Source organism: Hemitrygon akajei, chromosome 11, assembly GCF_048418815.1.
Source record: "Hemitrygon akajei chromosome 11, sHemAka1.3, whole genome shotgun sequence".
In the NCBI taxonomy this organism is placed as follows: domain Eukaryota; kingdom Metazoa; phylum Chordata; class Chondrichthyes; order Myliobatiformes; family Dasyatidae; genus Hemitrygon; species Hemitrygon akajei.
Window position 1 is genome coordinate 78,195,237 of NC_133134.1, and position 144,179 is coordinate 78,339,415.

The 144,179-nt window shown below is 48.0% G+C and overlaps 1 protein-coding gene and 1 long non-coding RNA gene across 6 annotated transcripts; one reads left to right on the top strand and one right to left on the bottom strand.

Annotated features, from left to right (window-relative positions):
• Positions 1 to 9,604: 9,604 nt before the first annotated feature.
• Positions 9,605 to 82,868, bottom strand: lrrc71 (leucine rich repeat containing 71). 4 transcript variants are annotated; one of them, XM_073061190.1, is made up of 16 exons: positions 82,799 to 82,868; positions 77,146 to 77,240; positions 67,395 to 67,514; positions 65,477 to 65,626; positions 63,681 to 63,756; positions 51,710 to 51,784; positions 48,715 to 48,783; positions 47,090 to 47,249; positions 41,051 to 41,134; positions 40,064 to 40,147; positions 35,251 to 35,364; positions 27,100 to 27,184; positions 24,194 to 24,279; positions 22,839 to 22,938; positions 20,615 to 20,736; positions 9,605 to 9,940 (listed from the first exon to the last, which is right to left on the bottom strand). In XM_073061190.1, the coding sequence occupies exons 2-16, from the start codon at positions 77,219 to 77,221 to the stop codon at positions 9,806 to 9,808; spliced, it is 1,536 nt and encodes a 511-aa protein (XP_072917291.1). In that variant the 5' UTR covers positions 77,222 to 77,240; positions 82,799 to 82,868; the 3' UTR covers positions 9,605 to 9,805. The 4 variants fall into 4 exon arrangements, with proteins under 4 accessions (XP_072917291.1, XP_072917294.1, XP_072917292.1 ...); XM_073061193.1 differs by lacking the exon at positions 65,477 to 65,626; XM_073061191.1 differs by lacking the exon at positions 48,715 to 48,783.
• Positions 82,869 to 90,646: 7,778 nt separating this feature from the next.
• LOC140735123 (uncharacterized) lies at positions 90,647 to 138,948 on the top strand. 2 transcript variants are annotated; one of them, XR_012100697.1, is made up of 3 exons: positions 90,647 to 91,133; positions 135,415 to 135,610; positions 138,827 to 138,948. It is a non-coding gene; the product is annotated as an uncharacterized lncRNA (long non-coding RNA). The 2 variants fall into 2 exon arrangements; XR_012100696.1 differs by lacking the exon at positions 90,647 to 91,133 and having other exon boundaries at positions 135,302 to 135,610.
• Positions 138,949 to 144,179: the final 5,231 nt, after the last annotated feature.

Consider the following 144,179-nt stretch of genomic DNA (forward strand, 5'->3'; position numbering starts at 1 on the left):
GAGGTCCCAATTACACACGCACAACCTCGCAAAATGCTGGAGGAACTCAGCAGGGCAGGCAATATTTACGTTAAATAATAAACAGACGACATGTTGGGCCGAGGCCCTAGAAGGAAGTTTCTGTTTAGGGATCCTTTCCCCCCCCTCCTTTGTGTCGTGAATGGTGCGTTCTTCATGCCGGTTGTCTCCTGGGGAACCACATCTGGGTGAAGTGCACCGGGCTGCAGCTCTTTGAAGACCGTGTTAGGGATCTGGAGCAGCAGCTGGATGACCTTCGGCTTGTACGGGAGAGTAGGGAGATAATCGAGCAGAGTTACAGGGAAGTAGTCACCCCGAAGTTGCAGGAGGCGAGTAACTGTGAATGGGCAGTTAGCGCAGAGCACCCCTGTGGCATTCCCCTAAGTATATACATCTACACCTCAGACTTCAACTACAACACAGAGTCTTGCCATCTTCAGAAGTTTTCTGATGACTCTGCCATAGTTGGATGCATCAGCAAGGGAGATGAGGCAGAGTACAGGGCTACGGTGGGAAACTTTGTCACATGGTGTGAGCAGAATCATCTGCAGCTTAATGTGAAAAAGACTAAGGAGCTGGTGGTGGACCTGAGGAGGGCTAAGGCACCGGTGACCCCTGTTTCCATCCAAGGGGTCAGTGTGGACATAGTGGAGGATTACAAATACCTGGGGATACAAATTGACAATAAACTGGACTGGTCAAAGAACACTGATGCTGTCTACAAGAAGGGTCAGAGCCGTCTCTATTGCCTGAGGAGACTGAGGTCCTTTAACATCTGCCGGACGATGCTGAGGATGTTCTACGAGTCTGTGGTGGCCAGTGCTATCATGTTTGCTGTTGTGTGCTGGGGCAGCAGGCTGAGGGTAGCAGACACCAACAGAATCAATAAATTCATTCGTAAGGCCAGTGATGTTGTGGGGGTGGAACTGGACTCTCTGACGGTGGTGTCTGAAAAGAGGATGCTGTCCAAGTTGCATGCCATCTTGGACAATGTCTCCCATCCACTCCATAATGTACTGGTTAGGCACAGGAGTACATTCAGCCAGAGACTCATTCCACCGAGATGTAACACTGAGCGTCATAGGAAGTCATTCCTGCCTGTGGCCATCAAACTTTACAACTCCTTCCTCGGAGTGTCAGACACCCTGAGCCAATAGGCTGGTCCTGGACTTATTTCCACTTGGAATAATTTACTTATTATTATTTAATTATTTCTGGTTTTATTTTGCTATATTTCTTCACTATTCTTGGTTGGTGCGACTGTAACGAAACCCAATTTCCCTCGGGATCAATAAAGTATGTCTGTCTGTCTGTCTGTATACTTTAGGATATTGTTGTGGGGGATGACCTCCCAGGGGAATGCCACGGAGACCAGGTTACTAGCACTGACCCTGGGTCCGTGGTGCAGAAGGGAAAGAGGGAGAAGAGAGGAGCAGGGACTCGGATGGTATGCTGCCTCCCAGATGCCAGAGTCAGGGACATCTCGAGTTGCATCCATAGCATTTTGGAGAGGGAGAGAGAGCAGCCAGATGTCTTGGAACATATTGGTACCAATGAATATAGGCTGGGAAAGCAATGAGGCCCTGAAGAGAGCTAGGCAGAAAGCTGAGAAGCAGGACCTCCAGGGTAGTAATATCTGGATTGCTGCCTGTGCCAAGCACCGTGAGGGTAGAAACGGGATGATTTGGCAGATGAATGTGTGGCTGAGAAGCTGGTGCAGGGGGCAGGGCTTCAGGTTCTTGGATCATTAGGATCTCTTCAGTGGGATGTATGACCTGTACAAAAGAGATGGGTTTCACCTGAACCCAAGGTGGAACAATATTCTCATAGGGAGATTTGTTAGAGCTGTTGGGGAGGGTTTAAACTAATTTGGTAGGGGGTGGGAACTAGAATGAAAGAACTCACTATAGGACAAATGGTAAAAAAGCAAAGATAGTGTGCAGTTAGACTGTCGGGAAGAGCAGGCAGATGATGGGACAAAATTACAGCCAGCAGGGTGAGAATCAGTGCATTAGGGATGCAGAGTCAAAACAGGTTGCAAATACACTACTCAAGTGTAATATCTCAATGGACGGAGTATAAGAAACCTTGTTGCACTATTACAGATTGTCAGGCATGATGTTGTGGCCATCACTGAATTGTGGATGAAGGGTGGTTGTAGTTGGGAGCTGAATATCCAAGGTTACACATTGTATCGGGGGGATAGGAAGGTCGGCAGAGGGGTGGCGTGGCTCTGCTGGTAAAGGATGGCATCAAATCAGTAGAAAGATGTGACATAGGATCGGAAGATGTTGAATCCCTATAAGAAACTACAAGGGTAAATGGACCCCGATGGCAGTTATGTACAGTACTTCCAACAGCAGCTGGGATCTGGACCACAGATTACTACAGGAAATAGAAAAGGAATGTCAAAGGGGCAATGTTGTGATAGTCATGGGAGATTTTATGTGGGTTGATTGGGAAAATCAGGTTGGAAATGGATCTCAAGAGAGTGAGTTTGTTGAATGCCCATGAAATAGCTTTTTAGAGCAGTTTGTCTTTGAGCCTACTTGGGGATCAGCTACACTGGATTGGGTGTTATGTAGAATGGATTGTGATCAGGGAGCTTAAGGTAAAAGAGCCCTCAGGAGCCAGGGATCACAATATGATTGAGTTCAACTTGAAATCTGATAGGGAGAAAGTAAAGTCTGATGTAGCAGTATTTCAGTGGAGTAAGGGAAATTACAGTGGTGTGAGAGAGGAGTTGGCCAAAGTAAACTGGAAGGAGCTGCTGGCAGGGATGACAGCAGAGCAGCAATGGTGTGAGTTTCTGGGGAAAATGAGGAAGGTGCAGGATAGATGTCTTCCAAAAACAGAAATACACAAATGGTAAAATAGTACAACCGTGGCTGACAAGGGAAGTCAAAGCTAATGTAAAAGCTAAAGAGAGGGCAGACAACAAAGCAAAAATTAGCAGGAAGATGGAGGATTAGGAAGTTTTTTAAAAAGCCTACAAAGAATCATTAGAAGGGAAAAGATGAAATATGAAAGCAAGCTAGCAAACTATCATAATGGATAGTTAAAGCTTTTTCAAGTATGTAAAAAAATAAAAGAGATGAGAGTGGATATAGAACCACTAGAAAATGAGGCAAGAGAAATAATAATGGGGGACAAGGAGATGTCAGATGAACTAAATGAGTATTTTACATCAGTCTTCACTATGGAAGACACTAGCAGTGTGCCAGGTGTTGAGTGTGAGGGAAGAGAAGTTAGTGCAGTTACTATTACGAGGGAGAAGGTGCTCAAAAAGCTGAAAGGCCTAGAGGTACATAAGTCACCCAGACCAGATGGACTGCACCCTAGGTTCTGAAAGAGGTAGCGGTAGAGATTCTGGAGGCATTAGTAATGATCTTTCAAAAGTCATTGGATTCTGGCATGGTGCCAGACAACTGGAGAATTGCAAATGTCACTTCACTCTTTAAGAAAGGAGGAAGCTAGCAGAAAGGAAATTATAGACCAGTTAGCCTGACCTCAGTGGTTGGGAAGATGTTGGAGTCAATTGTAAAGGATGAGGTTAGGGATTACTTGGTGACACAGGCCAAGATAGGACAAAGTCAGCATGATTTCCTTCAGGGAAAATCCTGCCTGATGAACCTGTTGGAATTCTTTGAGGAGATGACAAGTAGGATAGATAAAAGGGATGTTGTATATTTGGACTTTCAGAAGGCCTTTGACAAGGTGCCACACATGAGGCAGCTTACCAAGTTAAGAGCCCATGGTATTACATGGTTAGAGCTTTGGCTGATTGGTAGGAGGCAGTGAGTGGGAATAAAAGGATCCTTTTCTGATTGGCTGCCAATGACTAGTGGTGTTCTGCAGGGGTCGGTGTTGGGACCACTTCTTTTTATGCTGTATATAAATGATTTAGGTGATGGAATAGTTGGCTCTGTTGCCAAGTTTGCAGATGATATGGTGAAGGGACAGGTAGTGTTCAGGAAACAGGCAGGTGGTGGAAGGTGATAGGACAATGGGCAAGAAAGTGGCAAATGAAATACAATGTTAGAAAATGCATAGTCATGCACTTTGGTAGTAGAAATAAATGTGCAGACTAGTTTGTAAATGGGGAGAAAATCCAAAAATCTGAGATAAAGAGACTTGTGTAGAACACCCAAAAGGTTACAGGCTGAGTCAGTGGTGAGGAAGGCAAATGCAATGTTAGCATTCATTTCAGGAGGTCTAGAATACAAGAGCAGGGATGTGATGCTGAGGCTTTATAAGGCACTGGTGAGGCCTCACCTTTAGTATTGTGAACAGTTTTGGGCTCCTAATCTAAGAACTGATGAGCTGGCATGGGAGAGGGTCCAGAGGAGGTTCACAAGGATGATTCCAGGAATGAAAGGGCTGTGATATGAGGAACATTTGATGGCTCTGGGTCTGTACTTGCTGGAATTCAGAAGGATTGGGGGGTGGATCTCATTGAAACCTTTCGAATGTTGAAAGGCCTAGACAGAGTAGATGTGGAAAGGATGTTTCCCATGGTGGGAGAGTCCAGGACAAGAGGGCACAGCCTCAGAATAGAGGGGCGTCCATTTAAAACACAAATTCATCACCCTCTGGCTAAAGAATTTGTGGAATTTGTCATCACATGCAGCTGTGGAGGCCAGGTCATTGGGTGTATTTAAGGCAGAGATTTATTGGTTCTTGATTGGACATGGCATCAAGGGTTATGGGGAGAACAGCAGGGAATGGGGTTGGGGAAGGGAAATAAAGGATCAGACATGATTGAGAGGCAGAGCAGACTCTATGGACAATATGGCCTGATCTTACTCCTATGTCTTATGGTCTAAAGCTACAGGTTTCCCCTGCTATCCGAAAGTAGAGCATTCATATGAAACCTTTCGTAAGTCAAATGGCGTAAAGCGAAGAAGCAATTACCATTAACTTATATAGGCATCCGTTAGTCTCGTGAGACAATGGATTTGCACCTTGTAAGGTTTCCAGGGCGCAGGCTTGGGCAGGGTTGTATGGGAGACCAGCAGTTGCCCAAGCTGGGAGTCTCCCCTCTCCACGCCACCGATGTTGTCCAAGGGAAGGGCACTAGGACCCAAGCAGCTTGGCACCGGTGTCGTTGCAGAGCAATGTGTTGTTAAGTGCCTTGCTCAAGGACACAACAGGTTGCCTCAGCTGAGGCTCGAACCAGTGACCTTCAGATCACTAGACCAATGCCTTTATCCATTAGGCCATGCGCCAACACCATTAATTTATATGGGAAAGATTTTTGAGCGCTCCGAGACCCAAAAAATAACCTACCAAATCATACCAAATAACACATAAAACCTAAAATAACACGGACATATAGTAAAAGCAGGAATGATGCCAACTGAAAGAGACCACTTTGCTACTAGCAGGACCAATAGTAACATCAGCAGCTTTCAAGATTTTATTCTCTGTGTGTAAATAGTACGAATGGTGGATGCAGGCAAGTTCAACGCACGCACAATGTCTTTATTTCGTTCACCATGATCGAAATGCTTACTTACATTCAGTTTTACGCTAAGCGTAACACCCTTACGAGCTCTCTTAGGCTTTTCTGATACCTTAGGACACATCTTGCTAACAGATGTACAAAATAAATCAAGATAAAGCACAGATGCTCACAGACACAGTTCAAAGCTTGATGCTGAGTGTAGTTCCTGGGCGCCACTCTCGCTGCACTGCCTCTATAACGCTATTTTCGCTTTTCGCCACTCTCGCCGCTCGGGGTGCGCACTGCCTCTATAACGGCTTGCTGCAAAACAAACGCTGAACGCTATTTTCACTTTTCGCCTTTTTTTCGTAAAAGCGAATATCCTCCAGATTTTGTTCGGTTAGCAAAAACAGGTACTAGTAGGTCTTTGTAAAAACAAAGTGGCGTAAAGCGAACTTTTGAAAAGCGGGGGATACCTGTGCCAGAATAAAAAGATGGGGAAGAGAAGGAGATAGGTGTAGCCAGGTGGGTGGGGAAAGAATCTGTTAGAGGAAAGTGGAGCATAGGAGAAAGGAAAGAAGGAGGAGATCCTGGGGGAAGGTGAGAAGAAATAAAAGGTGAGAGTGGGAATAGAGGAAGGGGGGGGGGCTTTGTTTAATTGAGAAATCGATATTTGTACCATCAGTTTTAGGGTACGCAGACAGTTTCTGCTGCACTTGTTTATCTGGAGGGTGCACTCCCCGGCCGGCTCCAGGGCACCAGCCCTGTAAGTGGCCATGATGACGTTTCACCACATTAGACTGCCGGATCTTGTGTCCTCTGCTGCAAAGACTGGTTCAGCAGATCTCCTATCTCCTGATTTTCCATTCCTCAGACCCTCTGCTCTCTCTTATCAGCTTTTAAAAATTATATGTAGAAAGTGATTTTGCAGATCAAGCAAGCTGTCTTAAACCTTAAATGAGCCCAGATGAAGGGTCACGGCCTGAAATGTCAGTTGTCCATTTGCCTTTGTAGATGCTGCTTGACATGCTGAGTTCCTCTCGAGTTTTGTGTTTTGTGTATTGCTCAGAAGGGACTGTTTCTGTGTTGCGTGACACTGACTTACGTTAGGACAGTTAAGAACAAAGAAAGTTATTTACCCTAACATTAATTGACACAGTCAGGTACAAGGTAGGGATGAGATCCTAAATGCCTTAATTACATTGCAGAAAATAAAATATTTTTGGGAGTCTAACAAGGGTGTAATGTGGATCAAGTTTTCGGGAATTAGAGTGAGTATGTGGAAAGGGAAGAAATTTTTTGTAGATAGCGATCATAATCTAGTTAGATTTAACAATGTTACGGAAAAGGATAAAGAGAGATCTAGCACAGAAACAGGCTGTTCGGCCCACGCATCTATGCCAACCGTCAATTCCCTCCAGATTCTACCTACAACCATCCTCCTTCCCCTTCTCCTATGGTCCACTCTCCTCCCCTATCAGATTCCTTTCTCTCCAGCCCTTTACCTTTCCTACTCTCCTGAGTTTCTACATATGTTACGTGGTTACCCCTTGAAGAGGACCCCACTTCGTACCATCTGAAGACTTTGTCCGACACCATCACTGACCTCATCCACTCTAGAGAACTTCAAACCACTGCCACCAAACTCAGAGTTCCCTCACCCCACAACTGCTCACTTCTACCTCCTACCCGAGATCCCCAAACCTGCCAGTCCAGGTAGGCCCACCACCTCTGCCTGCTTCTACCCCACCGAACTCATGTACTCATGCTTGATTCTATTTTAACCCATTGCTCCCTCACCTCCATCCAGGGCCCCAAACAGACTTTCCAGGTCTACTGGGGTCATCTATTGCATCTGATGCTCTCAATGTGGCCTCCTCCAACATCTCTGAGACCCATCGTAAATTGGGGGACCATTTCGTCGAGCAACTCTGTTCCATCTTCAAAAGCAGAACTTCTCGGTTGCCAAATCTTCTAATTCCAATTCCCATTCTGACATGTTGTCCATGGCCTCCTCTTGGAGGTCACCTTCTGGTTGGAGGAGCTTCCCACCTGATGGCATGAACATTGCTGTCTCCTTCTGGGGAAAAGATACCTCCCCCTCCCCTCTTCTTCTATTCCCACTCTGGCCTCTTACCTGGCTATCCCCTCCTCCTTCCCTTTCTCTCCAGCCCTTTACCTTTCCTACCCTCCTGGCTTCATCTATCACCTTCCAGCTATCCCTCTTCTCCCAGCTATCCTTCTCCTCCTATCTTTTTATTCTGACGTCTTCCCCCTTCCTTTCCAGTCCAGAAGGGTCTCAGCCCAAAACATTGACTGGTTATTCATTTCCATGGATGCTGCCCGGCCTGCTGAGTTCCTGCAGCATTTTGTGTGTTTTGAACAGGGGATCATAGTGATGTAACGCTTTACAGCGCTAACAACCAGTATTCATTTCCTGGCGCTTTTTGGAAAGAGATTGTAGGTGGATTTCGTAATCGTGTGAAGGTGGACAAAATAAAAGTCCGCAAAGTTCAGGAGGTTTGTGGGGGGGGGGGGGGGGGGAACAACAGCTGGTGAGTAATTTGGTAACAGGAGGGCTGTGGCTGTTACCAGTGGGGAGGTTATTTGGTTTGTAACAGAGACTAAGGGAAGAAAAGTGCTGGTACAGAAAGCAGTTGACATCTTCAACTGCTCCCTGCTTCAGTCTAAGATCCCCTCGTGTTTTAAGAAGGAAATGATAATCGCGGTGCCGAAGAAAAGCAAGGTAGCATGCCTGAGTGACTATCGACCTGTGGCTCTAACATCAATTGCTATGAAGTGCTTCGAGCGATTGGTTATGGCACACATCAACCATAACCTACCGGTCAACCTCGATGCTTTGCAATTCGCCTACCGGAGCAACAGGTCAACGGCATCTGCCATCTTTCTGGCACTACATTCCTCCTTAGAACACCTGGAGAATAAAGATGTGTATGTAAGGCTCCTTTTCATTGACTACAGCTCTGCCTTGAATACCATCATTCCAAATAAACTGATTCCTAAGCTCTGGAACCTGGGTCTTAGCACTCAGATCTGCAGCTGGATCTTCAACTTCCTCACAGACAGGACCCAGGCTGTAAAAATAGGGGACAAGCTCTCCTCTATAATCACTCTGAGCACTGGTGCCCCACAAGGCTGTGTATTCAGCCCCCTGCTGTACTCACTGTACACCCATGATTGTGTAGCCAAGTTTCCATCGAACTCAATATATAAGTTTGCTGATGGCACCACAATTGTAGGCCGTATCTTGGGTAATGAGGAGTCTGAGTACAGAGAGGAAATTAAGAACCTGGTGGCATGGTGCGAAGACAATAACCTATCCCTCAACGTCAGCAAGATGAAGGAATTGGTTGTTGACTTCAGAAGGAGTAGTGGACCACACGACCCCATCTACATCGGTGGTGTGCAGGTGGAACAGGTCAAAAGCTTTAAGTTCCTCAGGGTGAATATCACAAATGACTTGACTTGGTCTAACCAAGCAGAGTCCACTGCCAAGAAGGCCCACCAGCGCCTTTACTTCCTGAGAAAGCTGAAGAAATTTGGCCTGTCCCCGAAAACCCTCACTAATTTTTATAGATGCACTGTAGAAAGCATTCTTCTAGGGTGCATCACAACCTGGTATGGAAGTTGTCCTGTACAAGACCGGAAGAAGCTGCAGAAGATTGTGAACATAGCCCAGCACATCACACAAACCAATCTTCCATCCTTGGACTCACTTTACACCACACGCTGTCGGAGCAGTGCTGCCAGGATAATCAAGGACACCCAGCCAACACACTTTTTGTCCCACTTCCCTCCGGGAGAAGGTTCAGGAGCTTGAAGATTCGTACGGCCAGATTTGGGAACAGCTTCTTTCCAACTGTGATAAGACTGCTGAACGGATCCTGACCCAGATCTGGGCTGTACCTTCCAAATATCCAGACCTGACTTGCACTACCTTACTTTCCCTCTTCTATTTTCTAATTATGATTTATAGTTTAAATTTTTATTATATTTACTTTGATTTGTACTCCAGGGAGTGCGAAGCGCAGAATCAAATATTGCTGTGATGATTGTACGCTCTAGTATCAATTGTTTGGTGACAGTAAAGTAAGTAAAGAAGTAAAACGCTGCATATCACAGCCATTGGTTCTGCTTTATTCTTTAATCGTTCCCATGACTCTTTCAGCATGAGGATCACGTGGCAATGTTTCTGGACTGTTCTCAAGCTGTGATCAGAGCAATTCCTGGGCTGGCAGACAGTTGTCTGGGCTGAGGGCAGAATCCTGCTGGCTGGACCTGGGGTGGAGTTTCACCGGATCCACTCTGCGACCGGTGAGTCTAGCCCTGCAGCTGGCTCTCCCCGTGAGTCGATGGTGGGCTGCAGACCATGTGGTGTTTGGACATGGGATCGCGGGCTACGATCAGCTCCTGAAGACTGGTGTAGGCCTCGCATGTCACCGGGAATGCGTTCTTCTGCAATTAAATACGTGCAAAGTGATGTAACTGGTTGCATCATGGTCTGGAATGGATACTTCCTTTCAACCGTTCTGTTCTTGAACCGACCAGCACAACCCTAATCACCATCTCAGTACAACAACACTGTGACCACTCTGCACTACAATGGACTTTTTTTTGGGTTGTGTTCTTTCTTGTAAAGAAAGTTGTATAGTTTATGTTTAATTTTCTTATGTTTTTCTTATGAAAGTTGTGCATCTGATGTATGTGCCTGTGATGCTGTTGCAAATAAGGTTTTTTATTGCACCTGAGGGTTGTCACACAGATGACAATAAACTAACTTTGACTTTAGGTCACTACCGCAAGACAGAAAATAACATCCTGGCTGACTGAATATCCCTTAGAGTTATAAACAGGAACAAGCCCTTCAGCCCACCAAGTGTGCACTGACCAACAACCACCTAATTATAACGAACTCTGCTTATTCTCCCTGTACTCACATCAGCTCCCCCAAATTTGCTCCTTAACCACACATCAGAGGGGCAATTCAGACTGGCAATTTAACACACTGACCCAAGGAGGTTACCGGACCACTAAGGGGAAAATGCACGCTGTCACAGGAAGAACATGCAGACTGCGCACACACACACACACACAGAGTCAGGACTGAACCCGCGTGTCTGAAGCCCTGAGACAGCATCTCTACTGACTCCATCACTGTATTTACACAGAGGCATAACTGAATTTATAAACAATGGTATGAGAAGGGTAGTCTCAAGATACAGGACAATATCGATCACTTGGTAAATTGGACAGAGCTGTGGCAGATGGAGTTTAATCCTGATAAGTATGAGGTGAATTTGGTGATTGTCCAATAAGGTTAAATTACACACTGTGAACAGTAGAGTGCACTGAGGGACAGAGGGACCTCGGTGTACGAGGGTAGGATACACTGTGAATGGTAGGGAGTACTGAGGGACAGAGGGACCTCGGTGTACAAGGGTAGGAGACACACTGTGAACGGTAGGCACTGAGTGACAGAGGGACCTTGGTGTACAGGTCAAAGGATCCCTGAAGGTGGCAGCACAGATCAGGGGGTGAAGAAGTTGTACGGGAAACTTGCCTGCATTAGCCGGGGCACAGATTACAAGAGCAGGGAGGTTATTGTCCAACTTTATAAACTATCGGCCAGCACAGCTGGAGCACTGTTTCAGTTCTGGTCACCACACCACAGGAAGGAGGTGACTGCACTGGAGAGATTCCCCAGGATGTTCCCTGTGATGGGAAAGGATGGGTCTGTTCTTCATAGAGTGAAGGAGGCTGAGGAGGATTCTGAAGTTAACAAAATTACAAGGGGGCTATTCCTCCATGCTCAGAGGCATCTAAATATGGGGACATGAGTTTTAGGGTGGGGGGTTGGGGGAAAGAGGTTTAGAGGGAAACTGAGGGGATGTTGGAATCTGGGATGCAATGCCTGATAGAAGAAGAAAATCTCACAACATTGAACTTAGAACCGTACAGCACATTACAGGCCCTTCGGCCCACAATGTTGCGCTGACCTTTTACCCTACTCTAAGATCAATCTAACCCTTCCTTCCCACATAGCCCTCTATTTTTTTCCATGTGCCTGTCTAAGATTCCCTTAAGTGTCCCTAATGTATCTGCCTCTACCACCACCTCTGACAGGGTGTTCCATGCACCCACCACTCTCTGCTAAAAACCTACATCTGACATACCCCCTATACTTTCCTCCAAAAACCTTAAAGTTACACCCCCTTGCATTAGCCATTTCCACCCTGGGAAAAAGGCTCTGTCTGTCTGCTCTATCATCTTGTAGTCCTTTATCAAATCACCTCGCACCCTCTCTGATCCAGGCAGCATCCTGGTAGAGCATCCTCCCTCTCCAAAGCTTCCTATAATAGACAAGCAGAACTGAACACTACCTGTAGTAGTACCTGGACGAGTCACTGAGGCCGGGGGCGGGGGGGGGGGAATAGCATTGGATTGGGGTAGAGAGACGGTCGCTGTACGACTCAGTGAGCTTCGCAGTGGTAAAGTAACAGATGCTGGAGGATAACTGCAAGCTGCTGAGGGATGGAGTCTCGATGCATTTCAATCAATGGCAGAAGGATGACTGTAAGCTGGCACAGTGGAGTTAAAATGGAACCAGGAACAGAGATACAGGACGCTGCAGGTCCTTCCCACGAATACCATTCCATGTTTCAACACTGAGCGAAAAGGATTGCTTCGTCACGGCAGCACCGTGTAGAATTGTAGAGGGACCCAGCACAGGAACACGCCCAATGACCACCAACCCTCCGTTTAGACCCATCCTCATACTATACACGCTGGGATGTGGGAGGGAACTGGAGCATCTGGGGAAACCCATGAGGTTGCAGGTAGAGAGTACAAACTCCACATGTATATGTGAGCACACACACTCTCTCTCTCACTCAACCAGAGGCTGGCACTGCATGAGGTCAGCTGAAGGTGGCACAGAGGGTAGATCCGTTGCTACCCACCTAAATAGTGAGAGACAGTAAGAGAGTGTGTGCACGCGTTCTCCCTGTGACCACATGGATTTCCCCTGGGTGCTCAAGTTCCCTTCCACGTCCCAACCATGTGCAGGGTCAGTGGGATAATTAGCCACTGTGAATTGCCCCCTACTGAGTGATTAAGTGGTAGAGTCTGGAAAGAAGAGACCCCTTATGTTTTTTGAAATCTGTTCTTTATGAAGTATTATTTTTTTTCAAATTGTAACCTATAGTAATTGTTTTATGTACAGCTGCTGAAAAACAGCAGAATTTGCGGTGTGCAGTATGTCAGTGAAGGGAAACCTGATGCACATTGTGAAAGGGATGGTTTGGACTGGGTGGGCTGAAGGTAGACAGGATGGTGATGGTGACTGTGATGGTCAAGAAGGCGTTTGGCAAACCGGATTTTAATCAGACAGGGAATGTTGGGATGTCACGTTGCAGCTGTACCAGATATTGGTGAGACTACATTTGTTCTAGTCGCCTAGCCTCAGGAAGCTTGAGAGGGGGCAGGAAAGATTCTCCAGGATGTTGCCGAGACTGGAAGGCTTGAGTTATAAGGAGAGAATGGATAAACTGAGACGTTTGTTTTTGGAGTGAAGGAGGTTGGAGGGTGACTTTATGGAGGTTTATAAAATTATTTTATTCAGCTTATTCTGAGATACAGCACAGACCCAAAGGGCCTGTGCCGCCCAATTACACCCATGTAACCAATTAACTGACTAGCCTGTAAATCTCTGGACTGTGGGAGGAGACCAGAGCACCTGGAGGAAACCCACGCAATCACAGGAAGAATGTACAGACTACGCAGGAATTGAACGCAGATTGCCGGTGCAGGCTATAAATCAGATGGTCACAGTCTTCACTGAGGGTAGTGGAGCCTAAAACTAGAGGAACTGGGTTTAAGGTGAGAGGGAAAAAGATTTAAAGGGTTCCTGAGGGGCAACATTGTCAGATGGAGGGTGATAGTTTGTGGAACAAGCTGCCAGAAGAGGCAGGTACAATTACAATGTTTAAAAGACTTTTGGACAGATACATGGATAGGAAAGGTTTACAGGGATACGGACAGGTACACGGATAAGAAAGGTTTGAGGAAATTGGGCAGGTACACAGATAGGAAAGGTTTGAGGAAATTGGGCAGGTACATGGATAGGAAAGGTTTAGAGGGATACGGACAGGTACACGGATAGGAAAGGTTTAGAGGGATACGGACAGGTACACGGATAGGAAAGGTTTGAGGAAATTGGGCAGGTACACAGATAGGAAAGGTTTGAGGAAATTGGGCAGGTACATGGATAGGAAAGGTTTAGAGGGATACGGACAGGTACACGGATAGGAAAGGTTTAGAAGGATATAGACAGGTACACGGATAGGAAAGGTTTAGAAAGATATAGACAGGTACACGGATAGGAAAGGTTTAGAGGGATATGGACAGGGACACGGATAGGAAAGGTTTAGAGGGATACGGACAGGTACATGGATAGGAAAGGATTAGAGGGATACGGACAGGTACACGGATAGGAAAGGTTTAGAGGGACACGGACAGGTACATGGATAGGAAAGGATTAGAGGGATACGGACAGGTACATGGATAGGAAAGGTTTAGAGGGATACGGACAGGTACATGGATAGGAAAGGTTTAGAGGGATATGTGCCAAATGCAAGCCACTGGGATGAGCTTGGATAGGCACCCTAGTCAGCATGGATGGGTTTTGGCAGAAGTCCCTGTTTCCATGCTGTTTATCACTAAAACAAGCAATCTGCAGGAAATCTATCAGTTCAGCATTACCAAGAATGCTGGATTCTCAGTACTGTACAACAATAGCACCCCATTTCTAATTTACTCTGTAGTCACTCCTCTGCCATTGTTCATCCCTTCCTCATATACTTTCAATGACCTTTCACTGACTGCAGTTCAGCATCTGCTGCTTTTTGTCATCGTTGCATGGTTAATCAGAACTGAACTGTGTTAGGGTAATTACTTACAGTGCATCTCAGTTCCCAGACTAGATTCAGCACTGCACTCTTGGGCTGAGGCTCAGAATCAGCAGACAACAGAACCCCTGAATACACAAAACATGTACGTTGTTACAGCTTGTGGCATCAGGGTTTGAAGCGCATTTCCAATGAGTCTGCACGTCCTCCCCATGGAACGAGTGGGTTTTCTTTTTGTCCTTCGGTTTCCTCCGAAAGGCCAAAGACTACCAGTTAGTAGGTTAATGAGTCTTTTTAAATTGTCCTGTTTATGATTAAATCAGGGGTGCTGGGTGGTGCAGCTTGTTCTGCACTGTGTCTCTAAATAAAATAAAGATACCTGCTGTCTTGATAAACATAACTGGCTATCTTTCTAATCTCTACATTAATCCTATTTTTATTCTCCCCTCATTGTCAGACTCCCATCTCCCCCCAGAGTCTATCTTCACCCGTACACTAGCCGGGTAATTATACACTGCCGACTAACTCAACGTTGGGTTGTGGGAAGAAACTGGAGGAAACTCACACGATCACAGGGAGAATGTGCAAACTCCACAGACAGACAGACAGACAGACACACAGACACTCACTCAGAGACACACACACACTCACTCACTCACACAGACACAGACACACACACACACACACTCACTCAGAGACACACACACACTCACTCACTCACACAGACACACACACACACTCAGACACACACACACACTCACTCACACACACACAGACACTCACTCAGAGACACACACACACTCACTCACTCAGACACAGACACACAATCAGAGACACACACACACTCACTCAGACACAGACACACAATCAGAGAGACACACACACTCACTCACTCAGACTCACATACACACACACACACTCACTCACACATACAGACACACACACACACTCACTCAGACACAGACACACACTCACACAGAGACACACTCACTCACACTGACACACACACACTCACTCAGACTCACATACACACACACACACTCACTCACACATACAGACACACACACACACACTCACTCACTCAGACTCACATACACACACACACTCACTCACACATACAGACACACACACACTCACTCAGACACAGACACACACTCACACACAGACACACACTCACACAGACACACAGAGACACACTCACTCACACTGACACACACACACTCACTCAGACACAGACACACAGACACACAGAGACACACTCACTCACACTGACACACACACACTCACTCAGACACAGACACACTCACACTGACACACACTCAGACACAGACACACATAGACACACACACTCACACTGACACACACTCACTCAGACACAGACACACACACACACTGACACACACACTCACTCACAGTCACAGACACACACTCACTCAGACACAGACACACACTCACTCACTCAGACACAGACACACACACTGACACACACACTCACTCAGACACAGACACACACACACACACACACACACACACACACACACACACACACACACACACACACACACACACACACACACACACACACACACACACACACACACACACACACACACTCACACAGGATTGAACCCAGGTCTGGGTTTCTGGATCTGCAAGGCAATAGCTCTACCTGTTGAACCGCTATGCCACTCTTTATAGAAAAGGGATTTAAAGGGATAGGGGCCAAATGCAGGCAAGTAGGACCAGCACCTTGGTCGGCGCAGACAACTTGGGCAAAGAGCTGTGTAACTCTATGTACAGTACTGTACAAAAGTTGTAGGCAGATATATATTGCTAGGGTGCCCAAGACTTTGGCACAGTATGGAGAGTGAATTTGTAAATCTAATGGGAGCAAAGGATGTTGGGAATGGCGAGGGTGGAGTGCTGCGGGGCACGTGTGGGACAGATGGCAGAATGGAAGTGCCAGGGGCAGAGGCTGACACAGGTGCAGACACACCCAGCTCTGAGATACCAGGCAAGGTAATTTGATTCCAAACAATTGTTTTATTGATCGCTACAGAATGTCTCACTGGTGCTTCCCACTCCCTCCCTTCCCCTTTCCCCCTCTCCCTGTCCCCTTCCCACTGTCAGTCCACATAGAGACCCATATCTGAATCAGGTCAGTGCAATACATAAAACTACAACAGTACTGTGCACCCTAGCTATATATATGTGCTGAAGACCTTTACACAGTATTGTACAAGGAATTTCTCCCATTCCTCTCTCAGTCTATGTTTGGGAAACTAAAGTCTGTTAATTTTGATGCTTATTTTAGTTTCATGCCATTGTAGTGAGAGAAGAAATCTGCTTATCTGTCTCCCTCTTGCTGCTCTGTAAAACACTCCCACTGTTTGTCAGTTCAAGTGGCTCCTGTCCAAGAATCATTCAATATGTTGTGTAGCATCCTCCTTATTTCCCTTCCTGTTATTCGTGAACGGAGGTGAGTGGGCTGAAGAAGGCAAATTGAGTTCAGTTTGGATAAAGCAGGACAGGGCTTTCTGAGCCCTGGCTGTGTTACGGAACAGTGGAATCTAGGAGTACAAGACAATGGTTTCCTGAAAATGGTGTCGCAGGTAAACCGGGTGGTGAAGAGCAAAGAAGAATGAAAAGTACAGTGCAGGAAGAGGTCTTTCAGCTCACAATGTTGTGCTGAACCAATTAGATTAGTGCCCAACTAACCTAATCTCTTCTGCCTGCACAATGTCCATAACCTTACATTTCCTGCACTTTCCTGTGCCTAAGAGCCTCTATCATATCTGTTTCTATCACAATCCCATATCCACGACTCTGTGTAAACAAACTTACTCCTCATATCTCCTTTGAACTTTACCCTCTTACCTTAAATGCGTACCCTCTGGTATTAGACATTTCAAACCTGGGAAAAAAACTGGCTATCTACCTATCTATGTCTTTCATAATCTTATAGACCTCTATCAGGTCTCCTCTCAAACAACCCAAGTTTGTCCAACCTCTCCTTATAGCACAATCTCTCTAATCCAGGCAGCATCCTGGTGAATCTCTTCTGCACTGTCTTCAAAGCCTCCACATCCTTCCTATATTGGAGTGACCAGAACTGAATGCAATACTCCAGATGTAGTCTAACCAGAGTTTTGCAAAACAGTAACATAACTTCATGACTCCTGAAGTCAATTTGTTGATGATAAAGGCAGGCATGTTGTACACATTTTTTCACCTTAACAAGCCTGCAGCACTTTCAGGGAACTATATGCTACAGCTGTACAGTAGAGAGCTTTCTAACTGGTTGTGTCACCGTCTGGTATGGAGGGGCTCATCAGGGGTGATTGATAAGTTTGTGACCTAAGGTAGAAGGAGATGAGTTATTAACTTCAAACTTTCTGCACAATCACTCAAAGAGCTGAACTGCATGTGCATGTAATGAGAGCTGTATAACTCATCTCCTTCTACTTAGGCCATGAACTTATCAATCACCCATCTGTGGACACTTTCTGGAGGTCCAAGATCCATACGCTCCACGACCGCTGGACTAAGTGTGTAAATGTAGGAGGGGACTATGTTGAAAAATAAATGTCCTAGGTTTTCTAAAATTGACTCCTTCTACCTTAGGCCACAAACATATCAATCACCCTTCGTATTTGCCAAAGACTTTTCATGGCCTCTCTTGGCTTTCTTAATTCCCTTCTTCAGTTTTTTTCTGCCTTCTTTATAATCCTCAATGGCTCTTTGATTTTAATTTTCTAAATCTTCCATACATTTCCTTTCTTTCCTTGACTAAATTCAACACCTCTCCATACATCCCAAGGTTCCCCTACCTTGCCAACTGTGTCCTTGCTTCTGACTGGAACATACCTGTCCTGTATTCTATGCAGTTGATCTTTAAACACCCTCCACATGTTGGATGTGGACTTGTCAAAAACAATTGTTGCTAATTAACACTCCCTAGTTTCTGCCTAATACTGTCATAATTTGTCTTGGTCCAATTGAATACTCTCCCACAGGGTCCATCTTCAGTAGCTTAAAACTTAAGGCGATATGGTCACTGTCCCCTAACTGTACTCCCCCTGGAAGGTCAGTCACCTGGCCAGGCTCTTTACCCAACATCACAACCAGTATGACCCCTCTTCTTGTTGGTGTACCTACCTGTTGATTTAAAAAAACCCACCTAGATAGATGCACCTAACAAATTCTGTCCCATCTAAATGTCTCGCACTAAGAGGACCCAGTCTATATTAGGGAAGTTGGTCATCCACTACAACAACCCTTGAAGGACATAAATAGGGTGAATGTATACAGGTCTATTCCCTCTTGTTCTTGATTTCCCCAAGGGTGGGAAAAGCCTTAAGGAGAGGGCAGATATTTAAGTAAACACAAAGTGCACTGCAGATGCTGGGGTCAAATCAAGACATACAAAAAAGCTGGATGAACTCAGCAGGTCGGGCAGCATCCGTTGAAAGGAGCAGTCAACGTTTCGGGTCGAGACCCTTCATCAGGACTAAAGAAGGAGGGGGCAGGGGCCCTATAAAGATATTTAAGTAGAAACCTGGGGGGCAACTTCTTCACCCAGAAGGTGATCAGTGTTTGTAACGAGCTGCCAGAGGAAGTTGTTGAGGCAGGTACATGAACATATAAAGGACACTTGATTAGGTGGATGGATAGGATGGTTGATAGGAATGATTTAGATGGCTACGAGTAAATGGGACTACCTTGGATGGACTTCTTAGTCTACATGGCTGAAGGGCCTGACTCAAGAATCCCTCTCCCGCCTCATTTGATCTGTACTAAATGAGATGGGATTGCTAGTAAGGGGGAGTTGTAAAGGATAGAATACCATAGATACTCAGGTTCTCAGAATTCACCATCCACGTCAGTGATTCCACTGACAGAACCAAATGGCACCTTCCTGCTTTTGCCAACGATATTGAATAGGGTGGGATTGTGAGAGGGTTCAAGGGGGTGTGGGCCAGATGAGTAATGTGGCGAAAATGCAATGCTATCCAAAGTTGGTTAAATGATGTAAGATGGGGTTCAAGAGGACGCCTTGTGTCCTCATACACCAGTCACATTTGAACACAGTACAACGATCAGGGGTAGATGATGTGTCAGCCTTTACCATGAGAGAGGCTTTGAGTACCAGAGTGAGGGTCTCTTACTGCCCTGGTGAGAGTGCACTGTGAAGACTGTGCATAGTTCTGGACCCTGACCCAGGAAAGGACGTTCTTGCCATGGAGGGATTGTGGTGGAGACTGGCGGGGAAGGTGTAAGGTTTGTAGGTTTGGGGTGAGATTGAAGTGACCGGGACTGGGTACTTTGGGGTTTAGAAGAATGAGGGGGAAGTCCTGTCGAGTCTTCTGACAGGGCTAAACAGAGCATCTTCCCCTTTCCCCTCCCCACTCCCTAGGGTCACCATCTCAGACTTAGGGGTCGGCTGTTCAGGACAGAGATAGGAGGGTGGGGAGTCCATGAGATTCTCACTCCCTGAGGAACAAGTCACTGAGTTCATTGTAAACAGATATTTGTAGTTTTCTGGAATTAAAGAAATTGCTGGATATGGGGATATTGCAGGAGACTGAGTTAGAAGATCAGACATGATTTTGGTGAAGAGGGAAGCAGAGAGGCTAGGGGGAAGGGTTAGACTGTTTAGAGCAGGCTAGTCTCACCCGCTTAAATTCCACAACAAGGTATTCTGCACATTACAAACTAGTACATCCATCATCATAGATCCCCTCCATCGGGCCAGACCACCTTCTCACAGCTCCCATCGGGCAGGAGGTACAGATGCCTGAAGTCCCACACCACCAGGTTCAGGAACAGCAACTTCCCTTCAACCATTCGGTTCCTGAACCGACCGGCACAACCCTAATCACTACCTCGGTACGGAAACACTGTGATCACTTTGCACTACAATGCACTTGGTCTTTGTTCTAATCGTGTTCTTCCTTGTATAACTTACTTTGCTGATGATGTTTTGTCTTTGATGCTCTGTGCCTGTGATGCTGCTGCGAGCCACTCTTCTTTTGCACCTGTAACTGACAGCCCACACCTGAAAGTTCACCCACAGCTACTTGGAGACCCTGCCATTCCTTCCCCCTTCATTGTGATCCCTCTAAGACAGGCCAGCGGCCCCCCAACCCCTCCATACTCCACTGTGCACCCTCTCACCCTCCCCGCTGCAGCCCATTGCTGCTCACTTGTTAAATAGACTCACCGTCAGTACCAGCCGCAGTAACCCGCTGACGCTCCTCCCGTCGACAGCAGGCCTGGCTTGGCTTATCTGCACTTTCAGCGCAGCCAGCAAAGCCTTGACACCAACCTCAGTGATTTGATTGTCTGCCACGGAAAGAGGACTCTGGTTACTACCGGCACCCTAGTTGACTAGCTGTATCAACTATGATTACTTTGCTCTAGTTCTTTAAAAAAAATTTATTTCTATGTGTTTTATTTAGAGATACAGCACAGTAACAGGCTCTTCCAGCATGAACGAGATCATGCAACCCAAATACACCCATATGACCAATTCATCTACTAACCAACATGTACGACTTCAGACTGTGGGAGAAAACCAGAGCACCCTGAGGAAACCCACACTGTCACAGGAAGAACGCACAAACTTCTTACAGGCAGTGGTGGGAATTAAACCTAGGTTGCTCCATTATACTACTGTGTTGTTTTATTCTAATTAGAACACAGAACGGTACAAACCCTTCAGCCCAGCATGTTGTACTGGACTAATTAAATTACCCATCACTTGCCCAACTAAACAAATCTCTTTTGCCTACACAATATCCACACACTCAACACTGTGTAAGAATTGCTACACATATCAGCTTTGAATTTACTGCTTCTCACTTTCCATGCATGGCCTCTTGTGTTCTGTTATTTATATGGAGTTATTATACTTAAATCATGATATTTTTGTAACAATTGCATTTATGTTTTACTTGTGAATGCTGCTCTACTAGTTCCCGACTAATAAAATGAACCTTTAACCTCTCAAACTACCTCGTTATGATCTTGTACCTTAATGTGTTTACACTAGACTTTCTCTGTAGCTGTTACATTTTATTCTACATTCTGTTGTTCTACCTCAATGAAAAGTATGCAGTCCATGTTTTAATAGACACAGGAGTTCCTGCAATTGTTGGAAATCTTGAGAACACACACAAAATGCTGGAGGAATTCAGCAGGTTAGGCAGCATCTATGGAGAGGAATAGAGAGTCAATGTTTTGGGCCAAAACCATTTATCAGGACTGGAAATGAAGGGGGAAGGACATAGAATAAGGTGTTGGGTTGGGGGGAGAGAAAGGAGTACAAGCTGGCAGGTGAGGGCAAAGGTGGGTTGGTGGGCAGGGGAGGATGATGTGAGAAACTTGGAGGTGATAGGTGGAAGGGGTAAAGGGCAAAAGAAGAAGGAGGAATCTCATAGGAAGGGACACTGGATCATAGAATAAAGGTTTGTAAGTGGGGAACCAGAGGTAGGTTATAGGCTGGTTATGAGATGGGGTAAGAAAAAGGGTGAGAGGGCACATGTGGCTGTGGTAGTGAGCCTGGGTGAGCATATGGTCACAGAAGGAGAGCAGAGACACTCACCATGCTACTCCAACAATCCATTCCAAACCTGCCGCTTCTCCAGCCAAGGGGAACACCACCACCCACGACTCCCGTCCAAGTCGCACTCAATCCCAATTTAGAAATATACAGTACAGTGAAAAACTCTTAGGCACATATAAAATAAAAGTCTGGAAAGCAAAGACGCTTTTAAAAATAATGAAATCAAATATTTTAAAATATTAAAAAATTACTTTAAGGAGCAATAAACAGTAAAAAACTAAATCAAATCAATATTTGGTGTGACTACTCTTTGCCTTTAAAACTACATCAATTCTCTTAGGTACACTGTTGTGCTGTTTATTTGCCACAGTTGTTCTGAAGACTTTGGCAGTCTTGCTTGCCTCTGTCTCTCCAGGAAATCCCAGTTGTTGAGAATCAGGGCTCTGTAGAGGCCATTCCATCTGAAAGCATAGAGAAAATCTATGGTGCCTAAGACTTTTGCACAGTACTGTACCATCTCTTCATCCTGGAACTCCCTCCCCAACAGCACTGTGGACGCATCTTCATCATAAGGACCACACTGGCTCTAGAAGATGGCTCACTCCACCCCAACCTTCTTAACTGGAGATCAGGGATGGGAAAGACAATGCTGTCCTTGTATGCAAAGGAATTTCAAGAAAATCTAGCTTCTTAATCCTCCTGGAGAACAGAATGATCCGAGTCACTGGCAAATCCACAAGGACAAGGACCTTCCCTAGGCACCAGAGAAGGTTTCAACCACTGACGTACAGGCACAGATGTAAGGAGGGACACTTAAAGCTGAGGCTGAGACCAAGAGGCTCACTTCTGGTCAGATGCACTACTGACTGTCCAAACTTACGTGACAGGTTCAAACTCATGAGACAAATGTTCCCTGCTAGGAACACCTGACCGTCTTGATGTTCACCAGGTTCTAGTAATGGGTTCTGGATGCCCTGGGTCTGAAATAAAGGTTCAAGTTTAATTGTCATTCAACCATACATGAACAATGATGAATATAGCCAAATGAAAAACCAGGGCTAGGGTGCAAACCATAGTACCAACAGTTACACACAGCACAAGGCACATGCAGCACATACAAAATAGTGGTAAAAAACAGTTACACAAAAAATATAGTCCAAGTCCTTGAGTCAATAAATGTTGCAGCAGTCTGCTGAGGAACACAATACAGCTTGTCTTCAGCCAAATGAAGACCGGGGAGCAGCACGGACACTACGCCACACCACCTCTGGTCGAACGCACCGACCCCGATGCTCCCCCTTGGGCGGCTGCAAGCTGCTGACACAGCGACTTGAGGCCTAGTCCCTGCTACGACTGGGACCACTCAGGGTAGTGTGAGAGATGCTGACCTGCAGCAGATCCAATGGATTCAGCGATGAATGGTGGTGGTGGTGACCAGTGATTGGGGGGGGGGGGGGGGGAGTGAGGATGTGACAGTGGGGCAGTTGTGAACTCAATGGTGAGAGAAGTTAAGGTCCAGCAATGGCAGGAAGTGGGGAACACAGCAACAGGGCCCCAGTGATAGAGGGTGACCCTTTCATGGGGGTGGTGGGGGGAGAAGGAGATGGAGCTGATATGGCCACAAACACATGACATACTCATGGAAAGTTTGGTTAGGGCTTGGTCCTTTAATTGTCTGAGGTAACTCAGATAGAAGTGGACAGGCAACTTCAGTCATTGCCTGAATAAGGACATTTGGGACTGTGCATAAGTGACCAACCAAACCAGGCAGCCAACTGAGGAGGAGTCTAATGCCAACCTGTTAGCTCAGTTCATCTGCTTGAGAGTCTGAAGCCCAGGAGGATGACTACCACTGCCCTTGCATAAAGCAGTAGAGGCTACCTCATTAAATAGATTTAAGGCACAGTTAGATTTTGCATACCAGAGGAATTAAGGGTTTTGGGGAAAAGGCAGGTAGGTGGAGCTACCAGATGAGCCAAAGCAGGATAAGCTCAATGGGCAAGATGGGCAATTATTTTACCTGCTGCTTATGTTCAGTGTGTTGTCTGTACCTGCGTGTCTGTGATACTGTTGCAATCAAGTTTCTCATTGTAGCTGTACCTCACCCTACTTGTGCACGTAACAATAAACTCCACAAGTATGATGAGTTGACAGTCTGGCTCCACAGTGCCCACTGTGCCTGTCCTCCATCACCACCTGCCCATGTGATGCCGGAACGCATAGGTGCATTTGTACCTCTTGTTCCGCCGAGACATTTCGCTTTTCCTTTGCTGACCGGGTCATTTTGGTCTTGCTTAACTTCAGTTCAGCGGCGATGGACCCTGCAAGGCAAACAACCCTTCCAAGTAAGGGGCTGGAACAGTGAGCGGAAGTGTAGAGTGGCCTGCCCAGGAGTCAACTAGGTCAAAGTCATATAGGTGCCTTTGAATGTTAGTTTAGGGCAGGCATCCCTAGCCCCAGTACAGTCCCCTGAGCCACTGTTCACAGAGAGATCCAGCACACAAACTGGCCCTTCAGCCCACTGAGTCAGTGATGACCACCAACTGCCCCTTCAGACCCAGAACCCAATTCTGTTCTCCCCAAATCCCTCTGGATTCTACCACTCACTCACTCACACACACACACACACACACACACAACCACCCACCCACCCACCCAGAAATTAGGATTGAATCAGAATCAGGTTTATTTTCACCAGCATGTGACATGAAATTTGTTAAATTAGCAGCAGCAGTTCAATGCAATACATAATCTGGCAGAGAGAGAAAAAATAATAAAAATAAAATAAAACATAATAATAAATAAACAAGTAAATCAATTACGTATATTGAATAGATTTTTAAAAAAATGTGCAAAAACAGCATATTAAAAAAATGAGGTAGTGTCCAAAGATTCAACGTCCATTTAGGAATCGGGTGGCAGAGGGGAAGAAGCAGTTCCTGAATCGCTGATTGTGTGCCTTCAAGCTTCTGTACCTCCTATCTGATGGTAACAGTCAGAAAAGGGCATGCCCTGGGTGCTGGAGGTCCTTAATAATGGACGTTGCCTTTCTGAGACACCACTCCCTAAAGATGTCCTGTAGGCTAGTGCCCAAGATGGAGCTGACTAGATTTACAACCCTCTGCAGCTTCTTTCAGTCCTGTGCAGTAGTCCCTCCGTACCAGACAGTGATGCAGCCTGTCAGAATGCTCTCCACAGTACAACTATAGAAGTTTTTGAGTGTATTTGTTGACATGCCAAATCTCTTCAAACTCCTAATAAAGAATAGCCGCTGTCCTGCCTTCTTTATAACTACATCGATATGTTGGGACCAATTAGATCCTCAGAGATCTTGACACCCAGGAACTTGAAGCTGCTCACTCTCTCCACTTCTGATCCCTCTGTGAGGATTGGTATGTGTTCCTTCGCCTTACGCTTCCTGAAGCCCACAATCAGCTCTTTCATCTTACTGACGTTGAATGCCAGGTTGTTGCTGCGGCACCACTCTGCTAGTTGGCATATCTCACTCCTGTACGCCCTCTCGTCACCACCTGAGATTATACCAACAATGGTTGTATCATCAGCAAATTTATAGATGGTTCTTGAGCTATGCCTAGCCACACAGTCATGTGTATTTAGAGAATAGAACAGTGGGCTAAGCACACATTCCTGAGGTGCACCAGTGTTGAGTGTCAGCGAAGAGGTTATGTTATCACCAATCTGCACAGGCTGTGGTCTTTCAGTTAGAAAGTCGAGGTTCCAATTGCAGAGAGAGGTACAGAGGCCCAGGTTCTGGAACTTCTCAATCAGGATTGTGGAAATGATGGTGTTAAATGCTGAGCTATGTCGATGAACAGCATCCTGACGTAGGCATTTGTGTTGTCCGGATGGTCTAAAGCCATGTGGAGAGCCATTGAGATTGCATCTGCCGCTGACCTATTGTGGTGATAGGCAAATTGCAATGCAACCTAGGTCTCTGGATCAATGAACTATGGGCTTGACACACAGCGCCAGTGGACTGCCTGTGCTGATGTAGTGTTTTTGCTTTTTCTCCCCCGTCACGGCTGGCTTCCTCCTTCCCCTCGCTCATGAAGAATGGGCTGAAAAATGGCAGATGGAATTTAATACAGACAAGTGTGAGGTATTGCACTTTGGAAGGAAAAACCAAGGTAGAACATACAAGGTAAATGGTAGGACACTGAGGAGTGCAGTAGAACAGAGGGATCTGGGAGTACAGGTACATAATTCCCTAAAAGTGGCGTCACAGGTAGATAGGGTAGTAAAGAGAGCTTTTGGCACATTGGCCTTTATAAATCAGAGTACTAAGTACAAGAGTTAGAATGTTATGGTGAGGTTGTATAAGGCATTGGTGAGGCCAAATTTGGAGTATTGAGTACAGTTTTGGTCACCGAATTACAGGAAGGATATTAATAAGGTTGAAAGAGTGGAGAGGTTTACAAGGATGTTGCCGGGACTTGAGAAACTGAGTTACAGAGAAAGGTTGAATAGGTTAGGACTTTATTCCCTGGAGCGTAGGAGAATGAGGGGTAATTTGATAGAGGTGTTTAAAATTATGATGGGTATGGATAGAATGAATGCAAGCAGGCTTTTTCCACTGAGGCTAGGAGAGAAAAAAACCAGAGGACATGGGTTAAGGGTGAAGGGGGAAAAGTTTAAAGGGAACATTAGGGGGGGCTTCTTCACACAGAGTGGTGGGAGTGTGGAATGAGCTGCCAGATGAAGTGGTAAATGCCGGCTCACTTTTAACGTTTAAGAAAAACTTGGACAGGTATATGATGAGAGGTGTATGGAGGGATATCGGCCAGGTGCAGGTTAGTGGGACTGGGCAGAAAAATGGTTTGGCACAGCCAAGAAAGGCCAAAAGGTCTGTTTCTGTGCTGTAATGTTCTATGGCTTTATGGTTCTATGAGCCAACCTTACCCTTACTGTTTCCTTAGCATCCCACTTCCACCCCCATCTCCAGCCAATCAGCCACATCATTAACAATGACTCAGATTCAGCCTATCTCCATCACAAACCCACGGCCTCAACACCGCCCCACATCATAAGGCTCAGCAAGATTTGTTTCTGATGTCTCTCTTTCTCACTGAAGGGCAGGGGTTCAGGCACGTTAGACGGAGATAGCTTCTGGATGAACTTGCCTCGTTTCAACATCTTGAAGTCGTCTTTCTTCGGTATAACCTGTGTGATGGATGGAGTTGCCTTCTCCAGAAAGGTCATTTCTTTCTTTATGGAGACGAAGAGAACAGACATTACTGGAAGGACTTGGGGGGGGGGGGGGGGCTGGGGGTAGGAAAATCGCAATGACGCTGAATACATGAGTGAGATTGGTCGGCTGGTTGGATGGTACCACAATAACAATCTGCACTTAGCTGATAAGGTCAAGGAAGTGACTGTGGACTTCAGGGAGGGGAAATCAGGAGAACACACAACTGACACAAAATGCTGGAGGAACTCAGTAGGTCAGGCAGTGTCTGTGGAAAAAACATAGACGACATTTTGGGCTGAAATCCTTCAGCAGGACGAAGGGAAAAAGGCTGAGGAGTAGATTTGAAAGGTGCTGGGAGGAGAGAAAGGAACGCCAGGTGGTAGGTGAACCAAACACAGTATATGACCCCAACAGACTCACAGGTGAAGTGTCGCCTCTCCTGGAAGGACTGTTTGGGGCCCTGAATGGTAGTGAGGGAGGAGGTGTAGGGATAGGTGTAGCACTTGTTCCGCTTGCAAGGATAAGTGTCAGGAGGGAGATCACTGAGGGGGTATGAATGGACAAGTGAGTCCAAAGGGATTGCTCCCTATATGACTCCTTTGTCCATTCGTCCCTTCCCACTGATCTCCCTCCTGGCACTTATTCTGGCCAGTGGAACAAGTGCTACTGTTTGGTGCTCCCGGTGTTCCCTCTTGTAATGCAGCAAGACCCAACGTAGATTGGGAGACTGCTTCACCAGGCATCTATGCTCTGTCTGCCAGAGCAAGCGGGATCTCCCTGTGGCCACTCATTTTAATTCCACTTCCCATTCCAATATGTCCATCTATGACCTCCTCCACTGTCAGGACAAGGATACACTTAGGTTGGAGGAACAACACCTTATATTCTGTTTGGGTAGCCTCTAACCTGATAGCATGAACATCTATTTCTCAATCTTCCAGTAATGCCTCCCCCTCATCCCCTCCACCATTTCCCATTCCCTTGTCCCTCTCTCATGTTACCTCCTTGCCCACCCATCGCCTCCCTCTGGTGTTCCTCTCCCCTGCCCGCCTTTTTACTTTCTTCCATGGCCTTCTGTCTCTTTCACCATCAACTTCTGAGCTCCTTGTTTCATCCCTCCCCCTCCAAGCTTCACCTATCGCTTGGCGTTTCTCTCTCCCTCCCCCCCCCCCCCCCACCTTTCAAATCTACTCCTTGGCTTTTTCTCTCCAGTCTCAACGAAGGGTTTCAGCCTGAAATGTCGACTGTACATTTTCCATAGATGCTGCTTGGCCTGCTGAGTTCCTCCAGCATTTTGTATGTGTTGCTCGGATTTCCAGCATCTGCAGATTTTCTCTTGTTCGGGAACACACAACCATCCTTATTGAGGGGTCAGCAGTGAGAGGGAGAGCAGCTTTGAGCTTCTGGACATCACCATCTCAGAGGACCTGTCCTAGACCAAACATATTCAATGCTGTCCCAAATTAGGCAGACCAGTAGCTCTTCTTCATTAGGAGCTTGAGGAGTTTTGGGATGTTACCAAGGACTCTTGCAAGTTCCTACAGATGTACCATGGAGAGCATTCTAACTGGTTGCATCATTGCCTGGTATGGAAGCTCCAATGCACAGGATCGCAGGAGGCTGCAGAAGGGTTGTAGCCTCAGCCAACACAATCATCCACCCATTGAGGACACCTTTAAGAAGTGGTGCCTCAGAAAGGCGGCATCCATCATTCAGGACCCTCGCCATCCAGGATATGAACTCCTCTCATCAGGGAGGAACTTGAAGACCCACACTCTAGGATTTAGGGACAGCTTCTTCTCCCTCAGCCATCAGATTACTGAATGGACAATGAACTCTTGAACACTACCTCATTATGCAACACACACAAAATGCTGGAGGGGAGGATGATAGCTCAAAGGTGACAGGTGGGAAGGAAAGGTTGGAGAGGAAAGAATCAGATAGAAGTGAAGACTGGATCATAGGAAAAAGGGAAGGAGAATGGGACCCGGGGGAGGTGATAGGCAGCTAGGAAGAGGTATGAGATCAGATTGGGGAATAGAAGAGGGGAAGGGAAGGGATTTTTTTTTAAACTGGAAGGAGAAATTGAGATTCATGCCATCAGGTTGGAGGCTACCCAGATGGAATACAACCTGAGGAGGCCATGGACTGACATGTCAAAACGAGAATAGGAATCTGCACTAAAATGTCGGGCCACAGGGAAATCCTGCTATTGGCGGATGGAGCAGAGGTAAATGATGAAGCAGTTCCCCAATTTATGATGGAGTTCTCCAATGTAGAGGAGGCTGCATTGGGAGCACTGGGATCAATAGACAATCCTAGCAGATTTACAATTGAAGTATTGCCTCACCTGGAAGGAGTGTTTGGGGCCTTGAATAGAGGTGAGAGAAGAGGTGAATGGGCACTTTAGCTGCTTGCAGGGTTAAGTGGCAGGAGGGAGATTAGAGGAGAGGGATGAATGGACAAGGGAGTCATGGAGGGATCGAATCCTGTGGAAAGCGTGGGCATGGGGGGGGGTGGTTGGCACATCGTTTTGAAGCTGGCTGAGGTTGTGGAGAATGCTCTATTGGATGTGGGGGCTCATGGGGTAGTAGATAAGGACAAGAGGAGCTCTATCACTGTTAAGGTAGTGGGAAGATGGATTGAGCATGAATGTTGGGGAAATGGAGGAGATGTGTGTGAGGGTGGCATCAATGTTGGAGGAAGGGAAACCCTGTTCTTTGAAGGAGGAGGACATCTAGATATCCTGGAAAAGAAAGCCTCATCCTGGGAACAGATGCAGGAGAGATGAAGGAACTGAGGAAAGGGAATACCAATTTTACGAGAGGCAAGGTAGGAGGAGGTATAGTCAAGATAACCATGGGAATCGGTAGGTTTATAAGAGATGTTGGTTGACAGTTTGTCTCCAGAAATGGAGACAGAGAGATCAATAAAGGGGAGAGAGGTGTCAGAAATGGACCAAGTGAATTTAAGGGCAGGATGGAAGTTGGAGGCAAAGTTGATGAGCTCAGTGTGGGTGCATGAAGCAGCACCAAAGCAGTCATCAGTGCAGTGGAGGAAGAGTTGGGCAGCATTACCGGGGAAGGCTTGGAACATGGACTGCTCTACATAGCCAACAAAAAGGTAGGCATACAGTGCCTACAATAAGTATTCACCCCTTGGAAGTTTTCATGTTTTATGTTTTTTTAAAACATAAAAATGAATTACAGTGGATTTAATTTGGCTTTTTTAACACTAATCAACAGAAAAAACTCTTGTGTCAAACTGAAAACAAATTTCTACAATTTATTACAATTATTCAAGACAGAATAATTGATTACGTAATTACTCACCCCCTTCAAGTCAGTATTTAGTAGATGCACCTTTGGCAGCAATTACAGCCTTGAGTCTGTGTGGGCAGGTCTCTATCAGCTTTGCACATCTGGACATTGCAATTTCTCCCCATTCTTCTTTACAAAACTGCTTAAGCTCTGTCAGACTGCACGGGGTTCACGAGTGAACAGCCGTTTTCAAGTCCAGCTGCAAATTCTCAATTGAATTGAGGTCTGGACTCTGACTTGACCAGTCCAGGACATTAACTTTGTTGTTTTTAAGCCATTCCTGTGAAGCTTTGGCTTTATGCTTGAGGTCATTGTCTTACTGGAAAACAAATGTTCTCCCAAATTGCAATTCTTTTGCAGACCGCATCAGCTTTTTGCTGCATTCATTTTACCCTCTACCTTCACAAGCCTTCCAGCCTGTTGTAGTGAAGCATCCCCACAGCACGATGCAGCTACCACCCTGCTTCACGGTAATGATGGTGTTTTTTTTTAATGATATGGGTGTTTGGCTTACAGTAAACATAGCGTCTAGTCTGACGGCCAAAAAGCTCAATTTTAGTTTCATCAGACCATAGAACCTTCTTCCAGCTGACTTCAGAGTCTCCCATATGCCTTTTGGCAAACCAGCCGAGATTGCATGTGAGGTTTTTTTTCCCAACAGTGGCTTCCTCTTTGTAAATCTCCCGTATATATATGTTATATGGTTATGTAAAGCTGCGACTAGTGAAGGACCCGTGCAACAGTTGTTGTGTGCCAGTCTCTCCCATCTCAGGCACAGAAGCTTGTAACTCCCCCAGAGTTGTCAGAGGCCTCTTGGTGGCCTCCCTCACTAGCCCCTTCTTGCATGGTCACTCAGTTTTTGAGGATAGCCTACTTGAGGCATATTTACAGCTGTACCGTATTCTTTCCATTTCTTGATGATTGACTCTAAGGCAGGGGTGTCAAACTCATTTTAGGTCACGGGCCGGATTGAGCAAAATGCAGCTTCATGCGGGCCGGATCAGTCGGACACGTGCGAACGCAGCTTTCGTTGCCTCCGTTTTTTCAGCCTGCTCTCATGTGTCACAGTCTCTGCTATAACTACAAAGTGTTTCACTTTACAAATTCAGTTTCTTATGAAGAAGACTGCCGAATAAACACTAAAAACCCTGAAAACCTGGTACCTGAATAAACTCAGCATTAGCCATATCATACGCCATAGGCGCTTCGATTACTGGGGCCAGCTTTAATAGTAATTAGATATTATCTCGCGGGCCAAAGATAATTCCACCACGGGCCGAATTTGGCCTGCGGGCCTTGAGTTTGACATATATGCTCTAAGGGATATTCAGTGACTTGGAAATATTCTTGTATCCATCTCCTGACGTGCTTTTCAATAACCTTTTTGCGGACTTGCTTGGAGTGTTTTTTTGTCCTCATGATGTAGTTTTTGCCAGGATACTGACTCACCAGCAGTCGGACCTTCCAGATACAGGTGTATTTTTACTACAATCAATTGAAACACCCTGACTGCACACCAGTTGATCTTTATCTAACTCAATATGCGACTTCTAAAACCAATTTGCTCCATCAGTGATGATTTGGTGTGGCATATTAAAGGAAGTGAATACTTAGGCAATCAATTATTTTGTGTTTTATACTTGTAATTAATTTATATCATTTGTAGAGATCTGTTTTCACTTTGACACAAAAGTGTCTTTTTCTGATGATCAATGTCAAAAAAAGGCCAAATTCATTTCACTGTTATTCAATGTTGTAAAACAATAAAGCATGAGAAATTCCAAGTGGGGAGGAATTAATACTTTTTATAGGCACAGCAGTTGGGGCCCATGTGGGTACCCAAGGCTACCCCTCGAGTCTGGAGAAAGTGGAAGGAGCCATAGGAAAAGTTGTTGAGTGTGAGGACCAGTTCTGCCAGATGGAGGAGGATGGTGATGGAGGGGAACTGGTTGGCTCTTTTATTGAGAAAGAAGCAGAGAGCCTTAAGGCCTTTTTGCTGGGGCATAGAAATGTATAGGGACTGGATATCCATAGTGAAAGTGAGGAGGTCAGGGTCAGAGATTTGAAAGTTACTGAGGAGATCAAGAGGTTGAGAAGTGTCACGGATGTAAGTGGGAAGGGACTGACCCAAGCAGGAAAGAATGGAGTCCAGATTTGTTCAGTGGGACAGAAGCAAACAGAGACAATGTGCCTACCCAGTCAGGTTTGGATCTCGGGAGGAGGTAGAAGCGAATAGTCCAGGGGAGGAAACTATATTTGCTGGCAGTGGATGTGAGTTCTCCAGTGGATGAGATCAGTAATGGTGTCGGAGACAGTTTTCTGATGGTCCAGAGTGGGGTTGTCTTTGACAGGTACGGTGGGTATGAGGAGGTGTCAGAGTTGCCGCCTGGTCTAAGCTAGGTAAAGGTCAGTATGCCACACTACAACAGCACCCACCTTTGTCTGTGGGTTTGGAGAGAGTGGAGGGCAGTACGTACAGGGGAGTAATATTTGAGGAGGAGAGAGGAGCGCTGAAGTCGAGACGGTTGATGTCTCGTTGGCAATTTGAGATGAAAAGGTCCAGAGCAGGCAGAGAACCAGAGCGGAGTGCCTCATTATTTATTTAGCTTAGTAATTTATGGCATGTTTGTGTGTTTGCGTTGTACTTGCTGCCACAAAAGAACCAATTTGACATCATATAATTAAGTGGTGATAAGTCTGACTCTAACTCTGAGGTAGAAGAGAGTATCATGGCTGTAATGACAGAGCATTAAAACCACAGCCCAAAACTCAATCTTCAATATTGTCAGCAACTTCCGCCCCCTTTACTGACTCTGTTTTCAAAGCCATCTCTACCTCCTCATGTTGTCCCCTCACTCCCTCTTCCTCACCAGACTGGATTGGTCACTGGACCATATCCAAGGGCCAGACTAGATCAGATCGACCTCTGGACTGGATCGTGCACTGGATTGGATTGGTCACTGGACCACATGCACAGGCTGGACTGGATTGCCACTGGATGCACATCTGATATATCCCCCCCAGCGGTCAGCCAAGGTCAAAGGTGAAAGTTTAGGTTTCACATCAACACCTTGCCCCAACACTGAGTTGGAAGTGAAACAGAAGCCAGTATGTGGCAGCACAAAAAAGGGCAAACCAGAGGTCATCCGGTGATAGGTGGGACCAGAAAGGGCAAATGAACCAGATGGGGGAAGTGAAAAGAGCAGGCACCATGCCCTTTGAAAAAGAGTGCCCCTTTCCCCCTCACTCACAGTAAATGCAAGAAACACAATAGAATCAATAAAAGACCACAGGGTGGACAATAACCAAAGTACAAAGCACAACTACAGATGCAAATACAAGAAGAAAGGAAATAATAATAACAACAAATAAGCAATAAATATTGAGAACACGAGATGAAAAGCTCTTGAAAGTGAGTCCATAGGTTGTGGGATCACAAACAGAAGAAAATCTGCAGATGCTGGAAATCCAAAGCAACACACACACACAAAATGTTGGAGAAACTCAGCAGGCCAGGCAGCATCTCTGGAAATGAGTAAATGGTCGATGTTTTGGGTCGAGACCCTTCAGCAGGAATTATCAACTGTTTACTCTTTTCCATAGATGCTGCCTGGCCTGCTGAGTTCCTCCAGTATTTTATGTGAGTCCATAGGTTGTGGGAACAGTTCAATGATGGTGTGAGTGAAGTTATTCCCCTCTGGTTCAAGAGACTGATGGTTGAAGGATAATAAATGGATGGATCCTGAGGCTCCTATACCTACTTCCTTGTGACAGCAGCGTGAAGAGTGCATGGCCTGGATGGTGGGGATCTTTGATGATGGTCGCTGCTTTCTTGCGACATCATCTCATGCGGATGTGCTCAATGGTGGACAGGGCTTCATAATGGCACTAATGTGATGGGCCCAGGACTGTTCCTCTGAAATGATAACACTGAGGAATTTAAAGTTGCTGACCCTCTCCACCTCTGATCCGCCAATGAGGACTGGCTCACAGACCCCCTGAGTCAATAATCATCTCCTTGGTCTTGCAGACATTGAGTGAGATTGTTATCATGGCACCACTCAGCCAGTTTTCAATCTCCTTCTCTGTGCTGTTTTGTCACCATCTTTGATTCACCCAATGATAGTGGTATCATCAGCTTCACACGGAGCGTGGGGTATATTTGGAACGAGCTCCCAGAAATAGTGGTTGGGACAGGCATATTAGCACCATTTCACAGCCATCTAGATAAGTACATGGAAAGAAGTTCAGAGCACTACAGGGCAAAGGTGGGACCGGACAACACAGCTGGCATTAATGAGTTAATGGCATTAATGAAGAGACTGTTTCCATACTGTATGCCTTCGTATGGCAAGACCTTAAAGAATAAAGTCCCAATGCATTCGGTCTCTTTAGGTAGGACAACATTCTCATTCCAGGGATTAATCTGGCTAAAGCTGAAGGATGCAGCAAGTCATCAGGTAAAGGGAGAGTATAATGCTGGATTCCCCGTTCATACTACCAGCTTGGAGGCAACCCAGAAGTGTAACTTCTCCAACCTGAGTTTGGCCTCATTTTGTCAGTTGGGGAGGCCATGGACTGACATGTCAGAAGTCGAATTGAAGTGGTTGGCCACTGGGAAATACATTATCAATCTTTCCCCACATGTTTTAGCAACAGATGAACTCCTCACAGCTACCAGTGACTTGGTGCATCCAGCTCAGAGGGACCACAATCTTTGGAGTTTCTGATGGGTTGAGAGATCTAGGTGTTCGATTTCTTACCTTATCCTTCTTCTTAATGGCACTCTTGGCACTTTTCTGCGACTTGTCAATGGCAGTGCTACTTTCAATCTGGCTACTGCGATCGCTCTTTGACTCTGGCCGCCGCAGAGAGGACTGATGAGTGAAATAGAAGTGTGACAAGTCAGTTACAGTGCAGCAGTGAGTAGAGCCACTTCAGAGACCTGTGTTCAATCCCCACCTCTGAAGGTCCATATGCATTTTGCACATTTTCCACATGCTCTCATTTACATCAACAGTGCAAAGGTTGAGAGGGTTGAGAGCTTTAAGCTCCCAGGAGTGTACATCAGGTCTAACCACATAGACACCAAAGCCAAGAAAGTTAACTAACACCTCCTCAGGAGGCTAAAGAAATCTGGCATTTCTCCACCAACCCTCACCAATTTTTACCAATGCACCGTAAGTTACAGTAAGGTAACATTCAGGTGAGGATGACTACAGCAGAGTGCAGTCAAACTGAGACAAAAGGGACGTTTGAAGTAAGATTACCAGAGCCAATCTTGTTTACTGGAGACAGACAGGTGAGATTAACTGTGCCAATGAGTAATCAACATAGAATAACCACTTCTCATGCTTTGAATTTTTTCAATGATTTTAAGTTCCCTGGCCCCCACTGTCTTATTTTCACCATGGACGTCCAGTCCCTATATACCTCCATCCCCCACCGAGATGGTCTCAAAGCTCTTCAGTTTTTTTTGGATTCCAGACCTAACCAATCCCCCTCTACCACCACTCTCCTCCGTCTAGCGGAATTAGTTCTTACTCCTAATAATTTCTCCTTTGGCTCCTCCCACTTCCTCCAAACCAAGGGTGTAGCCATGGGCACCCGTATGGGTCCCAGTTATGCCTGCCTGTTTGTTGGCTTTGTGGAACAGTCCATGTTCCAAGTCTATACGGGTATCCATCCTCCTCTTTTCCTTCGCTACATCGACGACTGCATTGGCGCTGCCTCTTGCACGCATGCTGAGCTTGTTGACTTCATTAACTTTGCCTCCAACTTTCACCCTGCCCTCAAATTTACCTGGTCCATTTCTGACACCTCCCTCCCCTTTCTTGATCTTTCTGTCTCCATCTCTGGAGACGGCTTATCTACTGATATCTACTATAAGCCTACAGACTCTCACAGCTACCTGGACTATTCCTCTTCCCACCCTGTCTCTTGCAAAAAGGCTATCCCCTTCTCACAATTCCTCCGTCTCCACCGCATCTGCTCTCAGGATGAGGCTTTTCATTCCAGGACGAAGGAGATGTCTTCCTTTTTTAAACAAAGGGGCTTCCCTTCGTCCACCATCAACTCTGCTCTCAAACGCATCTCTCCCATTTCCCGCACATCTGCCCTCACCCCATCCACCCGCCACCCCACTCGGGATAGGGTTCCCCTTGTCCTTACCTACCACCCCACCAGCCTCCAGGTCCAACGTATAATTCTCCGTAACTTCTGCCACCTCCAACGGGATCCCATTTCCAAGCACATCTTTCCCTCCCCCCCCTTCTGCTTTTCGCAGCAATCGCTCCCTACGCGACTCCCTTGTCCACTCGTCCCCCCCATCCCTTCCCACCGATCTCCCTCCTGGCACTTATCCTTGTAAACAGAACAAGTGCTACACCTGCCCTTACACTTCCTCCCTCATCACCATTCAGGGCCCCAGACAGTCCTTCCAGGTGAGGCAACACTTCACCTGTGAGTCGGCTGGTGTGATATACTGTGTCCGGTGCTCCCGGTGTGGTCTTTTATATATTGGTGAGACCCGACGCAGACTGGGAGACCGTTTCGCTGAGCACCTACGCTCTGTCTGCCAGAAAAAGCAGGGTCTCCCAGTGGCCACACATTTTAATTCCACGTCCCATTCCCATTCTGATATGTCTATCCATGGCCTCCTCTATTGTCAAAATGAATCCAAACTCAGGTTGGAGGAACAACACCTTATATACCGGCTGGGTAGCCTCCAACCTGATGGCATGAACATTGACTTCTCCAACTTCCGTTAATGCCCCTCCTCCCCTTCTTACCCCATCCCTGACATACTTAGTTGTTTGCCTGTTCTCCATCTCGATCTGGTGTTTCTCCACCCGCCCCCTTTCTTTCTCCTGAGGCCTCCCGGCCCATGATCCTTTCCCTTCTCCAGCTCTGTATCACTTTCGCCAATCACCTTTCCAGCTCTCAGCTTCACCCCACCCTCTCCGGTCTTCTCCTATCATTTCGCATTTCCCCCTCCCCCCACTACTTTGAAATCTCTTACTATCTTTCAGTTAGTCCTGACGAAGGGTCTCGGCCCAAAACGTCGACAGTGCTTCTCCCTATAGATGCTGCCTGGCCGGCTGTGTTCCACCAGCATTTTGTGTGTGTCGTTGTTTGAATTTCCAGCATCTGCAGATTTCCTCGTGTTTGCTCTAGAATAACATGGCTCCCTTTAGGAGGTGCTGGAGATAGACAGGATAGGAATAAAGGAAGGATGTGAAACACATCCAACAACTAAGGGACAATTGCTTTACTAACTTCAGAGAAACTGTCATTGGTTGTCAACTCAAACACGAGGAAATCTGCAGATGTTGGAAATTCAAGCAACACACACAAAATGCTGGAGGATCTCAACAGGCCAGGCAGCTTCCATGGAAAGGAGTATAGTCGACATTTTGGGCTGAGAGCAATTGAATGTGGACACAATGTGTCTCAGCTAATGATCTGCTAAACCATTTTCAGATAAGCTGTTTATTATGTAAAGTGGCAGGCTTGAAGAAGCAACCTGTGATCTTGGGTGACCTGGTTTGAACCAGTCAGAGTCAGGGTCGAATAGAACACAAGAAGACAGCTAAAGCACAAGGTTGAAAACCAAGTCATAAAACAATACTGCTAGTAGCCTGGGCTACATCCACAGAGAACTAACACAGGTCAGTCAGATGACCTTGAGCCAATGAAACTGAAACATCCGAGATTGATCTGATAAGGGAAGGAATAAAAATGACAGAATTTGGGAGGACAGGCAGCAACAACTCTGGAGATCAACCACTGTAGATATGGAAGACTGCCACATTGGATACGTGGAAGTTAGATCGATACCCCAAGGAACACCTGGTCAGCGTAGACTCCTTTCCTGGGTATTAACCCTTTCTATTCTTTGACTGTTCATGGAAGGTCAAGGGAACTTAGTAGGTGTGCACACCGGTATCAGTAGTGTAAATTCACGTGCTTGTGAACTGAGTCAATAAAGGTACTTGTCAGTAAATACAGATTCTTTCTGTGCCTAACTGACCATTATTACTAAATAGTAAATCCCTCTACCATTTTATTTTATTATTGGCTATGAAAATAGAAAGCATCCTATCTGGATATCTCTCAGCTTGGTATGGCAACTGCTCTGCCCTTGGCTGCAAGAAACTGCAAAGAGTTGTGGACAAACCTCACCACATCACAGAAGCCAGCTTCCTCTCCATAGACTCTGTCTACACTTTCTTTGCCTTGATAAAGGGCAGAAATCGTCCTTACCTTCTGCCCACTTCCTTTCCAGTCCTGATGAAGGGTCTCAGTCCAAAATATTGACTGCTTATTCCACTCCATAGTTGCTGCCTCCAGCATTTTGTGTTGTGTTGTCAGTAAGGCATGTTGGTGAACATGGATTGATTGGGCCAAAGGGCCTGTTTCTGATGTATAACTGCGTGACAGTAGGAGGTACCTTTGAGCAAGCCACCACAGCCATGAGGGATGGTATGATCACTCCCTGCAGCTGATAGTGTGATGCTGGGCCATCACTGTTGGATCAGGCCTTCCTATCACTCTGTGGAAGGGGACTACCTTCCTCTCAGCTCAGGGGAAATAGAGCTGGCAATGAGTGACATTTTTTATTTTATTTAGAGAAACAGCACAGTAACAGGACCTTCCAGCTCAACAGGCTCGTGCTGCCCAAATACTCCCATGTGAGTTGTTAACATAACAAGCCGCATGTCTTTGGACTGTGGGAGGAAGCTGGAGCACCCAGAGGAATCCCCACATGTCACGGGGAGAACGTAGAAACTCTTACAGACATCTGCAGGAATTGAACCCAAGTGACTGGCAATGTAATAGCATTACACTAACCCAGTGATTCCCGGGAGGAGGGGAGGGTGGCGTGTCCTAAGGGGGCGCTAGGGGAGCTACAAGTCATCTGGGATTCTTGGGGGTGGGGTGCTCGAGAGACGGCACCTAACTCGAGGTATGAGACCTGGCCATTCATTAGTAGAACAGACATTTCCAAAAAAAAAGGATGAGGCACCGGAACATAGGAGGAACCATAGCTCTACAGGCAGTGAACACTCACCGTCACAATGCGTCTGAAACTCGGCAATCTCATCCGACCTTTACCAACCAGGCATTACTGGGGATGTATAAATTAGCAACCAGAGTGCCCAACAGTTCCCCTCGACTCACAGCACGAAACAAATTCATGCAATTTAACAGTTGGTAAGTCAAGTACACCCTCTCAACTTTCTCTACAGATCTACGGAAAACAGGTTACGCAACGACACGTGCTGGCCTAAACCAAATGGTGAAATAGAGCCATTCAGTGGTGAAGCCTTGAACTTTAATCCTTCTAAGAGACGGAAACTACAGATAGTTTGTCAATACAACCATGAAACCACCAAGATTCCACCTGATTCCAATTCTGTTGAATGGGATAAGCAATGGACCAATGCCTGAGTGCTAGGATGGACATGATGGGTTGAAGGGCCTGCTCCTGTGACCACTCTATCACTCCCAATACATTCTAGGATTATCTGAGGGGTGAGTGGGGAAGCCAAGAGAAGAGAAATCGAGCCTCACCGATCTCGGGCTCTCCTGAGAGTTCAACTGAAGGAGTCTCCTCTCCACGATCTCCTCGTGGGTCAGTGCAAATGGACTCAGAACCTGTAGCAAAGAGACGACATGTCAACAGTGCATGACATTGGGTCACATTAACACATCCCACTCTGAATCTGAGGAATTTAACTGCCAGAGCTGGGGAAGACTTTTTCTTCCAATGGACTCTTCCCACCTTACTTTTCTCAGTTTCTAAGTTCTGATGGTCTTTAACCTGAAACATTAACCAGTTTTCATTCCACAAATGATGCCTGACCTCCTGAATGCTTCCTACATTTTAATATTTTAGCTCCAGACATGAGTCTTGCTTGCAGTATACTTAGTACGATTGGCACAATGGCTGCTTTGTAGTTCCAGAAATCCGTGTTTAATTCTCACCATATGTACATAAGGCCATAAAGTGTAGGAGTAGAATTAGGTCATCCAGTTTAGAGTCTGATTTATTATCCCTCTCAACCCCATTCCCCCCTAACCCAATAGAAGACCATAACACCATGTTGTGTGTGTTGTGTTGCTGATGCCATATATTGGCTGCTGTAAATTGTGATGGGTAGAACCTGGGGGGAGTTGATAGGGAATGTTAGGAAGAATAAAATGATGGGTGTAAATTGGTGGTTGGAATGTGGTGGGCCAAAAGGCCTATTTCCATACTGGATCTCTCTCAGAATTTGGAGAAGATACAATGGTTGGAGTTAGAGTTATAGGTGTAAGACCAGTGAGGAATCTACAGCAGACCCCACAGAGTGTGGCCTCCTAGTCCTACTCAGCATAGTCATAGAGCAATAAAACACAGATAAAGCCCTTCGACCCAACCACTCCTTGATGACCATGTTCCATCTTGGGGACATGCAGCGGTCCTCTGTGTACCCGGGAATGGAACAGTTTGCTCCATTTCCTCATCCGTCACCATCTTGATGGCAGACAGGCTGTCACAGATCCCCATCCACTTACCTTAGCCAGTTTTATTGCTCCTTCGTCCCCAATTTGATTGTAAGCGACGGAGAGCCACAGCAGCGACCGATTCAATCGCAGACCCTGGGGATGACAAAGCAGACAATTCCAGCCACCTGGCTGATCTCAAGTAAACAGCTCATTTTGGGTTTAAAGTCCTTGAACCAACCGGCACGACTCTAATCACCACTTCAATATAGCAACGTTATGATCACTTTGCACTACGGTGGACTTTGTTTTTCTTCTACTAACTGTGCTTTTACTTGTATAATTTGTGTCTAATTTACATTTTTCTTGTGAATGTTGTGTCTCTGATGCTGTGTGCCTGTGATGGTGCTGCAACTAAGTTTTTTCAATGCACCTGTGGAATTGTGCAGGCTCTATGTTAACAAAAAGACAGACAAGTGCATCCTGATTATATGAATACCTCTTAGAGTTGTATAAAGGTACAGCACATTCAGCACAGAAACAAGTCCTTTGGCCCACAGAGTCTGAACCAACTACCCACCACCTACCTGAACTGATCCCATTTTATCCTCCCCATATTCTCATCAATTCCCCAGATTCTACCCTCATACTTACAGATATCAAAAGTCAATTTATCATCAAAGTACATATACTGTATGTCACCATATACTACCTTGAGATTCAACTGCTTGCAGGCATTTACAGGAAAATAAAGAAATACAATAGAATTTGTGAGAAAAATTATAAATAAAGACTGACCAACAACCAATGTGCAAAACACAAATTAGTCATAGAAGAGTACAGCACAGAAATAGGCCCTTCAGCCCATCTAGTCCATGTCAAACCATTTAAACTGTCTAGTGCCACCAACCTGCACCCCGTGCAAATAAATTAAATAATACTGAGAACATGATTTGTAGAGTCATTGAAAGGAAGCCAGTAGGTTGTCAAGTCAGTTCAGAATTGAAGTGAGTGAAGTTATCCACACTGGTTTAGGAGCCCAATGACTGTAGGGAATAACTGTTCCTAAACCTGGTGCGGTGGTAGTAGATATTGGTAGCATATGACAATAAACTCAACATTTGACTTTGACTTTAAAGACTGTTAAAATAAAGCACTAACTCCCTTTGGCTCTTAAACCAATGGGATTGTGTGCATTTCTGTGTAGACTACGTGCACTGTAGGATGCCAATATGTGTGCGGTATTAATAATTGGTTTATTATTGCTACATGTACCAAGATAGAGAACATCTTTTGTTTGTATGCCATCCAGACAAATCATTCCATACACTAGTACATTGAGGTAGTAAAGCAAGAAACAGAAAACAGCAAACATGAGGAAATCTGCAGATGCTGGAAATTCAAACAACACACACAAAATGCTGGTGGAACACAGCAGGCCAGGCAGCATCTATAAGGAGAAGCACTGTCGACATTTCGGGCCGAGACCCTTCGTCTAGAAGAATATTCTAGAAGAAGAATATTTTTATTCCAAGTAAACTCCTGTTTCTTGACTTCCTGACAATCAATAAGGACGGGCATCAATACCTCTGCCACAATTATTCCAAACACTGTATCAAGCAGTAGTGAATCAAGGCAACTGGACTTGCTGTGTTGTCTAGAAGATGTTTGCCACTCATCTGAGAGGCTTCTTCAGTTCTGATCCACGGTGGGTAGTTTTCTAGCTTATAACTCTGAGTTGTTTAAAGGTATAGCAATCACATGAGGGTCGTTAAGAGTCGTAGAGTTAATGTGAGGGTCATTAGTCTTACCTTTGCAAGGATAAAGGTGTGAAATTCTGTGGAGACACCAGGGTAAAGATGTTAGGACTGCATTATAAGCAGCTACTGCATTGAAAAGTTAAGACCAATAACCATCTCATTAACTCTATGACTCCTAACAACCCTCATGTGATTGCTATACCTCGGATCGGAACTGAAGAAACCTCTTGGATGAGTAGTGAAACGTCTTCTAGACAATGCAGCAAGTCCAGTTGCCTTGATTTGCTACTGCTTGATATACATGAGCTGGATGACTGAGAACCTTCATAGATATATTCTAAATACAGTACTGGTGTTCCACAAGGTTGAGTACTCAGCACCTGACTCTACTCCCTGTACAGTCATGGCTGTGTGGCCAGATTCTGTTCTCATTCAATCTACACATTTGCAGATGATACCACTGTAGTGGGCCGTATCTCAAATAATGATGAGTTAAAGTAGAGGAAGGAGATAGAGAACCTAGTGACATGGTGTCATATGAAAAAGCTTTCTCTCAGTGACTGGGGGATGGCACTCAGGAACCTATTTACATAATAGTGATGAGGTTGGAAGGGTCGAGATCTTCAGAACTGTGGGAATAGCCTGTCCTGATCTATGGCCAAGAAAGCTCACCAACATCTTTAGTTTCTCAGAAGGCTAAAGAAATCTGGCATGCCGCGTTGACCCAATTTTTATTCATGTACCATAGAAAGACCTTAAGATGATAAGGTACATGAGCAGAATTAGGCCATTCAGCCCATCGAGTCTGCTCTGCCATTCCATCATGGCTGATCTATTTCCCTCTCAGTCCCGGTCTCCTGCCTTCTCCCCATAACCCTTCATGACCTGACTGATGAAGAACCTATCAACTTTTCCATTAAATATACCCAATGACTTGGTCTCCACAGCTGTCTGTGACAATGAATCCCACAGATTCATCACTCTCTAGCTAAAGAAATTCTCCTCATCTCCATTTTAAATGGACACCCCTCTGTTCTGAGGCTTTGCCCTTTGGTCCTAGACTCCACCACCACAAGAAAATTCCTCTCCATATTCTCTCTGTTGAGGCTTTTCAACAGAATGATCCCCCCTCATTCTTCTGAATCCCAGTGAGTACAGACTCAGTGCCATAAATCACTGTGTACATGGTAACCCTTTCATTCAAAGAATCAATCTCATGAACGTCCTCTGAATCCTCTCCAATGTCAGCACATTCTTTCTTAGATAGGGGACTCAAAACTGCTCACAATACCCCTAGTGAGTCCTTACAAAGCCCCAACATTACATCAATGTCTTTTATGTTCTAATACTCTCAAAATTAATGCTAACATTGCATTTGCCTTCCTCTCCACTGATTCAACCTGCAAATTAGCCTTTTGGGAATCCTGCACAAGGACTCCCAAGTCCTCTCTCTATTTAGAAATTAGTCTACTCTTTTACTTCTTCTACCGAAGTCCATGACCATACATTTCCCAACATTGTATTACATCTGCCACTTCTTTGCCCATTCTCCTAATCTGTCTAACTCCTTCACAGCCTCCCTACTTCCTCAACACTACCTGTCCCTTCAACTATCTTCATAACATTTGCAAACTTGGCCACAAGGCCATCAATTCAGTCATCCAAATCATAGATAATGTAAAAAGAAGCAATCCCAACATGACCCTGGTGGAACAGCACTAGTCATTGGCAGCCACCCAGAAAAGGCTCCATTTATTCACATTCTTTGCCTCCTGCCAAATAGCCAATGCTCTATCCATGCTAGTATCTTCCCTGTAATACCATGGGTTCTTAACTTGTTAAGCTGCCTCAAGTGCGGCACCTTGTCAAATGTCTTATGAAAATCCAAATAAACAACATCCACTGACTCTCCTTTGTCTATCCTGCCTGTAATTTCTTCAAAGAATTCCAACAGATTTGTCAGGTAAGATTTTCCTTTAAGGAAACCATGCTGACTGTGGCCTATTTCATCTAGTGTCTCCAAGTACCCCAAAACCACATCCTCAACAATCAACTCCAACATTTTCCCAACCACTGATGACAGACTAACTGGCCTATAATTTCCATCTATCTCTGTCCCTACCTAAAGAATGGAGTGACATTTGCAATTTTCAGTCCTCTGGAACCATGCCAAAATCTATTGATTCTTGAAAGATCATTACTAATGCCATCACAATCTCTTCAGCCACCTATTTCAGAGTCCTAGGGTGCCGAACATCTGGTCCAGGTGATTTATCTACCTTCCCATGCACCTTCTTCCTAGTATTGGCATCTTCATTCACTTCTGCCCCAACACTCTTGAACTACCGGCACACCTCTAGTGTCTTCCACAGTGAAGACTAATGCAAAATACTTAGTTCATCTGCCATTTCCTTGTCCCCCATTACTAGCTCTCCAGCATAATTTTCCAGTGGTTGGATATCTAGTCTCACCTCTCCTTAACTTTTTATATATCTGAAGAAACACTTGGTATCCTCTTTGATAGCATTAGCTATCTTTACTTTGTATTCCATCTTTTTCCTTTTCATGACTTTTTTAGTTGCTGTTGGTTTTTAAAAGCTTCCTAATCATCTAACTTCCTACAATTGTTGCTCTATTATGTGCCCTCTCTTTGGCTTCAATGTTGGCTTTGACTTACCATGTCTACCACGGTTACACCACCTTGCCTTTAGAAAACTACTACTTCTTTGGCATGTATCTATGTTGTGCCTTCCAGATTGCTCTAAGAAATTCCAGACATTGCTGCTCTGCCGTCATCCCTGCTAGTGTCCCCTTCCAATCAACTTTGGTCAGCTCCTCTCTCATGCCTCTGTAATTCCCTTTACTCCACTGTAATTCTGACACTTTTGACTTTAGCTTCTCCCTCTAAAATTGCAGGGTGAATTTTATCGTATTATGATCACTGGCTCCTAAGGGTTCCTTTACTTCAATTCCGGTTCATTGCACAACACCCAATTCAGAATAGTAGGCTCAACCATGAGTTGCTCTTAAAAGCCCTCTTGTAGGCATTCTACAATTTTCCCCTCTTGGAATCCAGCACCAAGCTGATTTCTCTAAGCCACCTGTATATTAAAATTTCCCATGACTATTGCAACATGGTCATTTTGACAAACCTTTTCTATCTCCATTGTAACTTGTAGCCCACGACCTGTTTGGATGCCTGTATGTAACTCTCATTAGGGTCTTTTTACCCTTGCAGTTTCTTAGCTCTACACAAGGATTCTATACCTTCCAATCCTGTCACCTCTTTCTAAGGATTTGATTTCATTTTTTACCAACAGAACCACCCTACCCCCTCCGTCTACTCGCCTGTCCTTTTGATACAAATTGTATCCCTGGATATTAAGCTCCTCAGTCATGACTCAGTGATGCCCAGGAGAGGATGAGGGTGGGGGAAGAGAGAACGGGGAGGCGAGGGGAGTGGAAGGGAGGATGGGGAGGGGAGGAGAGGACGAGGAGGGGAGGAGAAGGGAGGATGGGATGGGGAGGGGAGGGGAGGGGGAGGAGAGAAGAGGAGAGGACTGGGAGGGGAGGGGAAGGGAGGAGAAGGGAGGACGGGATGGGAAGCGGAGGGGAGGAGAGGACAGGGAGGGGAGGGGAGGAGAGGACAGGGAGGGGAGGGGAGGAGAAGGGAGGACGGGATGGGAAGTGGAGGGGAGGAGAGGACAGGGAGGGGAGGGGAGGAGAAGGGAGGACGGGATGGGAAGCGGAGGGGAGGAGAGGACAGGGAGGGGAGGGGAAGGAGAAGGGAGGACAGGGAGGGGAGGAGAGGACGGGGAGGGGAGGAGAAGGGAGGACGGGATGGGAAGGGGAGGGGAGGAGAGAAGAGGAGAGGACAGGGAGAGGAGGATGAGGTGGGGATGGGAGGGGAGGACGAGGAAGGGGAAAGGGCGAGGATGGGGAAAGGGCGAGGAGAGGATGAGGAAGGGGAAGAAGGAGAGGTGGGAAGGGCGTGGGCAAGGGGAGAGAAGGTGGGGGGATGGGGAGGGGGAGAGGGCAAGAGAAAGGGAGAGAGGGGAGGGAGATCATAGAACAGGGCTTTACGTATTTGGAAGACAGAATGTGATGTGTGTGAGATGTAGCCTGTGTAGCTGTGGGTGATGGAATATACTTATGCAAGCATAGGTCGATGAGAAGTTGTGGGAGTGTGTCTGTATGCAGGTGTGAGATTATAGTCAGTGTGTTAAGAGGCAATAGAGCATAGACTGGAGGTGAGTTTACGAGAGAGATATACTTGGTGCCTGTGTCTCCTGCTTATGCGTACACAGTGTCCATCTGTTGTGCGCAGTTCTGGAAATTCCCTTTTCCTTACTTCAGCAATGTAGCCTATTCCTTTGTCCGTGATGTGATTGAAGTTGAGATTCAGGGTCAGCAGAGTCTTGTTACACTTTCTGGGTGTGGAAAGTGCTTCCCCAATCAGCTTCGCGCCCACATCATCTATTTGGTTGTTCCTCAGAGTTAAGTGTTGAATTCTGCAAAAACAAATAGGGAAAGGCTTTGGGAAGTAATACTGGAAACTGGCATGTTAGGTAGGACATAGAATACAGAACAGTACAGGAACAAGCTCTTTAGCTCACAAATTTGTGCAGAACAAAACTAAAGCTGAACTAAACTTGCTAAACTAGTCTCTTCTGCATACACATTGTTTATATCTGTACATTCATGTGCTTGTCTAAAATGCTCGTAAATTTATCTGACTCCACCATCGTACCTGGCAGCACATTTCAGGGACCCTTATTCTGCTTTTTAAAAAATGCACTTCATTTAAGGTGAGATGGGATGTCTTTTGAATATTTAGGACTTTAAATGTTTTTTGAAGTGAATTTTCACTTTAAATGCATGTCCTCTGGTATTAGACATTTCAACCCAGGAAAAACTGTCCACTCCATGCATGCCCCTCATAATTTTATACAGTAAACCTCTATCAGGTCTCTTTCAACCTCTGATATTCCAGAGAAAACAATAAAGTTTGTGCAACCTCTCCTTGTAGAATATGCCCTTTAATCCAGGCAGCATACCCGTGAACATCTACTGCACCCCCTCCAAAGCCTCTCATTCTGCTTCTGACCAGAACTCAATGCAATCCTCTGCCTCATTGCTTCAGTAAAACAGCCAACAGAATCAAAGATCCTTCCCCCTCTCATTGGCAGTAAACAAAACCCGAAAGCATGTACTACCAAGCTCAAGGACAATTTATATCCCGCTGTCATAAGACTGCTGAACCATCAAATTTGTACAGTAAGATGGACTCTTGACCTCACAGTCTATTTCATCACAGCCTAGAACATTATTGTCTGCCTACTTTGTACTTTACCTGTAACTGTTCTGCATTCCCTGTAATCGGTTTTCCCTGGTACTACCTCAATGCACTGATGTGATGAAATGATCTGTAAGGATGGCAAGCAAAACAAAGTTGTTCGGGTGCAGAGGACCCGAGACAGTTATAGAGACTGGAGAGGCTGGGTCTGTTCTCCCTGGAGCGGAGGGGGCTGAGGGAGGACATGGATATGGTGGATGATAGGAAATCTTCCCCATGACAAAGATGATTCAGTAGAAACATTTAACAGGCGTAAGGGTGGTAAAATGAAGACACAGGCAGATACCAGGAACCTGGAGCAAAAATCAAGCTACTAGAAGAATTCAGCATCAGGAGAGGTGAAGGGATGATTGGCATTTCAGGCCACGATCCTGCATCAGGACATTATGGTAAGAAGGTTAGAGGAGGTCTGAGAAAAGAGTTTGGATGCAATCTGAGACACACTCCTGAGTGGAGTGGAGGAGGTAGAGACTCTCACACATCTGGATGAGCATGTGAAACATTGAGACTGAATGCTGGGGAAGGGGTTGGTAGGGACATAGTGGACTAGGGGGCCTGCTTCTGTGCTGTCAGACACTATGAATGACTGCAGGCTGAATAATGGCGCATTGTTTACTCACTGGCTGTCTTCATTCATCAGCAGGTAATAAGGCTGGTGGGCGAATGGATTTCCGTCCAGCACCACAGACCTGGAAACATCAAGTGTGGAGTCAGTGTGGCTCAACTGCCCCACCCAACTTGCACCTGCATCTACCCTCCTGGCGTGACTCTCTCCTAATGTATTTATCACACCTTGCTGTCAAGGGCAACGCTTATTGTCCATCCCCACTGCCCTCGAGGAGGGGGCCAGCTATCCCTCGATCCACTATAGTCTGTGTGGTGAAGGTGCTCCCATGTGCTGTTGGGGTCAGTTCTGGGATTTAAACCCAGAGATGGTGAAAGTAGAGTGAAATATTTCCACATTAGGATGATGTATGCAACTTACTTAGAGATTATACAGTCTCCCCAACTTCCCTGTTGTGTAAACCCACTTGATAACTCAGAGGGTTAGGCAGCATCTGTGGAGGGAAATGAAAGGCTGATGTTTCAGGTCCAGAACCTTCATCTGGGCTAATATGTAAGAGGTCCCTAATGAAAGGTCTCAACCTGAAACATCTCCGTCCATTTCCCACCACAGATGCTGCCTGATCCGCTGATTCCTCCAGCACTTGCTATGTCAGCTGAGATTCTAAAACTTGCAGTCTCTTGAGACTGCATCACATCTACACGTTCCTAGGTGCAGAGTTACAGAACGCTCTACAAGACTTCTATAAATACACTGTTGAAAGCATCCTCAGTGGTCTGGTACAGCAATATAAGGAGATGCAGAGCATAGTGGACTCAGCCCAACAGTGGACATCATGCTTTCCTCACCCTTGACAGTATCTACAGGAGGCACTGCCTCAAGAAAAGACAAAATCCTTAATCAAAAATGCCCTTCATCCAAGCCATGCCATCTTTTCATAGATACCATTGGGCAGGAAGTACAGAAGCCTTAAGTCCCACAGCACCAAGTTTAGGAACAGTGACGTCCCTTCAATTACTAGCTTCTTGAACCATCCTCACAACCTTATTCACAACAGCTTAGTAACACTCTGAAAACTTTGAATACTAAAACTTACTTTTATTTTGTTGTAATCATTCTTTCTTGTGTTCATGTTTAATGTGGTTTTCTTGTGAATGCTGCACATTTGTTGCTCTGGGTCTATGATGCTGCTGCAAGTAAGCTTTACATCCCATACGTGCACACATGGACTGTGAGTGAGTGACAGTAAACTTGACTAACCAGTGTGCAGTCAGTACCTTTAGCATCTCTACAATTTGCAGACAGAACACCCTCCCTGATGAGCGCACACACACCCACACTTGTGAGCGTGCACACACCCTCTCCAGTGAGCACACACACACCCACTCTTGTGAGCGTGCACACACCCTCTCCAGTGAGCACACACACACCCACTCTTGTGAGCGTGCACACACACCCTCTCCAGTGAGCACACACACACCCACTCTTGTGAGCGCGCACACACCCTCTCCAGTAAGCACACACACACCCACCCTTGTGAGCGTGCACACATCCTCTCCAGTGAGCACACTCACACCCACTCTTGTGAGCGTGCACACACACCCTCTCCAGTGAGCACACACACACCCACTCTTGTGAACGTGCACACACATCCTCTCCAGTGAGCACACACACACCCACCCTTGTGAGCGTGCACACACCCTCTCCAGTGAGCACACACACACCCACCCTTGTGAGCGTGCACACACACCCTCTCCAGTAAGCACGCACACACCCACCCTTGTGAGCGCGCACACACCCGCTCTCCAGTAAGCACGCACACACCCACCCTTGTGAGCGTGCACACACCCGCTCTCCAGTGAGCACGCACACACCCACCCTTGTGAGCGTGCACACACCCTCTCCAGTGAGCACACACACACCCACTCTTGTGAGCGTGCACACACATCCTCTCCAGTGAGCACGCACACACCCACCCTTGTGAGCGTGCACACACATCCTCTCCAGTGAGCACACACACACCCACCCTTGTGAGCGTGCACACACCCTCTCCAGTGAGCACACACACACCCACCCTTGTGAGCGTGCACACACACCCTCTCCAGTGAGCACACACACACCCACTCTTGTGAGCGCGCACACACCCGCTCTCCAGTAAGCACGCACACACCCACCCTTGTGAGCGTGCACACACACCCTCTCCAGTAAGCACGCACACACCCACCCTTGTGAGCGCGCACACACCCGCTCTCCAGTAAGCACGCACACACCCACCCTTGTGAGCGTGCACACACCCGCTCTCCAGTGAGCACGCACACACCCACCCTTGTGAGCGTGCACACACACCCTCTCCAGTAAGCACGCACACACCCACTCTTGTGAGCGTGCACACACATCCTCTCCAGTGAGCACACACACACCCACCCTTGTGAGTGCGCGCACACACCCTCTCCAGTGAGCACGCACACACCCACCCTTGTGAGCACGCACACACCCACCCTTGTGAGCGCGCGCACACACCCTCTCCAGTGAGCACGCACACACCCGCTCTCCAGTGAGCACGCACACACCCGCTCTCCAGTAAGCACGCACACACCCACCCTTGTGAGCGCGCGCACACACCCTCTCCAGTGAGCACGCACACACCCACCCTTGTGAGCGCGCGCACACACCCTCTCCAGTAAACACGCACACACCCACTCTTGTGAGCGCGCGCACACAGCCTCTCCAGTAAGCACGCACACACCCACCCTTGTGAGCACGCACACACCCACCCTTGTGAGCGCGCACGCACACACACACCCTCTCCAGTGAGCACACACACCCTCTCCAGTGAGCACACACACACACACACCCTCTCCAGTGAGCACACACACACACTCACCCACACACACACACACACACACACACACACACACACACACACACACACACACACACACACACACACACACACACACACACACACACACACACACACACACACCCTAGTGTGCAATGTAAAAGCCCCCAGTGTGTATCCATAACACCATCCCTGGTCTGTTTCTTACTTGAGGCTGGTGCACTGGCGCAGGATGGCAACGAGCGCATCGAAGGTGGCTTCAGTCAGACCCACGTTCCAGAGACTGCAGAACACAAACAGATGTCAGCACAGACACAGCCCGGGACCTGACAGCTGAGGCTCCTGATCACTTCTCCACAGTGGAGAGAGAGAGAGGATGAATACGGACAATAGAATAACGGCATAGTGCCAGTACACAGAGCGTGGGCGTGACAGGGGGTCAGTACGCAAACTGTGGGCGTGAGACAGGGGATCAGTACGCAGACTGTGGGTGTGAGACAGGGGGTCAGTACACAGAGCGTGGGCGTGACAGGGGGTCAGTACGCAAACTGTGGGCGTGAGACAGGGGATCAGTACGCAGACTGTGGGCGTGAGACAGGGGGTCAGTACGCAGACTGTGGGCGTGACAGGGGGTCAGTACGCAGACTGTGGGCGTGAGACAGGGAGTCAGTACGCCGACTGTGGGCGTGAGACAGGGGGTCAGTACGCAGAGCGTGGGCGTGAGACAGGGGGTCAGTACGCAGACTGTGGGCGTGAGACAGGGGGTCAGTACGCCGACTGTGGGTGTGAGACAGGGGGTCAGTACGCAGACTGTGGGCGTGAGACAGGGGGTCAGTACGCCGACTGTGGGTGTGAGACAGGGGGTCAGTACGCAGACTGTGGGTGTGAGAGGGGGTCAGTACGCCGACTGTGGGCGTGAGACAGGGGGTCAGTACGCCGACTGTGGGTGTGAGACAGGGGGTCAGTACGCAGACTGTGGGCGTGAGACAGGGGGTCAGTACGCCGACTGTGGGCGTGAGACAGGGGGTCAGTACGCCGACTGTGGGTGTGAGACAGGGGGTCAGTACGCAGACTGTGGGTGTGAGAGGGGGTCAGTACGCCGACTGTGGGCATGAGACAGGGGATCAGTACGCAGACTGTGGGCGTGAGACAGGGGGTCAGTACGCCGACTGTGGGTGTGAGACAGGGGGTCAGTACGCAGACTGTGATAGATAGATAGATAGATAGATACTTTATTCATCCCCATGGGGAAATTCTTTTTCCAATGTCCCATACACTTGTTGTAGCAAAACTAATTACATACAATACTTAACTCAGTAAAAAAATATGATATGCATCTAAATCACTATCTCAAAAAGCATTAATAATAGCTTTTAAAAAGTTCTTAAGTCCTAGCGGTAGAATTGTAAAGCCTAATGGCGTGAGACGGGGTCAGTATGCAGACTGTCAGTGTGAGATGGGGTCAGTACGCAGACTGTGGGCGTGAGACAGGGGGTCAGTCCGCAGAGTCTGAGCTTGAGACAGGGGGTCAGTACGCAGACTGTCAGTTTGAGACGGGGTCAGTACACAGACAGTGAGTATCAGACATGGGGTCAGTACGCAGACTGTGAGTGTGAGACGGGGTCAGTACACAGACAGTGAGTATCAGACATGGGGTCAGTACGCAGACTGTGAGTGTGAGACGGGGTCAGTACGCAGACTGTGGGTGTGAGACGGGGTCAGTACGCAGACTGTGGGTGTGAGACAGGGGTTAAGTACGCAGACTGTGGACGTGAGACAGGGGGTCAGTACGCAGACTGTCAGTGTGAGACGGGGTCAGTACGCAGACTGTGAGTGTGAGACAGGGGGTCAGTAAGCAGACTGTGGGCGTGAGACAGGGGTCAGTACGCAGAGCGTGGGCGTGAGACGGGGGTCAGTACGCAGACTGTGGGCGTGACAGGGGGTCAGTACGCAGACTGTGGGCGTGAGACAGGGAGTCAGTATGCAGACTGTGAGTGTGAGACAGGGGGTCAGTATGCAGATTGTGGGCGTGAGACAGGGGGTCAGTACGCAGACTGTGGGCGTGAGACGGGGGATCAGTACGCAGATTGTGGGCGTGAGACAGGGGGTCAGTACGCAGACTGTGAGCGTGAGACAGGGGGTCAGTACGCAGATTGTGGGCGTGAGACAGGGGTCAGTACGCAGACTGTGGGCGTGAGACAGGGGGTCAGTACGCCGACTGTGGGTGTGAGACAGGGGGTCAGTACGCAGACGGTGGGCGTGAGACGGGGTCAGTACGCAGACTGTCAGTGTGAGACGGGGTCAGTACGCAGACTGTGGGTGTGAGACAGGGGGTCAGTCCGCAGAGTCTGGGCTTGAGGCAGGGGTCAGTATGCAGAGTGTGGGCGTGAGACAGGGGGTCAGTACGCAGACTGTGGGCGTGACAGGGGGTCAGTACGCAGACTGTGGGCGTGAGACAGGGGGTCAGTCCGCAGAGTCTGAGCTTGAGACAGGGGGTCAGTACGCAGACTGTCAGTTTGAGACGGGGTCAGTACACAGACAGTGAGTATCAGACATGGGGTCAGTACGCAGACTGTGAGTGTGAGACGGGGTCAGTACACAGACAGTGAGTATCAGACATGGGGTCAGTACGCAGACTGTGAATGTGAGACGGGGTCAGTACGCAGACTGTCAGTGTGAGACGGGGTCAGTACGCAGACTGTGGGCGTGACAGGGGGTCAGTACGCAGACTGTGGGCGTGAGACAGGGAGTCAGTATGCAGACTGTGAGTGTGAGACAGGGGGTCAGTATGCAGATTGTGGGCGTGAGACAGGGGGTCAGTACGCAGACTGTGGGCGTGAGACGGGGGATCAGTACGCAGATTGTGGGCGTGAGACAGGGGGTCAGTACGCAGACTGTGAGCGTGAGACAGGGGGTCAGTACGCAGATTGTGGGCGTGAGACAGGGGTCAGTACGCAGACTGTGGGCGTGAGACAGGGGGTCAGTACGCCGACTGTGGGTGTGAGACAGGGGGTCAGTACGCAGACGGTGGGCGTGAGACGGGGTCAGTACGCAGACTGTCAGTGTGAGACGGGGTCAGTACGCAGACTGTGGGTGTGAGACAGGGGGTCAGTCCGCAGAGTCTGGGCTTGAGGCAGGGGTCAGTATGCAGAGTGTGGGCGTGAGACAGGGGGTCAGTATGCAGACGGTGGGCGTGAGACAGGGGGTCAATATGCAGACTGTGGGTGTGAGACAGGGGGTCAGTACACACACTGGATGTGAGACAGGAGGTTAGTACGCTGACTGTGAGTGTGAGACAGTGGGTCAGTACGCAGACTGTCAGTTTGAGACGGGGTCAGTACACAGACAGTGAGTATCAGACATGGGGTCAGTACGCAGACTGTGAGTGTGAGACGGGGTCAGTACACAGACAGTGAGTATCAGACATGGGGTCAGTACGCAGACTGTGTGTGTGAGACGGGGTCAGTACGCAGACTGTGGGTGTGAGACGGGGTCAGTACGCAGACTGTGGGTGTGAGACAGGGGGTCAGTACGCAGACTGTGGACGTGAGACAGGGGGTCAGTACGCAGACTGTCAGTGTGAGACGGGGTCAGTACGCAGACTGTGAGTGTGAGACAGGGGGTCAGTACGCAGACTGTGGGCGTGAGATGGGGTCAGTACGCAGACTGTGGGCGTGAGACAGGGGGTCAGTACGAAGACTGTCAGTGTGAGACAGGGGGTCGTTACGCGGACTGTGGGCGTGAGACAGGGGGTTGTTACGCGGACTGTGGGCGTGAGACAGGGGGTTGTTACGCGGACTGTGGGCGTGAGACAGGGGGTCTGTACGCGGACTGTGGGCGTGAGACAGGGGGTCGTTACGCAGACTGTCAGTTTGAGACGCGGTCAGTACGCAGACTGTGAGTATGAGACAGGGGGTCAGTACGCAGACTGTCAATGTGAGACGGGGTCGCTACGCGGACTGTGAGTGTGAGACAGGGGGTCAGAACGCAGACTGTGGACGTGAGACAGGGGATCAGTACGCAGACTGTGGACGTGAGACAGGGGGTCAGTACGCAGACTGTGAGTGTGAGACAGGGGGTCAGTACGCAGACTGTGGTCGTGAGACGGGGAATCTACGCAGACTGTGGGTGTGAGACAGGGGGTCAGTACGCAGACTGTGGTCGTGAGACAGGGAATCTACGCAGACAGTGAGTGTGCGACAGGGGGTCTGGATGCAGACTGTGGTCGTGAGACAGGGAATCTACGCAGACTGTGGGTGTGAGACAGGGGGTCAGTACGCAGACTGTGGGCGTGAGACAGGGGGTCAGTACGCCGACTGTGGGCGTGAGACAGGGGGTCAATATGCAGACTGTGGGTGTGAGACAGGGGGTCAGTACACACACTGGATGTGAGACAGGAGGTTAGTACGCTGACTGTGAGTGTGAGACAGTGGGTCAGTACGCAGACTGTCAGTTTGAGACGGGGTCAGTACACAGACAGTGAGTATCAGACATGGGGTCAGTACGCAGACTGTGAGTGTGAGACGGGGTCAGTACACAGACAGTGAGTATCAGACATGGGGTCAGTACGCAGACTGTGTGTGTGAGACGGGGTCAGTACGCAGACTGTGGGTGTGAGACGGGGTCAGTACGCAGACTGTGGGTGTGAGACAGGGGGTCAGTACGCAGACTGTGAGTGTGAGACAGGGGGTCAGTACGCAGACTGTGGGCGTGAGACGGGGTCAGTACGCAGACTGTGGGCGTGAGACAGGGGGTCAGTACGAAGACTGTCAGTGTGAGACAGGGGGTCGTTACGCGGACTGTGGGCGTGAGACAGGGGGTTGTTACGCGGACTGTGGGCGTGAGACAGGGGGTCTGTGCGCGGACTGTGGGCGTGAGACAGGGGGTCATTACGCAGACTGTCAGTTTGAGACGCGGTCAGTACGCAGACTGTGAGTATGAGACAGGGGGTCAGTACGCAGACTGTCAGTGTGAGACGGGGTCGCTACGCGGACTGTGAGTGTGAGACAGGGGGGTCAGAACACAGACTGTGGACGTGAGACAGGGGATCAGTACGCAGACTGTGGACGTGAGACAGGGGGTCAGTACGCAGACTGTGAGTGTGAGACAGGGGGTCAGTACGCAGACTGTGGTCGTGAGACGGGGAATCTACGCAGACTGTGGGTGTGAGACAGGGGGTCAGTTAGCAGACTGTGGTCGTGAGACAGGGAATCTACGCAGACAGTGAGTGTGCGACAGGGGGTCTGGATGCAGACTGTGGTCGTGAGACAGGGAATCTACGCAGACTGTGGGTGTGAGACAGGGGGTCAGTACGCAGACTGTGGGCGTGAGACAGGGGGTCAGTACGCAGACTGTGGGCGTGAGACAGGGGGTCAGTACGCCGACTGTGGGTGTGAGACAGGGGCTCAGTACGCCGACTGTGGGTGTGAGACAGGGGCTCAGTACGCAGACTGTGGGTGTGAGACAGGGGGTCAGTACGCCGACTGTGGGTGTGAGACAGGGGGTCAGTACGCAGACTGTGGTCGTGAGACAGGGAATCTACGCAGACTGTGGGTGTGAGACAGGGGTCAGTACGCAGACTGTGGGCGTGAGACAGGGATCAGTACGCAGACTGTGAGTGTGCGACAGGGGGTCAGTACGCAGATTGTGGGCTTGAGACAGGGAATCTACGCAGACTGTGGGCGTGAGACAGAGGGTCAGAACGCAGACTGTCAGTGTGAGACGGGGTCAGTACGCAGACTGTGAGTGTGAGACAGGGGGTCAGTACGCAGACTGTGGGCGTGAGATGGGGTCAGTACGCAGACTGTGGGCGTGAGACAGGGGGTCAGTACGAAGACTGTCAGTTTGAGACGGGGTCAGTACACAGACAGTGAGTATCAGACATGGGGTCAGTACGCAGACTGTGAGTGTGAGACGGGGTCAGTACACAGACAGTGAGTATCAGACATGTTGTCAGTACGCAGACTGTGTGTGTGAGACGGGGTCAGTACGCAGACTGTGGTCGTGAGACGGGGAATCTACGCAGACTGTGGGTGTGAGACAGGGGGTCAGTACGCAGACTGTGGTCGTGAGACAGGGAATCTACGCAGACAGTGAGTGTGCGACAGGGGGTCTGGATGCAGACTGTGGTCGTGAGACAGGGAATCTACGCAGACTGTGGGTGTGAGACAGGGGGTCAGTACGCAGACTGTGGGCGTGAGACAGGGGGTCAGTACGCCGACTGTGGGCGTGAGACAGGGGGTCAATATGCAGACTGTGGGTGTGAGACAGGGGGTCAGTACACACACTGGATGTGAGACAGGAGGTTAGTACGCTGACTGTGAGTGTGAGACAGTGGGTCAGTACGCAGACTGTCAGTTTGAGACGGGGTCAGTACACAGACAGTGAGTATCAGACATGGGGTCAGTACGCAGACTGTGAGTGTGAGACGGGGTCAGTACACAGACAGTGAGTATCAGACATGGGGTCAGTACGCAGACTGTGTGTGTGAGACGGGGTCAGTACGCAGACTGTGGGTGTGAGACGGGGTCAGTACGCAGACTGTGGGTGTGAGACAGGGGGTCAGTACGCAGACTGTGAGTGTGAGACAGGGGGTCAGTACGCAGACTGTGGGCGTGAGACGGGGTCAGTACGCAGACTGTGGGCGTGAGACAGGGGGTCAGTACGAAGACTGTCAGTGTGAGACAGGGGGTCGTTACGCAGACTGTGGGTGTGAGACAGGGGGTCAGTACGCAGACTGTGGGCGTGAGACAGGGGGTCAGTACGCAGACTGTGGGCGTGAGACAGGGGGTCAGTACGCCGACTGTGGGCGTGAGACAGGGGGTCGTTACGCAGACTGTGGGTGTGAGACAGGGGGTCAGTACGCAGACTGTGGGCGTGAGACAGGGGGTCAGTACGCAGACTGTGGGCGTGAGACAGGGGGTCAGTACGCAGACTGTGGGCGTGAGACAGGGGGTCAGTACGCCGACTGTGGGTGTGAGACAGGGGGTCGTTACGCAGACTGTGGGTGTGAGACAGGGGGTCAGTACGCAGACTGTGGGCGTGAGACAGGGGGTCAGTACGCAGACTGTGGGCGTGAGACAGGGGGTCAGTACGCCGACTGTGGGTGTGAGACAGGGGGTCAGTACGCAGACTGTGGGCGTGAGACAGGGGGTCAGTACGCCGACTGTGGGTGTGAGACAGGGGGTCAGTACGCAGACTGTGGGCGTGAGACAGGGGGTCAGTACGCCGACTGTGGGTGTGAGACAGGGGGTCGTTACGCAGACTGTGGGTGTGAGACAGGGGGTCAGTACGCAGACTGTGGGCGTGAGACAGGGGGTCAGTACGCAGACTGTGGGCGTGAGACAGGGGGTCAGTACGCCGACTGTGGGTGTGAGACAGGGGGTCATTACGCAGACTGTCAGTTTGAGACGCGGTCAGTACGCCGACTGTGGGTGTGAGACAGGGGGTCAGTACGCAGACTGTGGGTGTGAGACAGGGGCTCAGTACGCAGACTGTGGGTGTGAGACAGGGGGTCAGTACGCCGACTGTGGGTGTGAGACAGGGGGTCAGTACGCAGACTGTGGTCGTGAGACAGGGAATCTACGCAGACTGTGGGTGTGAGACAGGGGTCAGTACGCAGACTGTGGGCGTGAGACAGGGGTCAGTACGCAGACTGTGAGTGTGCGACAGGGGGTCAGTACGCAGATTGTGGGCTTGAGACAGGGAATCTACGCAGACTGTGGGCGTGAGACAGAGGGTCAGAACGCAGACTGTCAGTGTGAGACGGGGTCAGTACGCAGACTGTGAGTGTGAGACAGGGGGTCAGTACGCAGACTGTGGGCGTGAGATGGGGTCAGTACGCAGACTGTGGGCGTGAGACAGGGGGTCAGTACGAAGACTGTCAGTTTGAGACGGGGTCAGTACACAGACAGTGAGTATCAGACATGGGGTCAGTACGCAGACTGTGAGTGTGAGACGGGGTCAGTACACAGACAGTGAGTATCAGACATGTTGTCAGTACGCAGACTGTGTGTGTGAGACGGGGTCAGTACGCAGACTGTGGGTGTGAGACGGGGTCAGTACGCAGACTGTGGGTGTGAGACAGGGGGTCAGTACGCAGACTGTGGACGTGAGACAGGGGGTCAGTACGCAGACTGTCAGTGTGAGACGGGGTCAGTACGCAGACTGTGAGTGTGAGACAGGGGGTCAGTACGCAGACTGTGGGCGTGAGATGGGGTCAGTACGCAGACTGTGGGCGTGAGACAGGGGGTCAGTACGAAGACTGTCAGTGTGAGACAGGGGGTCGTTACGCGGACTGTGGGCGTGAGACAGGGGGTTGTTACGCGGACTGTGGGCGTGAGACAGGGGGTCTGTACGCGGACTGTGGGCGTGAGACAGGGGGTCGTTACGCAGACTGTCAGTTTGAGACGCGGTCAGTACGCAGACTGTGAGTATGAGACAGGGGGTCAGTACGCAGACTGTCAGTGTGAGACGGGGTCGCTACGCGGACTGTGAGTGTGAGACAGGGGGTCAGAACGCAGACTGTGGACGTGAGACAGGGGATCAGTACGCAGACTGTGGACGTGAGACAGGGGATCAGTACGCAGACTGTGGACGTGAGACAGGGGGTCAGTACGCAGACTGTGAGTGTGAGACAGGGGGTCAGTACGCAGACTGTGGTCGTGAGACGGGGAATCTACGCAGACTGTGGGTGTGAGACAGGGGGTCAGTACGCAGACTGTGGTCGTGAGACAGGGAATCTACGCAGACAGTGAGTGTGCGACAGGGGGTCTGGATGCAGACTGTGGTCGTGAGACAGGGAATCTACGCAGACTGTGGGTGTGAGACAGGGGGTCAGTACGCAGACTGTGGGCGTGAGACAGGGGGTCAGTACGCCGACTGTGGGCGTGAGACAGGGGGTCAATATGCAGACTGTGGGCGTGAGACAGGGGGTCAATATGCAGACTGTGGGTGTGAGACAGGGGGTCAGTACACACACTGGATGTGAGACAGGAGGTTAGTACGCTGACTGTGAGTGTGAGACAGTGGGTCAGTACGCAGACTGTCAGTTTGAGACGGGGTCAGTACACAGACAGTGAGTATCAGACATGGGGTCAGTACGCAGACTGTGAGTGTGAGACGGGGTCAGTACACAGACAGTGAGTATCAGACATGGGGTCAGTACGCAGACTGTGTGTGTGAGACGGGGTCAGTACGCAGACTGTGGGTGTGAGACGGGGTCAGTACGCAGACTGTGGGTGTGAGACAGGGGGTCAGTACGCAGACTGTGAGTGTGAGACAGGGGGTCAGTACGCAGACTGTGGGCGTGAGACGGGGTCAGTACGCAGACTGTGGGCGTGAGACAGGGGGTCAGTACGAAGACTGTCAGTGTGAGACAGGGGGTCGTTACGCAGACTGTGGGTGTGAGACAGGGGGTCAGTACGCAGACTGTGGGCGTGAGACAGGGGGTCAGTACGCAGACTGTGGGCGTGAGACAGGGGGTCAGTACGCCGACTGTGGGTGTGAGACAGGGGGTCATTACGCAGACTGTCAGTTTGAGACGCGGTCAGTACGCAGACTGTGAGTATGAGACAGGGGGTCAGTACGCAGACTGTCAGTGTGAGACGGGGTCGCTACGCGGACTGTGAGTGTGAGACAGGGGGTCAGAACACAGACTGTGGACGTGAGACAGGGGATCAGTACGCAGACTGTGGACGTGAGACAGGGGGTCAGTACGCAGACTGTGAGTGTGAGACAGGGGGTCAGTACGCAGACTGTGGTCGTGAGACGGGGAATCTACGCAGACTGTGGGTGTGAGACAGGGGGTCAGTTAGCAGACTGTGGTCGTGAGACAGGGAATCTACGCAGACAGTGAGTGTGCGACAGGGGGTCTGGATGCAGACTGTGGTCGTGAGACAGGGAATCTACGCAGACTGTGGGTGTGAGACAGGGGGTCAGTACGCAGACTGTGGGCGTGAGACAGGGGGTCAGTACGCAGACTGTGGGCGTGAGACAGGGGGTCAGTACGCCGACTGTGGGTGTGAGACAGGGGCTCAGTACGCCGACTGTGGGTGTGAGACAGGGGCTCAGTACGCAGACTGTGGGTGTGAGACAGGGGGTCAGTACGCCGACTGTGGGTGTGAGACAGGGGGTCAGTACGCAGACTGTGGTCGTGAGACAGGGAATCTACGCAGACTGTGGGTGTGAGACAGGGGTCAGTACGCAGACTGTGGGCGTGAGACAGGGGTCAGTACGCAGACTGTGAGTGTGCGACAGGGGGTCAGTACGCAGATTGTGGGCTTGAGACAGGGAATCTACGCAGACTGTGGGCGTGAGACAGAGGGTCAGAACGCAGACTGTGGACGTGAGACAGGGGATCAGTACGCAGACTGTGGACGTGAGACAGGGGGTCAGTACGCAGACTGTGAGTGTGAGACAGGGGGGTCAGTACGCAGACTGTGGTTGTGAGACAGGGGGTCAGTACGCAGACTGTGAGTGTGAGACAGGGGGTCTGGACGCAGACTGTGGTTGTGAGACAGGGGGTCAGTACGCAGACTGTGGGCGTGAGACAGGGAATCTACGCAGACTGTGGGTGTGAGACAGGGGGTCAGTACGCAGACTGTGGGCGTGAGACGGAATCTACGCAGACTGTGGGTGTGAGACAGGGGGTCAGTACGCAGACTGTGGGCGTGAGACAGGGGGTCAGTACGCCAACTGTGGGTGTGAGACAGGGGCTCAGTACGCCGACTGTGGGTGTGAGACAGGGGCTCAGTACGCCGACTGTGGGTGTGAGACAGGGGGTCAGTACGCCGACTGTGGGTGTGAGACAGGGGGTCAGTACGCAGACTGTGGTCGTGAGACAGGGAATCTACGCAGACTGTGGGTGTGAGACAGGGGTCAGTACGCAGACTGTGGGCGTGAGACAGGGGTCAGTACGCAGACTGTGAGTGTGCGACAGGGGGTCAGTACGCAGATTGTGGGCTTGAGACAGGGAATCTACGCAGACTGTGGGCGTGAGACAGAGGGTCAGAACGCAGACTGTGGACGTGAGACAGGGGATCAGTACGCAGACTGTTGACGTGAGACAGGGGGTCAGTACGCAGACTGTGAGTGTGAGACAGGGGGTCAGTACGCAGACTGTGGTTGTGAGACAGGGGGTCAGTACGCAGACTGTGAGTGTGAGACAGGGGGTCTGGACGCAGACTGTGGTTGTGAGACAGGGGGTCAGTACGCAGACTGTGGGCGTGAGACAGGGAATCTACGCAGACTGTGGGTGTGAGACAGGGGGTCAGTACGCAGACTGTGGGCGTGAGACAGGGAATCTACGCAGACTGTGGGTGTGAGACAGGGGGTCAGTACGCAGACTGTGGGCGTGAGACAGGGGGTCAGTACGCCAACTGTGGGTGTGAGACAGGGGCTCAGTACGCCGACTGTGGGTGTGAGACAGGGGGTCAGTACGTAGACTGTGGGTGTGAGACAGGGGGTCAGTACGCCGACTGTGGGTGTGAGACAGGGGGTCAGTACGCAGACTGTGGTCGTGAGACAGGGAATCTACGCAGACTGTGGGCGTGAGACAGGGGTCAGTACGCAGACTGTGGGCGTGAGACAGGGGTCAGTACGCAGACTGTGAGTGTGCGACAGGGGGTCAGTACGCAGATTGTGGGCTTGAGACAGGGAATCTACGCAGACTGTGGGTGTGAGACAGGGGGTCAGTACGCAGACTGTGAGTGTGCGACAGGGGGTCAGTACGCAGATTGTGGGCTTGAGACAGGGAATCTACGCAGACTGTGGGCGTGAGACAGGGGTCAGTACGCAGACTGTGAGTGTGCGACAGGGGGTCAGTACGCAGATTGTGGGCTTGAGACAGGGAATCTACGCAGACTGTGGGTGTGAGACAGGGGGTCAGTACGCAGACTGTGGTCGTGAGACAGGGAATCTACGCAGACTGTGTGCGTGAGACAGGGGTCAGTACGCAGACTGTGGGCGTGAGACAGGGGTCGGTACGCAGACTGTGAGTGTGCGACGGGGGTCAGTACGCAGATTGTGGGCTTGAGACAGGGAATCTACGCAGACTGTGGGCGTGAGACAGAGGGTCACCACACAGTGGTTATGAGACATGGGTCAGTACACCCACTGTGAGTATCACACACAGAGGCTACTGTAGACTGTGGGAGTCAGAGAGTAACTCTGTCACCTACCTTACTGTCTGCAGAGCAACGAGGGCAGGGAGGCACTTCTGAAAGATGAAGATGTATCTTTGATCGATCATCCATGCTGAGAGCAGGCAAATGTACTGGGTTTAGTCAGACCTCTGAGGCACGACATAAATAAATAATGCTAATACAATAAATCCCAACCCACAGCATCTGTTCCATTCACTCCAATGTCACTGTGTGAAGTTTCGAATATCATACTGTCCTGTTCAATCCTAATGTCACTCCCTTTTCCTTCTGATTCCTGTCATTAATAATATCAATGCTCTGCGTTAAATTTACAACTTGGGTCCAAACCCCTAAATTTACAACTTGGGTCCCACTCTCTCCCCACAGCGCTGTGTCAGTCCCCAAACTCATTCCACTGCCGTCTCTCCCCACAGCCCTGTATCAGTCTCCAAACTGATCCCAATGTCCCATTCTCTCCCCACAGCCCTGTATCAGTCCCCAAACTAATCCCACTCTCTCCCCACAGCCCTGTATCAGTCCACAAACTAATCCCACTGTCCCCCTCTCCCCACAGTCCTGTATCAGTCCCCAAACTAATCCCACTGTCCCACTCTGTCCCCACAGCCCTGTATCAGTCCCCAAACTAATCCCACTGCCCCACTCTGTCCCCACACTCCTGTATCAGTTCCCACACTCATTCCACTGCCCTTCCCTCTCCCCACAGTTCTGTGTCAGTCCCCAAACTCATTCCACTGTCCCATTCTCTCCCCACTGTCCTGTATCAGTTCTCACACTAATCCCACTGCCCTGTCTCTCCCCACAGTCCTGTATCAGTCCCCAAACTCATTCCACTGTCCCATTCTCTCCCCACTGTCCTGTATCAGTTCCCACACTAATCCCACTGCCCTGTCTCTCCCCACAGTCCTGTATCAGTCCCCAAACTCATTCCACTGTCCCATTCTCTCCCCACTGTCCTGTATCAGTTCCCACACTAATCCCACTGCCCTGTCTCTCCCCACAGTCCTGTATCAGTCCCCAAACTCATTCCACTGTCCCATTCTCTCCCCACTGTCCTGTATCAGTTCCCACACTAATCCCCTGCCCTGTCTCTCCCCACAGTCCTGTATCAGTCCCCAAACTAATCCCACTGTCCCGTCTCTTCCCCACAGTTCTGTCAGTCCCTACACTAATCCCACTGTCCCACTCTCTCCCCACAGTCCTGTATCAGTCCCCACACTCACCCACTGTCCCGTCTCTTCCCCACAGTTCTGTCAGTCTCTACACTAATCCCACTGCCCCACTCTCTCCCCACAGTCCTGTATCGGGTCCCACTCTAATCCCACTGCCCCACTCTCTCCCCACAGTCCTGTATTGGGTCCCACACTAATCCCACTGCCCCACTCTCTCCCCACAGCCCTGTATCGGTGCCCACACTAATCCCACTGGCCCACTCTCTCCCTACAGTCCTGAGCTATTCTGCAAACTAATTCCGCAGATTTACTCTAAACTTCCTTTATTCTCCTTACTTTTCTACAAACTCCTCCCATATTCAAGTTTACCCACTATTTGGGGGCCAATTAAATGAGACGTTGCTGGGGGAAATTGCAGTCACAGGGAGTATGTGTGAATTCCACACACGCACGTGACATTGAAAGTTAGGATCAAACCAAAGTCTGTGTACTATGAGTTTGTGACTCTACCCATTTTGTCAATGTACTGGTCTATTAGCATATTCTTATTTTGAAGCCCCCAAGTGAATGCACCAGGCTAGGTTTAATCACAGGGACCACTGCTGCCAAGACCAAGAGGCAGTTCTCTGACTGGAAACCTACCTCTGATGTAAATGGCCTTCACCAGCTTTGGGTCATCACTTTCCATCTCCACCTGTACGCAGGGCCTGAAGAAAGAGATGTGCTCCTTGCCCACAGCAGCCGATGAGGGAGTGCTTTTATCTGAAGCTGACAGAGACTGCATCTCATCAGCTGGAGGGGAAGAACACAGATCTTCACAAACACACTTCTCACTCACCATGCACCTAAACCTCTCACACACACATCCACACCCCTCTATCTTATACATACATTCACTCCTCTCACACACATGTACATACACCTCTCACACACACGCATACACCTCTAACACACACGTGCATACCCCTCTCTCTCACATACATTCCCCTCTCACACACATGTACATACACCTCTCACACACACACGTATACACCTCTAACACACACGTGCATACCCCTCTCTCTCACATACATTCCCCTCTCTCACACACATGTACATACACCTCTCACACACACACGTATACACCTCTAACACACACGTGCATACCCCTCTCTCTCACATACATTCACCTCTCTCACACACATGTACATACACCTCTCACACACACACGTATACACCTCTAACACACACGTGCATACCCCTCTCTCTCACATACATTCCCCTCTCTCACACACATGTACATACACCTCTCACACACACACGTATACACCTCTAACACACACGTGCATACCCCTCTCTCTCACATACATTCACCTCTCTCACACACATGTACATACACCTCTCACACACACACGTATACACCTCTAACACACACGTGCATACCCCTCTCTCTCACATACATTCCCCTCTCTCACACACATGTACATACACCTCTCACACACACACGTATACACCTCTAACACACACGTGCATACCCCTCTCTCTCACATACATTCCCCTCTCTCACACACATGTACATACACCTCTCACACACACACGTATACACCTCTAACACACACGTGCATACCCCTCTCTCTCACATACATTCACCTCTCTCACACACATGTACATACACCTCTCACACACACACGCATACACCTCTAACACACACGTGCATACCCCTCTCTCTCACATACATTCACCTCTCTCACACACATGTGCACAATCTGCATTGTTTTTGTTTTACCTCGTTCTAGTTCAATGTACTGTGCAATGATTTGATCCGTCTAAATTGTATGCAAGACAAGCTTTTCACTGTGTCTCCGTACTCCAGTATCAATACTGGATACACACTTTGGATTCCAATCTTCTTGACTCAGACTGTGCTTGCCCTCCTTCCATGCCTGCCGTTGCCAATGCACCTCTCACCCAGTTTCTGCAGTTCTCCCCTTCCTTCCCTCTGCAGCACGTATCACTCCCCAACATTCTCCTGCTGCCCCCATCCTTATCCTTCCCACACCCACTCCGGGCAACAGCTCATGCAGACGCTGGGCTCTCAGTGACAGGTCCTGGAATCACTGCTTGCTTTGGTTCCTGGCATCCCAACCACCCGGAGTACGGCTCTGACTGCCCAACTCACAGACTCTGGGCTAAAAGGCCAGAGGTAGGTAGATACAGGCACCAGAGTGAGTCCGGGTCTGCAGCTCGAGATTCCAGGCCTGATGAGTGAGAGTCTGGGGCCAAGCGATGGAGGCCTGGATTTAGAGGCCTTTCTGTGTCTGTGAGGGCCCAGGTGGGGGTGGGGCAGGAAAAGGGGCTAGTTTTACTGTTGTCTTGTTTTGTTCAGTTTGTGTGGCTCTGCTGAACACAGTAGGCATGCTATGTTGGCGGCACTTTCGATCTGCCCCCAGCACATCCTTGGGTTGTGTTGGATGTCCATGCAAATGACACATTTCACTGTATGCTTGATGTACATGTGATAAGTAAATCTGAATTTTATCTGAAGTCTCAGTGCATGAGAGTCGGACTGGGAATTGCTCACCCAATCCACTGAGGGGGACAACCGGGTGCCTTGGAACCACCAGGGGGAACTCCAAGATCTCCATTCGGTTGCAAAGTTCAGTGAAGTCAACCTCCAGGTTTCCGGTGCACACATAGTCCTCTGTGAATACAAAGTACATACGAACACTCACATAATATTCAGAAACACAGACACAAGGCAAGCTGACAGTTGGGTAGAGATGTGTGCAAAGCAACACTTACACAGATAGCAGAGAGAGGGGCACTGCCTCGCACACTCGGCCAAAAGCTGCTTTCGTGTTTGGGGCAGCAAACCTTGTTTCATCTGTGAAGGTGGAGCAGGCCAGTAACTTTAAATTCTTTGGCATTATCATATCAGAGGATCTGTCCTGGGACCAGTACACAAGTGCCACTACAAAGAAGGCACAGCAATGTCTCTACTTTCTTAGAAGTTTGCAAAGATTCGGCATGTCATCTAAAACTTTGACAAACCTCTATAGATGCAGGGTGGAGAGTATCCCGATTGGTGTGGAAATACCAATGCCTAAGAACAGAAAAGCCTACAAACAGTGGTGGATACAACCCAGCTCATCACAGGAGAAGCGCTCCCCACTACTGAGCACATCTACAATGACCGCTGTCACAAGAAAGCAGCATCCACCATCAAGGACTCCTACCATCCAGGTCATACTCTCTTCTCACTGCTGTCATTGGGAAGGAAGTAGGTCCCACACCTTCAGGTTCAGGAACAGTTATTACCCATCAACCATCAGGCTGCTGAACCAGAGAGGGTAACTTCACTCACCTCAACACTGAACTGATACCACAACCTATGGACTCACTTTTAAGGAGTCTACACCTCATGTTCTCATTATTATTTATTTACTATTTATTTTTATTTTTTGTATTTATACAGTTTTGTCTTATTTTGCACATCGATTGTCAGTCTTTGTGTGTAGCTTTTCAATTATCTTCTGTAAATGCCTGCAAGAAAATGCAGACACCACGGTGGTGTAGCGGTTAGTGTGACACTATTACAGTTCGAGGCATCAAAGGTCAGAGTTCAATCCCGGCGTCCTCTGTAGTGAGTCTCTCTACGTCCTCCCTGTGGAATGTGTGGTGTTCTGGTTTCCTCTCACGGTCCAAAGATATACCGGGTAGGTTAATTGGTCATTGTAAATTGTCCTGCGATTGGGTTAGGGTTAAATCAGGTTGTTAGGGGTTGCTGGAGAGGTCCTACTTGGATCTGAATCTCCAAATAAATCAATAGAATGAATCTTAGGGTAGTATATGGTGACTTTCATGATATATTTACTTTGAACTTCTGAACTTAGAATTTTGGTCTAATTATCAGGAAGCACACTACAGCATGCCCTTCAGCCCATTATGTCCACACTAGCCATCAAGTTCCCATCTTGATTAATTTTATTTACCAGCAGCACGTCAATGGCCTGCTCAGCCTTGGTGACTCAAGTGCTCATCCAGATACTTCTGAATCACCGAGATCCTGGAGGATCAGCCAGTCAGGCAGTATCTCTGGACGGACAGACACACAATGCTGGAGGAGCTCAGCAGGTGATCGGTGAAACAGGGAGAGGAGAAGGGGGTGAAGTAAAGAGCAGGGAAGTTGATTGGTTATAGAGATAAAGGGCTGGAGGGGGTAAGCTCTGGAGGGAAATGGACAGTCAATGATTCAGGTTGGGTCTCAGGTCGGATCACGTTTATGGTGAGAGGGAAGAGACCTGAGGGACAACTTCTTCATGCAGGGGGTGGTCAGTAGATGGAACAAGCTGCCAGAGGAAGAGGTCGAGGCAGGTGCATTAACAACATTTAAAAAGCATTTGGACAGGTACATGGAAAGGGAAGTTTGAGGGGGATATGGGCAATCACAGGCAAATGCGACTAACTTAGATGGGAATCCTGGTTGGCGTGACCAGTTGCTGAAGGGCCAGTGTGCACTTTCTGCCTGCCGTGAGATGGAAGATAGATAATTAATGAAGTAGCTGAGGATGGTTCAGCTGAGCCGCCCAAAGCTCCAGAATTCCCTCCCTAAACCTCCCTCCATTGCCCTTCTCTTTCTTTGCCAGCAGCTCTACTTCAATAGGAGCTTGAGGAGATTTGGTGTATCACCAGACCCGTGCAAATTTCTATAGATGTACATAGGAGATCATTTTGACTGGTTGCATCATAGCCTGCTGTGGAAGATCCAATGCACAGGGTTGTACACTCCATCAACGGCACAGCCCTTCCAACCATTGAGGACATCTTCAAGAGTGGGTGCCTCAAGGAGGCGGCATCCATCATCCCTCACCATAAGGGAGGAGGTACATGAGCCTGAAGACTCATAAAACTATAAGGCATAGGAGCCATTTGGCCCATCGAACCTGCTCCACCATTCCATCTTAGCCAATTTATTATGTGTCTCAACCCCATTCTCCTGCCTTCTCCCCATGACATTTGACACCCTAACTAATCAAGAACCTATCAACCTCCACTTTAAATACAGCCAATGACTTGGCCTCCCCAGCCACCCGTGGCAATAAATTCCAGAGATTCACCATACTCTGGCTATAGAAATTCCTCCTCATGTTTTAGGAACAGCTTCTACCGCTGTCGTATCGGAGGAGTGGGTCCCTGATGTCCAGTCCCTATACACCTCTATCCCCCATCAAGAGAGCCTTAAAATCTCATGTGGATAGGGTGGTGAAGAAAGCTTTCGGTATGTTGGCCTTTATAAATCAGAGCATTGAGTATAGGAGTTGGATGTAATGTTAAAATTGTACAAGGCATTGGTAAGGCCGAATTTGGAGTATTGTGTACAGTTCTGGTCACCAAATTATAGAAAAGACGTCAACAAAATAGAGAGAGTACAGAGAAGATTTACTAGAATGTTACCTGGGTTTCAGCACCTAAGTTACAGGGAAAGGTTGAACAAGTTAGGTCTTTATTCTTTGGAGCGTAGAAGGTTGAGGAGGGACTTGATAGAGGTATTTAAAATTATGAGGGGGATAGATCGAGTTGACGTGGATAGGTTTTTTCCATTGAGAGTAGGGGAGATTCGAACAAGAGGACATGAATTGAGAGTTGGGGGCAAAAGTTTAAGGGTTACACGAGGGGGAATTACTTTACTCAGAGAGTAGAAACTGTGTGGAATGAGCTTCCAGTATAAGTGGTAGAGGCAGGTTCGGTATTGACATTTAAAGTAAAATTGGATAGGTATATGGACAGGAAAGGAATGGAGGGTTATGGGCTGAGTGCAGGCCAGTGGGACTAGGTGAGAGTAAGTGTTCGGCACGGACTAGAAGGGCCAAGATGGCCTGTTTCCGTGCTGTAATTGTTATATGGTTATAAAGCTCTCCACTTCTTTCTAAACAGACATGACCTGTTCCCCTCCACTACCACTCTGTATCTGATGGACTAGTCCTCACTCTCAATAATTTCTCCTTCAACCAAAGGTTTAGCCATGAGCACTCGCATGGGTCCCAGCTTTTTCTCAGCTACATGGAACAGTCTCTGTTGAGGATGTAATGTTGAGACTTCATAAAGCATTGGTGAGGCCCCACCAGGAGTATTGTGAGCAGGTCTGGGTTCTTATCTTAAAAAGGATGTGCTGAAACTGCAGAAAGTTCAAAGGAGGTTCATGAAAATGATTCCCGGATTAAATGGCTTGTCATATGAAGACCATTTGATGGCTCTGGTCCTGTATTCACTGGAATTCAAAAGAATGAGGGGTAACCCATTGAATGGTGAAAGGCCTTGGTAGAGTGGATGTGGAGAGGATGTTTCCTGTTGTGGGAGAGTCTAAGAACAGAGGACACAGCCTCAGAATAGAGGGGCATCCTTTTAGAAAGGAGATGAAGAGGAATTTCTTTAGCCACATAGTGGTAAATCTGTAGAATTCATTGACAGGAGATGTCAGACAGCCATGGAAGAAAGAAAAAGGGGGAGGAGCACCTGAGGGAGGTGGTGTGCAGGTAAGGAGATAAGGTGAGAGAGGGAAAAGGGGAGGGGGAATGGTGAAGGAGGTGGCATTACCAGAAGTTTGAGAAATTGATGTTCATGTCCTCTCCTGTCAGAATCCCCCTTCCCCAGCCTAGTATTTCTTTCACCAATCAACTTCCCAGCTCTTTACTTCATCCCTCCCCCTTCTGGTTTCACCTATCACCTGGTGTTTCTCTCTCCCCTCCCCTACCTTTAAAATCTACTCATCTTTTTCTCCAGTCCTGCCGAAAGGTCGCGACCGAATGTCGACTGAACTTTTTTCCATAGGTGCTGCCTGGCCTGCTGAGTTCCTCCAGCATTTCTTGTGTGTTCCTTGGATTTCCAGCATCTGCATATTTTCACTTTTTTGTGAGTAGACATGGTCGAGAGCTTCATTTTTCATTTAGACTAAACATCAGCATTGGGAAGAAATGTAATCCGAGAGACTTTGACCATGGAATGATTGTGGGTCCCTGTAGTGGTGGCCTGAGGCTACATCCACACCAGACCGGATAATTTTGAAAATGTCATTTTCGCGTCCACACTAGTGAGTATACTTATTTATTCAGTAAGTTATGGGTCAAAGTATTTGGTGAGTACATCTCTAACTCTTCTGGCTTCAGTCTCATTGCCCTCTGTTCTGAAATAGTTAGGTTGCGTTCAAGAAAACAATGAAATAGCGCGCTGCCGTCCGATAGCATTTTTAGAAGTCTCCAGTTACCCTGTCCACACTGATCTGCCCAAGAAGCATTTTCAAAAATTCCCACCCTGGGAAGCGTTTCTGAAAAGCTCCGGTTTCAGGGGACGAAAACGCTGTTTTAGTGTGGATGGAGGGTAAAAATGAAGAGAAAAAGCTTCGGTTACGGATTTATCCGGCATAGTGTGGACGTAGCCTTAGTATCTCAGAAATTGCTTATCTCCTGGGATTTATGTAGGCCTTGTTAACACCTTCTTAATGAGAGAGGTCAGAGGAGAAAGGCAGACTGTTTTAAGCTCAAAGGAAAGCGACAGTAATCCAAAATAACCATAATTTACAGCAGTGGTGTGCAGAAGATCTCTTAACGCACAGCACTTTCAACCATGAAATGGATGGGCTACAGCAGCAGAAGACCATGAACAGGAGATAACTAATAAAGTGGCCACTGAATGTATAAGCACATCAACGTGATACAAATGAAAAACAGAATGCAGAATAGTGTTAAAACAGGAGCAGGACCTGTGCATTATTGAGATGAGGTAGGAAACTGGAGCATTTAGGGAAAGCCCACTCAGTCACAGGGAGAACATGCAAACTCCACACAGACAGCATTTGAGTCAGGAATAAACCCTGGTCTCTGGTGCAGTGAACTAGTGGTACTACTAAGGTTAAGGGTTCGTTTTATTTGTCACACTTACGTTGAAACATACAGTGAAATGTGTTATTTGCATCAACAACTAATGCAGTCCGAGAATGTGCTGGGGGCAGTTTGCTTGTTACCATGCTAATGGCACACAGCAAAGCATGCCCAAAATTTATTAACCCCTACGTCTTCAGAATGTGGGAGGAAACTGGTGCACCTGGAGGGAAGCCAGGGAGAATGTACAAACTCCTTACAGACAGTGGCCAGAATTTAACCCTGATCGCTAGTGCCGTAAAGTGTTACACTTACAACATGCTTGCTTTGTTAATAGGAGCAAGAACGTTTTGCATTGTAACTCACCAGGACGTAGAAAGCCATGGACAAAATGTTGAGTAAATGGGATTAGTACAATGGTCAGTATAGATACAGTGGGCTGAAGGGCCTGTTTCTGTGCTGTATAACTCCCTGCTCCATGGTCAAACATTTCCTCTAGTCCAATAAAAGAAACTGCTGGAGGAACTCAATGAATTAGGCAGTATCCTCAACTTCCCCATCAGGAGTCCACAGTCTGTACCTCTGCTCCTTATTGCTAACGATTATCACAGGTGCATCTCAAGGATGTGTGCTTAGCCCACTGTTCTACTCTCCCTCTGCATCCATAGCTGTACGGCTCGGCACAACTCAAACACTATACCTATGAATTCACCAATGTTGTTGGTCGAATTCTCTATTAATCTAAATCGCAATGAGGAGGCTTGCAGAGTGAGTTAGGTTGGCCGGTAGAGTGGGTTCGCAACAATAACCTAGCAAGACCAAGGAATCCATTGTGAACTTCAGGGCGTCAGGGGAAAGGGTGAGCAGCTTCAAATTTCTGGGTGCTTCTATCTCAGAGACTCTATTCTGAGCCCAACACATTGATGAAGTCACAAAGAAGGAGCCAGCAGCTCTTCCTCATTAGGAGTTTAGGAGATTTGTTAGGTAACGAAAGACTCTAGCAAATTTCTCCAAATGTATGGTGGAGTGGGTTCTGACTGGTTGCATCACCAGTAGGCAGGGCCTCAAGAGGCTGCAGAGGGTTGTAAACTCAGCCAGCTCCATCATGGACACAACTCTCCCCTCCATCGAGGACATCTTCAAGAGGTGGTACCTCAGGAAAGCAACATCCATCACTAAGGACCCTCATTATCTGGGACATAACCTGTCATTACTATCATCGGGGAGGAGGTGCAGCAGCCTGAAGACCCACACCCAATGATTCAAAAGCAGCTTCTTCTCTTCATCATCATTTTTGAATGTATAAAAACCTATGAACATTAGTTTCTTATTCCTTTTATTTAATTCATAGTTTTTACATGTTAGCACTGTTTGCTGCCATAAAACACCAATTTGACATTGTATAAGTCAGTGATGATAAACCTGATTCTGATCATCTGTAGAGGGAAATTGATGTTTTGGGCTGAGATCCTGTCTCTGTTCATCCTACGAAGGATTCCTACAGATTCACATGCTTCTGTAATCCAGACTGACTGCTTCTGTGTAGGGTGGATTAAGCAGAGTTTTTAACTGAGTTTAAAGAGTCACGGGTTGTGTCTGTGATGGAGCTGGCTGAGTTTACAACCCTCTGCAGCCTCTTGCCTGCTGGAACCTCCATACCAGGCTGTGATGCAACCAGTCAGCACCCACTCCACCATACATCTGTAGAAATTTGTAAGAGCCTTTGGTTACATAACAAATCTCCCAAACTCTTAACGAGGTAGAGCTGCTGGCTTTTATTATCACTGCCTCATACAATACTGTGGAAGTTGTGGCAAGGCAAGGGTTAATTAATATCCAAGCAAAGACTCTTTGCAGATGGAGTGAAGACAGTTAAGGCAAGAAAGGTCTTTGAAGAGCGGAGCATCCCTTGGCACAGCAGGGGTGGCTGGAGCCATTTCGTTTATGGAGACCAGATAAACAGAGTACGGAAGGATCCAAGTCATACACACTAAGGGACAATTACTAACTTAAAAGCTTGTAGTGTCTGCTTGGTTTTTAACACCTGTGTTATGAATGGTGACTGATCTTGCAAGAAAGGAATTCAAACATACTTAGTTTACCAAATGATCAACACAATGAAACTGCTAGACAATTCTGTATGAAAATGGTATTTTTCTGTTCAGACTTCAGAACAGTGTGAAGTAAAATAAAGTACGAGTGTGAGTTTTCTGTTACCTGTTATTCAACGACAGTACCAACCTGACATAGGAACACTAGGATTCCTCCTTAACTCTGACGCACAAGGCCATGAATCGAATCTGTCTCTCAGCTAGCTTGTCTCTATACTTGCACAGCAATAAGCATTTCAGCCCTCTCTGACAGACCATGAGATGCTGTGTAGTTTCAATCTTGTCACAGCAAGAGTGAGCACACATTACCCCAGCAGCAGGAGGATGGCTAATCTCACTAATAGACATCCATTACCGCAACAGTCCCACTCCATCCCAATGTAGTTTGCTTATCATACACTGCTCACTCTCCAGCCTTCCAATAAAATCCCTAATAATTGCAGCAGAGACCGTAGACACCATTTTATTATATGTAGACATAGAATCTTCGTAAGTTCTATTATATTTCTTTGTTCTACTATGAACACTTACAAGAAAGTTAATTTCAAGGTAGCATATAGGGACATTTACTGTATGTACTTCGACAATACATTTACTCTGACTTTGATTTCATTGGGTTTGATAGATGCACAGTGGAGAGTATCCACGGCCTGGTATAGGAACACCAGTGTCCAAGAACAGAAAAGGAAACTGCAAAAAGTGGTGGCTATCACAGGTAAAGCCCTCCCCACCATTGAGTGTATCTACAAGGAGCACTCCACCATCCAGGCCATGCTCCCTCCTTGCAACTGCACTGGGAAGGGGCTACAAGAGCTTTAGGTTCCACACCACCAGGTTCAGGAACAACCAACAGGCTCCTGAACAAGCTCAACACTAACTGATTCCACTACCCTATGATCTCATTTCCAAGGACTCCACAACTCATGCTTTCAATATTATTTTTTTTTCCTTTGTGGCTTGTTTTCTTTTGCACTTTGGTTGTTTATCAGTCTTTGTGTTAATTTTTCATTGATTTTACTGTATTTCTTTGTTCAACTGGGAATGCCTGCAAGAAATTAATCTCAGGGTAGTATGAGGTAACATTTTCACACTTAGAAAATAAATTTTACTTTAAACTATCAATGCCCTCATGATTTTATACCTCAGTTTTCTACACTCCAAAAAAAAGTCCAAACCTGTTCAACCTCTCCCTATAACTCAGTACCTTGAGTCCTGGCAACATGCACATAAATCTCCTCTGCACTCTTTCCAGCTTAATGGCATCTTTTTGATAAGTTAGCTTACGTTAACTTATCGTGTTTATTGTGTCTGTTAAGTATGTGATCTTGCTCCATGAAGCTAATCTTTATGGCATTTATGCCCTGGGTATCTGTGCCCATGACAAAAACTTAAACTTTATTTTGACTTTGATTATAGAATGCTTTAACATTAAGTAATTCAAGGATGGAGTTGCACTGGATAGGATGTAGACAAGATTCAGCAGGACCTTGTCTGAGGTGGAGCACTGACCTGATAGAAGTGTACAAAATCATGAAAGGGACGATTATTGTGTGTAATTTTGGTCGCCCCCATTACAGAAAGGACGTTGGGGCTTTGGAGAGGGAGCAGAAAAGGTTCACCAGGCATGTACTATGAGGAGAGGCTGGACAATCATGGATTGTTTTCTCGGCAGCAGTAAAGGCTGAGGGGAAACCTAGTTATAAGACAGGGAGAGGCACAGATAGTGTGTCTTTTATCCAGATTCAAAATGTTTAATACCAGAGGGCTGCATTTAAAGTGAGAGGGGTAAATTCAGTGTGGAGCCAGTTTTTGTTAGAGTGATGGGTGCCCGGAGTGTGCTGGCAAGGGAAGTGGTGGAAGAAGATACAACAAAGACATTGAAGAGATCCTTAGGCACATGAATGTTAGGAGAACCACGGGAAGGTAGAAGGCATTAGCTTGGCTAGGTGTTTAATTAATAGTTTAATAAGTCTGACACAGCATCAAAAGCTGATGGACCTGTTCCTATGCTGTCCTATGCAGCAAGAGTAAGAAACGTTTTCCTCGGGCAGTGGTGTCTAATAGCAGAGGGTTTAGGCTTAAAGTGAGGAGAAAGAGGCTTAGAGGGGATCTGAGAATCTTTTCATTAATAGATAGTTAGAATCTGGAACATATTGTCTGACTGGGTGGTGAAGGCAGAGACTTTCACAACATTGAAGAGACAATGGGATAAGTACTTGAACTGCCACAGCAGAAAAAGCGATGGACCGCTGCTGAGATATGAGATTTGCAAAGCTGCTCAATGGTCAGGCTTGACACAATGGGCCGAAGGGCCTGTTACTGTGCTATGGACAGACAGGCCACTTACCAGGGTTCCTCGGGCCCTCCTCCTCCACAGAGGTGACTACTTTCTCCTTTGCTACTTTCTCCACTTTCTTCCCCATCTTCACCTTGTTCAACGCTCTGAGGGAGGGAAAGCAGGAAAACTCAGGCACAGGACAAGGAAGTGAGTCTTGGAATCACCATTGAGAGCTCTTGCCAAGGGAGCACAGCTACAGGACCAGATATTCACTGTCTTCATGAGGTCAAGGACTGTTAAGTGTGGTACAGGGCAGTGATGACAGTATATTGGTCAATTATTGTCAAGTGTACCGAGATACAGTGAAAAACTTTTGTCTGTGTGCCAGCCAGACAGATCATTCTGTAATTCAGGACATCGAGCTGGTACAAAAGAAAAACAGAACACAGAATAGAGTGTTACAGTTACAGAGAGAGTGTAATGCACTCAGACAAAAGAAGCGCAGGGGCCACTACCTACGAGGTAGACTGAGAGATCAAGAATTTATCTTTTAGCATGTGAGAGATCTGTTCAAGAGTCTATAAGCAGCAGGGTAGAAGCTGTGCTTGAGACTGATGGTACGTGCTTTCAGAGTTTTGTACCTTCTGCCAAAGGGAGAGGGGAGAAGAGAGAATGCCTGGGATGAGAGGGGTGAGACAGTGGGAAGTGTAGACAGAGTCAATGGAGGGGAGGCTGGTTTGCATGATGAACTGCACAAATACTTTCTTCAGCCTGGAAGTGATCACAGTAACAAACACAAAATGCAGGAGGAAGTCATCAGGTCAGGCAGCATCTACGGAGGGAAATGACCAGTTGAGATTTTGGGCTGAGGCTCTTCATCAGAGCTGGAGGGAATGGGCACGACAAAATAAAAGAGTGAGGAAGTGGGAGGACCAGATGATGGCTAGTGATAGGTGAATCCAGGTGAGGGGTAGAAGGTAGGTACTATAGGTAGATGGGGAGGGGTTAAGTGGGAATAATCCGAGAAGCTGGGAGGCAATAGGTGGAGGAGACAAAGGGGTAAAGAAGGAATTTGATAGGAGAGAGGACAGTAAACTATGGAATAAAGGGAAAGAGGTGAGGAACCAGCAGGAGGCAAGATACTCGGACAAGCAAAACAGTGCTTCTATTACAATTGTTTACACACAGTGGAATACCATAAATTAAATGCATGTAGCTAATATTAGAGGTTGAAATGCTCAGGTCAGGCACCTTTGTCCCTGATTGATGCTGGACTATAGAAAAGGTTAGATCACAAAAAAATTTCTGACAACCCCCTATGTAAACATGTGCTTAATCCCTAGGCTTGCCAGTTCACTCTGTACAACTGTTGCCAAACCTTTGCTATGTTATGAACATTTTTAGCTTCTTGTTGTACATTGAGTTGAAGGGCAAGAAGATATAATCCAATTACCGTACTTAAAAGGACTCTTCCTCAGAACAGCTTGGTATGGCAAATGCTCTGCCCGTGACTGTAAGAAACCGCACAAATGTGGATGTAGTTCAGAGCATCAAGAAAATCAGTCTTCATTCGATGGACTCTGTCTACACTTCCCGCTGCCTTGGTAAAGCAGTCAGCATAATCACAGACCTCTCCCAGCTCAGACATTAATATTAATATCAGAATATTAATAGCTTTAATAAGGTCAGAATGTTCACAACATAGCAAAGACACAGAAATGATTGCGCAGAATGAACTGGCAAGCCTAGGGGTTAAGCATATTTACAGACGGGGTTCTCAGAGTAAGTCTCTAGCTGCAGTTCGGATTATGTCAGGGTCAATCTGGACTGCTTGGTGCTGCTAGTGCTGACATCCTGGTGGTCAAACTGCAAACCAATAGCACCAGGTTCAAAACACGCCCAGCCTCTGGAGTTGCCAGAGTTGTGTTAACATTCTGTGCAGTTTCTCAGTTCATGGAGACATACAGTACAGAAGCAGGCCCTGTGGCCCACCGTCCACGCTGTCCATCAAACTCTCAAAGACACAAAACACCATTTTATCCTCCTCGCATTTTCATCACCTTCATCACTGGGGGCCGATTAACTCATGTCATTGAGATGTGGGACAGAACCGGAACATCAGGAGCAAACCTGCGATATCAGGAGGAGAACGTACAAGCTCCTTACAGACAGTGGTGGGAATTGAACCCCAATTGATGATCACAGGCACTGTAAAGCAATAGGGTTAACCGCTACATCACTACACTACCCCATGGTCCACCATCATCAGTCTCTTGAACGGTCCTCATACATGCTGAAAGACTAAAGTTCAAAATTCAAAGTAAATTATTATCTAATTACATATATATCACCATATACAACCTTGTGATTCATTTTCTTGTGGGCAACAACAGTAAAAACACAAGGAAACAAAATAGAATCAATGAAAGGCTGCACACAACAAGACGGAAAAACAACCAATGTCCAAAAGACAACAAACTGAAAATAAAAAAAATAATAAAAATAATAATAAATAAATGAGGAATAACTATCAAAAACATGAGATGAAGAGTCATTGAAAGTAAGTCCATATGTTATGGGAACAGCTCAGTGTTGGGGTGAGTGAATTTATCCCCTCTGGTTTAAGAGCCTGATGCTTGAAGGGTAATAACTGTTCCTGAACCTGGTGGTGTGGGTCCTGAGGCTCCTGTACCTCCTTCCTGATGGTTGAGGGGTATTAACTATTCCTGAACCTGGTGGTGCAAGTCCTGAGGCTCCTGGAACTATATCTTCACTTTGCATCTATAGAAGTTTGTCAAATTTTAGATGATTTGCTGAATCTTCACAAACTTCTAAGTAAGTAGAGGTGCTGCTAGGCTTTCTTCATATTGGCACTTGTGCTGGACCCAGGACGGGTCCTCTGATATTATAACACTGAGGAATTTAAAATTGTTGACCCTCTCCACCTCTGATTCCCCCGAGGACCTTTGTTTTCCTCCTCCTGTTGTCAACAATCAGCTCCTTGTCCTTGCTGGCCTTGAATGAGAGGTCAAAGTAAATTTTATTATCGAAGTACCTATATGTCACCGTATGGAACCCTGAGAGTCATTGTTTGTGGGCATTCACAGTAAGTACCAGAAACACAATAGAAGCTATGAAGGACCACACCCAACAGGGCGGACAACAACCAGTGTAAAAAAAAACCAAACTCCACAAATACAAAAAGACAAAAATGACAAATAATAATAAGTAAATAGGCAATAAATATCAAGAACATAAGATGAAGAGTCCTTGAAACTGAGTCCAGTTCAGCGGGAACAGTTCAGTGAAGTTATCTCCTTTGGTTCAAGAGCCTGATGGTTGAGGGGTAATAATTGTTCCTGAGCCTGGTGGTGTTGGTCCTCAGGCTCCTGTACCTTCTTCCTGATGGCAGCAGCAAGAGGAGTGCATGGCCTGGATGGTGGGAGTCCTTGATGATAGACATTGCTTTCTTGTGACAGTGCTCCATGCAGATGAGTTCAGTGGTTCAGAGGGCTTTCCCATGACGGACTGGGCTGTATCCACTACTTTTTGTAGGATTTTCTGTTCCAGGGAATTGGCGTTTCCATACCGGGCAGTGATACAAGCATTCATGTACACTCCATCACATATTTATAGAAATTTGTCAGTTTTATATGACATGCTGTGTATACGCAGATTTCTAAGGAAGTAGAGGCTCCAAAGTGCTTTCTTCATAATGGCATTTATGTACTGGACCCAGAACAGATCCTCTGAAAAGATAAATTTAAAAGAGGAATTTCAAGTTGCTGACCTTCTCCACTTCGAATTCCCCGATGAGGACCGGCTCATGGACCTCTGGTTTCCTCTTCCTGAGGTCAATAATCAGCTCCTTGGTCTTGCTGAGATTGAGTGAGAGGTTGTTGCTGTGGTAGCACTCAGCCAGACTTTCAATCTCCCTCCTATATGCTGATTGGTCACCACCTTTGATTTAGCCAGTAACAGGGATGTTGTCAGTAAACTTAAATACGGCATCGGAGCTGTGCTTAGCCTCACAGTCATGAGTGTACAGTGAGTAGAACAGGGGGCTAAGTCACCTATGCTGATGGACATCATGAAGGAGAAGTTGTTGATGATCCAAACTGACTGTGGAGACTGTAAGTGAGGAAATCAAGGCCCCAATTAGACAAGGATGCCAAGGTCTTTAAGCTTATGGATTAGTTTTGAGGGGATGGTAGTATTGAATGCCGAGCTGTAGTCCATACGAAGCATCCCGACGTACAGTATGCGTCTTTGCTATCCAGATGTTCCATGGTTGAGTGAAGAGCCAAAGAAACTGCACCTGCTGTGGACCTGTTATGAAAAAAGGCAAATTGGAATGGATCTCACACAAGTTCAGGAAGAAGCTGATATGTTTCATCACTAACGTCCCTAAGTGCTACTGGACAACAGTCATTGAGGCAGGACACCACGTTCTTCTTACAATCGCAGCTTGTTTGAAGCAGGTGGGTACCTCAGACTGATGAAGTGACAGGTTGAAGATCTCGGTGAACAGCCAGTTGGTCAGCATGAATTTTCAGTACTCTGCCAGGTACCCCATCTGAGCGGGATGCTTTCCGTTAGTTAATCCCCTTGATGGAAGCTCTCACACTGGCCAAAGAGACCGAAATCACAGGTGCCTTCAAGCTTAGATGGTCAAAGTGAGTATTAAAAGGTGTTGAGATCATCTGGGAGATTGTTGTTGTGGTGCCACTCAGCCAGATTTTCAATCTCTCACCCATATGCTGATATGTCACCACCTTTGATTCAGCCAGTCTACCTCATAGTGGCTCTCGAACACTATTTGTCTGCCTGTACTGCACTTTCTTTGTTAAACTCTGTTTTGTGTTCTGCTTCCCCTTTGTATAACACAGAGAATAATCTGTTAGAGGACACACAAACAAAAGCTTTTCACCATATCCTGGTACAAAGTGGAGGGAAGGGAGATTACCAGTCTATGATTGGAAAGGAGGTGACAGTTCCTGGAGTGAAAGAAGTCAGTTCCCAAAGGGGATAGAGCCTGTTCCTTGGTGGGGGTGGTTGTCAGACCCTGGGAAGTGGGGAAGCATCTCTTGGTGCAGTAGGGAATGTGAGTCAACCCCTGAAGGGGAGGGGTTGCAGGACGGTCAGTACCAGGATGGTGTGGGTGCCAATCCCCAAGGTGTGAGGATATTAGATCCTGGGGCCACAAATCATGCCAGTCATGGAGGGTTTAGGGGAAAAATTCGGGTTGGGGCCAGCCCTTGAGCAGGGTAAAGATAGGGGCAATCCCAGGATGGTGGGGCTGAAGCGGTAGGGTGGGGTGGCGGGAACAGACAGGGTAGAAGCCACCTCTTGAGAGGGGGGTGAAGATGGGGTCAGTTGGGGTGAGATATGGGCACAGAGTGGTACATGGTCCAAGTGTGTGGAGCTGACTCCCTGGAGAGGTGGAGGGGAAAGAATAGGGTTGGTTCCTGTGGGATAAAAACGCAACTTTCCCGGGGGGGACGTGAGGGGGTTAAGGAGGTGGGTTGGTGCAAGTGTCGAGATGGGGGAGAGGGGTGGGAATAGGGTTTTTGGAGAGTCGGAGGGATAGTTGGGAATGGAGCCGAAACCGAAGGGTTAAGAGTGTGTGGCACCCGGGCGGGGGAGAGTTAGGGGCTTGGGGAGAGGGGATAGAGTCGGTCTCAGAAGGGGAGAGAGGTAGAAGTGAGGGAAAGGACGTTACCTGCCTCTCCCGCTTCACCGGTTCCCACGGCAACGGGGCGGACACCGGGACCGGAACCAGAATCGCTGCGTCACTACGCTGACCAACACCTCCCAATCGTCAGCGAGAGACCGAGCCCTGTTACCAGTCCCAGCCAATCAGAGGCCGCCCCTAAACTCGAAGCCCGCCCCCGAGTGAGAGCCCCTGGATGCGAGCGGTGAGGTGAACGGGAAGGGGTAGAAATTGAGTTTGGAGTTTGAAGATTGTGGTAAAGAGTTGGAGGAGAGCGGATGGATTTGGAATGGAAGAGGAGGACATAAGGAGGAAATGGGTGGGAGAAGATGGGTTGAGGATAAGAGGGAATGGAAATGGGTGGGAGAAGGTAGGTTGAGGATAGAGGGAATGGAAATGGGTGGGAGAAGGTGGGTTGAGGATAGAGGGAATGGAAATGGGTGGGAGAAGATGGGTTGAGGATAGGAGGGAATGGAAATGGGTGGGAGAAGGTGGGTTGAGGATAGAGGGAATGGAAATGGGTGGGAGAAGATAGGTTGAGGATAGAGGGAATGGAAATGGGTGAGAGAAGGTAGGTTGAGGATAGAGGGAATGGAAATGGGTGGGAGAAGGTAGGTTGAGGATAGAGGGAATGGAAATGGGTGGGAGAAGATAGGTTGAGGATAGAGGGAATGGAAATGGGTGAGAGAAGGTAGGTTGAGGATAGAGGGAATGGAAATGGGTGGGAGAAGATAGGTTGATGATAAAGGGAATGGAAATGGGTGAGAGAAGGTAGGTTGATGATAGAGGGAATGGAGATGGGTGAGAGAAGGTAGGTTGATGATAGAGGGAATGGAAATGGGTGAGAGAAGGTAGGTTGAAGATAGAGGGAATGGAAATGGGTGGGAGAAGATGAGTTGAGGATAAGAGGGAATGGAAATGGGTGGGAGAAGGTAGGTTGAAGATAGAGGGAATGGAAATGGGTGGGAGAAGGTAGGCTGAGGATAGAGGGAATGGAAATGGGTGAGAGAAGGTAGGTTGAGGATAGAGGGAATGGAAATGGGTGAGAGAAGGTAGGTTGATGATAGAGGGAATGGAGATGGGTGAGAGAAGGTAGGTTGATGATAGAGGGAATGGAAATGGGTGAGAGAAGGTAGGTTGAAGATAGAGGGAATGGAAATGGGTGGGAGAAGGTAGGTTGAAGAAGAGGGAATGGAAATGGGTGGGAGAAGGTAGGCTGAGGATAGAGGGAATGGAAATGGGTGAGGGAAGGTAGGTTGAGGATTGAGGGAATGGAAATGGGTGAGAGAAGGTAGGTTGATGATAAAGGGAATGGAAATGGGTGAGAGAAGGTAGGTTGAAGATAGAGGGAATGGAAATGGGTGGGAGAAGATGAGTTGAGGATAGGAGGGAATGGGGTAGGCATGGAAGTTACTGAGTTGGGATGGGAGACAATAGACAGGAGTTCGAGGATCTTGTATCTTGGTCCTTGGTATGAGAATGGATGGAATTGCACCAGTGAAATTTGGACAGGAAAGAGGATAGTGATACAATGGGAAGGGATAGAAAGATCAAGTTCACATCCATCGTTGACAGAGGCTTATGCACAGGGTATAAATGCCATGAAAATTAGCTTTTTGCAGCCCAGTACAAGATGGAGTACATTGCTGGTAAATGTGAGGTCATCCACTTTGAAAAGAAAAATAGAAGATCAGTTTATTATTTAAATAGTGAAAGACTGTGGCATGCTCTTGTGCAGAGGGAATTGTGAGTGTGCACAAATTGCAAAAGGTCAGTTGCAGGTACAACAGGTTATTAAGCAGACAAATAGAATATTTGTCTTATTTGCTAGCGAGATTGAATTTAAGAGCAAGGAGGTTATGCTGCAACTATACAGATACTGGTGATGCCACACATCGAATACTACGTACAGTGGATACGTCCCAGTCTATCACAGGTTAAGCCCTCTCCACCATTGAGCACATCTATATGAAGTGTTGTTGGAAAGTAGCATCCATCATCAAGGACCCCCACCATCCAGGCCACGCTCTTTTCTCACTGCTGCCATCAGGAAGAAGGTACAGGAGCATCAGGAGTTGCACCACCAGGTTCAAGAACACTTATTACCCCTCAAACATCAGGCTGCTGAACCGGCATTCAACTTCACTCATCCCATCACTGAACTATTCCCCCAACCAATGATCACATTTTCAAGGACTCTTCATTCTTTTTATGTTCTTATACAGTAGCTTCTGGTTAATTGGGTCATTAGCTAATTGGGGTAGCTGCTTATTTGGGACAACTCTTAAAGAACAAAAATTAATTGAGAAAATAGCTGGGATTCCCTTTGTTTATTTGGGATACTGTGCCATTTAATTGGGACGAGACTCATGTTGAACAGCTTCTAACTAACATCAGTCATGTTACTTTGTTTGGCCGTTAGACACTACACTGTGCTTAGAGCAAACAGTCTTAAATAGCATCAGTTGAGTGTGTTTATGTCCAAAAAACAGTGATTTTTGTCACTTGATTGTTGGTGAGAAGTAAGTAGTAAGACAATTCAGAACCGTTTTGCTCACTGTGGTTTCGAGCTTGTTGGAAACAGCCGAGAGTGAAAATAAAATGATTTTGCTACTTCGACAAGTTAGGGACTATGAAGAATTTGAAGGTGTTGACAATCATCTTGAATGTTGCAATGAAAACTGATTTGGAGTATGCTTTGTATGAAGGTGGTCTGTTGTCTGCACTAGGTGTCTATGCTGATTTTGTTTATTGCAAGAACACGGCATTCCATCATAGATAACTATTAGGAACTAATAGTCAGTTTTATAGTACTGTAGTAGTATTGATAGTGTTCTAATTTGTTCTGTAAAAACACAAAATGCTGGCAGAACTCAGCAGGCCAGACAGCATCTATGGGAGGAGGTAGTGACGACGTTTCAGCCCAAAACCCATTCATCAGGAGTGAAGTACCATGGGATGGTCGGGGGGGGGGGGGGGATAAGAAGTAGAGAGCTGGGAAGTGATAGGCTGGAGGAAAATGGGCTAGGGGTAAGGTGGAGAATTATGGGAAATAAAAGAGAAAGAAAGGTAGGGCTGGGGGGAGATTATAGTGAGGGGGGAAAAAGAGAGAGAGAAAGAGAACCAGACTAAAATTATAGATAGGGATGGGGTAAGGGGGGCCAGGGATATCAACGGAGGTCTGTGAGTTGGATGTTTATGCCGGCAGGTAGGAGGCTACCTAGGCGGGAGATAAGGTATTGCTCCATCGACCTGCGTGTGGCTTCAACTTGACGGTAGAGGAGGCCATGGACAGACATGGGAGTGGTCTGTGGAATTGAAGTGTGTGGCCACAGGGAGATCCCACCACTGCTGGAGGACTGAGCGCCGGTGTTCGGCGAAACGATCTCCCAGTCTGCGGCGGGTCTCCCCAATGTATAAATGGCCATATCAGGAGCACCGGATACAGTATATCACCCCAGTTGACTCGCGGGTGAAGTGGTGCCTCACCTGAAAGGACTGTCTGGGGCCTAGGTTGGTGGTGAGGGAAGAAGTGTGGGGGCAGGTGTAGCACTTCTTCCGTTTGCAGGGATAAGTGCCTGGAGGGAGGTCGGTGGGGAGGGATGGGGGGGATGAATGGACAAGGGAGTCCCTGCGGAAAGCCGAGAGTGGGGACCTCCATTGATACCCCTGCCTCCCCCTTACCCCATTCCTATCTATAAGTTTAGTCTGTTTCTCTTTCTCTCTCTTTCCCCCCTCACTATAATCTCCCCCCAGCCCTACCTTTCTTTCTCTTTTATTTCCCATAATTCTCCACCTTCCCCCGAGCCCATTTCCCTCCAGCCTATCACTTCCCAGCTCTCTACTTCATCCCTCCCCCCACTTCTTATCCCCCCTCGACCATCCCATGTTACTTCACTCCTGATGAAGGGTTTCGGCCCGAAACGTCGTCACTACCTCCTCCAATGGATGCTGTCTGGCCCGCTGAGTTCTGCCAGCATTTTGTGTTTTTATTTATTTCCAGCATCTGCAGATTCACTCGTGTTGCCGTTTAATTTGTTCTGTATTTCATTTAAGTACATATTTTGTTACTTGTTGAATGGCAGTTTGTCTTTTTTTATACCTTTTTAATTATTTCCATGAAACCTTAGCTAATTAGGGCAGCTGTTTAATTCGGCCAAAATGTACTGGTCCCAATGTGTCCCAATTAACTGGAATCTACTGTACATCCCAATTTGCCTTTTTAAAATTCCATCTGGGAATATATGAATCTTTCCTCTGATACACATCTATTCCGATTGTACAGATAATGGGGAAAGGATCACTCCTCACTGTAGGATGGAAATGTAAAGGAACTGCTTTTCCCAGAAAACAGTGAACCTGTGGAATTCTCTGCTCAGGAAAACAGTAGAGGCTGCCTCAATAAATATACTTGAGACACAGTTGGATAGATTTTTTCAGGGCCAGAGAATTAAGGTTTATGGGGAAAAGGCAGGTGGGTGGAGCTGAGTTCACAGTTAGTTCAGACATGATCTTATTGGATGGCCAAGCAGACTCGATGGACCCTGATGGCCGACTCTTCATTCCTAGGTCTGACGTTCTTATGAGGACAAGCATAAGTTAACATAAATTACATACAAAATCAGACAATTGCGCACGACGTTCCAACGGAATGGCTACAAGGTGAAGGAAAACAATTGGGCCCTTAAAATGACTGACAGAAAAACCAGAAATCCGAACAACATAGAGGAACCTATCCCTACCACTTGTCTCCCCTATATTTCCATGGTTTCTGGAAGGATTGCCAGGATCCTAAGAAATACTGGATTAATACCATCCACAAACCCGTAAGGAAGCTCAAGTCACAGCTTATGCAGGTGAAAGATGACCTGGGACTCAGGACGGCGGGCGTTTACAGGATTCCCTGTGAATGCGGAGCAGCGTATGCGGGCCAGACAGGAGGCACAGTGGAAATCCACATCAAGGAGCACAGGAGGTGAATCCGTTTGAGTTACCCGGAAAAATCGGTGGTAGTAGAACATAGAATTTGACATGGCCGTAGGATTAACTTCGATGGCACAAAACTACTGTGCCGCACCAGTGGCGTTTGGGTCCACCTGGTAAAGAAAGCCATTCAAAAAAAACTAGAAGAAAAGAACTTTAACAAAAACAAAGGTCTCACTCGAAGTAAGAACTGGACTTTGATTGTAAGCAAGGTGGGAGCATGGAAACCTGATTGGATGAGGACTAACCAATCAGGAGGGACATAAAAATACCATCAGACTAGACATGCCCGGGCATCATCCCTGAAGAAGATGTCAGAGTTTGTCATTGAAACATCAGTTATGATCGATATCTGTACCCGGCTGGAAGCCCGAGAAGAGTTTGTTCATAAATTACTTAACTTACATGCATGCAAACTAAGTAAACACATTGGTATTTGTGAAAGAGGGAGACAGGAATAAACTATACTGTGGAGTTAGTGTTTGAAGGTGGGTTTGAGAGCCTGATGGCAGTGGTGAAGAAGTTGGTGTTGAACCTTGAGGTGTGTTTTATCAGGCCCTTGTAGCTGCTGCCTGACAGCTGCATTGAGAAGAGGTCACAGTCCAGATGGGTGGGATTCTTGATGATGGATGTCACCTTCCTGAGATACCACCTCTGCCATGGGGAGAGCTGTAACCACGACAAAACTGACTGAGTCCGCCACAACTGGATGGGTCGGTGAGGCAGAGAGTGGTTCAGCATACAGAGCTTGATAAACTTCTGGATTTAATGGGAATGGAAAGACGTGGGACTAGTACTGAAAAGCGGCGCTGATGGAAAAGACCAGTGAATGTCTACTTCCTGCTTATACTTATTATGTAATGAAAGAGAGGAGGAGTTCCACAAAACCTTTTCAGAGCATTCACAGTGCAGTATTAGTGTAGAGGAGTTACTGTTGCAGGAAGCATAAGCATCCAATTTGGCCCTTATCAATATCCCATAAAAAGCTTACTAATCGGATGTATCACACACAAAATGCTGGTGGAACACAGCAGGCCAGGCAGCATCTATAGGGAGAAGCGCTGTCGACATTTCGGGCCGAGACCCTTCGTCAGGACTAACTGAAAGAAGAGATAGTAAGAGATTTGAAAGTGGGGGGGGGGGGGGGAGATCCGAAATGATAGGAGAAGACCGAAGGGGGTGGGATGAAGCTAAGAGCTGGAAAGGTGATTGGAAAAAGGGATACAGAGCTGGAGAAGGGAAAGGATCATGGGACGGGAGGCCTAGGGAGAAAGAAAGGGGGAGGGGCGCACCAGAGGGAGATGGAGAACAGGCAGAGATAGAATAAAAAGGGAGGGGGCAAATAAATAAATCAAGGATGGGGTAAGAAGAAGACGAGGGGCATTAATGGAAGTTAGAGAAATAAATGTTCATGCCATCAGGTTGGAGACTACCCAGACGGAATATAAGGTGTTGTTCCTCCAACCTGAGTGTGGCTTCATCTTGACAGTAGAGGAGGCCATAGATAGACATATCAGAATGGGAATGGACGTGGAATTAAAATGTGTGGCCACTGGGAGATCCTGCTTTCTCTGGCGGACGGAGCGTAGGTGCTCAGTGAACCGGTCTCCCAGTCTGCACCAGGTCTCACCAATATATAAAAGGCCACACCGGGAGCACCGGACACAGTATATCACACCAGCCGACTCACAGGTGAAGTGTTGCCTCACCTGGAAGGACTGTCTGGGGCCCTGAATGGTGGTGAGGGAGGAAGTGTAAGGGCAGGTGTAGCACTTGTTCCGCTTACAAGGATAAATGCCGGGAGGGAGATTGGTGGGAAGGAATGGGGGGGAAACAAATGGACAAGGGAGTCACATAGGGAGCAATCCCTGCAGAAAGCAGAAAGAGGCGGGGAGGGAAAGATGTGCTTGGTAGTGGGATCCCTTTGGAGTTGGCGGAAGTTATGGAGAATTATACGTTGGACCCGGAGGCTGGTGGGGTGGTAGGTGAGGACAAGGGGTACCCTATCCCAAGTGGGGTGGTGGGCGGATGGGGTGAGGGCAGATGTGCGTGAAATGGGGGAGATGCGTTTGAGAGCAGAGTTGATGGTGGAGGAAGGGGAGCCCCTTTGTTTAAAAAAGGAAGACATCTCCTTCGTCCTGGAATGAAAAGCCTCATCCTGAGAGCAGATGCGGCGGAGACAGAGGAATTGTGAGAAGGCATTTTTGCAAGAGAAAGGATGGGAAGAGGAATAGTCAGGTAGCTGTGAGAGTCTGTAGGCTTATAGTAGATATCAGTAGATAAGCCATCTCCAGAGATGGAGACAGAAAGATCAAGAAAGGGGAGGGAGGTGTCGGAAATGGACCAGGTAAATTTGAGGGCAGGGTGAAAGTTGGAGGCAAAGTTAATGAAGTCGATGAGCTCAGCATGCGTGCAAGAGGCAGCATCGATGTAGCGAAGGAAAAGTGGAGGACGGATTCCCGTATAGACTTGGAACATGGACTGTTCCACAAAGCCAACAAAAAGGCAGGCATAACTGGGACCCATACGGGTGCCCATGGCTACACCCTTGGTTTGGAGGAAGTGGGAGGAGCCAAAGGAGAAATTATTGAGAGTAAGGACTAATTCTGCTAGATGGAGGAGAGTGGTGGTCGAGGGGAACTGGTTAGGTCTGGAATCCAAAAAGAAGCAGAGAGCTTTGAGACCATCCTGGTGGGGGATGGAGGTATATAGGGACTGGACATCCACGGTGAAAATAAGGCGGTGGGGGCCAGGGAACTTAAAATCATCGAAAAAATTCAAAGCGTGAGAAATGTCACGAACATAAGTGGGAGGGGGTTGAACAAGGGGGGGTAAAACAGTGTCAAGGTATGCAGAAATGAGTTCGGTGGGGCAGGAGCAAGCTGAGACAATAGGTCTACCTGGATAGGCAAGTTTGTGAATCTTGGGTAGGAGGTAGAAACGGGAAGTGTGGGGTGTGGGAACTATGAGGTTGGTGGCAGTGGATGGGAGATCCCCAGAACTGATAAGGTTGGTGATGGTGTGGGAGACAGTAATCGAGGGGTAAATAAGAGGAGGTATCAGCAAGGTAGAGGTCAGTACGCCAGACTACAACAGCGTGTTTTAGAGTGGGGTTGGGATTGGTGCGGAGACATCATGGCTTGGTATGGTAGCTGCTCTGTCCAAGTCTGCCAGCAACTGCAGGGAGTATATGGACTCAACGCGATAAACAGCCTTCCCTCCAAGAGCTCTGTCTGCACTTTCTGTTGCCACGGTAACACAGCCGCCTGCTCTGGCCATTCTCCCTTCTACAAAAGCTTGAAAACATGCACCAGCAGGCTCGAAGACGGCTTCTACCCACCGTTACAAGATTATTGAACAGGTAAGATAGATTCTTGACCTCACTCCAATTCATATTGGTCTTACACCATATTGCCTGCCTGCACTGTAACACTTGGTCCTGCATTCTGTTACTGCTTCCTCTTCGTACCAGCTGGATGTACTGTGATGATGAGATGACCTGCGTGGACGACATGCAAAACCAGTCTTTTACTGTTCCTCAATACATGTGACAACAACCAACACAGGCTCCTACAGACCGCAGTGAGATAATGATCGATGTTAGAAACATTGATATTAGGGGAGTATGTATAGTCCAAAGACACAGGATGTATTTGGGCGAAAACCTCTGACAGTTATGGCAGAAGCTGTGAAAGGGTATATGGTACATGGAAAACCCTGAACATCCTCTGCATAGCACCATCCAGAGACAGAGAAGCAGTTTCAGCGACAGGTTGCTATCGATGCAATGCTCCTCAGACAGGATGAAGAGATCAATACTCCCCAATGCCATTCGGCTTTACAATTCAAACTTCAGGGGTAGGATATGTTAAAGTGCCGGGGTCAGGACTGAGCTTAAGTTACCATTCAATGTATTTCTTAGTAAACTATTTAAGAACTTTTTAAAAGCTATTTATTAATGCTTTTTGAGAGGGTGATTTTAGATGCATATTTATATTGAGTTAAGTATTGTATGTAATTAGTTTTGCTACAATAAGTGTATGGGACATTGGAAAAATGTTGAATTTCCCCATGGGGATGAATAAAGTATCTATCTATCTATTTAAGGTGGTGGTTGAGAGGTTTCTGATGAGTAAGGGGGGGGTCAATGATAACAGAAAGAAGTTAGGAGAATAGGGTTGAAAGGGAAAATAATACAGTCATGATAGAATAGCGGACAGACGCAATGCGACAAAATGCCTCATTCTGTTTCTGCGCCTTAAGGAATCCCACATAGTAGGCAAAACAGTGGCAAAATATCTCAGCTGAAAAGAGGGACACAGTCTGTGTGTCCACATTCCTTTACTGAGGGTCAGAGAAACATGGGTCCACCCTCCCTGTACTGGGGGACAGAGACACGGTCAGTACGTCCACCCTCCCTGAGGAACAGAGACACGGTCAGTGTGTCCACCCTCACTGTACTGAGGGACAGTGACACGGTCGGTGTGTCCGCCCTCCCTGTACTGAGGGACAGAGACACGGTCGGTGTGTCCGCCCTCCCTGTACTGAGGGACAGAGACACGGTCGGTGTGTCCACCCTCCCTGTACTGAGGGACAGAGACACGGTCGGTGTGTCCGCCCTCCCTGTACTGAGGGACAGAGACACGGTCAGTGTGTCCGCCCTCCCTGTACTGAGGGACAGAGACACGGTCGGTGTGTCCGCCCTCACTGAGGGACAGAGACACGGTCGGTGTGTCCGCCCTCACTGAGGGACAGCGACACGGTCGGTGTGTCCGCCCTCCCTGAGGGACAGAGACACGGTCGGTGTGTCCGCCCTCCCTGAGGGACAGAGACACGGTCGGTGTGTCAGCCCTCACTGAGGGACAGCGACACGATCGGTGTGTCCGCCCTCCCTGAGGGACAGAGACACGGTTGGTGTGTCCGCCCTCCCTGTACTGAGGGACAGAGACACGGTTGGTGTGTCCGCCCTCCCTGTACTGAGGGACAGAGACACGGTCGGTGTGTCCACCCTCACTGAGGGACAGCGACACGGTTGGTGTGTCCGCCCTCCCTGTACTGAGGGACAGAGACACGGTTGGTGTGTCCGCCCTCACTGAGGGACAGAGACACGGTCGGTGTGTCCGCCCTCCCTGAGGGACAGAGACACGGTCGGTGTGTCCGCCCTCTCTGTACTGAGGGACAGAGACACGGTCGGTGTGTCCGCCCTCCCTGAGGGACAGAGACACGGTCGGTGTGTCCGCCCTCTCTGTACTGAGGGACAGAGACACGGTCGGTGTGTCCGCCCTCCCTGAGGGACAGCGACACGGTCGGTGTGTCCGCCCTCCCTGAGGGACAGAGACACGGTCGGTGTGTCCGCCCTCTCTGTACTGAGGGACAGAGACACGGTCGGTGTGTCCGCCCTCCCTGAGGGACAGAGACACGGTCGGTGTGTCCGCCCTCACTGAGGGACAGCGACACGGTCGGTGTGTCCGCCCTCACTGAGGGACAGAGACACGGTCGGTGTGTCCGCCCTCCCTGAGGGACAGAGACACGGTCGGTGTGTCCGCCCTCCCTGAGGGACAGAGACACGGTCGGTGTGTCCGCCCTCACTGAGGGACAGCGACACGGTCGGTGTGTCCGCCCTCACTGTACTGAGGGACAGAGACACGGTCGGTGTGTCCGCCCTCACTGAGGGACAGAGACACGGTCGGTGTGTCCGCCCTCCCTGAGGGACAGAGACACGGTCGGTGTGTCCGCCCTCACTGAGGGACAGAGACACGGTCGGTGTGTCCGCCCTCACTGAGGGACAGAGACACGGTCGGTGTGTCCGCCCTCACTGAGGGACAGCGACACGGTCGGTGTGTCCGCCCTCACTGAGGGACAGAGACACGGTCGGTGTGTCCGCCCTCCCTGAGGGACAGAGACACGGTCGGTGTGTCCGCCCTCCCTGAGGGACAGAGACACGGTCGGTGTGTCCGCCCTCACTGAGGGACAGAGACACGGTCGGTGTGTCCGCCCTCCCTGAGGGACAGAGACACGGTCGGTGTGTCTGCCCTTCCTGAATTCAGGTGTGGTATTTGATGGGAATAGGTGTGTGTGCATGTGTGTTTGTCCGTGTCCGTGTGGGCTTATATGCAGTGTGTGTAACTGTGTACGTACATGTGCATGTGAGTGTGTGTGAACATTCAGTGTATCTTTCTTGCAGGGGGATGTGTGTGCAGTTTGCAGTGGTGGTGGATGCAGTGTGTGTGTGTAAATATATCTGCATGTTTATCTTTGAGCATGTTTTTGTGTGTAACCCAAAACATTGCTGCTACAGAGAGACCATTACTTTAGCAGTGAAACCTTACAGCATGTTACACTCATATTTGCATATGTCTGCAGTTTGTGTCTCCCAGCATGTATCGAATGGCTACCTTATCAGGCACCCTTACATATCTGCTTGTCTTGGCAATATCTCATCAGTCAATCATGTGGCAGCAACTCTGCTAACAACAGTAGTGTTGGTGAATTTGTAGGTGGTGTTTGTATTGTGTCTTGCCACTCAGTCACGAGTGTAGAGAGAGTACAGAAGCAGGCTAAACACGCATCCTTGTAGTGAGTGCGCCTGTGTTAATTGTTGACGAGGAGATAACATGACTAATACACATTGGCTGTGGTCTTTTGATAAGGAAATCGAGGATCTAGTTGCAAATGCAGGCGCAGAGGCCCACATTTTGAAGCTTGTTGATTAGTACTGGTGGATGATGGTGTCGAAGGCTGAGCTGTAACTGACAATCAGCAGCCGATAATGTTTTGCTGATGTCTAGGTGCTCCAAGGCTGAGTGGAGGCCCAGGAAATTGTATCTGTTGTAGACCTGTAAAGTCCAGGTCTTTAATTCTAGCCATAACCAACCTCTCAATGCCCTTAATCAGAGTAGATGTGAAGGCTACCGGGTCAGTCGTTGGGGCAGCACTTGTAAGATTGCTGCCCTTCTGAAGCGGTGGGCACCTCCGACCTCAGCAGTGAGAGATTGAAGGTGTCCATGAACCCTCCAGCCATTTGGTTGGCGCAGATCTTCAGTTCCCTGCCAGGTACTGAGGGAATATTGTGTTTGGAAGTGTATGGTCATGCTCTTTGGTAAAAGGAGTAAAGGTGTAGGCTATTTTCTAAACAGGAAGAAAATTCAAAATTCAGAAGTGCTTAGGGACAGCTTGTGAGGTTCACCCTTTTGAAAGATGTTGTGACATTGGTCGCCAGATGCTGTGGGGATTTGTACTGAGGAGATGTAGTGTGATTCTCCCTTTCAAAGGGCATATAAAAGTCACACTTACAAGGTGCTGCATGAGCCGCTGAGTTACTACAGCATTTGGTTTATTGTGTTTGTTTTTCTGTATGCGTGTCTGTGTATCAGTGTTTGTGAGAGTGTGTGTTAGTGCTAGTGTTCCCTTACCTCTTCCACCTGACGGACATCTCCCTGATCTCTGATGTCCACTCGCTGGTAGAATCACTTGATTTGTAGCTCAAGCTGTGTTTCTTGTAAATTCAGCAAACAGTGATAGGCTGAACTGTAAACCTTGCTGCTTCTCACCGTGACGTATACAACCAGCAAGGATTCGGACTGCTCCAGGCAGGACAGTAAAACCCCTGCTCTTCCCCCACCCCGCCCGCCTCTCGTTCTGTGACGCCAATGTCTCTCCGAGTCATCGCTTTGATTTACACTGTAATGTTCATTATCCTGCAAGGTTCTGGGGTAAAAGCTCATTGCCATGGCATTGGCATGGGCTCCAGGCGCCAGCTGGCGTTATGCTGGCAACTCAGCCAACAACAATGAGAAGGTACACAAAGCAACGCTGACTAGACAGGGAACATTAGGGAGAGTGAGAACACAGGGTGTGGATTTAGGGTTTCTGATTCCTACCATCCAGGCCATTCTCTCTTCTCGCTGCTGTTATCAAGAATGATAACACACCACCAGTTATTACCCCTCAGCCATCAGACTCATGAACCAGTGTGGATTAAATTCACTCATCCCAGCACTGAACAGATTCCACAACCCAGGGACTCACCTTGAAGGACTCTACAATTCACGTTTTGGGTATTTATTACTTGTTTGTTTTCCTGTTTGTATTTACACAATTTGTTGACTTTTGCACATTGGTTGTGTGCAGTTTTTCATTGATTCGATTGTGTTTCTTTCTATTTACTGCAAATGCCTGCAAGAATATAAATCTCAGGTTTGTATATGGCGACATAAGTGGGCTTTGATAATAGCTTTACTTTGAACTCTGAACACTTCCTCAGATCCCTTTCTAAAACCCTGACTTGTGAATGTAAACCTGTATCTTCTAGATTTAACACCAAACAACCGGCTGAGGAGCTCAGTGGGTGGAGCATCATCTGCGAATCAGAATCATGTTTATTATCACGGTTTTATTGAAGTGGAATTTGTTGTTTGTGGCAGCAAAGACAAAGTTAGCATGAATTACAAAAATTACTGCAAAGTGGGAAAAAATTAATGAAGTAGAGTTCCTGGGTTCATGGACTGTTCAGAAATGTGATGACAGAGGGATAGTGAGGTGGTGTTCATGGGTTCATGGACTGTCAGAAATCTGATGACAGAGGGATAGTGAGGTGTTCATGGACTGTCAGAAATCTGATGACAGAGGGATAGTGAGGTGTTCATGGACTGTCAGAAATCTGATGACAGAGGGATAGTGAGGTGATGTTCATGGACTGTTCAGAAATCTGATGACAGAGGGATAGTGAGGTGATGTTCATGGACTGTCAGAAATCTGATGGCAGAGGGATAGTGAGGTGTTGTTCACGGGTTCATGGACTGTTCAGAAATCTGATGACAGAGGGATAGTGAGGTGGTGTTCATGGACTGTTTAGAAATCTGATGACAGTGGGATAGTGAGGTGTTGTTCATGGACTGTCAGAAATCTGATGACAGGGATAGTGAGGTGGTGTTCATGGGTTCATGGACAGTCAGAAATCTGATGACAGAGGGATAGTGAGGTGTTGTTCATGGGTTCATGGACTGTCAGAAATCTGATGTCAGAGGGATAGTGAGGTGATGTTCATGGACTGTCAGAAATCTGATGACAGAGGGATAGTGAGGTGTTGTTCATGGACTGTCAGAAATCTGATGACAGAGGGATAGTGAGGTGGTGTTCATGGGTTCATGGACTGTCAGAAATCTGATGACAGAGGGATAGTGAGGTGTTGTTCATGGGTTCATGGACTGTCAGATATCTGATGACAGAGGGATAGTGAGGTGTTGTTCATAGACTGTCAGAAATCTGATTACAGAGGGATAGTGAGGTGGTGCTCATGGACTGTCAGAAATCTGATGCCAGAGGGATAGTGAGGTCATGTTCATGGGTTCATTCATGGACTGTCAGAAATCTGATGACAGAGGGATAGTGAAGTGGTGTTCATGGGTTCATTCATGGACTCAGAAATCTGATGCCAGAGGGATAGTGAGGTGTTGTTCATGGACTGTCAGAAATCTGATGACAGAGGGATTGTGAGGTCATGTTCATGGGTTCATTCATGGACTGTCAGAAATCTGATGACAGAGGGATAGTGAAGTGGTGTTCATGGGTTCATTCATGGACTCAGAAATCTGATGCCAGAGGGATAGTGAGGTGTTGTTCATGGACTGTCAGAAATCTGATGACAGAGGGATCGTGAGGTCGTGTTCATGGATTCATTCATGGACTGTCAGAAATCTGATGACGGAGGGATAGTGAAGTGGTGTTCATGGGTTCATTCATGGACTGTCAGAAATCTGATGACAGAGCGATAGTGAGGTGTTGTTCATGGGTTCATGGACAGTCAGAAATCTGATGACAGAGGGATAGTGAGGTGTTGTTCATGGGTTCATGGACTGTCAGAAATCTGATGACAGAGGGATAGTGAGGTGGTGCTCATGGACTGTCAGAAATCTGATGCCAGAGGGATCGTGAGGTGGTGTTCATGGACTGTCAGAAATCTGATGACAGAGAGATAGTGAGGTGGTGTTCATGGGTTCATGGACTGTCAGAAATCTGATGACAGAGGGATTGTGAAGTCGTGTTCATGGGTTCATTCATGGACTGTCAGAAATCTGATGACAGAGGGATAGTGAGGTGTTGTTCATGGACTGTCAGAAATCTGATGACAGAGCGATAGTGAGGTGTTGTTCATGGGTTCATGGACTGTCAGAAATCTGATGACAGAGGGATAGTGAGGTGGTGTTCATGGACTGTCAGAAATCTGATGCCAGAGGGATCGTGAGGTGGTGTTCATGGACTGTCAGAAATCTGATGACAGAGGGATAGTGAGGTGTTGTTCATGGACTGTCAGAAATCTGATGACAGAGGGATAGTGAGGTGGTGTTCATGGGTTCATGGACTGTCAGAAATCTGATGACAGAGGGATAGTGAGGTGGTGTTCATGGACTGTCAGAAATCTGATGACGGAGGGATAGTGAAGTGGTGTTCATGGGTTCATTCATGGACTGTCAGAAATCTGATGACAGAGCAATAGTGAGGTGTTGTTCATGGGTTCATGGACTGTCAGAAATCTGATGTCAAAGGGATAGTGAGGTGTTGTTCATGGACTGTCAGAAATCTGATGACAGAGGGATAGTGAGGTGGTGTTCATGGGTTCATGGACTGTCAGAAATCTGATGACAGAGGGATAGTGAGGTGTTGTTCATGGACTGTCAGAAATCTGATGACAGAGGGAAAGTGAGGTGTTGTTCATGGACTGTCAGAAATCTGATGACAGAGGGATAGTGAGGTGTTGTTCATGGACTGTCAGAAATCTGATGACAGAGGGATAGTGAGGTGGTGTTCATGGGTTCATGGACTGTCAGAAATCTGATGACAGAGGGATAGTGAGGTGGTGTTCATGGACTGTCAGAAATCTGATGCCAGAGGGATCGTGAGGTGGTGTTCATGGACTGTCAGAAATCTGATGACAGAGAGATAGTGAGGTGGTGTTCATGGGTTCATGGACTGTCAGAAATCTGATGACAGAGAGATAGTGAGGTGGTGTTCATGGGTTCATGGACTGTCAGAAATCTGATGCCAGAGGGATAGTGAGGTGTTGTTCATGGACTGTCAGAAATCTGATGACAGAGGGATTGTGAGGTCGTGTTCATGGGTTCATTCATGGACTGTCAGAAATCTGATGACAGAGTGATAGTGAGGTGGTGTTCATGGGTTCATGGACTGTCAGAAATCTGATGACAGAGAGATAGTGAGGTGGTGTTCATGGGTTCATGGACTGTCAGAAATCTGATGCCAGAGGGATAGTGAGGTGTTGTTCATGGACTGTCAGAAATCTGATGACAGAGCAATAGTGAGGTGTTGTTCATGGGTTCATGGACTGTCAGAAATCTGATGTCAAAGGGATAGTGAGGTGTTGTTCATGGACTGTCAGAAATCTGATGACAGAGGGATAGTGAGGTGGTGTTCATGGGTTCATGGACTGTCAGAAATCTGATGACAGAGGGATAGTGAGGTGTTGTTCATGGACTTTCAGAAATCTGATGACAGAGGGATAGTGAGGTGGTGTTCATGGACTGTCAGAAATCTGATGACGGAGGGATAGTGAAGTGGTGTTCATGGACTGTCATAAATCTGATGACAGAGGGATAGTGAGGTGTTGTTCATGGACTCTCAGAAATCTGATGACAGAGGGATAGTGAGGTGGTGTTCATGGGTTCATGGACTGTCAGAAATCTGATGACAGAGGGAAAGTGAGGTGTTGTTCATGGACTGTCAGAAATCTGATGACAGAGGGATAGTGAGGTGGTGTTCATGGGTTTATGGACCGGTCAGAAATCTGATGACAGAGTGATAGTGAGGTGGTGTTCATGGGTTTATGGATCGGTCAGAAATCTGATGACAGAGGGATCGTGAGATGTTGTTCGTGGGTTCATTGTCCATTCAGAAGTCTGATGGCAGAGGGGCAGTGAAGTATTCATGGGTTCATAGACCACTCAGAAATCTGATGGTGGAGAAGAAGAAGCTGTTTTTGAATCATTGATTGCGAGTCTTCAGTTTTCTGTATCTCCTCCTTGACGGTATTAACAAAAAGGCAGTATGTCCTGCATGGTGAGGGTCCTTAGTGATAGAAACCGCCTCCTTGAGGCAGTGCGTTTTGAAGATGTCTTTGATGGTGGGGAGGGTTGTGCCCATGATGGAGCTGGCTGAGGCCAGAGTCGGAGTACACTAGAGAACAGAGCCTTGGCTGTCTCTTGTGATCCTGTGCGTTGGAGGCTGCCTACCAGGCAGTGATGCAACCAGTCAGAATGCTCTCCACTGGACATTTGTAGAAATTCCCAATAAGTTGTTGAAATATCAGATATCTTAAAACTCCTAAGACATTGTCAATACTTTGGGTTGAAACCTTGCGTAGGGACTGAGAATTTGCAAACGTGTAACCCAGAACATAAACAATTCCTTTCTCATAGGTGTTTCTTAACCCACTGAGTTCCTCCAGTGGATTGTTTGTCACTCCAGATTCCTTATGTCTCCATTAGATTTAGACAACTGCTGTGGGGAAAGCTTTCCCACTACCTTCCCCATCCATTTGGGGTAGGGTAAATGGAAGATCAGATTATTATTTAAATGGTGAACGATTGCAGCATGCTGTTGTGCAGAGGGACTTACGAGTGTCGTGTATGAATCACAAATGGTCCACTTGCAGGTGTAACAGGTTATCAAAAAGGCAAATGGACTATTGGCCTTCATTGCTAGAGGGATTGAATTTAAGGACAAGGAGGTTATGTTGCAACTATACAGGGTACTGGTGAGGCCACACCTGGAGTACTGCGTGCAGTTCTGATCTCCTTTAGAAAAGATATACTGGCTTTGGACGCACCGCTGAGGAGGTTGATTCTGGAGATGGGAGGGTTAGCCCATGAAGAGAGATAGAGTCACCTGGGACTATAAATAGAAGAATGAGAGGGGATCTTATAGAGGCCACTGCTCCAAAGTGCGCTATGTGAGGTCATTCCCACCCTCGGCCATTAGGCTCTATAATGATTCAACCTATAGCCAGGGAAATGATGACCCCCTCCTGTTAGGCTGTTTGAGGTAACTTATTTTTCTTTTCTTTCTTACTTCTATTATTTCTGTATCTGTGCACTTGTAATGCTACTCTGACACTGTAATTTCCTTTGGGATCAATAAACTATATCTATCTAGAATTATGAAGGGGATAGGTAAGATGGAGATAGAAGTGTTGTTTCCACTGGTATGCAAAACTAGAACTAGGGGACATAGTAAGATTCGGATGATGAAAAGGGATTGTTTCTCCTAGGGAGAGGTGAATCTGTGGAATTCTCTGTCCAGGGAAGTAGTAGAGGCCAATTAGGGCAGAAAGGTCTGTTCCTATGCTCTACAGTTCGATGTTCTATGAAACATATAACACAACGAATAGGATAGATAAAATAGAGGCAGAAATGTTGTTTCCACTGGTATGCGAGACTAGAACCAGGGGTCATAGCCTCAAGATTTGGGGAGCAGATTAAGATGGAGATGAAGAGGATCTGCTTTTCCCAGTGAATCTGTGGAATTCTCTGCTCAGGAAAACAGTAGAGGCTGCCTCATTAAATATAGTTCAGACACAGTGAGATAGGGTTAGGCAGGTCGGTGGAGCTGAGTCCATGGCCAGATCAGCCATGATCTTACTGAATAGTGGAGAAGGCTTTACTGGCCAGATGACCAAATCCTGCACCTGTTTCTTATGTTTGTATCCAGCTCAGAATTTTACCTGTCTCCACCAGGTCCCCTCTGAGCCTCCTCTGCACCAACCTGTCCACTCTCCTCATGTTTCCTTGTCAAAACCAACGAGAAGGCAGTGAAGTGTTAATGCTGGTACCAGCCTGGGGCCTCTGGTGTGGAATGGAGCCGGGGTGCAGAGTGAGGGAGACCCAGTGAAGAGTGTGGGAGATAGAGTGAGGTGATGAAGAGTTTATGCGGATTCCGGCCTGGAGACCCCCAGTGTTATGGAGCAGGGTTGCAGAGTGAGGGAGACCCTGCATAGCAGTGAAGAGTTTATGCAGATACTGGCCTGGAGGCCCCTGGTGCGGAGTGGAGCCGGGTTACAGAGTGTGGGAGATCCTGCCAAGTGGAATGTAAGGGAAATAGTTCTCCACTTCTCCCCTCTCCTGCAGAACTGGCAAAAGACCCCATATTTTGTGACAGATGAGCCAAGCTGACAGCCTCGATCTCTCTCTCCCCTCCCCAAGCCCTGCACACTACCTCCCTACCCCTCTTCCTCACTCTCACCTGCTTCACAAGAGCAGGCCACTTGACCCCTCAAGCATGCCCCCACCATTCAGTGCAATCACAGCTGATCTGTCCAAGGCTTCCTCTCTTCGGTACTAGTCCCCAACACTCTCAATACCCCGCTCTTTCAAACAGTTACCTACATCCACTTGAAATGAGCTCACTTCCACAATTCTACTGCCTTGTCACTCTTTCCCCTTACCCCTACCTACCCTCATCCATTTTCGCACCACCTTTCCAGTCCTCACCCCCTCATTCTCTCCTCCTCCCATTCCATAGCACCTTCACTTCCCCTCCTCCTTTCACCCCATATCACTGTCCCATCCTCTTCTTCCTCTACCTCACCTTCTATTCCATATCATTCCACCCTTGCCTCACCTCTCCTTCCTCATATCACCCTCCCCACCCCCTCTTCTATCTCATACCCTTTCCCCATGTCACCATCCCTACCCTTCTTTGCATCCTATATTGCTCTCCCTTCCTCCTACTTGATCCCACATTACCCCGCACTCCCCCCGGTCTCCTCTCTTCAACCTGTCAGGACACTTTCTATAGCACACGTGAAGAAATAATCCTTTTGGACAAGCCGAACCTTCTCCGACACCGAATAGAGTCAATATGTTGATGTGCTCTCTTCAGCCCTTTAACAGCTTGAGGAATGCTCAGCTGCTCAGTTGTATCTTTCTGATGCCATTCGACATAGATGGAGGATGTTCAGTGCTCAGAGGAGCAATCCCATTGCTCCCTTCTCTACACTCCTTGTGTCCCACTCTCAACCCCATCAAGCTCCCCCCCCATTCGGTTCTTTTGGCACGCACCCACACGGAGGGATAACTTCCGGTTAGCCCACCAAAACATAAAACCGTTAGACCATTCAGCCCATTGAATCTGCTCATGGCTGATTTATTATCCCTCTAAACTCCATTTTCGTGACTTCTACCAGTAATCGTTGATTCCCTGACTAATCAAGGACTCATGAACCTCCAGTTTAAATATACCCAATGACTTGGCCTCCGTAGACTCACCACCATCTGGCTAAAGAAATTCCTGCTCATCCTTCTATTCTGAGGCCGTGCCCTCTGATCCTAGACTCCCCCGCTATAGGAAACATCCTCTGCACATCCACTCTGTCTAGGCCATTCAATATTCAATGAGAACCCTCTCATACTTCTAAACTCCAGTGAGCACAGGCCCAGGGCCATCAAACACTCCTGATACATTAACCCTTTCATTCCTAGGATCATTCTTGTGAACCGCCTGTGGACCAATACCAGCACATCCTTCCTAATTTCACAGTTTTCCAAGTGTGGCCTGACCAATGCCTCATTAAGCCTCAGCATTACATCCTTGTTCTTATATTCTATAAAAGATGTGGTCGGAAAGAAAAGACACATGAGAGGAAAGTAGGCAGCCCACACCCCCTCTGTCACGGAGTCCTCATCTCCACCTCTGTAACATCCCCTGCCTCTTCCTTGCCACTACTGGCTGCCGACTGGATTGCTCCTACCGTCTGGTGCCCCTCCACACACCACTTCTGCAGCTGACATAAGGGAGAGGCTGGTGGAATGTTTATGTACCAATGTTATTGCATAAACATTGATCTTGGGACACAGTGAGCAAAGAACAATACTGCACAGGAACAGGCTCATTGTCCCTCAATGTCTGTGCCAAACACTATGCCAAATTAAACTAAATCTCCTCTGTCCGTACATAATCCACCTCCCTCCATGTATTTCTGAGCTGCTGCAACTAGGCTTTTCATTGCAATGCACACAGAATGCCGCAGGAACTCAGCAAGTCGGGCAGCGCTTGGGGGGGGGGGGGGAATAAACAGCCAGCGTTTCGGACCAAGACCCTTCATCAGGAAGGGGGCAGAAGCCAGGATAAGAAGGTGGAGGGAATGGGAGGAGTAGAAGCTAGCAGGTGGTAGGTGAGATCCAGTGAGGGGGCAGGAGGTGGGTAAGAGATAAAAGGCTGAAGATGTGGACGATGGAAGGAGGAAGGGAACCAGAGCATCGCACCTGTCCGTATATGTGCTTGTGCACGTGACAATGACAGGGTCCGATTCAGTTTCAGATTTATTCATTCATAGTTCAAAGTAAATTAATTATCAATGTACATACTGTAGTCTCGCAGGTGTTCATAGAACCACAGTAGAATCAATGAAAAACTACACAACAAAAACTAATAATGTGCAAAAGAAAACAAATTGTGCAGATATCAAGAAAGAAAAGAAAATAATAACTGAGTAATAAAAATTAAGAACATGAGTTGTGGAATCCTTGAAGGTGAGTAATGTACGAAATCAGTTCAGTGTTGGGGTGAGTGAAGTTATCCACACAGATTCAGGAGCCTGATGTTTGAGGGACAATAACTGTACCTGAACCTGATGGAGTGGGATCTGAGACTCCTGTACCTCCTTGCTGATGGCAGCTGTTGAGAAGAGAATTTGCCCTGGATGGTGAGGGTCCTCAAAGATAGACACCGTTTTCCTGCGGCAGCACTGCTTGTAAATGCGCTCACTGGTGGGAGGGCTTTACCTGTGATGACTGGTAGAGATAGACTGTATCGATTACCTTTTGTAGGCTTTTCCATTCAAGGGCATTGGTGTTTCCCTACCAGATTGTGATGCAACCAGTCAATATACTCTCTACCACGCATCTATAGAAATTTGACAAAGTTTTAAAGTATGTGTTGAATCTTCACAAACCTCCAAGAAATCAGAGGCACTGCCATGCTTTCTTCATAATGACACTTAAGTGCTGGCCTGGGACAGATTCTGTGAGATGATAATCAGCTCTTTGGTTTTGCTGACATTGAGTGATAGATTGCTGTTGTGGCACCATTCAGCCAGATTTTCGATCTCCCTCCTGTAACAAACAGTGAAATTCATCTTTTGTGTTATCAACCAACTCAACCTAAGGATACGCTGGGGACAGCCCGCTAGAGTCGTGATGCACCATCAATAACTCTCGGAGATGGGAGGCGAACGATAGACTTTTATTAGCTGCAAGTGACCACCACACAACATCCTGGAGACTGAGGCCGGGGCTGTGCCTCCAATCGCCTTTATACAGGGGTCTGTGGGAGGAGCCCCAGGAGCAGTCAGCAGAGGGGCGTGTCCAGACAGGTATATGTAGTTCACCACAAGTCGTCACACATTCCACGTCCACAAGGCTCGTAGAACAACACAAGCAACAACAACAGCAGCCCGCGATGCTGCCTGACTTCTGTTAAGCCCTGCCATTGCTTGATGGCTGGTCTGGGACTGGTGCTGCCTGTTCATCTTTGATGGCTTTACAGAAGTGTTATCTCAATTTTTTAAATAAAGGTCGGGGACACCTGATTTGAATGCCGTATTCCTGAATTTCAGTAGGGAATGGATCTCCTTGTTCATCCATGGTCTCCAGTTTGAGGGGGGGGGGGGGGCACCTGGACTGAACTCTTTAGTACACAGTTCTCTACACACATCGATAAAGTCCGTGGTTGTGGTGAGTACTCACCTAGATTGATGGCTGAATCCACCTGTCTACCGACCCAAAGTAGTCACGCAGAAACTCCTCAGTCTTTTCAGACCTGTACCGTTAAAAACTTCCTTTACTAGATGCTCATGTTTCTGCTTCTGTTTGTACACAGGGAGAAGGAGCAGAGCCTGGTGGTCTGATTTACCGAAGTGTGGTTTGAGGGGGCTGGATTGGTAGGTATGTCAGTTGGCTATGTAGCAATAGTCAGAGGTGTTTAGGCCCCTGGTGGGACAGGAGGCATGTTGGTAGTATTTTGGTAACCCACTCTTGAAGTGGCCTGGTTAAAGTCTCTGGCAATGAAGAAGAGAGCCTCAGGGTGTCTCCCATTCCAGGCTTCACAGTTCATTGTCAGGAATATTAGCTCTTTACAGCAGCATCACAATCCATTACAAACATATCAAACATACGTTAACTTAAATGAAAATAAATTATACATAAATTGCACAACAAATTAAACGTAATGACTCCAGACCAGATGATTGGAATTTTACTGTTGGTCGCACTGCTCTTCTCCACCTCTCACTCAAAACCTTCAAAGTTCAAAGTAAATTTAGAGTAGTCACCATAGACTACCCTGAGATTTATTTTCTTGTGGGCATTTTCAGTAGAACAGAGGAATACAATAGAATCAATGAAAAACTACACTCAAACATCCAGGGTTGTTGATAAAAACACAAAATGCTGGCAGAACTCAGCAGGCCAGACAGTATCTATGGGAGGAGGTAGTGATGACATTTCGGACTGAAGCCCTTCATCAGGGTTATTGACTCTGGTTTGACGTAGTGCTACAGATTTCAACACCCCCCCCCCCCCCCCCCCCCCCACCATCCATTTCTCTCCTGAAGTCAAATAGCAAAATGTTTTCTTTTGATAATATTTTTTCCTTTCATTGTTGCCCACAGCAATTTCTAAGAAATTAATCTTCATATCTGTTCCGAACTGCACATCGCTCTTCAACCAATCCATTTGCGCCTCTCGGAGGAGCTGTCAACTGAGCTGGTTAACGCTTTACATTCCCTAGTTAACCCCTTCTTATTGTAAGCAAATCTGCTCAGTCCTTCGATTAGCATGAAGCGAATGATAAACGTACCTTGGGACTGTGAGTTTGTAAGGGAAGCTGTTTTACATAGAGGCGGCTGTTATACAATATTTGCTTGTGTTTCCATAATTGTTGTAGTTAAATGATTGGAATAATAGACAGTGACTAAGACTACGATACAGCAGAAGGCAAATCCAATGACTGCCTTTAGCCGACCTTCACACACCTGGTGAGGTCATGACGAGGCCCCACAGCTACAGTAGACAACTCCTACATACAACAACCTGACCAGCTCACAGGTCCTCTCTCCTGCCCTATAACAAGCCAACAAGCATTTTATTTTTATTACCTATTTATTTTATTTAGTGATACAGGCCTTTCTGGACCGATGAACTGCATCACAACCCACCTATTTTACACTTGCCTAATGACAGGGCATTTTATGATGGCCAGTTAACCTAATAACTGGTACATCTTTGGAATGTGGCAGGAAACTCACGTATTCATAATGGGAAGGACATACAAACTTTTTACAGTCAATATCAGAAATGAAGTCCGAACTCCACCCAGAGCTGTAATCACACAACCCCAAGTTTGTCGATGATCCTTTGTCCCAGTAGCTGAAGATGACATGCAGGGTACCTTCAAGAGAGTGAATCCAAGAAAAGCATCCAGACCAGACAGTGTACCTGGCTGAGTACTGAAGACCTGTGCTGACCAACTGCCGGTGTGTTCACAGTATCACCAACCTCTCGCTTCGGCAGTGTGTGGTACCCACCTGCTTCAAGCAGGCCTCAATCATACTCGTGCCCAAGAAGAGAGTGGTAGTCTGCCTCAATGACTATCACCTAGTGGCACTTGCATCCACAGTGTTGTAGCATATCAGGTTCTGTCTGAGTGGGGACTTGGATCCACTCCAATTTGCCAACTGAAGCAACAGGTCTACAACAGATGCCATCTCATTGGCTCTTCACACAGCCCTGGAACATCTGGACAGAAAAGATGCATACATCAGGATGCACTTTTTTGATTACAGCTCAGCATTTAATACTGTCATCCCCTCAAAACTAATCAGTAAGCTCGAAGGCCTGGGCCTCAATACACAATTGTGCAAATGGATCCTGGAATTCCTCACTTGCAGACCCCAGTCAGTTTGGATTGACAAAGTGTCTCCTCCACAATCCCCATCAGCACTGCAGGGATGTGTGCTTAGTCTTCTGCTCTAATTGCTTTACACCTATGACCGTGTGGCCAAGTATAACTCCAACACCATATACAAGTTTGCTGAGACACCACGGTTGTGGGCTGTGTCAAAGGTGGTGATGAATCAGCACATGGGAGGGAGATTGAAAACTTGGCTGAGTGGTGTAATAACAACAACCTCTCACTCAATGTCAATAAGACCAAGGAACTGATTGTAGACTTCAGGAGAGGGAAACCAGAGGTCCATGAGCCAGTGATCATCAGAGGTGGAGAGGGTCAGTAACTTTCAATTCCTGGGTGTCACTATCTCAGAGGACCTGTCCTGGACCCATATAATTGCAAAGAAGCACAACAGCACCTCTACTTCCTCAGGAGTCTGCGGAGATTCGACATGTCATCAAAAACCTTGGCAGACTTCTATAGGTGTGTGGTGGAAAGTGTGCTGACTGGTATGGGAACACCAATTCCTTGAGTGGAAAATCTTATAAAAAGTAGTGACTTTGGCCCAGTGCATCATGGGTAAAACACTCCCAACCACTGAGCACATCCACATGAAACGTTGCCATGGAAAAGCAGCATCCATCATCGAAGATCCTCACCACCCAGGCCAGGCTCTTTTCTCACTGCTACCATCTGGTAGAAGGTACAAGAGCCTCAGGACTCACAGCAACGGGTTCAATAACAATTACTACCCCTCAGCCATCAGGCTCTTGAACGAAAGGGGGTAGCTACAGTCACTCTATTTATGATATTTCCACAACTGGTGGACTCACTTGAGCGACTCTTTATCTTGTTATTTCATGCTTGTTATTTATTGCTATTTATTTATATTTGCTTTTGCACAGTTCCGTTCATTGATCGTGTTTACTGTTACTGTTCTATAGATTTGCCAAGTATGCCCACAGGAAAATGAATGTCAGGAATGTATGTCGTGACATGTATATATTCTGATAATAAATTTTACTTCGAACTTTTAATCATGTCGCACTAACTGCTAAGCTACTGTAGCACTAGGGAGTCCCTTTATGAAAACTTATGGACTCCACTGAACCTTCAAAGTCATCAAAGTGATACACTTGGAAGGACAAACGTGAAGGCAGAGTACAGGGTTAATGGCAGGATTCTTAGCTGTGTGGAGGAACAGAGGGATCTTGGGGCCCCCAGGAGATAGATCCCTCAAAACTGCCACGCAAGTCGAACGGGTGGTTAAGAAGGCCTATGTTGTATTGGTCTTCATTGTCGGGTGATTGCGTTCGAGAGCCACGCTCTGTGTTGTAACTCTATAAAACTCTGCTCGGACCATTCTTGGAGTATTGTGTTCAGTTCTGGTGTTCAGTTCTCATCATAGGAAGGATGTGGATGCTTTAGAGGAAGGGCAGAGTAGATTTACCAGGACACTGCCTGGATTAGAGAGGATAGGTTGAATGAGCTTGGATGATCTTTGGAGTGAAGGAAGATGAGGTGACTTGATAAAGTATACCAGATAAGGCATAGATTGAGAGGATAGGCAAACACTTCCTTTCAGAGTGGAAATCACTAATATAAGGTGGCGTAATTTGATGGAGTTTGGAGGAAAGTATGTCAAATTAGGTTTTTTTTACACACAGAGTCCTAGCTGTTGTTACGTTTTGTAACTCCAGAAAGAATCAAAAGAAAATGCATGCGAGAGCTGAAGATAACTCATGTACATTTAGTTTTGTTTCTTTACTTTAGTGAGGCTTGCTCTTATGACGTGGTGGCGTAATGATGTATGCCATTCACTTACTTTTACATGTAACCTGTAATGAATTATTTAAACAACAACAAACGCTTAATCAAACAATATAGAAACATAGAAAACCTACAGCACAATACAGGCCTTTCAGCTCATAAAGCTGTGCTGAACATGTCCCTACCTTAGAACTACCTAGGCATACCTGTAGTCCTCTATTTTTCCAAGCTCCACGTAGCCATCCAGAAGTCTCTTAAAAGACCCTATCGGTTCTGCCTCCATCACCACCACTGGCAGCCCATTCCACACACTCACCACTCTCTGTGTAAAAAAACTTACCCCTAACATCTCCTCTGTACCTACTTCCAAGCACCTTAAAACTGTGCCCTCTCATGCTAGCCATTTCAGCCCTGGAAAAAAGCCTCTGACTATCCATACAATCAGTGTCTCTCATTATCTTGTACACCTCTGTTTGGTCACCTCACATCCCCCGTCACTCCAAGGAGAAAAGGCCGAGTTCACTCAACCTATTCTCATAAGGCATGCTCCCCAATCCAGGCAACATCCTTGTAAATTTCCTCTGCATCCTTTCTATGGTTTCCACCTCCTTCCTGGAGTGAGGTGACCAGAAATGAGCACAGTACTCCAAGTGGGGTCTGACCAGGGTCCTATATAGCTGCAATGTTACCTCTCAGCTCTTAAACTCAATCCCACGATTGATGAAGGCCAATGCACCATATGTCTTCTTAACCACAGAGTCGACCTGCGCAGCAGCTTTGAGTGTCCTATGGACTCGGACCCCAAGATCCCTCTGATCCTCCACACTGCCAAGAGTCTTACCATTAATACTATATTCTGCCATCATATTTACCAACCAAAATGAACCACCTCACACTTATCTGGGTTGAACTCCATCTGCCACTTCTCAGGCCAGTTTTGCATCCTATCAATGTCCTGCTGTAATCTCTGACAGCCCTCCATACTATCCACAAGACGCCCAACCTTAGTGTCATCAGCAAGTTTATGAACCTATCCCTCCACTTCCTTATCCAGGTCATTTATAAAAATCACGAAGGGTAGGGGTCCCAGAACAGATCCCTGAGGCACACCACTGGTCACCGACCTCCATGCAGAATATGACCCGTCTACAACTAATCTTTGCCTTCTGTGGGCAATCCTGTTCTGATCCACAAAGCAATGTTCCCTTGGATCCCATGCCTCCTTACTTTCTCAACAAGCCTTGCATGGGTTACCTTGTCAAATGCCTCGCTGAAATCCATATACACCCCATCTACTGCTCTACCTTCATCAATGTGTTTAGTCACATCCTCAAAAAATTCAATCAGGCTTGTAAGGCATGACCTGCCTTTGACAAAGCCATGCTGACTATTCCTAATCATATCATCCCTCTCCAAGTGTTCCTAAATCCTGCCTCTCAGGATCTTCTCCATCAACTTTTCAACCACTGAAGTAAGACTCACTGGTCTATAATTTCCTGGGCTATCCCTACCCCCTTTCTTGAATTAGGGAACAACATCTGGAATCCTCCAATCCTCTGGAACCTCTCCTGTCCTCATTGATGATGCAAAGATCATCGCCAGAGGCTCAGCAATCTCCTCCCTCGCTTCCCACAATAGCGTGGGGTGCATCCTGTCTGGTCCCAGTGACTTATCCAACTTGATGCTTTCCAAAAGCTTCAGCACATCCTCTTCCTTAATATCTACATGCTGAAGCTTTTCAGTCCACTGCAAGTCATCCCTACAATCACCAAGATCCCTTTCTGTAGTGAATACCGAAGCAAAGTATTCATTAAGTACCTCTGCTATCTCCTCCAGTTCCATACACACTTTTCCACTGTCACACTTGATTGGTCCTATTCTCTCACATCTTATCCTCTTGCTCTTCACATACTTGTAGAATGCCTTGGGATTTTCCTTAATCCTGTCCACCAGACCTTCTCATGACCCCTTCTGGCTCTCCTAATTTATTTCTTAAGCTCCTACCTGTTAGCCTTATAATCTTCTAGATTCCTATCATTACCTAGTTTTTTGAACGTTTCGTAAGCTCTTCTTTTCTTGACTAGATTTACAATAGCCTTTGTACACCACAGTTCCCGTACCCTACCATCCTTTCCCTGTCTCATTGGAAGGTATGTACACCCACACAAATATCCCCTGAGCATTTGCCACATTTCTTCCATACGTTTCCCTGAGAACATCTGTTTCCAATTTATGCTTCCCAGTTCCTGCCTGATAGCCTCATATTTCCCCTTACTCCAGTTAAACATTTCCCTAACTTGTCTGTTCCTATCCCTCTCCAATGCTATGGTAAAGGAGATAGAATTGTGATCACCATCTCCAAAATGCTCTCCCATTGAGAGACCTGATACCTGACCAGGTTTATTTCCCAAAACCAGATCAGGTACAGCCTCTCCTCTTGTAGGCTTATCTACATAGACATAGAAACATAGAAAACCTACAGCACAATACAGGCCCTTCGGCCCACAAAGTTGTGCTGAAGGTTTCTTGAACATATTGTGTCAAGAAACCTTCCTGAACACACCTAACAAACTCCACCCCATCTAAACCCTTCACTCTAGGGAGATGCCAATCAATATTTGGGAAATTAAAATCTCCCACCACAACAACCCTGTTATTATTACTCCTTTCCAGAATCTGTCTCCCTATCTGCTCCTCAATGTCCCTGTTACTATTGGGTGGTCAAAAAAAGCACCCAGTAGAGTTATCCCCTTCCTATTCCTAACTTCCACCCACAGAGATTCCATAGACAGCCTCTCCATGACTTCCTTTTCTGCAGCCGTGACACTATCTCTGATCAGCAGTGCCACACCCCCACCCCTTTTGCCTCCCTCCCTGTCCTTTCTGAATCATCTCAAGCCTGGCACTTGAAGTAGCCATTCCTGCCCCTGCACCATCCAAGTCTCTGTAATGGCCACAACATCACAGCTCCAAGTACTGATCCATGCTCTAAGCTCATCCACTTTATTCATAATACTCCTCACATTAAAATAGACATATCTCAAACCATCGGTCTGAGCATGTCCCTTCTCTATCACCTGCCTATCCTTCCTTTTGCACTGTCTCCAAGCTTTCTCTATTTGTGAGCTAACCTCCCTTTCCTCCCTCATTTCAGTTCGGTTCCCACCCCCCCCAGCAATTCTAGTTTAAACTCTCCCCAATAGCCTTTGCATACCTCCCCGCCAGGATATTAGTAACCCCTTGGATTCAAGTGCAACCCGTCCTTTTTGTACAGGTCACACCTGCCCCAGAAGAGGTCCCAATGATCCAGAAGTCAATTTCAGCAAGGCATTTGATAAGGTACCCCATGCAAGGCTTATTGAGAAAGTAAAGAGTCATGGGATCCAAGGGGAAATTGCTTTGTGGATCCAGAACTGGCTTGCCCAAAGAAGGCAAAGAGTGGTTGTAGATGGGTCATATTCCGCATGGAGGTCGGTCACCAGTGGAGTGCCTCAGGGATCTGTTCTGGGACCCTTACTCTTCGTGATTTTTATAAATGACCTGGATGAGGAAGTGGAGGGATGAGTTAGTAAGTTTTCTGATGACACAAAGGTTGGGGGTGTTGTGGATAGTGTGGAGGGCTGTCAGAGGTTACAACAGGACATCAGTAGGATGCAAAACTGGGCTGAGAAGTGGCAGATGGCGTTCAACCCAAATAAGTGTGAAGTGGTTCATTTTGGTAGGTCAAATACGATGGCAGAATATAGTATTAATGGTAAGACTCTTGGCAGTGTGGAGGATCAGAGGGATCTTGGGGTCCAAGTCAAGTCAAGGCAAGTCACTTTATTGCAATTTGACCATAACTGCTAGTACAGTGCATAGTAAAAATGAGACAATGATTTTCAGGACCATGATGTTACATGACACAGTACCAAAACTAGACTGAACTACATAAAAAAAACAACACAGAAAAAAACTACATTAGACTACAGACCTGTCCAGGACTGCATAAAGTGCACAAAACAGTGCAGGCATTACAATAAATAATAAACAAGACAATAGGGCAGTAAGGTGTCAGTCCAGGCTCTGGGTATTGAGGAGTCTGATAACTTGGAGGAAGAAACTGTTACATAGTCTGGTCATGAGAGCCTGAATGCTTCGGTGCCTTTTCCCAGATGGCAGGAGGGAGAAGAAATTGTATGAGGGGTGCGTGGGGTCCTTCATAATGCTGTTTGCTTTGCGGATGCAGTGTGTAGTGTAAATGTCCGTAATGGTGGGAAGAGAGACCCTGATGATCTTCTCAGCTGATCTCACTATCCACTGCAGGGTCTTGCAATTCGAGGTGGTGCAATTTCCGAACCAGGCAGTGATGCAGCTGCTCAGGATGCTCTCAATACAACCCCTGTAGAATGTGATGAGGATGAGGGGTGGGAGATGGACTTCCCTCAGCCTTCATAGAAAGTAGAGTCGCTGCTGGGCTTTCTTTGCTATGGAGCTGGTGTTGAGGGACCAGGTGAGATTCTCCGCCAGGTGAACACCAAGAAATTTGGTGCTCTTAACGATCTCTACCAAGGAGCCATCAATGTTCAGCGGGGAGTGGTCATTCCGTGTCCTCCTGAAGTCAACAACCGTCTCTTTTGTTCACATTCAGAGACAGGTTGTTGGGTCTGTACCAGTCTGTTAGCCGCTACACCTCCTCTCTGTAAGCTGACTCATTGTTCTTGCTGATGAGACCCGCCGCGGTCGTGTCATCAGCGAACTTGATGATATGGTTCGGGCTGTGTGTTGCAGCACAGTTGTGGGTCAGCAGAATGAACAGCAGTGGACTGAGCACACAGCCCTGGGGGACCCCCGTGCTCAGTGTGATGGTGTTGGAGATGCTGCTTCCGATCCATAGGACGCTCAAAGCAGCTGTGCAGGTTGACTCTGTGGTTAAGAAGACATATGGTGTATTGGCCTTCATGAATCGTGGAATTGAACTTAGTAGCTGAGAGGGAATGTTGCAGTTATATAGGACCCTGGTCAGACCCCACTTGGAGTACTGTGCTCAGTTCTGGTCGCCTCACTACAGGAAGGATGTGGAAACCATAGAAAGGGTGCAGAGGAGATTTACAAGGATGTTGCCTGGATTGGGGAGCATGCCTCATGAGAACAGGTTGAGTGAACTCGGCCTTTTCTCCTTGGAGCGAAGGAGGATGAGAGGTGACCTAATAGAAGTGTACAAGATGATGAGAGGCATTGATCGTGTGGATAGTCAGATGCTTTTTCCCAGGGCTGAAATGGTTGCCACAAGAGGACACGGGTTTAAGGTGCTGGGGAGTAGGTACAGAGGAGATATCAGGGGTAAGTTTTTTTATTCAGAGTGGTGAGTGCGTGGATTGGGCTGCTGACAACTGTGGTGGAGGCGGATACGATAGGGTCTTTTAAGAGGTTTTTAGATAGGTACACAGAGCTTAGTAAAATAGAGGCCTATAGGTAAGCCTAGTAATTTCTAAGGTAGGGACGTGTTTGGCAGAACTTTGTGGGCTGAAGGGCCTGTATTGTGCCCTTCGTTTTTAAAAATCTAAATCTGAATCCCTGCCCCCGTTCCAATCCCTCAGCCACGTATTTATCCTCCACCTCATTCTATTCCTATACTCACTGTCACGTGGCACAGGCAGTAATGCTGAGATTCTTACCTTTGAGGTCCTGCTTCTCAACTTCCTTCCTAACTCCCTGTAATCTGTTTTCAGGTCCTCCTCCCTTTTTCTACCTATGTCGTTGATACCAATATGTACCACGACCTCTGGCTGTTCTCCTTCCCACTTCAAGATATTGTGGGAGCGATCAGAAACATCCCAGACCCTGGCACCTGGGAGGCAAACTGCCATCTGTGTTTCTTTCCTGCGTCCACAGATCACACTGTCCGACCCCCTGACTATAGAGTCCCCTATCACTACTGCCTTCCTCTTCCTTACCTTCTGAGCCACAGGGCCAGTCTCTGTGCCAGAGGCGTGACCACTGTTGCTTCCCCCAGATAGGCCATTCTCCCCCCCCCCCCACCAACAGTACTCAGCAGGAGTACTTATTGTTAAGGGGGACAGCCACTGGGGTACCCTCCGGCATCTGCCCTTCCCTCTCCTGACCGTTACCCACTTATCTCTCTCCCCAGGGAGTGACTACTTGCCGATAGCTCCTCACTCTCCCTGACCAGACGAAGGTCATCGAGCTGCATCTCCAGTATTACACAAATATTACTGAAATAGTACATGCACAACTCCTCCCTGGTTAGCTATAAACCTCAACTCAACATAGAATGCATCTCAACAGTTGTGAGATAACTTCTTTCCTGACTTGGGGGGGGGGGGGTGGGTAGACTTGTGCCTGTTGCAAATCCTAACAAGGACACATCCTTTGGCCATGGGGCATCCACCACTGCTTGAATTTTCTCAGCATCTTGTGTTGACACTATTACAGGAGATGTGGCATACAGATGGTGGATAGATCTCCAGTCAGGTTGTAGATGTCTCAGTACTCATGACTCCACGATGCCAGCTCACATACAGTGGCATGCAAAAGTTTGGGCACCCGGGTCAAAGTTTCTGATACTGTGAATAGTTAAGTGAGTAGAAGATGAACTGATCTCCAAAAGTCATGAAAGTTAAAGATGAAAAATTCTTTTCAACATTTAAGCAAGATTAGTGTATTATTTTTGTTTTGTACAATTTTAGAGTGAAAAAAAGGAAAGGAGTACCATGCAAATGTTTGGGAACCCCAAGAGATTTGAGCTCTCAGATAACTTTTACCAAGGTTTAAGGCCTTAATTAGCTTGTTAAGGCTATGGCTTGTTCACAGTCATCGTTAGGAAAGGCCAGGTGATGCAAATTTCAAAGCTTTATAAATACCCTGACTCCTCAAACCATGTCCCAACAATCAGCAGCCATGAGATCCTCTAAGCAGCTGCCTAACACTCTGAAAATCAAAGTAAATGATGCCCACAAAGCAGGAGAAGGCTATAAGAAGATAACAAAGCATTTTCAGGTAGCTATTTCCTCAGTTCGTAATGTAATTAAAAAATGGCAGTTAACAGGAACAGTGGAAGTCAAGTTGAGGTCTGGAAGACGAAGAAAACTTTCCGAGAGAACTGCTCGTAGGATTGCTAGAAAGGCAAATCAAAACCCCGTTTGACTGCAAAAGACCTTCAGGAAGATTTAGCAGACTCTGGAGTGGTGGTGCACTGTTCTACTGTGCAGCGACACCTGCACAAATATGACCTTCATGGAAGAGTCATCAGAAGAAAACCTTTCCTGCATCCTCACCACAAAATTCAGCGTCAGAAGTTTGCAAAGGAACATCTAAACAAGCCTGATGCAGTTTGGAAACATGTCCTGTGGACTGATGAAGTTAAAATAGAACTTTTTGGCCACAATGAGCAAAAGTATTTTTGGAGAAAAAAGGGTGCAGAATTTCATGAAAAGAACACCTCTCCAATTGTTAAGCACGGGAGTGGATCGATCATGCTTTGGGCTTGTGTTGCAGCCAGTGGCACGGGGAACATTTCATTGGTAGAGGAGAGAATGAATTCAATTAAATACCTGCAAATTCTGGAAGCAAACATCACACTGTCTGTAAAAAAGCTGAAGATGAAAGGAGGATGGCCTCTACAACAGGATAATGATCCTAAACATACCTCAAAACCCACAATGGACTACCTCAAGAGGCACAAGCTGAAGGTTTTGCTCTGGCCCTCACAGTCCCCCGACCTAAAATCATCAAAAATCTGTGGATAGACCTCAAAAGAGCAGCGTATGCAAGACAGCCCAAGAATCTCACAGAACTAGAAGCCTTTTGCAAGGAAGAATGGGCGAAAACCCCCCAAACAAAAATTGAAAGACTCTTAGCTGGCTACAGAAAGCGTTTACAAGCTGTGATACTTGCCAAAGGGGGTGTTACTAAGTACTGACCATGCAGGGTGCCCAAACTTTTGCTTTGGGCCTTTTTCCTTTTTTGTTATTTTGAAACTGTAAAGGATGGAAATAAAAAAGTAATCTTGCTTAAAATATTAAAGGAATGGGTCATCTTTAACTTTATGCCTTTTGGAAATCAGATCATATTTTACTTGCTTAGCTATTCATAGTAACAGAAATTTTGACCAGGGGTGCCCAAAATTTTGCATGACACTGTACATCAGACCAATGCAGGTAAAAGGTGATTGTAAGGTCACCATTAACACAGTACTGAAAATAAATCAATACCCTCTGCCCAGGATAGAGGATGTCTTTGCAAACTTTTCTGGAGGGAAATACTTCAGCAAAAGGAACTTAGCTGAAGCTTACCTACAGAAAGAGATGGATGAAGAATCCAAAGCCACGTTGGACTTGTATGTGGTAAAAACAGTGCATCATTAAGCCAATTACTGAGCCGACAATGCTCAATCTCTTCGATTCAGCCATGTAAGCTGAAATGGACTCCCTTTTGATTCCACTTATGAAACCTAAAGCATTTTGCAGTCAACAATGATTTTGGTTCTAAATTCTCCTGCATTACTTTCATGATGTCAGCGATGTTTATTTGGTTTAAAATACTGCTCAGGTCTTTCATTCTAAACCAACCAGTTATCTCTTGTACAATTAAATATGTCTATTTCTCTGATGTAGGCAGACATTTCTGCTTGTATTTATTTATTATCATCATCTGGTACTTACTGTTTATGAACCTGTGAATTTTTCCATTTTCTGGCTTTTTTTTAACTTGACCACCTCTTTCTGAAGAAGGACATGCTGTACATTTTTAAAAACTTGAATGTCTCACTGTGCTTCTACTGTAGTCACCGTGGGTCATTTAAAAGTTCCTCATTGCCACTGTCATGTTTTTTATCTCCAGAAATTATTCAAAAGCAAAACACAAAGCTGGGAAAAACTCATATATACTTAGTTTTGTTTCTTTAGTGAGGCCCACTCTTATGACATGATGGCATAATGACCTATGCCATTCACTTACTTTTTCATATAACCCATAATGAATTATTTAAATAACAAAGAATGCTTAATTAAACAATTCATTTACAATATTACTCAAATATTACTGAAATACACCACAGGTATCTGGAATGCACAATCGGGAGTAGAGGCAGATGCAAGGTGCCCAATGGGAGCTATGAGAGATGGCCTGGCCTGGATAATGGGAGTCTTGATAATGGAGGTTGCCTTATTGAGGCGAAACTTCCAGGTGTTGGTGAAGAATTCAAAGAATCCTCTCGGGGAAATGGTCAAACCTGTCAATGTATAACTTCACATTTACAATTACAGTTGAACTCTGATAATTTGCTTTCCATTTCTTTTGAGAATTCCTATGACTCTTTTTTCCCAAACTCTCTTTTGAAACTCACTGGGGTTCCCGTTTCAGGCTCCCTTTATACTCATCACTTTATACTGCGACCAACTTCCCCACTCCCTTTAAACTCACCGATCCACCTTCCCCACTCCCTTTAGACTCACCGATCCACCTTCCCCACTCCCTTTAAACTCACCGATCCATCTTCCCCACTCTCTTTAAACTCACCGATCCACCTTCCCCACTCCCTTTAACTCACCGATCCATCTTCCCCACTCCCTTTAAACTCACCGATCCACCTTCCCCACTCCCTTTAAACTCACCGATCCACCATCCCCACTCCCTTTAAACTCACCGATCCACCTTCCCCACTCCCTTTAAACTCACCGATCCACCTTCCCCACTCCCTTTAAACTCACCGATCCACCTTCCCCACTCCCTTTAAAATCTCCGATCCATCTTCCCCACTCCCTTTAAATTCACCGATCCACCTTCCCCACTCCCTTTAACTCACCGATCCACCTTCACCATTTCCTTTAGACTCACCGATCCACCTTCCCCACTCCCTTTAAACTCACCGATCCACCTTCCCCACTCCCTTTAAACTCACTGATCCACCTTCCCCATTTTCCTTTAAACTCACCAATTGACCTTCCCCATTTCCTTTAGACTCACTGATCCACCTTCCCCACACCCTTTAAACTCACCGATCCACCTTCCCCACTCCCTTTAAACTCACCGATCCACCTTCCCCATTTTCCTTTAAACTCACCAATTGACCTTCCCCATTTCCTTTAGACTCACTGATCCACCTTCCCCACTCCCTTTAAACTCACCGATCCACCTTCCCCACTCCCTTTAAACTCACCGATCCACCTTCCCCACTCCCTTTAAACTCACCGATCCACCTTCCCCACTCCCTTTAACTCACCGATCCATCTTCCCCACTCCCTTTAAACTCACCGATCCACCTTCCCCACTCCCTTTAAACTCACCGATCCATCTTCCCCACTCCCTTTAAACTCACCGATCCACCTTCCCCACTCCCTTTAAATCTCCGATCCATCTTCCCCACTCCCTTTAAACTCACCGATCCACCTTCCCCACTCCCTTTAAATCTCCGATCCATCTTCCCCACTCCCTTTAAATTCACCGATCCACCTTCCCCACTCCCTTTAACTCACCGATCCACCTTCCCCACTCCCTTTATCTCACCGATCCACCTTCCCCACTCACTTTAAACTCACCGATCCACCTTCCCCACTCCCATTAAACTCACCGATCCACCTTCCCCACTCCCTTTAAACTCTCCGATCCACCTCCATTCCCTTTAAACTCACCGATCCACCATCCCCACTCCCTTTAAACTCACCGATCCACCTTCCACACTCCCTTTAAACTCACCGATCCACCTTCCCCATTCCCTTTAAACTCACCGATCCACCTTTCCCACTCCCTTTATCTCACCGATCCACCTTCCCCACTCCCTTTAAACTCACCGATCCACCATCCCCATTTCCTTTAGACTCACCGATCCACCTTCCCCACTCCCTTTAAACTCACCGATCCACCTTCCCCACTCCCTTTAAACTCACCGATCCACCTTCCCCATTTTCCTTTAAACTCACCAATTGACCTTCCCCATTTCCTTTAGACTCACTGATCCACCTTCCCCACTCCCTTTAAACTCACCGATCCACCTTCCCCACTCCCTTTAAACTCACCGATCCACCTTCCCCACTCCCTTTAACTCACCGATCCATCTTCCCCACTGCCTTTAAACTCACCGATCCACCTTCCCCACTCCCTTTAACTCTCCGATCCATCTTCCCCACTCCCTTTAAATTCACCGATCCACCTTCCCCATTCCCTTTAAACTCTCCGATCCACCTCCATTCCCTTTAACTCACCGATCCACCTTCCCCACTCCCTTTATCTCACCGATCCACCTTCCCCACTCACTTTAAACTCACCGATCCACCTTCCCCAGTCCCTTTAAACTCACCGATCCACCTTCCCCACTCCCTTTAAACTCTCCGATCCACCTCCATTCCCTTTAAACTCACCGATCCACCATCCCCACTCCCTTTAAACTCACCGATCCACCTTCCACACTCCCTTTAAACTCACCGATCCACCTTCCCCATTCCCTTTAAACTCACCGATCCACCTTTCCCACTCCCTTTAAACACACCGATCCACCTTCCCCACTCCCTTTAAACTCACCGATCCACCTTCCCCACTCCCTTTAAACTCATCGATCCACCTTCCCCACTCCCTTTAAACTCTCCGATCCACCTCCATTCCCTTTAAACTCACCGATCCACCATCCCCACTCCCTTTAAACTCACCGATCCACCTTCCACACTCCCTTTAAACTCACCGATCCACCTTCCCCATTCCCTTTAAACTCACCGATCCACCTTTCCCACTCCCTTTAAACACACCGATCCACCTTCCCCATTCCCTTTAAACTCACCGATCCACCTTCCCCACTCCCTTTAAACTCACCGATCCACCTTCCCCACTCCCTTTAAACTCACCGATCCACCTTTCCCACTCCCTTTAAACTCACCGATCCACCTTTCCCACTCCCTTTAAACTCACCGATCCACCTTCCCCACTCCCTTTAAACTCACCGATCCACCTTCCCCACTCCCTTTAAACTCACTGATCCACCTTCCCCACTACCTTTAACTCACCGATCCAACTTCCCCACTCCCTTTAAACTCACCGATCCACCTTTCCCACTCCCTTTAAACTCACCGATCCACCTTCCCCACTCCCTTTAAACTCACCGATCCACCATCCCCACTCCCTTTAAAATCACCGATCCACCTTCCCCACTCCCTTTTAACTCACCGATCCACCTTCCCCACTCCCTTTAAACTCACCGATCCACCTTCCCCATTTCCTTTAAACTCACCGATCCACCTTCCCCATTCCCTTTAAACTCACCGATCCACCTTCCCCATTTCCTTTAAACTCACCGATCCACCTTCCCCACTCCCTTTAAACTCACCGATCCACCTTCCCCATTCCCTTTAAACTCACCGATCCACCTTCCCCATTTCCTTTAGACTCACCGATCCACCTTCCCCACTCCCTTTAAACTCACCGATCCACCTTCCCCACTCCCTTTAAACTCACCGATCCACCTTCCCCATTTTCCTTTAAACTCACCAATTGACCTTCCCCATTTCCTTTAGACTCACTGATCCACCTTCCCCACTCCCTTTAAACTCACCGATCCACCTTCCCCACTCCCTTTAAACTCACCGATCCACCTTCCCCACTCCCTTTAAACTCACCGATCCACCTTCCCCACTCCCTTTAACTCACCGATCCATCTTCCCCACTCCCTTTAAACTCACCGATCCACCTTCCCCACTCCCTTTAAATTCACCGATCCACCTTCACCACTCCCATTAACTCACCGATCCACCTTCCCCACTCACTTTAAACTCACCGATCCACCTTCCCCACTCCCTTTAAACTCACCGATCCACCTTCCCCACTCCCTTTAAACTCACCGATCCACCTTCCCCACTCCCTTTAACTCACCGATCCACCTTCCCCATTTCCCTTTAAACTCACCGATCCACCTTCCCCACTCCCTTTTAACTCACCGATCCACCTTCCCCACTCCCTTTAACTCACCGATCCACCTTCCCCACTCCCTTTATCTCACCGATCCACCTTCCCCACTCCCTTTAAACTCACCGATCCACCTTCCCCACTCCCTTTAAACTCACCGATCCACCTTCCCCACTCCCTTTAAACTCTCCGATCCACCTCCATTCCCTTTAAACTCACCGATCCACCATCCCCACTCCCTTTAAACTCACCGATCCACCTTCCTCACTCCCTTTAAACTCACCGATCCACCTTCCCCATTCCCTTTAAACTCACCTATCCACCTTTCCCACTCCCTTTAAACACACCGATCCACCTTCCCCATTCCCTTTAAACTCACCGATCCACCTTCCCCACTCCCTTTAAACTCACCGATCCACCTTCCCCACTCCCTTTAAACTCACCGATCCACCTTCCTCACTCCCTTTAAACTCACCGATCCACCTTTCCCACTCCCTTTAAACTCACCGATCCACCTTCCCCACTCCCTTTAAACTCACCGATCCATCTTTCCCACTCCCTTTAACTCACCGATCCACCTTCCCCATTCCCTTTAAACTCACCGATCCACCTTCCCCACTCCCTTTAACTCACCGATCCACCTTCCCCATTCCCTTTAAACTCACCGATCCACCTTCCCCACTCCCTTTAAACTCACCGATCCACCTTCCCCACTCACTTTAAACTCACCGATCCACCTTCCCCACTCCCTTTAAACTCACCGATCCACCTTCCCCACTTCCTTTAAAATCACTGATCGACCTTCCCTACTCCCTTTAAACTCACCGATCCACCTTCCCCACTCCCTTTAAACTCACCGATCCACCTTCCCCATTTCCTTTAGACTCACTGATCCACCTTCCCCACTCCCTTTAAATTCACCGATCCACCTTCCCCACTTCCTTTAAAATCACCGATCCACCTTCCTTACTCCCTTTAAACTCACCGATCCACCTTCCCCATTCCCTTTAAACACACCGATCCACCTTCCCCATTCCCTTTAAACACACCGATCCACCTTCCCCATTCCTTTAAACTCACCGATCCACCTTCCCCACTCCCTTTAAACTCACCGATCCACCTTTCCCACTCCCTTTAAACTCACCGATCCACCTTTCCCACTCCCTTTAAACTCACCGATCCACCTTCCCCATTTCCCTTTAAACTCACCGATCCACCTTCCCCACTCCCTTTAAACTCACCGATCCACCTTCCCCACTACCTTTAACTCACCGATCCACCTTTCCCACTCTCTTTAAACTCACCGATCCACCTTCCCCATTGCCTTTAAACTCACCGATCCACCTTCCCCACTCCCTTTAAACTCACCGATTCACCTTCCCCACTCCCTTTAAACTCACCGATCCACATTCCCCATTCCCTTTAAACTCACCGATCCACCTTCCCCATTTCCTTTAGACTCACCGATCCACCTTCCCCACTCCCTTTAATCTCACCGATCCACCTTCCCCATTTCCTTTAAACTCACCGATCCACCTTCCCCACTCCCTTTAAACTCACCGATCCACATTCCCCATTCCCTTTAAACTCACCGATCCACCTTCCCCATTTCCTTTAGACTCACCGATCCACCTTCCCCACTCCCTTTAAACTCACCGATCCACCTTCCCCACTCCCTTTAAACTCACCGATCCACCTTCCCCATTTTCCTTTAAACTCACCAATTGACCTTCCCCATTTCCTTTAGACTCACTGATCCACCTTCCCCACTCCCTTTAAACTCACCGATCCACCTTCCCCATTTTCCTTTAAACTCACCAATTGACCTTCCCCATTTCCTTTAGACTCACTGATCCACCTTCCCCACTCCCTTTAAACTCACCGATCCACCTTCCCCACTCCCTTTAAACTCACCAATCCACCTTCCCCACTCCCTTTAAACTCACCGATCCACCTTCCCCACTCCCTTTAAACTCACCAATCGTCCTTCCCCATTTCTTTTAGACTCACCAATCCACCTTCCCCACTCCCTTTAACTCACTGATCCACCTTCCCCATTCCCTTTAAACTCACCGATCCACCTTCCCCATTCCCTTTAAACTCACCGATCCACCTTCCCCACTCCTTTTAACTCACCGATCCACCTTCCCCATTCCCTTTAAACTCACCGATCCACCTTCCCCACTTCCTTTAAACTCACCGATCAACCTTCCCCACTCCCTTTAAACTCACCGATCCACCTTCCCCACTCCCTTTAAACTCACCGATCCACCTTCCCCATTCCCTTTAACTCACCGATCCACCTTCCCCACTCCCTTTAAACTCACCGATCCACCTTTCCCACTCCCTTTAAACTCACCGATCCACCTTCCCCATTTCCTTTAAACTCACCGATCCACCTTCTCCACTCCCTTTAAACTCACCGATCCACCTTCCCCACTCCCTTTAAACTCACCGATCCACCTTCCCCACTCCCTTTAAACTCACCGATCCACCTTCCCCACTCCCTTTAAACTCACCGATCCACCTTTCCCACTCCCTTTAAACTCACCGATCCACCTTTCCCACTCCCTTTAAACTCACCGATCCACCTTCCCCATTTCCTTTAAACTCACCGATCCACCTTCTCCACTCCCTTTAAACTCACCGATCCACCTTCCCCACTCCCTTTAAACTCACCGATCCACCTTCCCCACTTCCTTTAAACTCACCGATCCACCTTCCCCACTCCCTTTAAACTCACCGATCCACCTTCCCCACTCCCTTTAAACTCACCGATCCACCTTCCCCACTCCCTTTAAACTCACCGATCCACCTTTCCCACTCCCTTTAAACTCACCGATCCACCTTCCCCACTCCCTTTAAACTCACCGATCCACCTTCCACATTCCCTTTAACTCACCGATCCACCTTTCCCACTCCCTTTAAACTCACCGATCCACCTTCCCCACTCCCTTTAAACTCACCGATCCATCTTTCCCACTCCCTTTAACTCACCGATCCACCTTCCCCATTCCCTTTAAACTCACCGATCCACCTTCCCCACTCCCTTTAAACTCACCGATCCACCTTCCCCACTCCCTTTAAACTCACCGATCCACCTTCCCCACTTCCTTTAAAATCACTGATCGACCTTCCCTACTCCCTTTAAACTCACCGATCCACCTTCCCCATTCCCTTTAAACTCACCGATCCACCTTCCCCATTTCCTTTAAATTCACCGATCCACCTTCCCCACTTCCTTTAAAATCACCGATCCACCTTCCCCACTCCCTTTAAACTCACCGATCCACCTTCCCCACTACCTTTAACTCACCGATCCACCTTTCCCACTCTCTTTAAACTCACCGATCCACCTTCCCCATTCCCTTTAAACTCACCGATCCACCTTCCCCATTCCCTTTAAACTCACCGATCCACCTTCCCCACTTCCTTTAAAATCACCGATCCACCTTCCCCATTCCCTTTAAACTCACCGATCCACCTTCCCCACTCCCTTTAAACTCACCGATCCACCTTTCCCACTCCCTTTTAACTCACCGATCCACCTTCCCCACTCCCTTTATCTCACCGATCCACCTTCCCCACTTCCTTTAAACTCACCGATCCACCTTCCCCACTCCCTTTAAACTCACCGATCCACCTTCCCCACTCCCTTTAAACTCACCGATCCACCTTCCCCACTCCCTTTAAACTCACCGATCCACCTTCCCCACTCCCTTTAAACTCACCGATCCACCTTCCCCACTCCCTTTAAACTCACCGATCCACCTTCCCCACTCCCTTTTAACTCACCGATCCACCTTCCCCACTCCCTTTAACTCATCGATCCACCTTCCCCACTCCCTTTATCTCACCGATCCACCTTCCCCACTCCCTTTAAACTCACCGATCCACCTTCCCCACTCCCTTTAAACTCACCGATCCACATACTCCACTCCCTTTAACTCACCGATCCACCTCCCCCACTCCCTTTAAACTCACCGATCCACCTTCCCCATTTCCTTTAAACTCACCGATCCACCTTCCCCACTTCCTTTAAACTCACCGATCCACCTTCCCCACTCCCTTTAAACTCACCGATCCACCTTCCCCACTCCCTTTAAACTCACCGATCCACCTTCCCCACTCCCTTTAAACTCACCGATCCACCTTCCCCACTCCCTTTAAACTCACCGATCCACCTTCCCCACTCCCTTTAAACTCACCGATCCACCTTCCCCACTCCCTTTAACTCACCGATCCACCTTCCCCATTTCCCTTTAAACTCACCGATCCACCTTTCCCACTCCCTTTAAACTCACCGATCCACCTTCCCCACTCCCTTTTAACTCACCGATCCACCTTCCCCACTCCCTTTAACTCACCGATCCACCTTCCCCACTCCCTTTATCTCACCGATCCACCTTCCCCACTCCCTTTAAACTCACCGATCCACCTTCCCCACTCCCTTTAAACTCACCGATCCACATACTCCACTCCCTTTAACTCACCGATCCACCTCCCCCACTCCCTTTAAACTCACCGATCCACCTTCCCCACTCCCTTTAACTCACCGATCCACCTTCCCCATTTCCTTTAAACTCACCGATCCACCTTCCCCACTTCCTTTAAAATCACCGATCCACCTTCCGTACTCCCTTTAAACTCACCGATCCACATTGCCCATTCCTTTTAAACAAACTTCCATCCTCTCCCTTAAACTTAGCAGATCAGCTGGAAAACACATTGCATTACCTGGTAACATTGTACAAGTACATTGTTTCATTTGCCCATAAACCCTACAGTCTGGCACCACCAATATCCTGGGGGTGCCCAGTTCCTGGAGTTTTGGTTGTCCAGTACAGGAGTTGCCAGATTCACTTCAGGGCCTCTGGAGAGAAATGTGTCTGTTCGTGTAAAAGGTGGGTCTGTGTGGCGTGGTTACGTTACTGTGTGATATCAGAATGTGCTTCCTCTTAAACAGTGTGTGTAGTTGTGTGGGTCTATAGCCCAGCCATTGCATCTGCAGAGCACCACCCTGAAGCCATGGAATTAAATTCCAGGTACATCTCACAGGAATGGTCAGAGGCTTGCTGATTATCTTTCCTTTCAGCCAAAGACTCATTCTACCGAGATGTAACATTGAGCGTCATAGGAAGTCATTCCTACCTGTGGCCATCAAACTTTACAACTCCTCCCTTGGAGTGTCAGACACCCTGAGCCAATAGGCTGGTCCTGGACTTATTTCCACTTGGCATGATTAACTTATCATTATTTAATTATTTATGGTTTTATATTGCTATATTTCTACACTATTCTTGGTTGGTGCGGCTGTAATGAAACCCAATTTCCCTCGGAATCTGTAAGATTCAAAATTAAGATGTGCGTTTCTGACAGGTCCGGGTTAAAGTCAAAGGACAAATGTGATTTAATTATGTCTGGGTTAAAGTCTGTAAACAAGTGTGATCTAATTATGAATGCAGAAGCCTTGACAAAATTAACTGTTTGTGGAATCATTGAAGTCCTGAGATATGGACTATTGTTTTACAGAAACGTGTAAAAAAACAACTCCAAATATGGAATGGGAAAACACTGTGTACCTCCCGAGTCAGGGAGGGGGGTGGTAAGGAAGAAGGATAAAACCTGCTGCCCTGTAAGGTTCAGGGTTCCCTTCGCTGAGGGGGCCCAGCTCTGCAGAACTGTTAATAAACTTTGTTTCCTTGAATTTGTCTTGAAGCTGTTATTCGGGAGCGTGGCTCGTTTCTGACAGAATCAATAAAGTATGTCTGTCTGTCTGTCTTTTACAAAAATACATTTACTATAAATTCTGGCATTTCCCCCTTCCTTTTCAGTCCTGTTGAAGTGTCTTGGCCCAAAATGGCGATGGTTTATCCATTTTATAGATGCTGCCTGACCTGCTGAGTTCCTGCAGCATTTTGTGTGTGTTGCTCTGGATTTCCAGCACCTGCAGAGTCTCTTGTGTTCATTACAAATTGAAACCACGACATTACTATTGTCTGCTCACGTTACAAACAGAAGACAGGCAAAAACCATGACTAACACAGACTCGGTGAGGGTGGCATTGATCCCTGCAGTGCCAAACAGTCTTGAAATAACCACGGATGGCACGTGTTCTCTTTCCATAGCCACCTAGGCACGGACATACCCCCTCCCCCGAACATTGCCAGTCAGCCTGGCCGAACCCGTTTCCAGGGCCCACAGATATGACATGAGGATGGTTTTGATTACCGGTAATTGACCTCTGGTTTATGGGCCTGGCATGCTTCTGCTGCTGTTGGCTAAACTCAAAATGAGATCAGATATACCTCGGGCATTGACTGCAAGCATAAACCTTGTGACAGAAGTTCAGTGCCTGAACAGGAACTCAAGCTCTGCAGCCTGGGAGAGAAAGAAAGATCTGTACAGCAAGGATCTTGACTGCCACAAGCTTATGGACAGCGGGAGAAGCTCCAGCTCTCCCGCCCAGTTCCAGGGATCTGGGAATGTTCAGATTCACACCATATGGCTCCTGGCCCCAGGAAGTGTGCCTGTCTTGGTGGTGGGATGTCAGAGATCTCAGAAACAACCCTTCAGCCCATCTTAACCTAGCTCCACTGATAGAATGGCACTTCTGTAGTGTGGAGCTCCCTCACCACCACCCCTCCCGCAGCACAGCCCTCCTACAGTACCCTCCACCCATGGTATGGTTATCCCTCCACACCATCTAACCCACAATGCTGCACTCTCTCCTTATCACCCCTCTCACAGCGCCACACTCCCTCTTAACCACCCCTTCCACAATGCAGTGCTCCGTCTTCACTGCCCTCCGCAGTGCAGTGCTCCCTCCTCACTGCCCCTTTCACAGCGTTCATTCCTCACCGCCCCCTCCACGATGCAGCGCTCCCTCCTCACTGCCCCTCCTGTAACATGGTGCTCCCTCTTCACAGCCCCACCCCACTGCGAAGCACTATTTTGAGGGCTAGCAAAGTCCCGACGGACTGAACAGCTTCCCGCCAAGCCGTGCAGTAGTATGAACTGATTTAAGCTTGTGAGCTAAGAAGGGCCCCAATCTGAAATGTCAATGTCCTCTTTCCCACAGATGCTGCCAGCCTGCTGAGTTCCTTCACCATCTCGTGTTGTACGGTTCGTGAAGTTGGGTTTCCAGCTGGCCTGCAGGGGGCAGTGCTGGACACCATCTGCGGCGTCGTGAAGTTTGGGGGGGCGGAGTGAAACTAACCAACTGTTTCGCTGTTCTGAGTCACTCCTGCAGACAGAACCATGTTTATTTCCCTAGTAACCAAAGACCAACCACATAGGCTGCCTGCCTCCCAGCCTGAGGTGCCCTGGGGTGGATTTTCAAGTGTCGCCAAGCCCTTCCGATTACTTCCAGCAGGAAACCAGTCTTAATCCAGTTCTAAAGGCGAGAGAGAATTAAACAGAATGAAATAGAGTGAAAGAAAGAAAGGGAAAATTAGAAATAGAAAGAACTAGGGAGTGAGAAAGTGAGAGAAAGAAAGAAAAAGTTGCCCCTCAGGTTCCTTTAAAATCTTTCCCCTTTTGTCGCAAACCTATGTCCCCTAGTTAAGGATTTCCCTACCCTGATGAAAAGACAGTCAGTCCGCCTATTGTTATTTTAAATGTTTCTGTAATGTCACCCCTCACTTGTCAACGTTCATTTGGTCCTAACGACATCCTCATAAATTGGCCCAACTCCCACACTCCCCCAATTAGTGTCCAATAGCCCCCTGATTCCCACCCACAAAGAGTCATAGAAAGAGGCCTTTTGGCCCATTCTGTCTATGCTGAGCAGCATGCCCGTCTACTAATTCAACTTGCCTGCATTAATTCCGTATCTCTCTTTTCCCGGCTCATTGGTACCTGTACCGATGCCCTTTCAACGTTGTCAATGTTTCTGCCCCGACCACCTCTTCTGGCAACTCGTTCCAGATCTCTAAGTGAAAAAAAATCCCTCAAATTCCCTTTAAACCTACTCCCTCTCACCTTACACCTGTGTCCTATGGTCTTAGACAACACTACTGTAAGAATCAGACTCTTCCTATGTACCTGGATTTTCAGAAGGCCTTTGACAAGGTGCCACACACGAGGCTGCTTAACAAACTACGAGCCCATGGTATTACAGGAAAGATTCTAACATGGATAAGCCAGTGGCTGATTGGCAGGAGGCAAAGCGTGGGAATAAAGGGAGGCTTTTCTGGTTGGCTGTGGTGTTCCACAAGGGTCTGTGCTTGGACCGATTCTTTTTACTTTATATGTCAATGATGGAATTGATGGCTTTGTTGCAAAGTTTGCAGACGATATGAAGACAGGCGGAGGGGCAGGTAGTTTTGAGCAAGTAGCGAGGCTACAGAAGGACTTAGACAGATTGGGAGAACGGGCAAAGAAATGGCAGATAGAATACACGGTCATGTACACAGGGAAGTGTACGGTCATGTACTTTGATAGAAGACATGAAAGAGTTGACTAAGTGGAAAGAAAATACAAAAAACGGAGGCACAAATGGACTTGGAAGTCCTTGTGCAAGATTCCGTAAAGGTTCATTTGCAGGTTGAGTCTGTGGGGAGGAAGGCAAACGCAATGTTAGCATTTACACACATACTTACTGTAATACAGTTTTCTTTTTCTCTCGAATATCATTGTACACCTGCTACAAAGTTAACAGATTTCACAAAGATGCTGATTGTGATTGCTGAGGCAGCATCTCCTGTAGATGCTATCAATGTGATGTACCGGGCTGGGTCCACTACTCTGCAGCTTTTTACATTCCTGTGCATTCAACTTTCCACCTGCTTTAAGAAGGTATTATCCCAGTAGCTAATAAAAAGAAGGCAACATGCCTTAATGATTACTGCCCGATTGCTGTGACAGACACCATCACAAAGTGCTTTGAGAGTTTGTTGGTGCCACACATGAACTCCAGTCTCCCAGACAAGTCAGCCAACTGCAATTTGCCTGCTGTCAAAACAGGTATATGGCAGGTACCATCTCTCTGGAGCTAAACTCATCGCTGGAGCATGTAGGCAGTAAAGATACCTATGTCAGACTATTGTTTATTGACCAGAGCACTGCTTTCAATGGCACAATTCCACACAAACTCATCTCCAAACTCCTAGACCTGGAGTCCCTTTGCAACTGGATCCATGACTTCTTGATTAACAGCCCACAATCAGTAATGCCAGGCAGTAGAACTTCCACCTCCTTACATTGCGGCGCTCCCTCCTCAACGCCCCTCCCACAGTGCAGATCTCCCTCCTCAATGCCCCTCCTGCAGTGCAGAGCTCCCTCCTCAACGCCCCTCCAACAACACAGAGCTCCCTCCTCAACGCCCCTCCTGCAGTGCAGAGCTCCCTCCTCACAGCCCCTTCCACAGTGCAGATCTCCCTCCTCAACGCCCCTCCAACAACACAGAGCTCCCTCTTCAACGCCCCTCCAACAACTCAGAGCTCCCTCCTCAACGCCCCTCCTGCAGTGCAGAGCTCCCTCCTCAACGCCCCTCCAACAACACAGAGCTCCCTCCTCAACGCTCCTCCAACAACACAGAGCTCCCTCCTCAACGCCACTCCAACAACACAGAGCTCCCTCCTCAATGCTCCTCCAACAACACAGAGCTCCCTCCTCAACGCCCCTCCTGCAGTGCAGAGCTCCCTCCTCAACGCCCCTCCAACAACACAGAGCTCCCTCCTCAACGCCCCTCCAACAACACAGAGCTCCCTCCTCAACGCCCCTCCCACAGTGCAGAGCTCCCTCCTCAACGCCCCTCCAACAACACAGAGCTCCCTCCTCAACGCCCCTCCTGCGGTGCAGAGCTCCCTCCTCAACGCCCCTTCCACAGTGCAGAGCTCCCTCCTCAACGCCCCTCCTGCAGTGCAGAGCTCCCTCCTCAACGCCCCTCCAACAACACAGAGCTCCCTCCTCAACGCCCCTCCTGCAGTGCAGAGCTCCCTCCTCAACGCCCCTCCAACAACACAGAGCTCCCTCCTCAACGCCCCTCCTGCAGTGCAGAGCTCCCTCCTCAACGCCCCTCCAACAACACAGAGCTCCCTCCTCACCGCCCCTTCCACAGTGCAGAGCTCCCTCCTCAACGCCCCTCCTGCAGTGCAGAGCTCCCTCCTCAACGCCCCTCCAACAACACAGAGCTCCCTCCTCAACGCTCCTCCAACAACACAGAGCTCCCTCCTCAACGCCACTCCAACAACACAGAGCTCCCTCCTCAATGCTCCTCCAACAACACAGAGCTCCCTCCTCAACGCCCCTCCTGCAGTGCAGAGCTCCCTCCTCAACGCCCCTCCAACAACACAGAGCTCCCTCCTCAACGCCCCTCCAACAACACAGAGCTCCCTCCTCAACGCCCCTCCCACAGTGCAGAGCTCCCTCCTCAACGCCCCTCCAACAACACAGAGCTCCCTCCTCAACGCCCCTCCTGCGGTGCAGAGCTCCCTCCTCAACGCCCCTTCCACAGTGCAGAGCTCCCTCCTCAACGCCCCTCCTGCAGTGCAGAGTTCCCTCCTCAACGCCCCTCCAACAACACAGAGCTCCCTCCTCAACGCCCCTCCTGCAGTGCAGAGCTCCCTCCTCAACGCCCCTCCAACAACACAGAGCTCCCTCCTCAACGCTCCTCCAACAACACAGAGCTCCCTCCTCAACGCCACTCCAACAACACAGAGCTCCCTCCTCAATGCTCCTCCAACAACACAGAGCTCCCTCCTCAACGCCCCTCCTGCAGTGCAGAGCTCCCTCCTCAACGCCCCTCCAACAACACAGAGCTCCCTCCTCAACGCCCCTCCAACAACACAGAGCTCCCTCCTCAACGCCCCTCCCACAGTGCAGAGCTCCCTCCTCAACGCCCCTCCAACAACACAGAGCTCCCTCCTCAACGCCCCTCCTGCGGTGCAGAGCTCCCTCCTCAACGCCCCTTCCACAGTGCAGAGCTCCCTCCTCAACGCCCCTCCTGCAGTGCAGAGTTCCCTCCTCAACGCCCCTCCAACAACACAGAGCTCCCTCCTCAACGCCCCTCCTGCAGTGCAGAGCTCCCTCCTCAACGCCCCTCCAACAACACAGAGCTCCCTCCTCAACGCCCCTCCTGCAGTGCAGATCTCCCTCCTCAACGCCCCTCCAACAACACAGAGCTCCCTCCTCAACGCCCCTTCCACAGTGCAGAGCTCCCTCCTCAACGCCCCTCCTGCGGTGCAGAGCTCCCTCCTCAACGCCCCTTCCACAGTGCAGAGCTCCCTCCTCAACGCCCCTCCTGCAGTGCAGATCTCCCTCCTCAACGCCCCTCCAACAGTGCAGAGCTCCCTCCTCAACGCCCCTCCAACAACACAGAGCTCCCTCCTCAACGCCCCTCCTGCGGTGCAGAGCTCCCTCCTCAACGCCCCTTCCACAGTGCAGAGCTCCCTCCTCAACGCCCCTCCTGCAGTGCAGATCTCCCTCCTCAACGCCCCTCCTGCAGTGCAGAGCTCCCTCCTCAACGCCCCTCCAACAACACAGAGCTCCCTCCTCAACGCCCCTCCTGCAGTGCAGAGCTCCCTCCTCAACGCCCCTCCAACAACACAGAGCTCCCTCCTCAACGCCCCTCCTGCAGTGCAGAGCTCCCTCCTCAACGCCCCTCCAACAACACAGAGCTCCCTCCTCAACGCCCCTCCCACAGTGCAGAGCTCCCTCCTCAACGCCCCTCCAACAACACAGAGCTCCCTCCTCAACGCCCCTCCTGCAGTGCAGAGCTCCCTCCTCAACGCCCCTCCAACAACACAGAGCTCCCTCCTCACCGCCCCTTCCACAGTGCAGAGTTCCCTCCTCAACGCCCCTTCCACAGTGCAGAGCTCCCTCCTCACCGCCCCTTCCACAGTGCAGAGCTCCCTCCTCAACGCCCCTCCAACAACACAGAGCTCCCTCCTCAACGCCCCTCCTGCAGTGCAGAGCTCCCTCCTCAACGCCCCTCCTGCAGTGCAGAGCTCCCTCCTCACCGCCCCTTCCACAGTGCAGAGCTCCCTCCTCAACGCCCCTTCCACAGTGCAGAGCTCCCTCCTCAACGCCCCTTCCACAGCGAGACGCTCCCTCCTCACCGCCCCCCCACAGCAAGATGCTCCCTCCTCACCGCCCTCTCACAGCGAGACGCTCCCTCCACACCACTCCTCCCACAGTGAGACGCTCCCTCCTCACCGCCCCCCCACAGTGAGACGCTCCCTCCCTATCACCCCTCCCACTGAGACGCTCCCTCTTCACCGCCCCCCACAGTGAGACGCTCCATCCTCACCGCTCCTCCCACAGTGAGACGCTCCCTCCTCACCGCTCCTCCCACAGTGAGACGCTCCCTCCTCACCGCCCCTCCCACAGTGAGATGCTCCCTCCTCACCGCTCCTCCCACAGCGAGACGCTCCCTCCTCACCGCTCCTCCCACAGCGAGATGCTCCCTCCTCACCGCTCCTCCCACAGCGAGACGCACCCTCCTCACAGCCCCCCACAGCGAGATGCTCCCTCCTCACCGCCCCCCACAGCGAGACGCTCCCTCCTCACAGCCCCCCCACAGCGAGATACTCCCTCCTCACCGCCCCCCCACAGTGAGACGCTCCCTCCTCACCACCCCTCCCACATCGAGATGCTCCCTCCTCACCGCCCCCCCACAGCGAGACGCTCCCTCCTCACCACCCCCCCACAGCGAGATGCTCCCTCCTCACCGCCCCCCACAGCGAGACGCTCCCTCCTCACCACCCCCCCACAGCGAGATGCTCCCTCCTCACCGCCCCCCACAGCGCAGTGGGCTTTCGGTAATTCTCTGGATCAGGACTCCATCAGGAAGTCTATAATGGCCATGCTGGATCGAGCTGCCCCAGATGTGCATCACTGGCTGGGAATATAGTTTATATTGGATTCAGTAAGGAATTCGACTGTTTTCCTGAATTAGCATCAGGAATTTCTCATTGTTTTATTTCTGGCTCTCCCAGGAGGACTGTCTGCGGAATAGCAGAGCTCGAAACCAAGCTTCTACAGGCTTCTCTCTGACATTCCTTCGTCTATTCCCTTGACAGAGCTCTCCTGAATCCTGTGTTTCCCAGTGAGTAGCCCCTGCCCACCCCCTTCGCAGGCGGTGCATCCTAGATGGAAATGATAAACTAGGAAAAACATCCAGTTTTCTTTTGCCGCTTTAATTATCTCAGATCTGGGAGCGGCTCGCTGGAATGTGAGAGTCACTGATGGTGGAGCAGACAGACAAAACACACAGAGGTAAAGGCTGTTCTCAACACTAATTTTCATTCCAAAATGTTTAGAGGTGTTATTTATAATGGTGTTGAAGAGGTTGAATTTACCTTCTCTATGAGAGACGTTCACTGGGGGGGCCAGGAGCGCTCTGCCAGGGCTGGTGGTGGGGGCACTTATGATGGAGGTGTTTAAGAGGCAGGTAAAATGGAGTGATGTGGACCATGTGCAGGCAGAAGATATTAATTAGACATTATCAGCTGAATTAGTTCAGCATAATGTGATGGGCCAAATGGCCTGTTCCAATCTGGTTTCCACCCCAATCTCGAGCATCCACTGTTCACTTCCCTGCGTGGAAGTGGCCTGGCCTGCTGTCCCTCCAGCATTTCATGTGAGTTCCTCCAGATTTCCAGCATCTGAAGCATCTCTGGTGTCTGTTAGAGATGGTGGAGACTGTTAGATAGACGCATGGATGATAGGACAACAGAGGGTTATGTTGGAAGGAAGGGTTAGATTGATCTTAGAGTAGGTTAAAAGGTCAGCACAACATCGTGGGCCGAAGGGCCTGTTATATGTTATGAGCTCGGCACAAAGGAGGCCAAAGATCCTGTTCCTGGTCTGTGATCTCAGGAGTTGTTCATTAACACTTAGAATGAGTTTCGGCTTCAGGGATGCTGCCTCACCAGCTGGGTGACATTTTTCTCACTTCCAACCACCATCTTAATTACCATTACTTTTGAGTAAGGCGCCATTAAGCTTCACAGGAAAAATCTCTGCCATCCATTGCTGGAACTTGCATCAGTTTCCACTGATTTAAAATTCTCACCCATTTCTACAGCAGCTCCCCCTCCCCTCACTGTTCTCTAAACCCTCACAACAAACCAAACCTCTCCTTGTGCCTTAGGAATGTACTCGGTACCAGGAGAACTGTGAACAGTTCTGGTCCCCTGACCCAGGAAAGGACATCCTTGCCACAGAGAGTGTGGTGAAAACCCACCAGACTGGGGCCAGGGGTGTGGGGTGAGGGTCCAGGGACAGCGGGTCTGGGAAGGGATTGTGGCGAATCGGCTGTGTTCTCCGGGCTTTTAATTAAACACCTAACTAAACAAATCCCTTCTGCCTACACAGTGTCCGTATCCCTCCATTCTCTGCACATTCACTTGCCTGTCTGAGAGCCTCTTATCCGTCTCCACTGCCGTCCAGGCACCTACCACCCTCTGGGTAAAAACTTTGCCCTTTACATCACCTCGGAGAGGAATAAAGTCAACGTTTCTGGTCCCGATGAAGGGTCTCAGCCCAAAATGTCAGCTATCCGTTTCCCTCCGCAGATGCTGCCCGACCTGCTCAGTTCCTCCATCATTTTGTGCATGTTACTCTGGATTTCAAGCATCTGAAGAATCTCGTGTTTATGAACATTACAACACAGTACGGGCCCTTCAGCCCATGATGTTGTGCCAACCTCTTAACCTGCTCGAAGATCAATCCAAACCTTCCCTCCTCCATCACCCTCCATTTTTCTGTCATCCACGTGCCTATCTAAGATATATGACAGAAGTTGTGCAGCACATCTCCTTTGAACTCTCCCCTTCTCTCCTTACTAGACATTTTGACCCTGGGTGAAGATACTAGATGTCTGCCCTATCTATGCACCTTATCCCCTCAGCCTCTGCCACTGCAGAGAAAACAATTCAAGTTTGTCCAACCTGTCAGAGCTCATTCCCTCTAATCCAGGCAGCATCCTGGTGAATACTTAAGTTTCAACAGGTCTATCAGTCTCCATCTTGAATATCCTCAGTGACAGTCCTCTAAGGCAGAGAAGTTACAGATCTCTACTGAGAGAGACAGGAGCCATTGCTGTCCGTGAGGGGAAGGGAGTGCTGGGAGTCCCAAGATTCAGACCCAACCATGTGTTTCCCAGTCGGGATGGTGGGTGGCGGTGTTCCCCTTGGCAGGTTTGGGAGGGTTCTGTTGGAGTACCCTGGACATGCACACTGCAGCCACTGTGGTGGACGGAGGGAGTGTTTACTGTGTGTGTGTGTGGGGGGGGGGGGTGCTGATCAAGTTGTCCTGGATGGTGTTTACATTCCTGAGAGTTGTTGGAGGCATGCTCACCTAGGGAATTGGGGAGTGTCCCGTCACACTCCTGACCGTGCCTTGTAGAGGTAATGTGGCGGATGTTGAGTGCATGGACTAACTCCACCCAGGGAAGTGGGGAGTGTCCTGTCACGCTCCTGACCTGTGGTTTATAGACAGGGGAAAGTCACTCACCGCAGGATCCCCAACCTCTGACCTGTTTGTGTAGTCACACTCCTGATGAATCAGACCCTCCTGAGGAGCATTAAATAATGTTGGTGGAGCACTTTTTACCAAGAGAGCAGAGAATTCAGTGACTAACCTTTAGTAAATGGGATTTCCAGAGCAATGTTGATTGGATTTTCCTGGAGGGAATCCTGTCCAAAGGAATGTGAAGTTATGCTGCAGAAGGCTTGTTACTATCCCATGTGTGTCATCAGGTTAAATGAAGAGCTGATAACCGCAAACTTCTCTCCACAGCAGAGGGAAAGGCTATCGGGTAAGGGAAGAGATGGTAGGCAGGTTCGGAGGGGATCTGAGGAAGAATTTTTTGGGGGGTTGAAAAGTGTGTTCCTGTGCACAGAAAAGAAACTGACCCTTTGGCCCATCTACTCTGTGCCAACCTATTATTCTGCCTAGTGCCATTGACCACCTTCTCACTTCTCATCAGAAGGCGTTTCCTACCAGCTAAACCCTCCTATGTCCCTGGTAGTTCTCTATCCGTTAGGACCTTCTTGGCCTCTGCCTCTCCAAGGAGACAGAGGGAGATGCAGGAGCATTGTTTTTGTGACTGGAGGCCTGAGGCCAGAGGCCAGCAATGGGTTGAAGGGAACTGTGCTGATTATCACATACATCAGTGACTCAGATATGAACGGAAGACATACGATTAGTAAGTTTACAGATGACACAAAAATGGTAATATTGTTGACAGTGAGCTCTTGTTACAGAATAATATTGGCCAGCTGACAACGGCAGATAGGATTTAATTCCGATAAGCACAAGTTTAAGTTTAGAAGGCCTAATAAGGTTAAGTAAGGCTCCAGGGAGTACTGAGAACCAGAGAGTCCAACAATCTCTGAAAGAGGCTGCACAGGTAGATAAGGTTCAACGTTGAAAGTAAATTTACTATCAAAGGATGTACATGACACCCTGAGATTCATTTTCTTGCAGGCGTTCACAGTAGAAGAAAGAAATACAACAGAATCAATGGAAAACTACACGCAGTGGAGACAGAAACAACCAGTGTGCAAAAGAAGACAAACTGTAAATGTAATAATAAATAATATTGTTAACATGAATTGTAGAGTCCTTCAAAGAGAGTCCATAGGTTGTGGAATCAGTTCAGTGTTGAGGTGAGTGAAGTTATCCATGTTGGTTCCAGATAAAATGGTAAAGAAGCTACACAGAATACAGGAGCAGGGAGGTTACGGTCCAACTTTAGAAACCACTGGTCAGGACACAGCTGGAGCACCGTGTGCAGTTCCGGTCACAGGCTCTGGGATGGAGGTAACTGCACTGGAGAGGGTGCAGAGGAGATTGCCTGGGATGAAGGGTTTCATTTATCTACTCTTAATACAGTCTACTATCTAATTAACAATTAAGTTATCATGAAGGGTTCTGACCTTCCTATCTGCAGTGGTACTAGGGTCAGTGATGATGGACCCACTGTAGCAGTCAACAGAGCAAAGCAATGTTCACGTACAGTACTATCCAAAAGTCTTGGGCACATTTCAGTAGCTAGGGTGCCTCAGACTATTGCACTGCACTGCTGCCGTAAATAAAAACAAATTTCGTGACAAATAGATCGATGGATACTTTATTGACCCAAAGGTAATTACAGTGTCACAGTAGTATTACAATTGCACAGATATACAAATATTAGAAATAAGAAAGAATATAAAATCAATTATGTCAAACAGTCTAACAGGAGGGGTGATCGCTCCCCTGGCTTTAGCTTGGCTCATTATAGAGCCTAATGGCCAAGGGTAAGAATGACCTCACACAGCGCTCTTTGGAGCAACACAGTTGCTTTAGTCTATTTCTAAAAGTGCTCCTCTGTTCAGCCAAGGTGACATGCAGAGGATGAGAAACATTGTCCAGAATTGCCAGGGTTTTCCGTAAGGTCCTTTGCTCTACCACAGCCTCCAGTGTGTCCAGTTTGACTCCTATAACAGAGTAATAATCAGTTTCTAATCAGTTAATTGAGCCTGTTGGCATCACCCATGTTGATGCCATTGCCCAGCACACCACCGCAAAGAAGATTGTACTGGCAACAAGACTGGTAGGACATGGGAAGGAGAGGCCTGCACACTCCAAAGGACCTCAGACTCCTCAGGAAGTCGAGGCGACTCTGGCCCTTCTTGTGCACAGTCTCTGTGTTGGTTCTCCACTCGAGTCTGTCATCCAGGTGCACCCCTGGGTCTTGTAGGCCCTCACCAGATCCATGTCCTCACCATCAATAGTAATGGAGAGCAATGCAGGCTTAGTTTTCCTAATGTCCATCACCATCTCCTTTGTCTTACTGATGCTAAGCTGCAGATGATCCAGCTTGCACCGTCTGACAAAGTCCTCCACCAGGACCCTGTATTCATCCTCCCATCCTCCCTTTATATACCCAACTAGTGCTGAGTTAGCAGAGAATTTCTGTAGGTGACGTGACTCAGTGTTGTATTTAAAGTGATGGATGCTAACCCTGATTTTGATGTGGGTTTCTTTTGTGGTAGGAAGTGGGAAGGAGGCAAGGGGAGGGACATCATGGTTGGGAAAAAGGGGAAGGGAGAGGGAAGGGAACAGGAAGCACCAGAGAGACATTCTGTAATGATTAATAAACCAATCGTTTGGAATGAACTGACCTTGACAGGTGTCTCAGGGCTGGGTTTGTCTGCACCTGCGCCACCTTCCCCACCCCGGTACTCCTTCTCTGCCACCTGTCCCACACCCCTCCTGTGGTGCTCATTCCCAGCATCCTTCACTCCCACCAGATTTACAAACTCGCTCTCTACTGCACGTTGGCAAATGCAGTAATGTGTAAAAGTCTTGGGCATCCTAGCTATAACTGTAAGACCATAACGCATAGGAGCAGAATCAGGCCATTCAGCCCATCGAGTCTGCTCCACCATTCCATCATGGCTGATCCCACTCAACCCCCTACATCCTTTGATGCCCTGACCAATCAGGAAACAATCAACTTCTGCCTTAAATATACTCACAAATTTGGCCTCCACTGCAGTTTGTGGCAGAGTGTCCCACAGATTCACTACTCTCTGGCTAAAAAACTCCTTACCTTTGTTCTAATAGGTCACCCTTCAATTCTGAGTTTGTGCCCTCCAGTTCTGGATATCCCTACCATAGGAAACATCCTTTCCACATCCACCCTATCTAGTCCTTTCAACATCTGGTAGATTTCAATGAGATCCCTCTGCATTCTTCTAAATTCCAGTGAGTACAGGCCCAAAGCTATACTAAAACTTCTGCAGAGTACTGTAAGGAATGATTAGGATTAAACAGCATATTGCCTTATAAGAGCAACTGGATGCATACGGTCTGTCTCTGGGTCACAAATGGTTCTTACAGACATCCATAAATCAAACACAAAGTACACTGCAGATGCTGTGGTCAAATCAACACGTACAAAAGCTGGATGAACTCAGCAGGTCGGTTTTCAACGGATGCTGCCCGACCTGCTGTGTCCACAAATCAACATCGTCCATGTCAGAACACGCACAAAAGTCACCTGATACGTAAAGGTCAAGGTCAACTTTATTGTATCAAAGTTCAAAGTAAATGTATTATTAAAGTACATATATGTCACCATATACAGGAATACAACAACCATAATAGAATCAATGAAAGGCCACACCAACATTGACATTCAACCAGTGTGCAAGAGACAACTGTGCATTACAGAAAGAAAACAAAATAATAAATATCGAGAACATGGGATGGAGTCCTTGAAAGTGAGTTCATAGACTGTAGGAAAGTTCAATGAAGGGGCAAGTAAAGTTGAGTGAAGTTAACCCCCTTGGTTCAAGAGCCCGATGGCTGAGGGGTAATAACTGTTCCTGAACCTGGTGGTGTGGGTCCTGAGGCTCCTGTACCTCCTTCCTGATGGCAGTAGTGAGAAGAGAGTATGACTTGGGTGGTGGGGGTGGGGGACCGAAGATGGTTGCTGCTTTCCTGTGATAATGCTTGATGTAGATGTGTTCAATGGTGTGGAGGACTTTACCCATGATGGACTGGGCTGTGCCCACTACACTACTAGGATTTTCCATTCAAGGGCGTTGGTGTTTCCAAACCAGGCTGTGATGCAGCCAGTCTCCAACACACATCTATAGAAGTTTGTCAAAGTTTTAGATGTCATGCCAAATCTTCACAAACTTCTAAGGAAGTAGAGGTGCTGCTATGCTTTCTTTGTAATTGTACTTACGTGCTGGGCCCAGGACAAGACCTCCAAAATGATGACACTAAGGAATTTCACGTTGCTGACCCTCTCCACTTCGAATTCCCCGATGAGGAGTGGCTCATGGATCTCTGGTTTCCTCCTCCTGAGGTCAATAATCAGCTCCTTGGTCTCACTGACATTGAGTGAGAGGTTGTTGCCGTGGTAGCACTCAGCCAGATTTTCAATCTCCCTCCTATGCGCTGATAGGTCACCACCTTCGATTCGGCCAACGACAGAGGTGTCATCGGCAAACTGGACAAGTCCGCGTGTGCACAGGTTCAGTGAAAAACATACTTGCAGCAGCATAACAGGCACAGAGCATCGGAGGCAAACAGTCACAGGGAAAACATAAACCAAGCATTAATTATACACATTACTTCCAAGGAAGAACACAATTAGAACAATCATCTTGTTGTTCTAGAGACCCCCTCAAGAGAAAAGTCAAGTTAAGTTTGTTGTCGTCTGCACAAGTCTGTGTATGCACAGGTACGATGAAAAACTTACAGTACTTGTAGAGGCATCACAGGCTCAGAGCATCAGAAACATAACGTCCACAAGAAAAACTTAAATTAAACATACTGGTAAATTATCAAATATCATACAAGAAAGAACACAAATAGAACAGAAATAAAGTCCATTGTAATACAAAATGATCACGGTGTTGCTATACTGAGGTGGTGATTAGGGTTGAAGAACCGAATGGTTGAAGGGAAGTCGCTGTTCCTGAACCTGGTGGTGTGGGGACTTCAGGCCCCGATGGGAGCTGTGAGAATGTGCTATGGCCCGGATGGTGGGATCTCTGATGATGGATGTTGCTGTCTTGAGACAGTGCCTCCTGTAGATATGACTGATGGTGAGGAGGAATGTGCCTATGATGTGTTGAACTGAGTCCACAATGTACCTCCATGGAACTGTAATGAGAGGCATCAAAAGCACACAAGATTAGTAAGAAAGAAAAATGACTAAAAGTGGAGAGAGGAGAAAACTAATTCTGCCATTTGTAGAATTCAGTGTAGTGTATGTTGGATTTTGAATTTAACATTATGGAATCTTGCTCATCTGGAGGGGTTTCCTTAACTTGGGTGTTTGTAACCCAGGACAGAGACGGTCTGTATCCAAAGAAGAAAAAATTCATGGATTTGGGGAAAATGAGAAGGAAAGGAGGAAAGGAATAACTGTATTCCTAGTTGGAACCTCCAGTCCAGGCTCAGCAAATTAAATGGCCTATTTGTTGCTCTGTTCCTCCTGTAATCTGGTGAGTCACCTCTTCATTCTGTTTCGCACATTGTCTCCTCCTTGGTCATGAAACCCCCATCGCCACAGGAAGCTCTCAAAAGGGATTCAAGAGATTCTGCAGATGCTAGAAAGCACACAAAATGCTGGTGGAACTCAGCAAGTCCTGGTGAGGGATCTTGGCTGAAAACATTCACTATTCATTTCCCTCCATAGATGCTGCTGAGCTCCTCCAGCATGTTGTGTGAACCCTCCGCATCCTTCACCTTGAATGCCCGTGATGAATTCCCCTTAACGTGCTCTTTATTTCTATTATATTTAGGGAATCAGCACCGTAACAGGCCCTCCCTTCCTTCAAGACTGCGCCGTCCAATTACACACCAATTAATCTACTAACCTGTACATCTTAGGGATGTGGAAGGAAACCAGAGCACCTGGAGGAAACCTATGTGGTCACAGAGAGAACATACAAACTCCTTACAGACAGTGGCTGGGACCCCTACCACGCTCTGCTCAGGAGAACAGCGCTGGCTCCTGCAGCCTCCTTTTGCCCTAGGTTCATAGAACATAGCACATGAACCTTGACCCACAATGTAGCCCGGGTCAATTATATTAGCGGTTAAATGGCTAACTAAACTAATCTCTTCTGCCCACACATCCTTCCATTTCCCTCACATTCATGAACCTTTCTAAACATCTCTTAAAAGTCCCTAATGTTCTGCCTCCACCATCACCCCAGGCAGCCAACACTAGAAAAACTTGCCCCTCACAGCTCCTTTGAAATTACCCTCTCTCACTTTGAATGTGTGCCCTCTGGTATTAGACATTTCAACCCTGGGGAAAGGACAC

What these genes read in the sequence shown, in the direction of transcription:
- lrrc71 (XM_073061190.1), bottom strand. Translation starts at nt 77,221, where the DNA reads ATGGGGAAGAAAGTGGAGAAAGTAGCAAAGGAGAAAGTAGTCACCTCT. An exon ending in GAGCAATAAAACTGGCTAAG is followed by an intron (nt 40,148 to 41,050) that starts GTAAGTGGATGG and finishes TCTTTGCTACAG; the next exon opens with GTTCTGAGTCCATTTGCACT. An exon ending in TACTGCGGCTGGTACTGACG is followed by an intron (nt 9,941 to 20,614) that starts GTGAGTCTATTT and finishes ATTTAATTGCAG; the next exon opens with AAGAACGCATTCCCGGTGAC.